This window comes from Muscardinus avellanarius, assembly GCF_963383645.1.
Source record: "Muscardinus avellanarius genome assembly, chromosome: 2".
Lineage (NCBI taxonomy): Eukaryota > Metazoa > Chordata > Mammalia > Rodentia > Gliridae > Muscardinus > Muscardinus avellanarius.
Window position 1 is genome coordinate 134,732,157 of NC_137787.1, and position 144,179 is coordinate 134,876,335.

General features: G+C 38.6%; 3 protein-coding genes across 4 annotated transcripts; 1 reads left to right on the plus strand and 2 right to left on the minus strand.

Moving 5' to 3' along the window:
* Positions 1-2,898: 2,898 nt before the first annotated feature.
* ALG5 (ALG5 dolichyl-phosphate beta-glucosyltransferase) lies at positions 2,899-42,232 on the minus strand (the record flags this gene model as incomplete). Of its 2 annotated transcripts, XM_080689240.1 has the most annotated exons (10): positions 2,899-3,014; positions 5,306-5,391; positions 11,860-12,011; positions 18,347-18,406; positions 27,187-27,300; positions 30,261-30,353; positions 34,399-34,467; positions 37,701-37,747; positions 38,287-38,458; positions 42,128-42,232. In XM_080689240.1, 10 exons carry the CDS (start codon positions 42,191-42,193, stop codon positions 2,899-2,901), a joined length of 975 nt encoding a protein of 324 aa, XP_080545366.1. The 2 variants fall into 2 exon arrangements, with proteins under 2 accessions (XP_080545366.1, XP_080545365.1); XM_080689239.1 differs by lacking the exon at positions 34,399-34,467 and having other exon boundaries at positions 30,261-30,332; positions 42,128-42,193.
* A 697-nt stretch (positions 42,233-42,929) lies between these two features.
* On the plus strand, positions 42,930-51,850 carry EXOSC8 (exosome component 8; the record flags this gene model as incomplete). Its single annotated transcript, XM_080689443.1, has 13 exons — positions 42,930-42,981; positions 43,078-43,221; positions 43,322-43,610; positions 44,601-44,637; positions 44,997-45,060; positions 45,653-45,726; positions 46,640-46,685; positions 47,640-47,745; positions 47,830-47,875; positions 48,569-48,665; positions 50,496-50,616; positions 51,299-51,405; positions 51,735-51,850. 13 exons carry the CDS (start codon positions 42,930-42,932, stop codon positions 51,848-51,850), a joined length of 1,299 nt encoding a protein of 432 aa, XP_080545569.1.
* Positions 51,851-52,221: 371 nt separating this feature from the next.
* Positions 52,222-101,141, minus strand: SUPT20H (SPT20 homolog, SAGA complex component; the record flags this gene model as incomplete). The annotated part of the gene is given in 27 exon segments (XM_080689444.1): positions 52,222-52,322; positions 53,020-53,065; positions 53,068-53,123; positions 54,291-54,396; positions 61,016-61,138; positions 63,084-63,139; positions 65,550-65,704; positions 66,218-66,521; positions 68,224-68,382; positions 68,524-68,626; positions 69,096-69,213; positions 69,911-69,943; positions 70,851-70,877; positions 72,233-72,390; positions 73,839-73,910; positions 75,930-75,986; positions 76,101-76,257; positions 78,431-78,570; positions 82,260-82,313; positions 82,432-82,548; positions 86,698-86,801; positions 87,972-88,101; positions 91,742-91,808; positions 92,791-92,849; positions 94,317-94,352; positions 98,563-99,079; positions 101,017-101,141. Coding segments are annotated over 27 exon segments (3,180 nt in total).
* Between the last annotated feature and the right edge of the window lie 43,038 nt (positions 101,142-144,179).

Consider the following 144,179-nt stretch of genomic DNA (forward strand, 5'->3'; position numbering starts at 1 on the left):
CTGTTAGAACACTGTGCTGAGGATATTAATTTGTGTAAGAAATGGCTTCTATTTCTCAGATAGCTTATTGTCTATTGCAGATATGATATTGGCATTGGTGTTGAAAGAACTATAGTTGTTTTTAGCTTATTTACTTTCCCATGTTTGTTGGTCAGGGTTCACTACAGTAATAGAACTCAGAGGACACATATATAATAAAAGGGGATTATCAAATCAGCTCACAGTCCAAAGCAGTGTAGTTCCAAGCTGCTGACTGCATGCGGAGAACCAAAGGAACCCGCAGTGGTTGAGTGGTCCAAGAGCTGAACTCTCAGAATCAGAGCCACCACTAATTCAGTCTCTGTCCAAGACAGAAAGGCCAGGTAACTCCATAGAAATGATGGCGAAGGTCCAGTTCGAAGAGCTGAAGACCAATATCTCAAATGAGAGCAGACACACTTTTTTCAGAAAGAACCACAGATGCCTTCACCTAGCTTTCTCCTTTATCTAGATCCTATGCCTATCAGAACGGTGCTGCTCAAATTCAGGGCAGGGCTTCCCTTTCAATCTGTGTTATATAAACCAATATCATCAATACACTCAAAGTCACATCTTACGTGTTTCATGTAGTCAAATTGACAGTCCAGACTAACCATCAAATCATGTAAGTCTTATCTTTTAAACTGTTTACTGCTCTTGTACAACTTTTTGCTTATATAATCCTCAATTTTCCTATCTTCTGAAACTCAAGTTACAGCAGTCATTGAAAGTATAGGTTCTGGATCCAGACCACATGGGTTAGAAAAACTCCACTTTTCCTAACCATGTGACCTTGGGCAAACAATCCCTCATGGCTGCATTCCTTATTGTTATAAGGCTACATAGATTATTATATACCAAGTGCTTAGAATAGGGGCTGGCATACAGAAGCATTCAATAAATGTTTGGTAGTGTTAATCAGCTTGTTGTCACTGTAATACCTGAGACAAATCAACTTCAAAGGATGAAAGGTTTGTTTTGGTTCAGGCTGGGTCTTAGTCCATGTCTGCTTGGCTCTGTGGCAGCACAGTACACCATGGCAGGAGCTTTGGTGCAACAGGAGACCTTATGGCATCTGGGAAGGGAAGTGTGTGGTGGGGTGACAGTAATATCCCTGCAAGGTCACGCCTCCAGCCACTGAACATCCTTACACTAGGCCATGTCTCCTAAGGTTCAACCACCACCCAGCAGCACCAAAGGCTAGGGACCAAGACATCAACACATGGGGCCTTGGGGACATTTCAAGTCTAAACTACTATGTATTATTATTTTTATTACTGTTTTATTTCTCTAAGTCATCAGAAATTTTCTAATTCTGACTTTTTGAGGTTCATTATTTTATAACTGTTACTAGTTATACAGTATATCAAAGGCACATTTAAAAGTAATTATTTGTTAATATTTAAAACTTTATTTTGATACTGGGATTTGAATGGGGGTGGGGAGGCTCTACCTCTAAGCAACATTCTCAGCCCTTTTTTATTTTGAAATAGAGCTTTGTCAGTTTGCTAAGGGTCTTGTGAAATTGTTGAGAATGGCTTCAAACCAAAGATCCTCCTGTCTCAGCCTTCCAAATACTGGGATATAGGCATGTACCACTATGCGTGGCAAACTTTTTTAAAACACGAAATTTACAAATCACATGAACTTATTAAGAGGGAGGGTTCTAGAAGTTAAAGACATGGATTACAGTACATGTATGTAAAATCAGAAGGGAGATAAATAAGAAATGAATGTAGGATTAAGAAATGAATATTAAGAAATTATATTAAGAAATGAATGCCTTTGTGATTGAGCCTATATACTTACCTTCAACATACAATTTTTTTAGAGGTTTTTTTTTGTGGTACTGGGGTTCCTGGAAGCCCTTCTACCTCCGGGCTACACTCCCAGACCTGTTTTATACTTTTTATTTGGAAACAGAATCTCTTAAGCCAGCGTGGCTGGCTTCGAACCTATGCAATCCTCCTGTCTCTGTCTCCCAAGCGCAAGGATTAGAAGCATGCGCCACCACGCCAGGCTTTTTTAGAGTTTTTATAGCCTGAAATATAATCTTCTGTGATAAGAATAAATTTAAATATACTGCTAACTTATTTCAAAATGTCTGAAAACAAAGCCGGGTGTGGTGGCGCACGCTTGTAATCCCCGCGCATAGGAGGCAGAGACAAGAGGATCGCACAGGTTCGAACCCAGCCATGCTGGCATAAGATACCCTGTTTCCAAAAAAAATAAAAAATAGGTCTGGGAGTGTAACCCAGAGGTAAAAGGGCTTCCAGGAACCCCAGTACCACACACATAAAAATTGTCTGAAAACAGTTATATTACTGTGACTTTTAAGTTCAAAAGACTTAGGTACTTTAGAGCAAGAATATTTGCATAAATTATGTTTTTCAGAAATACTGTGACAAAGCCGAGCATGGTGGCGCACGCTTGTAATCCCAGCATTAGGGAGGCTGAGACTGGAGGATCGTGGTTTGCAGACAGCCTCAGCTACTTAGTGAGGCCCTCTGCGACTCAGTGCTAAACAGTGAGACCCTGTTTCAAAATTAAGAAGAAAAAATAGGGCAGGGGGTATAGCTCAAAGGTCGCATGCCCCTGGGTTTCATCCCCAGACCCACACACACACACACACACAAAGAAAAGAAATAAAGTGACAAGTAGCTGAAATAAAACTGCTAAAGCAAAAGAAAAATCCTACTTTTGATTATAACACCTTTTTGAAAAGACTATTTTTGTTCCAAAAGTGATATAAAAATTTTTACTTAGTTAATTCTTTAAAATTACCCAAAAGATAACAGATTTAACCCAGATTTAAATTTTTAATTTCAAATGAAAATGTGACAGTGAATGTATAGGAATTCGACCAAAATTGCAAACAAGCTAATTCATTTTCCTAGTTTGCTCAAGTTTCCAGGCACCAGTCAAATATCGAAGTCGTATAAAAAGTAGGTCCTTGCCCATTTGTAGCCAGCTCCAAAATGGAACTAACTTAGAGCCTGCAATTTAAACAAATTAAAATAAATTAGGAGAAATATTTCAGTTTAAAATTATATTCTAGAAGTCAGTCTACATGGTTATTGTCAGCTTCTAGTACCTTCATTTTGTTTACATCTTAGCCAAAAAAATTATAAACTTTAAAGTTGGAGTGAATTATTTCCCCCCAAATAAAAAACCCAAACATCTTATAGTGTAATGCAACTTAGGAGGATCTAAAGTGCAAATTTTGGAAGGCTGAGGGCTCAGCTATAGGGAAGGAACTGTGTTGGTCATGGCTCTCAGATGCTTAACAGGAAAATCCTCAATAAATGCGGGTTAATGAAAAATAATGATCACACGGGGAACAGCTGAAAACAGAGCATAAAATCCAATGTTTTTTTTTTTTTTTTTTTTTTGTTACTGCGGGTGGAACCCAGGGGCTTTTCTACCTCCGGGCTATACTCCCAGACCTATTTTATAATTTATTTGGAAACAGGGTCTCACTACTAAGTTGCGGAGAGCCTCACTAAGTAGCTGAAGCTGGCTTTGAACCTGCAGGATCCTCCTGTATCAGCCTCCCAAGCGCTGGGATTACAAGAGTGCGCCATCATGCCCGGCCCATATGATACAATTTTATTTTTTTGTGGTGTGTTGCTGGGGATTGAACTCAGGGCTTCATGCATGGGCAAGGGCTCCACTATTGAGCTACAACCTCAGTTCTCTGACCTAATCTTTATGGTGAAAAGTAAAGCCTGTGATCAGACTTGAACAATTCTGTCTAGACTTTGTCTTGGTATACTTGGCAATATCAGCCTAATTAAATGTCTGATCTATATACCACAGAGAGTCTTACAAGTGTTCCTTGTACTATATGCACGAGCAAATGAACATTTATAACAAGGAAGTTTTAAAATTTCATTACCATTTCAATTATATTTTATCCTTAAAGAAAACCTTTTTCACTGGTCTAAATTCAGATAACAGCTTTCTTTTGAAAACACTACCACTAAAGCACTTTGTAGACATTAGTCTTACTCTATGTTACTAACCAGGGGACAGACATCTTCATGCCACAGATAAGGAAGTTGAGAAACCTATGATTCCTTTCTGTATGACACAGTTATCTCTGTAATGCAGTGGCACAGATGACATTAGCATGAACAGACTGTTACCCTCCCCACAGTCTCATATTGGGCTGGATCCACACAGAGAGAGCAGTAGAGCAGATATTGAACAATCCTCTGCCTTTTCTCCCAATCCAGGTTGTAGGTTGATCATCAGTTATGTTCCTGCAAACTTGGTTTGAATCCTTGGACTCAAGGTATAGTTTGTGTACTCTAGACTGGTTCTGAACCTTTTTCAGAGCAGTAATGCTATTGTAACAATGACTTCCAAATAAGTCCACATGCATCCAGGGCAGAGGTCAACTCTGAAAAGTCTCTAACCGGTAATATCAATTACTCCTCAATCATGAAATAATTTAGATTCATTCTAAGGTAAGTAAAGGAGAAAACTAGAACATATTTTAAATTTTATATAGCCAGAGTCTCCTAAGCTTTTCTTGCTCGATTTCAAATAATTATAGATTTTAGAGATCTTTACATTTCTTTTTTTGTTGGTACTGTGGTGGAACCCAGAGGCTTTCTACCTCCGGGCTATACTCCCAGATCTATTTTTATACTTTATTTGGAAACAGGGTCTCACTAAGTTGCTGAGAGCCTCACTAAGTAGCTGAGGCTGGCTTCGAACCTGTGCAATCCTCCTGTCTCAGTCTCCCAAGCGCTGGGATTACAAACGTGTGCCACCATGCCCAACTTGAGATCTTTACATTTTTGGATATATGCACAGATACGGTTAAAAACAGATCTAAATGGGCTGTGGGCATTTGAAGTGAAAATATTTATTTCTCATATAGCTGTGCACAGTGGTTTGTAGGTATTCAATATCCACTGATATTATGTAATAGTGCTATTATATATTATATATAATATGTTATATATATTATAATTATATAATAGTGCTAAAAATGGTGATGCAAACAATAATGGGCAACAAGCAACCCTGCTTCTATCCTCAGAGCACCCTGATCCTGTCTACTGCAGTCTTACTGAAGTTTCCCTGCCAGGGTCGGGGGCGTCAGTGGACCACAGTCTCCGTGGAGCTGGCTCTCCAAGTCAAGACAGCTGACAGAGCCTCGAGAAGGGAGAAGGGAGAACATTAAAGCCAGCTGACGTTACTAGACGACTGCGCTCTCTGACATTCTCCTCTCTCATATGACCAAAGATCAGCTGTAAATAAAGAATGCACTTACCTTCAATTTCAGTCCAGTTGACCGCAATTTCTGCTATTGGAATTTTACAGAACTGGGCTATATAGAGCAGTTCCACGTCAAAAGCCCTGAAAAAGAAAATATATTGATAAAAAGACAAGTAATTAGATCTGTACCTTGGCACATTTTAAAGAAGCTTACAAGGCAGATATAAAGCTTATACTTTAAAACTGAAGGTCAGATTCACAGAAGGTAAAATAATTGAACAGTGAATGGGTCAGAAGCTTCAAAGCAATTACTGTATTTAATATTCTATTACATCACATTTAAATGAGAAATGCTATACCTGTTTCAAAACTCAGAACCCTCGGAAGTAAAAATAACCCGTGGGCTCCAAATGATCATTCAGTATGAAAACCATTTTTAAACTAGTATTTTTCTTATTCTAATAAAATATTTAGATGACAAAAACATCTAGAAAGATAGGTTGTGTTTTTTTTATAGGATTATATAAAACTTAACTTCTATTACTTGTGAAAGAAGAAAATAATTTCAGTAGTAAACCTAGTGTTGAACCCTTCCTAACACAAAACAAATCTGACTGGTTCTAAAGATATTCAATAACCTGAATAAAATTGTTAAATATTTTTCAACATAAAGTCAGTAAAAGATAAAAAATTAAGACTGATGAATAAAAAGGAATGAGAGAAATAAACACCAATTAGCTGAATTATCTTTATATTAAAAAACACCCTAGATTGAAAGGTTGTTTTTAAATTGCATCTTTCTCCACTTAAAACAATTTAGAATTACATAAAGATATTCATTATAAAATATGCAGTTTACATCACCACTTTATAAATACCCAATATGTTACAAAAGAAAATATTTTAACTAAAATACCAAGTACTTCTAGACAGAGCCTTATACTATCGGAAGCAGAAGAAGAGTTAGTCAAGTAAGACACCTTGATTTGTTCTGGCAAATGTGGGTTGGCAGGGCCACCACGTTTCCTCTTGACACTCAGTTTCTGGTACAGCTGCTACCTCACTAACAGTTACATTGCCGCAGAATGAAGAGCAGGTCCAGACTGTTAAGACAGCAGGAACACATGTACCCTCCTGCTGTCTCCTGAAATTCCACTAAAATGAAAGCACCGAGAATGGAAGAATAAAAACAAAGAGGAGAGGGGGTGATGGTAAAAGTGTGTGGAAGCTGTAATCTATCAGGACAAGTATGTGGCAACTAGGGAATGTCGACAAGAGCAGTGGGGAAGCCTGGAAGCAGACCCACGGTCAGGGCCCAGAGGCCTCTCAGGAGCTGAGCTCGGCAGGAGGGCAGCAGCTGGGCTGCAAACAGGCCTCGGCATATCTGTGTTGGTTCTCCTTCTCACCCCTTCCCCCATGTGGCTCTGTGAGTGCTGAGAGCCAGACTCCGATCTTCTAGGCAAGAAACTGAAGGATCCCAGTGGCTTTGCTAGTTTAGCCTGCAGTGAAATCTACCTGTGAGTCAGAGGCTATGCCCATATACACAGCCTCCAGCGAATATTTTAGTATCAAAATTAAGGTATCTGAAGAAAATCTTAATGAAAGAAAAAAGAAATGAAAAAAACCCTCAAGATAATAAAAACAATGCAGCAAAAGAATACAATGTCAAGGTTTTAAATGAGACATTCAGAATTCTTAGCCGGGCATAGAGGTACACGCTTATAATCCTAGTAGTTTGGGAGGCTGAGACAGGAGGATCACTGTTTGAGGACAGCCTGAGCAAGTAGTGAGACTCTCATCAACCTAGCAAGCCCTGTTTCCAAATAAGAAATAAAATCAGTTTGGGGGTGTGGCCTGGAGGTAGAATGCCTCTGGGTTCAATTCCTAGTATCACAAAAAAGAAGAAAAGGGAAAAGAAGAAAAAAGAAAAAAAGAGAAAAAGGGAAGTCTTCACACTATTGGTGGGAATGTTAATTCACACAGCCATTATGGAAAACAGTATGGAGGTTCCTCAGAAAACTAAAAAGCAAAATTACCATAATATCTGACAATCCTACCCCTGGATATTTACATAGGTCAGAGAGATAACTGGACTCCAATAATCTCTGCAACACTATAACAGCTCAGTTATGGAATCAACCTAATTGTCCATCAATGCACGAACGGATACAGAAAATGTGTTAGGATACACACACACACACACACACACACACACACACACACACACAATATTACTCAACGTTAAAAAGATACTTAGTCATCTGCAACAACATGGATGGAACTGGAAAACATTACACTAAGTGAAGTAATGTAGAACCAGAAAGACACACTATACAATCTCATTTATATGTAGAGTCCAAAACTAAACTAACAAGCAGAGAACAGAACAGTGGTTACAGAAGCTGAGGGTGGAGGCAATAGGATGATGGGCAAAAGGTGTGAAGCCTCAGCTACAAGGAGAAATAAGTTATTTTTTATTTTTAGTTTTTGAGATCTATTAAATAGCATGTAGTTAATAATAGTGTAATATACATTTAAAAATTTTAAGGATATACTTCAAATGCTTTAACCACAAAAACATTTGAAGTGACACGTATTAACTAGCTTAAGTATCTTTCATTGTACTCATAAATTATCCAGTCATTCTGTGCTCTGTAAATATAATAATTTATACAACTTCAATTTATAATAAAAAATTGAAAATTCTATCACAGACTTAAAATGTTTATTAAATGAACAATGAGCTTTATTAAAAAAAAAAAAAAACAAAAAAAAACCTAACAGTTAAAAGTTTCCAGATTTGGAAAGCCTAGTGGTGCTCAACAAAATGCATGGACACAGCTACATTAAAGCTCAGAATCATGGTATTTCAAAACACTGTGGAGAAAAACCTTTTGAATGGGGGGTAGAAACAACGAGAGAATCAAGATTCAAATTCTCTACAGAACTGACTTCTCCACGGAAGCAAGGAGTGCCAAGACAAAAGATTCCTGAAGAGTGATTTCCAACTTGCAATTCTTTCTCCATCTATTAAACAAGGGAGGGTAGAATAGAGATTTCTTTTCACGTTCAAGATCTCAAAATGTTTCTTTCTCATATTTATGGACGTTAGCAGAATATGCTCTCGTAAAACAGTAAGGAAGGGTGACCGAGGATGAAGTTGGGTGGCAGGCCCGAGAACAACTTGACAGACACCAGCCGGCACGGTGTCTCGGAGAAGACGACCAAGGTGATACAGAAGCTGATGTGTACAACATACACTTAAGATAATTCTCCTCCTGACAAGGGGTTGGAAAATGAGTGACAGGCCTGTAATGAAGTAATGAAAATAAAAAATTCTCCATAGTTATTATCTTCAGGAAAACAAAAAGTAGAAAAGAAAACCATACTTTTCTGAAACATGAGGTATCTTCACATAGCTCTAACAAGCAACACTGATCCCTTAGAAGTTAAGTATGGAGAGTGAACAGCAATTTAAGAGAAAGGTTTGACCTTTAATTTCCAATTTTGAGAAGTAGTGTCTAAATCTGAAAAACAGCTATGCAGACCAATTACTGTGAATATGAAAGCAAAGCAAAGAACAGTTACAACTGTAACTAGGAGTCCAAACCAAGATGGGGGAAGGGGCTACTGCTCTTACTAGTGGTGCATTATAGACATCAGAACACTGCCTGAAAGTAAAAGGACTCACTGGAGGAAAGTATATTTTGAAGAGTATTTTAACATCCTAAATGGAAGGAATTTAGGTTAGGCAGAGCTCTGAGGATGGATATATATAAAACACATATATAATATATATAAACATATATCTCAGCTGCATATTCCTTACAAAGTTTTAATCTATATATATTTATATTTAACATACTTATTTTTAATTTGAATTGAGCATGCTCATTTGCTTTTATTTATATTAAAAATTCAACTTTTTCACAATGACTATATACTAAAATTATAATATTTGGATAGATTGTATTAAAGTATATTATTATGATTAATCTCATCTTTTTTTCGTGTGTGTGGTACTGGGGGTGGAACTCAGGGGTTTTCTACCTCCGGGCTATACTGCCAGACCTATTTTATATTTTATTTAGAAACAGGGTCTTACTAAGTTGCTGAGAGCCTCACTAAGTAGCTGAGGCTGGCTTCGAACCTGTGTGATCCTCCTGTCTCAGCCTCCCAAGTGCTGGGATTACAAGCGTACGCCACCATGCCCAGCTTAATCTCATCTTTTTAATTCTATAATGTGAGTACAAGAAAACCTAAAATTACATATATGAGGCCAGATTTGGTGATGCACACCTATAATCCCAGTACTCTGGAGGCTGGGATAGGAGGATCACAGGTTCAAAGCCAGCCTCAGCAAGTTAGTGAGGCTCTCAGAAATTTAGCAAGACAGTGTTTCCAAATTAAACAATAAAATATGGCTGGTGGTATATTTTGGAAGTAGGATATCCCATTTAATTCCCAGCACCACAAAAAAAAAAAAAAAAAAAAAGAGAGAAAAAAATTAACACATATGGATCCTGGTATAGTGGCAAATGCTGGTAATTACAGTATTTAAGTTTGAGGCTAGTATGTGGTATTTTAACAAGACAGTGTTTCAAATAACAAATAAAATAGGGCTGGGGTTGTAGCTCAGAGATAGAAAGCCCCTGTTTTCCATCCCTAGGACTACAAACAAACAAATAAAAAAATTACATACATGGCTTCCAGTTGTGTCTTATATATTCCTATTAGATAATCTGCTCTAGAATACTGACAAGGAAATGTCATGTTTTTAGGTAATCAACTCTAATCAAATCATTCATGTATTTAGTCATACTCGGTATGGAACCCAGGAGCATTCTACTTCTGAGCTACGCCCCCAGCCCTGTTTTTTATTCTTTATTTTAAAATAGGGTCTCACTGAGTTGCAAAGGGCACAATCCTTCTGTCTCAGCCTTCCAAATGCTGGGATTACAAGCATGTGCTGCCATGCCTGGCTTCTAATCTTTTATATTTCTTTTCTTTGGTACTAGGGATTGAGCCCAGGGTTGGTCTTACCTCTGAGCTATAACCCTAGCTCTTAAATTTTTTTTTTTTTTTAAATTTTGAGATAGGGTCTCACTAAGTTGCTGAGGGCCTCGCTGAATTGCTGAGGCTGGCCTTGAACCTATACTTTGCCTGTCTGAGCATTCCTAATTACTGGGATTACAGGCATAAAGTACTGTGACCTGCTACTGTTTATATTCCAAGGAAAACAAAAGACTCTTGACATTTATGTCATTAATTTCTAAGACTTTCAAGTTCATTGATCCTAGTTCTGGACCTAACAGATAATTGAAAGTTATCTAGTAAAGATGGAAGTCTATATTCTAGATTTGCTTCTGAAATTAAATTTTTTAATTTTGGAGTCCATAGACTATCAGTTTTACTTTTGCAGCATAATAAAAACATGCATCTGAATCTGAAGATCAAATTTACATTAATTTTCTTAGTCTAGGAAAAAAGAAATAATGTTTAAGTAATAATTTTAATTCTGAAACTAAAGTTTCTTTAAAATAGTGTGTTTTTTTTTTTTAATATATGACATCTCTTTCTAGGGAGATAATAGATCTTTGGAAACACATGAGGTGGTAGAGACTTGAGAAATGAACTATGCTGGAACAATTATGCACACCTGCCAGAATCCAGCTCAGGGAACTCCAACTAACACCACAGATGAACCCTTTCAACAGTCCTTACTGCTCACCTAGTATGTGCCAGGCACTCTGTTAGTAGTAAAGCACACTAGTAAGCAAAATCTGACAGGGTTCCTACTCTCACGGAGCTTACACATTCATAGAGAAAAAGGACCATTAAATAATTACACAAATGAGGAGGAAGTGCAGAAGTGACAGGTGGTAAGAAATAAAGCACACGGCACTGCGGCAGCACCTCACTGGGCGCTGGAGCCCGGGAGGGCAGGGGAGGCTGCCCTAAGGAAGGCCTGAAGGGGATGTGGAGAAGGGAGAAGCCTGACATGGAGGCGCCTCTGAAGGCCATGGGAAGCTGCTGAAGGATTTTAAGTAGGTAAGGGGCATGGGAAAAAATCCTTATTAAAGAGAACATTTTCAAAAATAGACTGGTTGTGGAAAGACAGAAACAGGGCTGGAGCTGGATGGGCAGGGGTCAATGGATAGGGTCTGGAGGAGATGAGATGGAGCGAGAAAAACAAATAGAATTAGGTTTTTAAGAAGGCGGAAGGGGATGTAGAGCACAAAGGATTGGCCTTAGGTCAGAGACCTTGTCTCTTATAAATGAAAGGAAAGAAGAAGAAATGGGAACTTATTCTATTTGATAATTCTGTGTTTTCTTAAAAAAAAAAAAAAGAAAAAGAAGCTTAAGAAAGAGGATATTTTCAAGACCCCTCAGTTGGTACTGTCTACAATTAAAGAGAATATACAACTAAAGCAAATGCTGAGTTTGAGTATTTTCAAAATAAGATCCAACTCAGTGAAAGTATAAAGGCACAGATCAAGTTTACAAACATAAATGTCAATTTTGTTCCAATCTGGGTGTTCATTATGAAAACAGTGTTACTTCTTGATATCTGAAATAGCTGCTGACCCATTCCAGTTAGAAACCTACCATCGTTCAACGTGTAGAGATGAGAACGTCCGCAAAGCTGCTTCTCGAGTTAGTAATTTGAACCCACACTGTGTGTCCCTGATTCCTTTCACACAAAGGAACCACACCAGAAAGTGGAACCCATACATGAGGAGAGTACGGAAGTAAGAACGCTGAAAACAAAGACAAAATATAAATGACTTTTCCATTTATCTATAAGGAGGCATTGAAAACACTGGCTGCATCAACTGCATTTTATATTTCATTGACTGGGTGGATCTTGCAGATGGACTGCACTGTTCCCTCAGCTCCACTGGCAGAATGTTTTAATAGAACCGTGGGGTACTGCCAAGAGCAGAAGAGAGGCGCTGTAGAAGCAGCTGACTTTCTGGGGGGTGAGTCAGACAAGTCACAGGACTTGTGGGAGGCCAAGGCTTTAGCCTATCAGGAGAAAAAGGACATCCTTGCTATGAACAAGGAAGACATCCCATTTACCTGCATATTTCATGCCTCTTTGTCCCATATACATTTCAGTTTCAAAGAGGGTGACAGATCCCAAAATAAACAAGCAAAACAAAACACTAAAATTTGAACCTGAGAGAAGAGGTATGGTAGAGTATCACAGAGGTTACACACAACAAAGGAGTCTAAAACAAAAATCTAGTCAATTAGCAAGGCGTGGTGGTACATGCTTGTAATTCTAGCATTTGGGAAGCTGAGACAGGAGGATCCAGGTTTGTGGGCAGCCTTAGCTACTTAGTGAGGCCTTTGCTACTCAGTGAGACCCTATTTCAAAATAAAGAATAAAAAATAGGGCTGGGGATGTAGCTCAGAGGTAGAATATCCCTGGGTTCCATCTCCAGTACTGCCAAAAAAAAAAAAAAATCTAGTCAATTTAATTAGGTATGTCAGATATCTAACTAAATACATTATAAAAACTGATTTAATACTTTGGATTGTAAAGTTCAGTAAGTTTTAACTCATAAGAGGAGTCACTATTATTTATTTATTTTTTTGGTGGTACTGGGGTTCCTGGAAGCTGTTCTACTTCCGGGCTACACTCCCAGACCTATTTTATACTTTTTTATTTTTGGAAACAGGGTCTCTTAAGCCTGCGAGCCTGGCTTCGAACCTGCGCGATCCTCCTGTCTCCGCCTCCAAAGCATGGGGATTACAAGTGTGCGCCACCACACCTGGCTGAGGATTCACTATTATTATTAGTGTTTACTAATGGGAAATAACAGCTCATGACTGATAAAGACACTGTAAACTTTAAACATAAGAACAGATTATCACTGTATTCAAACCATTCTTATTTAAGATTTGTATAGGATTTCTTAAAGTGTTCTATAGTTAAGGAATGAACCCATGGAATGATGCATTACTTATGTGAATAAGCAACTTGGTAAGAATCTAAGGAGCCAGGCGAGGTGGCACACGCGTGTAATCCCAGAATTCAGGAGGCTGAAACTGGAGGATGGCAGATCGCGGTTTGCTGACAGCCTCAGCTACTTAGTGAGGCCGTCTGCAACTTAGTGAGACCCTGTTTCAAAATAAAGAATAAAAATAGGGCGGTAGATGTGGTTCGGAGGTCAGTGCCTCTGGGTTCCATCCCCAGACCCGCAAAAAAAAAAAAAAAAAAAAGAATCTAAGGAAAATATTTAATATCTTACACTACAAAACAGGGTTGCTTTTCCCTTTTGCTTTTCATATAATCTTCAATGTCATTTTTCATTTACATAAATCTTTCTATCATTTGACAGAAGGAGAAAAAACTCCGTGTTGGACAGACTGTGAATCCCGGCTCCACTCCTGATTATCAGGGTGACCTTGAGCTAAGCGCTTTAACTTCCATCTTTCTCATCTATAAAACAAGAATGATGATGCCTACCTCAAAAATCTATTTTAAGGATAAAATGAGATTATGTTAAAGCCCTTAGCCAAGTATTTGGCCCAGAAAGTACCAGAAACTTGAGAATGGTTTTATAAAAGAAGAAAGCTGGAGGGCTTAGTCTCCTGACTACATCTCCTGTAAGAGGGCAGGAAGGGGAGGGAGAATCAAATACTTATCTATAAGGTATGTAAGGCAAACTTTCAAAAAAGATCTAGCACTTCTCCATTATCACCTAGAATCATTAATTATGTTTTGACGTAAATATGTCTTACCTCTCTAAGTAGATAGGGCAGAAACCTCATCTTAAAATGTTTGAGAATCTCACAACAGCTTGCTCAGTGCCTTCCATATAAAATACTTCCAATAAATACTGGTTGACTGATTAAACCTCCAAAAGAGCATTTATGCTTAGGAAAGGAACAAATAGAAATTGAAAGAAAAATAAAAATTAAAGGTAGAAAAACAGTAACTGTAAACTATTCTCCCTGAATGATTTTTAATGTGATTTGGGTGAGCTTACTCATTAGCAAAAGAAAATATTCATGACTGCTTTTGTTTGAATATTAACAGAATTGTTAAAAAGCAGAAATGTGTGGTGTTCACACAGACTTTAATTTCTAACATGTGACAGTATAATAAGGCAAGCTACAAACAAGAAGCTCTTGGTTTAATTTTTAAATTTGGCAAAATATCTTAAAATTTAGAAGATAACTAAAGGATAAACATATAGTGAAATGAAGCTAACAAAATAGGAGCATTATATAAACTTCTGAAATGGGCTTTTGAAAACATTAAGGAAAAAGACATTCACTATTCACATAATAAGAATGTTATTTCCAAGGTTTACAAAATGTAAATAGGAAATCCAGGTAAAATGTAAAGGTAACCAGCAATTTCATTATCTTATAAAAGCTAAAGACATCAAACAGTTGCTAATAGCTTCCTTCTACTTTTGAATCCTTTAAAGAGGATAAATCCTTTTATATCTGGGCAACACAAATACTACTGTCACTGGGAACATGTGGGATGGTGAGTACATCCATGGGAGTGGACGCGCTCCATCAGGGCTGCAGCCTGTCTGTCTTCCATGATAGCAGCACAAAGAATGGTCAACTAAGGATATGCAAAAAAATACTTAGGAAAGGTGTGTCTGCATGCTATTCAACAAGCTCCCGAAGCTGCCATCTGCTATCTTCATCAGTTCTCTTAGCTTTTCTCACTGTCCACAGACTGACCACCATGGAAGGGCTTTTGTTATCTACAGCACATTAGAAGAAATGGAAGGCCATGCTTCAGTATCCTGGACTTGAGACAGGTGTGTGGTCTGTCTCTTCGAGTCCACGTGGATGGCCTTCTGTAAGGCAGGGATAGTTCTTTGAGAGCAATCTGGACTTAAGACAACAAGGCTACCAAAGAGCACGTATAAAGAACAACTGCAGTGGACAACTCACAGCCTGTTCTCTGGGGACCAAAGTACTATATCTATGGCTAGGTTTTAGAGATAAAGGGCTGAATGGACGGACACAAGGTGAATTATAAATATGTAGATGCTAAGATAGATTCCTTAATGTCTAGCAATAAGAGGTAAAAGAAGATTTACACCATAGCATGATCCCATTATTTATTTATTGATTGATTGATTGGTACTGGGGGTGGACCCCAGGGGCTTTCTACCTCCAGGCTATACTCCCAGACCTATTTTATATTTTATTTGGAAACAGGGTCTCACTAAGTTGCTGAAAGCCTCACTAAGTAGCTGAGGCTGGCTTCAAAACCCATGTGATCCTCCTGTCTCAGCCTCCCAAGCAAGGGGATCACAAGCGTGCGCCACCACGCCTGGCTGCACAATCCCATTTAAATACTATTTCTTGGTCACATTTAAAGAGTTTTCAACTACTGCAAGTTCTATGTAAAAACAACAAAATCCAAGCACATAGTTCCTTTCTATCACCAGCAATAAATACAGGGATCAACTCTTTCCTGCCTGAATTACTTCAACAGCTTCCTCACATTCATCTCCTGCTTCCTACTTCTTTAATCTATCCCTTTTCCTTCACTACATAGACTATCCATTTTCCCTCCCACTAATATATTTTATGAAAAGGAAAAAAATTATTCACAGAACAATTAATCTATATTGTTTTTGTTTGCAAAACCATTTGTAATTTCACATAGATGATTATATTGTATTTACAATATCACGGTTTTTACATATAATACTGAGGTAATCTCTCATGTTATGAGATATAGTCTCCATAATCATCAGCTTTATTGGCTATATATTTCATGCAGGGGATATATTTCTTATTGTTGAAATTCAGTACTTTATAGTTTCTATGTTATATAATTACAAATAATGTGCTGGGTATCTTGAACATACACTTTTGTCTTTATCCCCTGTGCATCAATCAGATTAGCTAATCTAAACTCTTTTAAATTTCTAGGAGTGTGATGTTCTCTATGGTTAATAGATTAACCTTTTCAAACACTCATGAAAGCTTCCTTATGATGAGTTGTGACTCTGCTCTCCTCAGTATATCTTGAAAATATTAGAATTTCTTCATGTTCTATTTCAGAGTCATAGAGAGGGAAGGTTCAACCTTTTATTTAAGTAATTCTCAAACTCCTGTGTGCATAAAGGTGACCCAGGAAACTTAAAGATGCAGCCTCCTGATCCCATTTCTAGAGTCTGATTCAATGTGACTGGACTGGCCTGGAAATATGCTTGAAGAAATAGTTCTCAGATAATTTTAACTATACACTGAATAGTAGTACTCTATTCTCCACTGAATCAAGGAAAATACAGCGAACAGTTATGAGCTTGATACATGAGACTTACAGAGGTGAACAAAAAGATTAAGATTTTAAAAGCTTTGCAAGCCAGGCATGGTGGCGCATGCTTGTAATCTCAGCATTTGGGAGGCTGTGACAGGAGGATCGTGGTTTTTGGACAGCCTCAGCTACTTAGTGAGGCCCTTTGCAACTCAGTGAGACCCTGTTTCAAAATAAAGAATAAAAGCGGGTGTGGTAGCGCATGCTTGTAATCCCAGCACTTGAGAGGCTGAGATAGGAGGATCGCAGAGGTTCGAAGTCAGCCTCAGCTACTTAGTGAGGTTCTCAGCAACTTAGTGAGATCCTGTTTCTAAATAAAATATATAATAGGTCTGGGAGTATAGCCAAGAGGTAGAAAAGCCCCTGGGTTCCATCCCCAGTACCACAAAAACAAAACAAAAATAACTAACTAACTAACTAAATAAATAGCTCTGTATTGAGTAAGTATGGACTGGGATGTAGCTCAGTGAGTGTTTGTCTAGCATGCACTAGGCCGTGGATTTGATTCATTAGTACTGCAAACAAAATGAAACAAATATTTTGCGTGAAATAATTTCTTAAGATCTTCCCCTTTTAAGTTAATCTGGCTTTTCTAGCATCATCTACAAAATGAACAATTTAAAATCTTCAGTGATTTATTTATATCTTTCTGAAAAGCAGAGTTATAATTTGAAAAATATTAAGGTAAAGTACTTTAAAGCAAAAGTGCTTTTCTCACAGAAACAAAGTTAAAATAAAATATTTAACCTTTGAATGAATTTCAAAATACAGTTTTAGTATCCATTATCCAAAAAACTTGGGACCAGAAATGTTTCTTCCAAGTCTGGAATATTTGTATATATATAAGGTATTTTGGGGGACAGGATCCAAGTCTAAACATAAAATTAATTTAAGTATACATTGAACATGTGGGCTGAAGTAAATTTTATGTAGTACTTTGAATGATTTTGTGCATTGATCAAAGTTCCATGTTATGAAATTTTCCATCTATGGCATACTGTTGGTGCTCAAAAAAAAAAAAAGTTTTTTTGGTACTGGGGGTGGAACCCAGGGGCTTTTTTTTCTACCTCTGGGCTATACTCCTAGCCCTGTTTTACACTTTATTTGGAAACAAGGTCTCACTAAGTTGCTGAGAGCCTCTCTAAGTAACTGAGGCTGGCTTCGAACCTGTGTGATCCTCATGTCTCAGCCTCCCAAGAACTGGGATTACAAGTGTGCACCACCACACTCGGCCCAAAATTTCATTGGTGATGCTATTCAGGTGATTCTCAACCTGTATAGCACTACAGGATGCCAATATGAAAAAAAACAAAGGCAAATTGCCTGGTTCAAAAATATATCACCTAGTTGGGTGTGGTGACACACACTTATAATCCCAGTACTTGGTAGGCTGATATAGGAGGGTTGGAGGCTCAAGGCCAGCCTCAGAAATTTAGGGAGATTTTGTTTCAAAATGAAAGAAAAAGGACTGGGATTATAGTAGCTCAGAGGAAGAATGTCTCTGGGTTCAATCCCCAGCACCACCATAAAAAAAAAAAAGTATAAAACTCAGAGATTGCTTACATACTAAGGCAGAGTAAAATCAACATCTTTCCTTATTTAAAAAAAAATTAACTTTAAAATGTGAAAATCTTTTATAAGCCTTATGAAAGTTTAAGTGAAGTTGAAGAGAATTAAATTTTTAAAACATTAAATGTTAAGTTTTTTTTTTTTTTTTTGCCAAATGTACATCTAAAAAAGGAGAAAAAGTTGCTGTTCCACGCCAGTTAGTGAAAATCTCACCTGAGCAATTGATTCTTTTTCCAAATGAGCTCGAGATCCACATGCAATAGCCATTTGATCCTGAAGGGAAAAATAATTTATGAATATATTTTCAACGTAAATGTCCCATTTTTAGCAACATTTAAAGTAACTTTAAAAATCTTTAAAGGATTACTGAGTTCAGAATATGCTCTTTATAGTTTTGCAAATATAAAAAATTATGATACAACAACTGAATCCCTGATACTGCTCTACCAGGTGGAAGTAATCAAAGCTCACTTCAAAAAGTGAGTTGTTCCTCAGGAATTAAGAGTATTCTTATTTTAAAAACTGCCTACATTGGAGGTTAGAAACAGTAGGGAGTCCCTTTCTTTTAGGCCTCTGTTAGAGCACAGTTTAATTTCTTGTGATTTTTTATTTTATTTTTTCCATATATGGTCAAGTTATTTTTAACAAAGTTTCCAAGAACATTTGGTGAAGGAAATGAAATAGTAATGTTTTCACTAAATAGTTAAAAGATAATAAGTACATGAAAAATAATAAGATTGGACTTTTAAAATTTTTTTTTTATTTTTTGGTGGTACTGGGGTTCCTGGAAGCCCTTCTACCTCCGGGCTACACTTCCAGACCTATTTTATATTTTTGAAACAGGGTCTCTTATGCCAGCACGGCTGGCTTCGAACCTGTGCGATCCTCTTGTCTCTGCCTCCCAAGGGCGGGGATTACAAGCGTGCACCACCACGCCCGGCAAGACTGGACCTTTAACTAACACCATACACAAATATTAAGTCAAAATAGATAAAAGACCTAAATGTAAATCTTAAGACTATAAACTTTTAGAAGAAAACCTGGGTCATAACACTTCACAACATTGAAATTGGCAGTGATTCTGCTGGGCGTGGTGGCGCATGCTTATAATCCCCGCGCTTGGGAGGCTGAGACAGGAGGATCGCACTGGTTCAGAGCCAGCCTCGCTGGCTTAAGAGACCCTGTTTCCAAATAAAAATACAAAATAGGTCTGGGAGTGTAGCCCAGAGGTAGAAGGGCTTCCAGAAACCCCAGTGCCACACACACAAAAAAATAAAATAAAAAAGAAATTGGCAGTGATTTCTTGGATATGATTTCAAAGGCACAGGCAACAAAAGAATAAACAAACTTCCTAAAAAATAAAAAAATATTGTACAATGTAGACAGAGTTAAAAGTTACTGATAGAATGGGATAAAATATTTCCAAATGCTATATCTGAAGGTATATTAATATTCCAAATAGAAATCCTAAAAATTAGCAACAATAAAAGCAAACAATACAATTTAGAAATAGGTAAAAGACTGAAATAAGTAATGAATCTCCAAAGATTTTAACCTATAAACACATGAATATATTCTTCTTTGCTTAGTTGTCTGCTGGATGGAAAATCTTGTTTCTCTGGTTTTGGTGTGTATTACGTATTTTTTCTTAGTAGTTAATCTCTTTGAGTATTTTCTCTAATGCTGGTTTTTCTCTTTGAGTATTTTCTCTAATGCTGGTTTTGAAGACATAAATTCCTTCAGTTTTCGTTTGTCATGGAAGCTTCTTATTCCCCCATCTAATTTGATAGATAGTTTTGCTGGGTAGGAAACTTTTGGCTGGAAGTTGTTTTCTTTCAGAGTTTGGAATATGTTACTCCAAGCCCTTCTGGCTCTCATGACTTGGTTTGGGAAGTCTGGAGTGATTCTAATTTGTTTGCCTCTGAATGTCACTTGGCCTTTTGTTTTTGTTGCCTTTAAGATTCTCTGCTTGGCTTCCACATTAGTCATTTTGACAATTATGTGGCGTGGGGATCCTCTTCTCTGATCCTGTCTAAAGGGAGTTCTATAAGTTTCCTGGACCTGTGTATCAACCTCTTGCTCTGTTTGGAAAATTTTCTGCTATTATTTCTTTGAAGATATTATTGATCCCTTTGGTTCCACCTTCTTTTCCCTCCTCTATTCCGATTATTCTTAGGTTAGCTCTCTTAAAATGGGCCCATATTTCTTCAATGTCAGATTCCTGCTGTCAGATTTTTTTTCTAAGTTATAAATTATGCGTTCATTTTTGGAGTGATCATCTTCTAGGAGCGAGATTCTATTCTCCATGTGGTCTAATCGATTGTTTATACTTTGAATTGAGGCCTTTACTTCAATTTTGTATCCTTTATCTCTTTTTGACTCTCTCTGAATTCTTTTCCAAAGTCTTCTATTATTTCAACAGTTATTTTCCTGATTTGATCTTCTAGAGATCTCTGAATTTCTGTTTTATCAGGTTCTGATGTTGTGGGGTTGTGGGCATTCATTTCTCTATTGTTGTTCCTCTTTCCCATGATTTCAGAATTTTGTGCCTTCCCTGGGTCACTACAACTTCACTTAGAGTGCTCTGTATCTTGAGTCTGTGGTAATCTCTGCCGCCACTATTCCTTTACTGGTTTGTATCTCAAAGTCTCAGACCCAGGGAGTTATTCGAGGCTGTACGAGACAGTGGGGGTGCCAGGCTGGGCGTTTTCTCACAGGGAGCTGCGGCTAGGTTGTGGTATCTCTGCCACTGCTACTCCTTCATTGGGTTGGACTGCAAAATATTTGACCCAATGAGATTATCAAAGTCCCTGGCAGTGCAGTACAGAGATTTCTCCTTTAGGGGGGCAATTACACTCATGGTTATTGTGCACACAGATCTGGAGCTGTGGTGGGGCGTGGTAAACTCGCTGTAGCTGCTGACAATATGGCACCGCTGCCATGCCCTTGGCCGTGAGGCTGGAGTATTTTTTTCTGGTTTTGAGTTCCGTTCCGAGTCCCTGAAAGGCGTGATGAGCTTGACCACTAGGAGTTTTAGGCGTTCTTTGCGCTGAAAGAACTGCTGAATTATACCCGAATGATCTGCAGCTGCTCACTTCAGCTCCTTGTTTACCTTTCCTCTCTGGAGCCTGGTGCTGTGAGGGAAGATGGTGCAGGCTTGCTCTGCCGTCACATTGCAGGCTTGATTTCTGGTCTCTGATTGTTCTTCTAGTCTTTCTTTTTCTCTGTCCCTTGTGTTTACATTTTTTATTTCTCTGCTGATGGTGTTTTCTGGCTATGACAAGCGCTGATTTTGTGGCAACAAGAGATTGAGTTTTAGCAGGACTCTAAGACGCTGCTTTTCTCAGTCGCCATCTTCCCGGAAGTCTCTTGTGATTTTTTAACATAAATATTTAAATAGTATGACAATTGACTTTTTAGAGTGGTAAAAAGTATTCCCTGTTACAAAGAAATATTTGGTCAGAATTCTCTTTCCTGACACTTTTTCAGTTAAGTATTTTTTTCCCTCATAATTCATTGAAAAGAAAAAAAGTAAAGTAGACAGGATAAATTTAAATTAGTAATCATAGACAGAAAGATTAAAATTGGCTCTGATGAAAAAAAAAAAAACAAGCATCGAGGACTAATGTCAATAATTAGAGGTACTGGTTATGGAATGCCAAGGGCAGCCTAAACACTCATCATGTATTTTCTTTTTTTGTGTGTGTGGTACTGAGGATTGAAGTTGGGTACATTCTACCTCTGAGCAACAACCCCAGCCCTATTTTATTTTTTATTTTGAAACATGATCTCACTAAGTTGGAGAGGACTTCATGAGGTTGCCGAGGCTGGCTGTGAATCTGTGATCCTCCTGTCTCAGACTCCCAAGTACTGGGATCACAAGCATGTACCATCATCCTGGCTACTTTTTTAAAAATTTTAATCATAATATGAGCACTAGAAACTTGGGCTCAGTATACATATGTCACAGATGAGGTAAGTGAATTGAATGGATTCACTTGCTCAAGATCAGATCGAATTTGAACATAGGTCTGTTTGAACTCCATATCCAAAGTTAAGAAACAAACTGAAATGGAAATAGAAGTTGGCACAAGCACTCCAAAAGAAGAAATTAGATCCAAATGAGGTAAAAATATAGATACAAAGCTGAACTAGTAAATTAGTAAAAGAAATTAGTAAAAGAAAAACCAGATATTAAAATTACTCATACTCATCCAATATGGGCAGAAATGGAAAAGTTGTATATGAAATAATGTATTACATTTTAAAAAGTTTTACTGGAGCTGGGCATGGCAGCATAATCCCAGCACTTGGGCGGTTGAGACAGAGGATCACAGGTTTGTGGCCAGCCTCTGTTACTGGGTCTTCAACTTCTTAGTGAGGCCCTGTTTCAAAATAAATAGTAAAAAATAGAGTTGTAGGTGAAGCTTGGAGGTAGAACACCCCTGGGTTCAATCCTTAGTAATACACACACACACACACACACACACACACACACACACACACACACACAGTTTTACCAGTAAAAAAAAATTAAAGGTTTGATTAATAAGAAACCTGCCTTTATTTTTCTCTCTAAAGCAACATACAAATTTATTTAAAGACAAATAATACAATTAACCTAAAGAAAAATTATAAACAGATGTCCATAATTCAACTATTAATAGATACCAATGTTAATACATTGCTATGTAAATATGGTAATGCCTTTTTTGTGTGTGTGGTCCTGGGGATTGAACCCAGGGACATTCTACCTCTGAGCTATACCCCATCCCTATTTTTTTTATTCTTTATTTTGAAACAGGGTCTCACTAAGTTGCAGAGGGCCTCACTAGGTAGCTGGGGCTGGCCACGAACCTGTGATCCTCTGTCTCAGCCTCCCAAGCATACACTACCATGCCTGGCTTGACAAAACTTAATTTTAAAACAATTATATACCATGTACACATACAATCTGTATAACATTTATTAATATGTACATTATAAATATATTTTAAATAGCATAATAATGTTAACATTGGTTATCTCTAGAAACGCAGTTAATATTATTACATATCTTTCTCTATGCGACTAAATGTTTAAAATTTATTTTCACTTAATTATATAATACACAGCCATTCTATGTAACAGTAAACTTATCCAATGTAAGCTAATATTGCACATTATATTTATTTACACTCCAGAAAAAAGGTTAATTTCAACTAGTTACTTGGGTTAAAAGCTAAACTTGGTGGAACTCTCTCTAAATGAGAATTTAAGATCTAAATCATGGCCTGAGAAATTACTGTGATATGAATTATAAACTATTTGTCATCTAGTTACTGCTTGTTTAGAATTTTGGCTTTTGTTTCACACAGTCCATGGGATAAGTGATCATAATAGACTATGAAAAGTTATTATAAAACTAAGCGTATCTTTATTAAAAGAAGCATTATAAGCACTGCTTGAACATTAAAAAATGATGTGGAAATAGCTAATACAAATAAAAGACTTGGGACTAAAATGTAAATATCCTATCTCATTTGTAACACATAAAGCTCTACTTAAACTTAATTTTAAAAGCTTAAGCCGGGCGTGGTGGCGCACGCTTGTAATCCCCGCGCTTGGGAGGCAGAGACAGGAGGATCGCGCAGGTTTGAAGCCAGCCGCGCGCGCTGACTTAGGAGACCCTGTTTCCAAATAAAAAAAAAAAAAAAATGTAAAAAAAAATAGGTCTGGGAATGTAGCTCAGAGGTAGAAGGGCTTCCGGGAACCCCAGTACCACAAAAAAAAAAAAAAAAAAAAAAAAGCTTAAAGGAATGATTATTGTCAGAGAAGCAAATATAGGTGACTTTTCTAAGTTGACCTTGTAATAATAATCTGAATGGAACATGTGACCTGATTACTCTAAGAGGAAATACAAGAAGTACCAATTTCAAGCTGGGCATGTGGCGCACACTTGTAATCCCAGTATCCCAGTACTTGGGAGGCTAAGACAGGAGACAAGAGGATCACAAGTTTGCGGTCAGCCTCAGCTACTTAGTGAGGCCCTCTACAACATAGTGAGACCCTGTTTCAAAATAAAGAGTAAAAAGTAGGACTGGGGATGTAGCTCACAAGTAGAATGCCCCTGGGCTCAATCCCTAGCACTCAAAAAGTAGCAAGTTTCTTTTTGTGGCAACTAAAAAATAAAATCTGCTAAGAAAGAAAACACTAGAAACTATTGAAAAACATACCGGAGAAATTAACTAGTCAATATAATATTTTAAGAGGCATTAAGGTTAACAACTACTGCCATCTAGTGAGTCAGTTAGATAATTGTTGGGCTGAACTATGAAACCTATGTTCTTGTTTCATTATTTTAAGCACTATTGTTGTTACTACTATTTTAGGGTTTAGAGGAATATATGCAAGGCATGTGTATCAAGTTTGTGGCTTAAGTGTGTTAAGAAGGGGCTAGCAATTGCACTGAAGAACATACAACTCAGCTGCCACAATGGACATCCCTGTAATCCCAGTACTTGGGAGGCTGACACAGGAGGAGCACAGGTTCCAAGCCAGCCTCAGCAATTTAGCGAGGTCCTCAGCAACTTAGCAAGACCCTGTTTTAAAATAATAAAATAGGGCTGCAGATGTAACTCACAGGTACTATGTTCCTGGGTGCCATTCCTATATAACAAAATAAAACAAAACATACAGCTTTAGGTACTGAAAATCCAAAATGTTGATGCTTCCCTTTCTGAGCAAAGCAAAGCAAAAGAAACACAGAAACAAAGAAACCAATGGTACCAGTAGAAGGATGAGGTGACAAGGTTCAGTGGCAACACATATGAAGAGTTGTCAGTATGAATTAGCAATGTAACATAGTAACTAAAGCCATATAAATTGAAGACCAACAGAGTTGGAAAATTTCTAAGATAACAAAAATAAATAGGCTATGATTAAAATCTTGTGAAATTAAATAAACGTATATAGACATAAAACTCTTTTTTGGTAATTATTTTCTAGTTTTTTTTTTTTGGTTTTTTTTTTTTTTTTTGTGGTACTGGGAATAGAACCCAGGGGCATTGTACCACTGAGTTACACTCCCAGCCCTCATTTTTAGTCTTTTCATTTCTGAAATAGGGTCTCACTGAGTTGCAAAGGGCCTTGTTAAGTAGCTGAGGCTGTCCGCAAACCGTGATCCTCCAGTCTCCACCTTCCGAAGGCTGGGATTACAAGCGTGCATCACCACACCAGCTTAGCTTTGGTTTTATATGCTTATTTTTCTTTATTATTCGGTTTCGCTATAATTTATTATGTTTTCTGGTACCGAAGATTGAACCTCAGGGTATTCTACCTGAGCTACACCCCAGGCCTATTTTATTTGGAAACAGGGTCTAAGTTGCTGAGAGCCTTACTAAGCTGCTGAGGCTGGCTTCAAACCTGTGTGATCCTCCTGTCTCAGCCTCCCAAGTATTGGGATTACAAGTGTGTGCCACCACACCTGGCATAATTTTTTTAATATGTTAATAAAAATCTCTGGTTCAACACTAGGTCTATTTTGTTATGGATAGTTCAATTTATTGTTTTCTTTTGGACTTCAATTTTTGCCTCATTTAAAAAATATTCTTTTAAATATGTGTGGTGCTGAATGTAAATGTATACTTTTCCTTAAATAATGCTATCTTTCTGATAGGATTTATTTTCTTTTGTATAGAACTTTCTAGTTCTCTTTTTTTGGTATATTGTTGGTGTACCTGCCATTTTATTTCTTTCATTTTTGCTATGATTAACATGGGCAGCACTCTGGTGGTACATGTGAGTTCTTCCTATACCTCTACTTTTTGTGGCACTTGTTCTTCCCTCTAAACTAGAGTTTTGAGGTCTGGAGCTTTAAGTGGCCTTGTTGGTTGCTCAGGTCCCTTGCTGTGAGATTCTGTCAAGGGTGCGCTACTGAAGAATGGACCTAATCCCTTGGATCTGTGCTCCCAAATTAGCTCAAAGCCCTGACACTGGCAAGCCTCAGCAACTTCTCTTGCTTCTGCTGAGCTCTTGGCATTTTGTGCAAGAGCAGGTATATGCACTGTCTGATGTTGTCTTTGAGTGCTTATTTATTCTCTCAGTTTACTTGTTTGCAGGTTTGGAAGTGTTTGGTTAAAAGCCCAGGATTTAAAATGTTTACCTTCTTTCTCTAGTGTGTGTGTGTGTGTGTGTGTGTGTGTGTGTGTGTGTTTTACTGGGAATTGAACCCAAGAGCATTCTACCTCTGAGCTACATCCCCCAGTGCTAATTTTTATTCTTTATTTCGAAACAGGGTCTCACTTAGTTGAGACTGGCTGCGAACCTGCAATCCTACTGTCTCAGCCTCCCAAATACTGGGATTACTAGTGTGCACTATCACGACAGGTCTAAATGGTTTTTGGAATGACACCAGGATTTTCTTTTCTTCAACCCTAATTTTTTAGTTATGGCCTTGCAAGGCGGAGACAGGAGAATTACAGGTTTCCGACCAGCCTCAACAACTTAGTGAGACCTTGTTTCAAAATAAATGAAATTAAAAATAGTTAGGAGTGTATCTCAGAGGCAGAATGTCCCAGAGTTCAATCTCTAGTCCTACCTCCATACACAGCACTTATGGCCTGAGGATGTACTTTATCTTTGTGATTTTATTTTTGTTTGTACCAACAAATTATCAAAAATAAGATTATGTGATCTATTTTCATTTTATGTCTTTACCTAGAAGTCTCAGATTATGCTTTCACATAAAAGTTTAGCTATGTTTTAAAATAAAAGATTTAGTGAACATGCACAATAAATATCAAACCTTTAGTAGAAGCAATTATAAGTCAAAAGAGGGTCAGAATATCAAGAAACCGTCCAGTTAATCTCAGAAGATCAGTAAATGCCTAAAAACAAAATGATTATCTTTCTATGGGACTATAATACTCAGAGCACTATAATACTCAGAACAACCTCGTACAAAAAAAACCCAAAAAACCCAAAACTGATTTTTAAGCTTATAGGAAATTCTTTTAAAGTTTTATTATAGGATCTATATTTTCGACTGAATGTCATTTAGTCTATATACTCACAGGCCAAGGCTGTAGATCATTTAGTCCTTTTTCTAATTTCTCAACATCTGGAAACTTTGTGGCTCCATCAGCATCTGCCATTAGGATCTTTTCTCCTCGAGAACTAAATATACCCTGTATTTAAAAAAATGCTTAGAAATTATGATTAAATTCAATTACATTTCAGTGAAATATGGGTACAAAATGGCAAAAGGAGATAAAAAATAACTGTGTGTGTGTGCGTGTGTGCGTGTGTGCGTGTGTGTGTGTGTGCATCTGGGGATAGAACCCAGGGGTGTTCGATCCCCGACCTACACCCCCGTCCTATTTTTTATTATTTTTTCTTTATCTTTTTTTTGCGGTATTGGGGATGGAACCCAGGGGCATTCTACCTCCAAGCTACACCCCCAGCCCTATTTTTTAGTCTTTTATTTTTGAAACTAGATCTCACTGAGTTGCAAACAGCCTCCTATTTCTTAGTCTTTTTATTTTTTATTTTTTTTGGGGTGGTACTGGGGGTGGAACCCAGAGGCTTTCTACCTCCGGGCTATACTCCCAGACCTATTTTATATTTTATTTGGAAACAGGGTCTCACTAAGTTGCTGAGAGCCTCACTCAGTAGCTGAAGCTGGCTTCGAACCTGTGCGAACCACCTGTCTCAGCCTCCCAAATGTGGGGATTACAAGTGTGCGTCACCATGCCCGGCAGTCTTTTTATTTTTTGAAGCAGGGTCTCACTGAGTTGCAAAGGGCCTCACTAAGTAGCTGAAGCTGCCCTTGAACCATGATCCTCCTGTCTCAGTCTCCCAAATGCTGGAATTACAAGTGTGAACCACCACGTCTAGCTAACATCGATAACTCTAACAAAGACACATTTGAAATTTAAGACAAATATAAAAATTAATGTTCGTGAATCATCCAGCATGTTACAGATACTACACGAACTTTAGATTAAAAAAAAAATACATGGACCCAGAGGTCCAGGCCGCAAGGCCCTGACCCCAGGTGGGTGGGCGGGCGCTGGCAGGGCACCCTTAAGCAACTTCCCCCCACCCGGAAGGGCCCCAGAGGTCTGGGCCGCAAGGCCCCGACCCTGGGCAGGTGGGCGGGCAGGGCACCCTTAGGCGACCCGCCCCCACCCAGAAGGGCCTGGAGTTCTGGGCCTCAATGCCCCGACCCGGGTGGGTGGGCGAGTGCGGGTCACCCTTAGGCGACCCCCCCACACACACACCCAGAAAGAAAAAAAATTTTCATTGCTACCGAGTGCCTGATCCCACATCCTACCCAAACCACACATAGTCTCTTCTCTTATTTAAAAAAAAAAAAAAAAAAGGGGGAACAGGAAAAAAAATATTCGAGAGGTGTTAAGATGGCCGCGGCGGCAGCTAGAATATTGGAGATGCAGACAAAATATATCCATCTGAACTGGAACTTTTGGAAAAATTCCCTGCGAAGGATGACTGCTGCTTCTCTACATCGTTAAGAATCCTGGACATCACTTGTAAGGACAGAGTCTAGGGAGACCTAGGAGGAAGGCGGTGGCGGCAGCAGTGGCTGAGATGGCAGTGGAGACTTGTATTTGGGAGAGGCAGACATCTGATCCAACATACCCTAATCCTCTGAAGAAATTACCCCAAAGGTCGAATGCTACTGTCCCACATGCTTAGGAACACTGGACATCATGCGGTATGGGAAAAGAGCTTGGGAAAGATTTGAAATGGTGGAGGCAGTCACATTGGCAGCGACAAGTACTCAGGGGAGGTAGAGATCTGACGTAATACACCTGGAACTTTTGAAGAAATTACCTCAGAGGCAGAATACTACCACCACACACCCTTGGGAACATGGGACAACCTGCTGGGTGAGGAGGGTGCTTGGATCGGAGCCTGCCGAGGGGTGAGGCCGGTGCTGGGGCCAGCGAGTCTGGGATCAGAGCCTGCCGTGAGGCAAGGCAGGTGATGGGGCCTCTGAGACTGGGATCGGAGCCTGCTGAGAGGTTAGGTCGGTGCCGGGGCCAGCGAGGCCAGGATTGGAGCCTGCCAAGGGGTTAGGCTGGTCCTGGGGTCAGCAATGCTGGGATTGGAGCCTGCCGTGAGGCAAGGCTGGTGCTGGGGCCTCTGAGGCCAGGATCAGCGAGACCGGGATCGGAGCCTGTCGTGAGGCTAGGCCGGTGCTGGGGCCTCTGAGGCCGGGAGCAGAGCCAGCTGAGGGGTTAGATTGGTGCGAGGCCAGCGAGACCAGGATCGGGCCGGTGCTGGAGTCAGCGAGGTTGGGATCAGTCCCCCGGGTGGCTAGGCCACTACTGGGGCAGTCAAGAGTGGGATCGGAACTTGCAATACAGCATACACAGAGAAATAGCACAGAAAATAAAATCCAGATGCTTCCCCTAATTAGCAAGAACTAGGAGGAAAAGGGTAACAGGAGGAGGTCGAGTAGTAGAAAGGGCCTTACTGAGAAGCAATTAAGGTAACCAATCAGAAGGGAGGGGATGGGGGAGGATGGAATCTCTTTAAAACTCATGAGGTACGTAAACAAATATATTAAAGATAATCACCAATTAAGCATGGGATCGAGGGAGGGGAAGGGAATGGGATGGGAATTGGATGAGGGCTTATTGGATGATATGTGCTTGTATATCCTCTCAAGTCTTGTATTCCAAAGTGATGTATGATTAAAAAATAATAATAAAATAAAATGTGAAAAAAAATAAATAAAATACATGAAATTATTAAAATGTGTCATCACTGGTTTGAAGTGCTGGTATTCATAAGCTAGCTATACAACATACACATATTACAGTCAGCAAAAGAGGTTATTTAAAACACCTTTCCAGAGCCGGGCGTGGTGGTGCATGCTTGTAATCCCAGCGCTTGGGAGGCTCAGACAGAGGATTGCGCAGATTCGAAGCCAGCCTCAGCTACTTAAGTGAGGCTCTCAGCAACTTAGTGAGACCCTGTTTCCAAATAAAATATAAAATAGGTCTGGGAGTATAGCCCGGAGGTAGAAAAAAAGCTCCTGGGTTCCACCCCCAGTACCACCAAAAAAAAAAAAAAAAAAACCTTTCCATCATAGGCAAAATGTGAAAGTATGTATTACCATTCTAATAGCTCCGCCTTTCCCACGATTCTTCACCAGTGTTATCACTCGAACTTTGTCACTTCCATATTTCTGGCAATATTTAAAAGCTACCTGTTAAATTACATAAAAGTCAGAATAAAATTAATTTGGTAAATGATACATGTCTGAGGTGATATGTCAAGTATCCTGATCATATTATTACATAAGTATACATGTACTGAAATGCCACATTATACTCTACATACATGTATCATTACCATTTGTCAATTAAAAGACATATTAATGGAAAAAGAGAAAAAAGTTAAAACAATCTACTTGGGTTGCAAGTTACATAAACCAGGTTTTTAATTTTGGCTCAAACACTGCTACTGTACTCTTCTTGACTGACTAGTCTGTACCAATGTACAGCCCAGAAGGGTTGCAGAAGCCCATGTGCCACGATACGACACTGACCTACTAGTTAGTGAAGTCATGAAACACTTTCCTGCAGTGGACCCACCAGGATAGTCATTCTCTTTTTTCCCTAACTCCTTGACCTCCGCTATTGAGTTGCTAGAAGTGTGCTAACTGCCTGGTACAAACCTGCCACCAGGCCTCAGTACTGGACCATTTCCCCACATCTTTTGGCTCAAAGTTCCCTCTTACAGAGATCCATATGGTAATTTGTCCTTCTCACTGCAATTGTCCCTCTCCCCCCCAACACACACATACTGGCTCCTACTCTTCAAAGTTGCAAACTTTCAGCATTCTAAAAACCCTCTTCCTACTTCACTATTAAGCAACTGTGACTACTCGGATTTATAATTAAATTATGGGTTGGGTAGGTAGCTCGGTGGTAGAGTATTTGGCCAGTATGCATGGAACTCTGGGTTCAAGCTACACCACCACCAAAACAAACACCCCCTCCCCAAATAAAACCAGACAACAGTGATCAACGTTTGCTGGCTTCCTCCATCACCCACTTGTTCTTCAGTCCGCTGCAGTACGGTTCTTGCTTTTCCTCATGCTTCTTCTACTCAATGTCCCACCAAGGGCCCTCCCCCTTTCGATAGTCATGGAGTTATTCTCGCCTGGTGTTTGCCCTTCTCCCTTAACTGTTCCTTTTCAGTCTTCACTAACTCCTTTTCCTTGACGTGCTCCTAGAATTTGCATAATCCCTGCAAAGACCTGCACTGTATAACCGTGCAGCTTTTGGACAGCCCTTGGTCACATCTCAATATACAAGCTCAGAGGAAGCCACTTGAGAGTTTCTTTAATGCCTAAGTTATGTATATGAATCTCACGTGTCTGTCTACTGCCCAGACTTCTTCCTTTTGTCTCCTATCAGATATAAAAACTCAAGACTTTCCTTTATCTGCTCTTACTTTTGCTCCTTCTGTATTTCTTAGTGCAGCAAATGGCATCGTCATCTACTAAGAACTCAAGATAAATAGCCTGACAATCATCTTCCACTTCTATCACCTATCATAATTGGGTAGCTACTAAAATTCAGCAAATTGACCCTGAAATGCCTCTTAAGCCAGGCACAGTGGCCCATACCTATAATTCTGGCCCTCAGAGGCCAAGGCAGGAGGATCTCAAGGCCAGCTTGGGCAACTTAGCAAAAGCCTGTCTCAAAATAAAATGAAAAGGGCTGGGACAAAGTAGAGGGCCCCTGGGTTCAGTTCCCACTATTGCAAAAACATTGAAATGTCTTGACTCCAAATCATCCTGTCCACATCTCATTAACCTAGACCAGGGCCTTACCTCTGTAGTCCCCATGTTTCTTGCCTGGCTTCCCAACTCACTCCCTAATACAGAAATGAATCAGTTCACAGAAGCCCTGTTCCAACATCCCCCGTGATGACCCACTGCTTATAAGCATCACATGTGCGTGGCCTGTCAGGGCACATGGGACCCTCTGCACAGAACTCCCTGCCCTGACTCTTCAAGCTGCCCATCAGCACCGTGCACATGAGCAGTGTTTGAGAGCTACAGAACATGCCATCCCTTTCACACTGCCAAGCCTTTCTGCAGAACACTTTCTGTTCGCCCACATGTCAGCAAATGAGAGATAGCTCAAACAACAGTTCTTTTTCCTGTTTCCTATGCCCATCCTCAACTTCCCCAGGAAAAAAGAAAACATAATCCTAAAAACATTATAATAATGCTTTTGCTCTGAAAGCATTTCCAGTTCATCTGTTACTTATCACATCACTTAATATTCCATGACAATATGCCCTACTGAAAGACAAAGGTTAATATACTATCTCTCAATCTCCACCAGGGATTTGTTCCAGATCCCCAAGATACCCAAATTCTAGGATGCTTAAGTCCTGTGTATAATACTGTATAGTGTTTGCACAGAACCCACATATATCTTCCCATATACTTTAAATGACCTTGTAATGCTGATACAATGTAAATGTTATCTACAGAGCTGTTGTACTATATTGTTCAGGGAATAATGGAGGAAATAAGCTCTGGTGTGTTCAATACAGGTGCCAATTTTTTTGGCCATGGGAGGGATTGAACCCAGAGCCTCAAGTATATTAGGCAAGCTCTCTACCACTAAAACACATCCCCAGACCCAGATGCAATTAAAAAAATTCAATTAGTGGTTGGTTGAATCTGCAAGTATATAGGGCCAACTGTGCTTGTGGGGCCTGACATGGAGTATGGAATTAACTAGTGTCAATGAGCGAATGCAGCCACAGTGGGCAGAGGTTATGGCACCTTCCTATTTGTGGAACTGCTTTAGGAACTATAAGGGAAAGAGGAGTACAGAGAGGAACTGTACTCACATGTACTCCTCCTGCAGCGCTGCGCAGCCACGGCTACAGAGTGGCCTATCTGAATCAGTGCCCCTTTGTCCTTCCAGTTATGGTCCCAATCTTGCACAGTGATACTGGTATAGCCCTTGGGGACTTTCCAGCTTCCCACAAGGGCCTGGTGGCCATGCCTCTAAGCTGTGCCCCTTGAATACTGAGATCAATTTGCTGGATGGTGGGAACCCCTGGTAAAGATTTTTACTCCTAGTTAAAGAGGAGAGAGGTAGAGACAAATCTTAAGGTTCTAGCTGCCTCTCTTATTGCTTTAAGACACATAATATTTGAAGCTGTGCATAGGAGTTGAAAAGATGTTGAATCAGCAACTTGACAGGTTTAGTGATGAGCTGATTCTGAAATTGACTATGCCCAGACATACTGGCATATAAGCTAATTTGTTCTTTTATTACCTAAGTACTCTCCATGAGAAAATTCTTAACTGATGAAAACATCTAGCACTATGTTGCTCGCGTACACGCCTGTGTTAGATGTAAACTTTTCAAGCCAGAAAGCAACCTTACATCTTTGTATTCTAGTAACAGCCGGTGCCTGTGGCTCATGTTGACAGCTCAAGGAGATCTATTCAAAGGACACTTGTTTGAGCTACAGAAGTTTACTCTGGAATGGCACAAAGCTTGATATTCATCACAAGACGCCAAGACCAAGAAGACAGAGTCACTGTGCAAGCAGCTGAGTGAACCACAAGAAACTTTCCTGAGCTAGGAGGAAAGACTCTCTACAGGGAACTGTGTTTAGCTTGGAAGAAAGCAAATCCTGATGAAGACACGCCTGTTTGGAGGAAGGGAAGCTTGAGAACAGTGCAGCAGCTGTCACCTGCTAACCACTGGTGCACTTAGTTTACACTCACTGTTTACACACCTTTCTGATATATTTAAGGGTTCAGTAAATGTCTTTGATCCCTGTACCACTGCAACAGTTTCTTACACTGTACTTTGTGCATAAGTTTTGCCTCCTAGAGGGGGCAAACCTGAAACTCAGTGGGCAGAGGTAATGGCAGCTTCCTATTTGTGGAACTGCTTAGGAACTATAAGGGAAAGAAGAGTACAGAGAGGAACTGTGCTTAGAAAAAAGGAACCCTCTTTGCTTGCTAATGGGTGCTCACTGGGCATGTCCCTTCCCTATCCAGTGATCTTCGAAGCCCCCTGGTGATGTGGAGCAGTGCAAGGCGAGAATACTTTCCTGCTTTCCATGAATAAAATCTGTTTTTTTTGCCACTATCCATATTCTAACAACAGAAAAGTAACAGGTATAGCTTTAGAAAAATAGAAGATTCCACATGTACTAAATTATTCCCTATTTTCTACTTATTGACAAGTGCATGTATTTACCTTTGAAGTCTGGTCCTTACTGCCATCATCAACTACTATCACCTCATAAGTGAATGTAGGATCTTGTTTCTGCAAGAAGCAAATATATAACAGAATAATTTGGCATATGTACCATCCAGAATTTTAATAAAATTACAAGGCATGGTGGTGCCCACTGGTAATTCCAGAACTTGAGAGGCTGAGACAGGAGAATCACAGGTTTGAGGCCAGCCTCAGCAATTTAGTGGGACTCTCAGTAATTTAGTGATATCCTGTTTCTAAATAAAAAGTAAAGAGGGCTGATGGTGTTGGAGGTAGGATCCCCAGTAAACACACACACACACACACACACACACACACACACACACACACTCTCTCTCTCTCTCTCTCTCTCTCTCTCTCTCAATAAAACTGTAAGGAGGAAACAATTGTTTTAGTGTTGATATATACAAATAAATATGACAAAAAAAATTAGTATAAAACCACATTAAAAAAAGGGCAAAGAACTCCAGCTATAATACTTCTGGGTATCTTTCCAAAGGGAATGAAATCAGAGAATTATAGTAATACATGGATATGCATGTTGATATCAGCACAATTTACAGTAGCCAAATTATAGAACTTAGGTGTTGATCAACAGGTGAATGGATTAAAAAATTGTGGGATGTCCACACAATGGAATTCTACTCAGCAATAAAGAACAAGATTATGTCATTCGCAGGGAAGTGGATGGACCTGGAGAACAGTATGTTAAGTGAGATCAGCCAGTCACAGAAAGTGAAGGGCTATGTTTTCTCTAATAAGTGGAAGCTAGGGAGTAACTGGGATACCAGAGGGGCTTCAGATAATGGAGGAGAAACTTCAGTGGAGCCAGGGAGGTGGGTTATGGAAAAGGAAGGGCGGGGGGAGGATCAGTGATGGAAGCACTTCCACTGACTGACATTATGTCCATATGTGAGAATATCCTGTATGGGGAAGGAGGAGTGGGAAGGGAGCTGGGGAAAGCATGCCAAGTTCTCTGTGCATATATGGCGCTCTCACTATGATTTACATTATGATATGGGACTATAATGTATATTAAAAAAAGTAAGAAAAAAAGCGAAAGGAACAGTTAATAGGAGGAAAGAACATGGAGCTGCACAGGGGCAGTGGGAGGCATGAATGCCCATGGCCACGGCAGCCAGCAATGCCCAGAGGTGTAGGGCTCTCTCAGCAGCACCCTTCAGCATTTGGGCCCCAGGAGCTTCCTTTGCCATCCAAAAATTATAAAAGGACCCAGAGAGCTTATGTCCATGTGGGTTATGTACAGAGATATTTACTGTTTTAAAAACTGAGACAGAATTTTGAAATAAATATTAATAAATTTATTTTTAGGTGTTCCATAAATACTTATATTTATTTCTAAATCACATTCCTTTGGGACTGGGATATAACTCAGTGGCAAAGCGCCTGCTTTGCAGGTGTGGCGCTCTGGGTTCGATCCCCGGTTCCAAAAAAGACCAAAAATAAAGGAACCCCTTTAAAGCACATTCCTTTGAAAAAGAGTTACTTTTCCAAAATAAAATAAAAATTACTGGGCAGGGGGAGACTAAGAACAAAAAGGAGAAACTGGGTAGGAGCAGAGGGAACATACTGACTCAATCTATGTGACTTGCAGATTCTCCCCCTCCTCTGGCTACCCTGCACCACATGGGTGGAAGGAACTCATGGTGCCAGAACACATGGGAGAGGCTACAAGTGTGTGAGAAAAAAGCCCATGAGGTCTGAAGTCACAGAAGTGATTCCACCCTGACCACACCACCCCTCAGCCTAATGGGCACCTTAACCTTCTTGGTTAATTTCTAGACCACAAGGCTAACATAAGAGTCTATGTTACAGAAGAAGTAAAAGCCTCATACTTAATGAGGGCTCAATTTGCTTCTTTTCTTTAAATCTGATTTTTTTTTTTTTTTTTTTTTTTTTTTGGTGGTGGTACTGGGGTTCCTGGAAGCCCTTCTACCTCCGGGCTACACTCCCAGACCTATTTTGTACTTTTTTATATTTGGAAACAGGGTCTCCTAAGACAGCGCAGCTGGCTTTGAACCTGCGCTATCCTCCTGTCTCCGCCTCCCAAGTGTGGGGATTACAAGCGTGCGCCACCACGCCCGGCTTAAATCTGATTTTTGATTAGGAAACAGTCCCCTTTCCTTCAATGAATCTTCTAGTATCCCTTTATATAAAAAAAAAACCCCAATGACAGAGTGTCAAAACAAAGAATTTTCTAAAAAGAACCTCACTCTCCAAAACAAAAGCACCAGCCACAAAGCTCACTTAATTCTCATCCTCTCCAAAGAGATCCCAATGGTAACTGATGTTACAAAGAGAGGTGCTGTTACTTACTTTTTCTCTGTGTAGGGGAAAGGAGAGGAAAGTATGTGAAGGGAAAGTGCTAGAAAATAACAAAGAAACACAAAAGAACCTCAACCTAAATACAAGCCTTTGTTTTTGTGGAACTGGGGATTGATGCTAAGGGCATTATACCTCTGAGCTAGCCCTAGCCCTATTTGACTTACTTATTTAGAAATAAGGTCTCACTAAATTATCACAAGCTGGCCTCTAACCAGTGACATTCCTGTCTCAGCCTCCTAAAGCCATGATGCGAGTTGCCCAACCTGTACTGGAATTACAAGTGTGTGTAAATGCACCCAAAAATGTCTTAAAAATATATCTCTTTGTAAAAAAGTCACAAAGTAAAACCAGCATTATGCTGTCATACAAAGTGCAGACATGCCCCAGCATTCAATTTTATTTTATTTACTTAAATAATTTTTTTTTTTTTTTTTGTGGAACTAGGGATTGTACACAGCGGCATGCTACCTATGAGCTACACCCTCACCCCTATTTTTTATTCTTTCTTTTGAAACAGGGTCTCACTAGTTGCAAAGGGCCTCACTACTTAAGGAGCTGAGGCTGCTTGTGAACCTGCAGTCCTCCTGTCTCAGCAGCCAAGTACTGAGACTAAAAGGGTACACCACCATGCCTGGCCCAGCACTCAATTTTAAATACATCATCAAGCAAAGGAGGGTAAGAAGTGCATGGGAAAGTACATCAAGAGAGGTCACAGCTTTCTGGTTTGTGCTGGGTCACCCACCTGCCTCAGGAGGTGGTGTGCTACATGCTAGGCCTGCCTGCTGTTGGCTAGCGGTGGCCAAGCAGGGAGGTGGCCCCAGGATCGGTGCTGTGCGTGCTGCCGGCCACCCACAATGCCCTAGCGTGGGCTCCACAGTCAGTGACCAGGTCTAGTTTTAACTAGAGACAGCATAAGGAAGGAGAAAGCATGATACCTGTCTCTTCTCTAGGTAGCCCAGGGCTTCGTCCATCATCACTGGCACTTAAAGAAAAACAATAGATTAAAAATTGCTTTTGAAAATGAGCTACCATGCCCCAGCAACTCCATTACATATGGGAAAAATCTCAATAATTTAGCAATCACTCTGGGATGTCCTTCCAGGGTCATTCTCATCTGGAATGTCTATCTTCTGTTCTCATCCTGCTTGTTACTTCTCTAGAATATTCCAGTCCCATTCTCTCACATGCTCTCCCCCTCTGAACTACACTTACCAATATGTACTTATCAGAGCTCACATCTTTATTATTTCGTGGGACTGGAGATTAAACCCAGTGGCATTTTACAGAGGTATAACTCCTGCCCTATTTTTTTATTTTGAAACAGGGTCTCACCAAGTTGCTGATGGCCTCACTAAGTTGCTGAGGCTGGCCATGAACCTACAATCCTCCTGACTCAGCCTCCCAAATACTAGAATTACAGGCATGTGCCACTTCAACCTATTGCTCACATCTTCAAACACTTTCTATTTTCTTTTCTCCCCAAATGACTCCCTACCCCAAACAAAATCAAATGGAGCTTACACCGCTTTTCTTCATTATATGAAGGCACAACAACAGAAAGCTGTTTGGTAGGTGAGTCCCTTATGCTGGGTAAGGTTTCCTTCTGGCCTTTGGCATTTAGAAAGAACTTTTCTTCTTCATGTCGGTGAAGTGGTGGCACTTTTGTGGCAGTCATAAATGCAATGATGAAAATCTAAAAGCAGATACATGAAAAATTATGTTATGCTGATCTTTTAAATATTCATTATGCTATAGAGTATCATTTGCTTTTTGTTGTTGTTGTTGGAATATATACTCTCCATGACTCCAAAATTAGATGATCAACCCCTCATCAATCCCTTTTATGAATGGATAATTTTCTGTTTCCCTTTAGTAAGATGCTAAAGCTTCAGGCTTCTGTTTCTTCCTTCTCATTCCCCAGACCTCTAGCATCTCAGACCTAACAGAGTAGTCACTACAGTCTTGTCTGTTCAAATGTCTTGAAGGCCAATCCCCAGCGTGTGGGCAGGTGCATGCACACATACAATGAAGTCCCACTCCTACCTGGAACCTACATGTGACACAGGAACAATTTTAATCCATTGCATTGGAACCTGTAGGGTGAAAGCAGATTTCCTAGACAGCACCAATACACAAAGGGAAGATTCCCTCAACCCCTTGGTAAAAATAAAAATATATATTTTGATTATTTCAAACTTGAATTTAGAATACAGCATTTTCTGGAGTTAACCATAAAATATACAGACTCTCTATCACATGCACTTAGAAGCCAGCTTTAGAAATACATTCTTTGTAACCTTGTTTCTACTGGTTCACTTTTTGCTTTCAAAACAACTATAAGTTTCTGGAATGCTACTCATTTGTACTTTGAATACTGTTTATAATATTCTACTGGGCAAAATGAAATTGAATATGCTTCTGATTAGTATGAGTAAAGGGGCAGTTTTAGCAAGAGTTCTGCTTTACACCCTAATGTCCAGATTTTGGTTTCTAAATTCAGTTTCTCACTAAAAGCAACCAATGCTCCAAAGAGAGTGGTTGTTTAAGATCTGGGACAAGAAATGTACAGTGGCAGAACAGTACATTATACAAGGAAGCAAAGACTATCAGTGATTATAAGAAATGAACAAAGGACAGAGCAGTCAACCTGAAGGGGCCTCCCACTCACCTATGAAGAAATAATTTTAATACAAAAAATAATTATTGCAATGGACTTAAGTATATAAACATTTTTAAAGTCATGAATCCATAAGGATACTCAAGATAAAAACTGACCACCTTTTTAAGATGCTGGGGAACCAATTCATAATTTTAAAAACTTGCCTTTTGTATATGAAAGTTAGTTCAAGATAACTTAGTAGCTGAGGAAGGGATCATTTCACTATAAAGTTTTAGATAATAAATGACTTAAGAAGGACAGAGTTGGAGTATTCTGTTTTGCAAACCACAATGAAACAAAGCACTTAGGTAATGATCATCAGTGACTGCTAAAACCTTTAAGCTGATGATAAACTCCATAATGGGGGGTCTACTGGCAACACCTGAACCCACTGATCTATGGAACACCAGAGATGACCAGCTGTCACATGCCTCCAACACACACCAAGCATCACTTACATACTTCTTGGCTGAAAAACTCTTAACATGTACTTGATCAAGTCTCTAGATCACACCTACCAATTTACAGAAGATTTGGGGACAGAGGAAGATGTTAAAAGGCACCAAGAGGATGCAATAAGTGAAATCTATATCGTGAAAAGTTCCATAGGAGAAATGACCAGATAAAAGGGAAAAATAATTTTATTTTTGGTGGTACTAGGGATTAACCCAGGAACATTCTACCCCTAAATTACAGCCCAGATTAATTTTATTTTTTACTTGGCAACAAGGTTTTACTAAGTTGCAGAAGCTGGTTTCAAATTTGTGATCTTTTGGTCTCAGCCTCCCAAGTACTAGAATTACAAGCATGTGTACTATACCCAGCTAGGTAAGGAAACGTTTACAAAGGAGAAACTATTAATATAAAAAAAAAAACCTTTACAACATGTCAGTCAATTGTTGTGTGTGGCCCTTGTTGACACTAATTGGAACAAATTGAGACATTTGTACTGAGAAATAAAAGGGTCAACTGAGGGCATTGAATAACACTTTTTTTTTTTATGGCACTGGGGATGGAAATCAGAGGCATTCTACCTCTGAGGTATACACCCCAGTCCCATTTTCTATTCTTTACTTTGAAGCAGTGTCTCATAAAGTTGCAGAGGGCCTCACTAAATAGCTGAGGCTGGCTGCATTTTTAAATGAACCTATGTATAAATAAATGAGATACAATGTTGCATTGGGTCTGTTTTAAAATAATTATGAAAAGCAGCAGAATGAAGATAAAGTATAAACAAAGGATAATTATGAAATAAGATGAGGTTTTTTAGGGATTTGTTTTTTATTCTTTACTATGGCATTAAAAAAAAAAGACTAATCCTGGCATGATGATGCATGCCTGTAATTTCAGCACTTGAGAAGCTGAGACAGAAGGACTGCACTTTGGAAGACAGCTTCAGCAAGTAGTAAGACTCTCATCAACCTAGTGAGAGTCTGTTTCAAAGTTAAAATAAAACAGAGCTGTGGGATGTAGCTTGGAGGTAGAATGCCCCTGAGTTCAATTCCCAGTAACATGCAAAATCCCACTAGCTGTGTAACATTCGAATATATGAACTAATTTCTTCAACCTGTGTCTTCATCAATACAATTAAGCTAATGTCACAGTGCTGTTTCAAAAGATTAAACGAAACAATCCATACTGAGTACTGAGCACAATATCTAACATATAGTAAATATTCAATAAATAGAAGCTCTTATCACTTCAAGCAAATGGGGTCAAATGCTGTCAGTATGACCTCTTCTCTCTCTCTCTCTCACACACACACACACGTTTAAATCTGCTCAACAGATTCAAAGCGAAGCTCCATTGTAGGCGTGAAACTGCACTACCAAAAATCTCATGTGCTAACACACCTGAAGAAAAGACATCCTAGTTAAGGAAAAGAGAGGACCCAAACATACATTTCAATGAAGTCAGGATGTGCTGCCTTTTCTCTTTCTAACTGTTCCTCAGCCAGAAATTTACACATGCTGTGGAGAAGACAGCAGAGTGGCCTTCCTGCCTGTGCTGTCCAGGCGGCTAATCTGAATGCCAAGAATGCTGAATTCTTCTCCTTTTACTAAGCAGACGGCAGGCTCATCCCGAATTATGTGGCAGAGTTCACCTGGCACATTTTCTCATATTTTATAGAGATCAGCAAGTGTTTACAATGTTTCTGTACCTCCAGAATAAAGGCAAGGAAAACCTGGGTCTGAATGCTGTTGTCCTGCTGCTTACACAGGCAGTAAATTTAAGGAATTTAGTTCTGCAATATAAGGATCCCTAGACCGAAGGTGATGAGACCAAGCCTGGGGCCTGTCTCTGTCTCTCACCCTACTAGTCCCTAGACGGTCTTCTTGATCCATGGACTTACTCCAATGTGTAAGCCACGGCACGGCTTCTGGGGGCTCCAGACCTCCCGGGCTGCAGGCCGGGGCTTGTGGGAGGGGTTGGGAGGGGGGCAGGGAAGCAGGGTGGAAGGCTGGGTGGGCGCGTCCCAAGCCTTTAGGCACACAGGGAAATAAGGTTCAAAAAAATAAAAATAAATAAAGTCAAAACCAAGACGGCCGTGGGTGGAAATCCAGAGGAGGAGCCCCCGGGTCAGACCACCGGGAAGCAGGGCGCACAAGGGCGCGTCCAGAGGGAGCACAGGGCGGACGCCCGGGGGCCGCAGCCTCCAGCGGACCGCGAGCCAGGCCGCGCCCGCCCCAACCACGAGCTCACCAGCACGAGGGCTGCGGCCGCCAGCGCCACGCCGAGCCCCGCCAGCTGCAGCAGGAGCGAAGCCATCCTCCATGCCGGGCACCGCCGCCCGCCCTATCCCGCGCCTACACACACGCGGAAGCCGCCGCGCAGCCCCGCCCCGCCGCGTCAGCGCCCGCCGCCCACAGCGCCCCCGCGCGGCCAGCCCGGGACACGACCCCGTGCCCGTGGCCACAGCGCCCCCGCGCGGCCATGCGAATTAGAGCGGCTATCCCGCAAGGAGAGGCGGAGTATAGGTTGCCATAGTAGGCTTTCTAGTTCATAAGGTCAACGACATTAAAATGCGGTGGGGGAGGATCTACTTAGCTTGAATTTCAGAAAAACAGATAAGAGTTAACCTTACTGAGAGACATTTTACATGCCATACGGCTCACCTACTAAAGAAAATGGTCCAATAAAGAGGATAGGGAAGAGAGGAGGGGAGAGGAAAGGAGGGAAAGGGGAGGTGTGGGATCAATTTATGCTATGTAAATGTATGATTATGTCACAACTATTTCCACTATTATGTATAGTTACAATGCACAAATAAAAATATTAAAGCCATAAGAGAATAAAAAAGTAGCAGAATGGAGAGAAATCAGAAATAGGATTGATGAATGAATTGTATTTAATGGTTGTATTTGAGTCGAGTCCGAGGAAGTAGTGATGGAAAATATAAGCAAATCAACATGTTTGGAAATAATAAAAATGATAACTTTTAGAAAAAGGAGTTTTGGTCTATAATATTTTTTAAAATTGTGGTCATGTATTAGTTACATTCACAATGCTGGGCTCTTTCTATCCCCCTCCCCTTCCCCAAGAACTTCTAACAACAGGTAACAAGCATTATTTGGGGCGTACTAATACTAAAGAGCAAGCTACTTTTTATACGGCATTCAAATTTAGTCGGGTGTTCTAAATTTCATCTGCAGTCCTCTGGCAGCTGCTCCTCTGGACTGCAGGGTACCCTGGTGTGCGTTTCCCAGGTGCTGGAGCAGACAGAGGGCTACCTGAGGAGAGGCAAGCCCAGGGCCAGCTTCAGGGGCGGGAGAAGGACGTGGAAGCTCTGGGATGGTGTTCGACACCAATACTGATTTCTTCCCCGTGAACTCGGTTTTCTCGTGTTAATCTGAGCTAAAAGCCTTTTTAAGGAAGGACACTGATCTGACCTAATAGCAGATTCGTCAAAATACCTCCAGGCAAGGAAGCCTAGAGAGGCGTCCGGGAGGGGAGGTCGTTCGAAGGCGGGTGGGGACGGCCCCTCCGGCCCGGGTCTTCGGCCATCGCAGCGGGGAGGCCCCGGCGTCCGTGTCGAAAGTGCGGCGGCGGAGCGGGCGCGGGGTCGCGCGGGGTCGGCGCGGGGTCGGGCGGGGTCGCGTGGGGTCGGGCGGGGTTGCGCGGGGTCGGCGCGGTCTGCGCAGGCGCAGCGCAGGCGCACGAGCGCGAAGATGGCGGCGGGGTTCAAGTGAGTGTTGGTGCTGGCGGCCCCGGGCTGTGCCTGGCGGATGGCGGCTGCTCTTAGCGGCGACTGTTCTCCACCGGGGTTCCTCCTTCCCCGACGAAGCAGGCGACGGGCGGGAGGCCGTAGCGGCGGTCGCAGCGCTGGACAGGGGCTTCTTCCCTACGTGGGACGGGAGCCGGGGCCGAGCGCGGTGAGGGGGGCGCCCGAGGAGCCGAGCCCGCTGGCCAGCCGCGCAGCCCCCTCAGGGCTGTGCCGCGCTCGGAAAATTTCAGCTAAAGCCTTTTTGGGTGCCACTCTGGTGAAGCCTGTGGGCGCACAGTGAAATTTTTAAATGAATGAAATAAATAAGGTGCAAAATCTTATTTGTAGCCAATGGTGCTGTAACAGTTGTCCTTTATTTGGGGTACAAACCCGACTTATTCATATATATGTATAGACAACTCATATATATATAGACATATGTCTATATATATAAACTTTTCTGAACAACAAAATCTAGGAGTGACGTTACATTTAGAATTTCAAAGTGTAACCGTGAGTTTAAACATGCCTCCCACAACTATACAAACATCTATGGATCTCTGTCGTGGTCAGAGTTGCAGGCATATTGCCTGGTATCATAATGGAAGAATATGATAAACTTCAGTTGCAGCGAAAATTAAAAGATGTAACTTTTTCATGATCACTAGGTTGAGAGCAAAAATGACATGACTATTTTAACCTAGGACTGTTTCTCTTTCAAAGATGCCCAAGAGCATAGGACTCCAGTTCTCTTAATTGTTTAAGAAGTTATGGATAACAATGGAGTGTGATTGCTACTGCAGTGATACCCACTTTTAACAGTCACAGGTGGCAACACAAACATCAGAATTTATGGAATATACAGATTGTGGACATTTATGCTACATTATCACACTCTTAAAATCTTGGCTACATTCTGGATTTGTTAAGATTCTTTAACTTACCATAGATTTGTGTTTTAACATGTTTCAGAACTGTGGAACCTCTGGAGTATTACAGGAGATTTTTGGTGAGTAAAGTCGTTATTATGTACATATAACTTACACCTTCTGATAACATCACATGTTTCTTTTGCTTTCTTTTTTTTTTTTTTTTTTTTTGGTGGTACTGGGGTTCCTGGAAACCCTTCTACCTCCGGGCTATACTCCCAGACCCATTTTTATATTTTTATTTGGGAACAGGGTCTCCGAAGCCAGCAAGGCTGGCTTTGAACCTGCGCACTTCCTGTCTCCGCCTCCCAAGCGCGGGGATTACAAGCCTGCACCACCACACCCAGCCACATGTTTCTTTTCTTAACTTTATTTATTTGAATTAATGAGGATATGTTTCCCTTGATGTATATAAATGGGATTTCCTATACATATTTAGAAAGAAAACTGTCGTCCTGATGGAAGAGAACTTGGTGAATTCAGAACCACAACTGTCAACATAGGTGAGCATGTATTTTCAAATGTATGGCATTTCCAAATTTTAGCCTCTGCACTGCACTGCTTAGTTTTTTGATGTTTTTCTGTTAAGAGATTTATATGTGCCTAACAGACCTGTGACTAAGTGGAAAATGATTAGCTTGATTCAAGGATAGAGAAATCGTGTGTGTGTGTGTGTGTGTGTGTGTGTGCGCACGCGCGTGTGGTACTGGGGATTGAACTCAGGCATTCTGTCTCCGAGCTGTACCCCAGCCCTATTTTTTCTTTAATTTTTGAAACAGAGTCTCACTAAGTTGCAGAGGGCCTCACTATGTAGCTAAACCTGGCAGAGAACCTCTATTTCTCCTCTGTCAATCTCCTAAGTATTAGGATTTCAAGCATGTGCCACCAGGCCCGGCTGGGAAATCATTTCTAAAACATTAGTTTTGATTAGTAATGCCATTTTGAAATCTGACTTAATTGGAATAAATTTTCATAGGTATATGAGAGGTGCAGCAAGGTATTTATAGAGCAAACTGAAACACTGATTTTAAATTGTGTAGATAATGCTGTTTTCCTTTCATGGATTTTTCATTTGCTTTAAACACTACTTTTCAGGTTCAATTAGCACAGCAGATGGTTCTGCTTTAGTCAAGCTGGGAAATACTACAGTAATTTGTGGCGTTAAAGCGGTAGGTTTAATATATGTCCTCTTGATATTTGAATTCCCAAATTGGTTTCATGTAGTTATTAGTCAAAGACATTTGTAATCCTGTTGTTGATTAGGCACTCAGATATCCATTTTTTAGCATTTAATTTCCCAAAGAGATTTCTCCTATGAATATTATATATCTCACAAATTTAGTAACTATAATTTATAACACTTGTTAAATGCATAATGAAACAATTTTAAATTCTCATCTCCCTTTTCAAAGAATTTAAAATTTCATAGCATTTGAGAAATTAAGAGATTTGTAAGGTACTATCCTCTTAGTAATGGCCTTAAATGTGTGTAGATGTGTAGACAATTGAAATTTTTCAAAAGAAAAGTTTGAGGTATATTTCAGACACCTTATCTAATAAGATTTGAGCTCTTCTTGCCAGGTTTTATGTTAGGGACCTAATGGCATTATCTCTTGATTCTCATTAACACACCATAAGAGTACATTTTGAGAGATGAGGAAGTTGAATGGCTAAATGTTTTGCCTTAAATCTCTTAGCCGTTGTTGGGTCTGATACTTGAAATGGGTTAGTGATTGCAGAGCTTTTTGTACTTAACTTACATTGTAATTCTTAACTCTTGCAGTCACTAACTTAAAGTTAAATGCAAATTTTTGTCTACTGCATGAGGAGGGTGGGGCAGAAACCCAATTAATATAACCCTTATGAATAGCACTGTGGTATAGCCCGCTATATAATGTATAGTATATACTATACTGCCTTTTACCTTGCCGAGGATCAGTGACACATCCTTAGAGCCCCTGATACAATTCCCCCAAGCACTGTTCATGGTTATGATGTGTTATTACCACCTTTCATGACTGATTGCTAAGCTGTTTCCACAATTAGTAGTTTCTTTCAAGAGAAAAAAATTTGCTTCTATAGGAATTTGCAGCACCACCAACAGATGCCCCTGAAAAAGGATATGTTGGTAAGTTCAATGATTTTTTAATTTTAAACACAATTTAATTTTAAACACACTTAATACTAATCATTATAAGCTTTCTGTTTTTGTGTTAGAAGACAGCATAAGAGCACAATATAGAATTTCATAAAATTGATCTTGTTTATATATTCAAGTGTTGTCAACCAAGCAAATAGAACCTTTTTCTTTGGTACCAGGGATTGAAGCCAAGGCATTCTACCTCTGAGCTCCCACTCCCAGCCCTTTTTATTTTTTGCTTTAAAACAGGTCACTAGGTTGCTGAGGCTGTGCTTGAATCTGTGATCCTCCTGTCAGCCTCCCCGATACTGGGATTAAAGAGATTGTGGTCAAAGGGCTATCATTGCAACCTTTCTTTTCATAGTCTTTCTACTATGCAACTTTTTTTCTTGTCTTGGATCATCTTTATGGTAAGAATCAACAGTTATAAAATGTTGATTAAAATAAGTTGGATATACCAGAGAGGCTGTCTTGTTACAGACTGAGGTACTTTGAAATAAACCAGGAAAACTTTAATGAAGTATTTAGATTGAGGTCTAATATAGTTGCTTTAAAAAAGAAAAAAAAAAGCTGGAAAACATCAGGAAAGTATGATTTTCTCCTTAAACCTGAGTTTTTAAAAAAAATTCATAAAGAATAGAGCTGGGTGTTGTGGCACATGTTTGTAATCCCAGTACTTGGGAGGCTGAGAGGAGGATTGTAGTTTGTGGAAAGCCTCAGCTATTTATTGAGGCCCTGAAGAATAAAAATAAGGGCTGGGGGCATAGCTCAGAAGTAGAATGTTCCATTCCCTGTACCGTGGGGGGGGGGGTGGAATCCAAAGAATATGTTTAATGTTGTACTTTCCACTTGGAAAAGTCTATTCATGGCCATAATACCTTTAACACTTAAGTAAATCAGAACATTAAAGTTTAGTTCATAGCTGAAGAGTGTTTCTTTCAGTTCCTAATGTGGATCTACCACCCCTGTGTTCATCAAGATTTCGGTCTGGACCTCCTGGAGAAGAGGCCCAAGTAGCTAGCCAGTTCATTGCAGATGTCATTGAAAAGTAAGACTATAATTATAAAATTTTACTATCATTAATTTTCAAAGTTTATGACCTTTCATTTACTGTGTACTCTTTTGTCATAAGCTCACAGATAATTCAGAAAGAGGACTTATGCATTTCTCCTGGGAAGGTAAGAATAAAGAAGAACTGAGCTTTTATTATTTCTTAAGTGATTTTTGTAGGGAAATTGAACAGGGAAATTAGGACAAGCCACAAAAGCCTTATATAGAAGTTTTATAAATTTTTGATGGAACTCAGTAAGAAAAAAACGTCTTCTATCATTATCTAAACTGCAATAAAAATGAACATATTTATTAACTTCCTATCTTTTAAGCTAGTCCACTTAAATTTTAGTTAATCTTTTATTCTTCTAGCACACTAATTTTTGATCATGCTAATAGGAGTTTAAAGTGAATCCATACAGCAGATCCCAGAAGTCTGTTTGAAAACTTATAACTAGGTTAATTAGCACCTAGCAGCTTTTCCTGTTAGATTATCTACAGATTATTACTGTAAAACATGCATATCCTCTATTAAGCTTTCTGTGGGAAAGTAAATTTTGAGTTTCACCTAGGGCTCTCAAAAGCCCTCTTCTCATTTGCTAACCTAACAAGAATGGAAATTCTTTCGGCATCTGTCCTCCCTTGAGGGAAATGGAGATATTTGTCACTTTTTAGGTTGGTAGTTATAAGCCAGCTTTCAACAAACATGTTCAGTTTCTTAAGTTTTTGAGCCTTAGCATGGCTTCTAAATCCTTAATTTTTAAGCAATAGTATGTTCTACCCTTCAGAAGTTTATTTTCTTTTTGTGTAAACTACTTTAGCTTGCTTGGACTCTATACTGTGATCTCATTTGCCTCGATTATGATGGAAACATTTTGGATGCCTGCACGTTTGCTTTGTTAGCAGCTTTAAAAAATGGTAAGCAATCTTAATAAAAGTATTCCTACTAAAGATTTGGAATTTTTATTTTGTGAAACATTTAATGTATATGTGCTCAATAAACTTAGAAGGTTTTTAAGATTTGGTTATTATGGTTTTTTTAAGTTAATGAACATAGAGCCAGGTATGGTGGCGCACTCTTCAGGATTGCGCTGGTTTGAAGCCAGCCTCACTGGTTTAAGAGACCCTCTTTCCAAATAAAAATATAAAATAGGTCTGGGAGTGCAGCCCGGAGGTAAAAGTGTTTCCAGGAACCCCAGTACCACCAAAAAAAAAAAAAAAAAAAAAAAAAAAAAGAAGAAGAATAACATAAAACTGTTAGATATCCTTGGATTTTTCAACTTTTTTTTTTTTTTTTTTTTTTTCCCCCAGTACTGGGGATGGGACCCAGGGGCATTCTACCTCTGAGCAACACCTCCAGCCCTGTTTTTGAAACAGGGTCTCTGCCTCACTAAGTACCTGAGGCTGTCTGTGAACCTCCATACTCCTATCTCAGCCATCCAAATGCTGGGATTATAAGCATGCCGCACCACACCCAGCTCCCTGAAGTTTCTACTCACTAACTGCCTTTAGAATGTTTGTTGCCGCCAGGCATGGTGGCGCATGCTTGTAATCCCAGAATTCAGGAGGCTGAGACTGGAGGAATGCTGTTCTCAGACAGCCTCAGCCACTCGGAGGTAGCTCGGAGGTAGAAAGCCCCTGAATTCCATCTCCAGTACAGCAAAAAAAAAAGTTTGTTGCCCTTACTCCACCCATCTGAGTTAAATCCTTCACAAAATATCTTCAACATGGAGAAGTAAGAGTTTTAACTATGGTGTAGGTGCAGATATATCTACAAGTATACTCAAGTTTTTTTGTTATCTGAAGGAATAGACTGGATTCTGCTTTTACTCTAAGGCCATAAGTACTAGTTTCTTAGGATTTCAGTGACTTGTACCTTTTTCCTTTCACTACATTGTACTGATGATACAATATTTAATTGGAGGTAAAAGTAGTCAAGCATAACAGTATTATAATCGAGTGGTCACATTTAGTATGGGGCTTGCATCCTGGCTCTACCACTTTGCTTCTTTATTTGTAATGAAAGGGTGATTTTATACACATAGACACACACATACCTTTTTTTGCAGTATTGTAGATCGAACCCAGGGGCATTCTGCTTCTTAAGCTACACTCCCAGCCCTATTTTTTATTCTTTATTTTGAGATAGGGTCTAAGTTGTGGAGGGCCTAAGTAGCTAAAACTGTCCTCAAACCTGTGATCCTCCTGTCTCAGCCTCCCAAATACTGGGAGTATGTGCCACCATTTCTGGCTTTGAAATGCTGAAATGTTTGAGTTTGATTCAATGAATGCAATGAAAGTGTGAAAATGCTTAAAACAGTACTTGATGTATAAAAAGTGGCTAGACATTTTATTTCATAAACTTTAAAAAATTAAGAATAGCCAAGCGTGGTGGCGCATGCTTGTAATCTCTGAGCTTGGGAGGCAGAGACAGGAGATTGCGCAGGTTTGAAGCCAGCTGTGCACATGCTGGCATAAGAGACCCCGTTTCCAAAAATAAAAAAGTATAAAATGGGTCTGGGAGTGTAGCCCGAAGGTAGAAGGGATTCTGTGAACCCCAGTACCACCAAAAAATAATAGGCAGGAATGCCAGTTGCTTTGAAAAACAATGTTTATCTCCACCATTTCCCTTAATTTTAGCATACTTTTTATATTGACTATGGACAAGTTAACCAAGGAAAAAGTAAATTGAAAGTATGGAAATCATTTAATTATAATACTTATTTTATATATTTACCTTTTTTATAGTACAGTTGCCTGAAGTTACTATAAGTGAAGAAACTGGTTTAGCAGAAGTTAATTTAAAGAAGAAAAGATATTTGAATATTACAACTCACCCTGTTGCAACTTCCTTTGCTATTTTTGATGAGTAAGTTAAATATACAAAAAATTTATTTCAGATTAAGGTAATGGCTTGTTACACAGCTTTTAACTCTTCAAGTAATGCTTGTGGTTACCATAAACCCTAGTTTGCCTTGGACAGTTGAGTCCTTTCCTGAGGAAATCACAATTGGTGATTTCTAGTAAGATTTTCCACTTGCCTTGGTATATACTGTACCACTGAGCTGTATATGCCCCACTTTCTATTCCTGTGTAATCTTACTTTAAAATTCATTAAAGATTTATCTGAAGCTCAGTTTTTGTCAAGGATTTTATTATGCCCATAAGTTTTAAAAATATTAGATTTCAGGTTGCTACTTAACTTTCCTGATTTCTTACCAGTTCTTTTCTGGTTGCGGTACCAGGGATAGAACCCAGGGGCACTGTACCTCTGAGCTATACTCCCCCAGCCCTAGTTTTTAGTCTTTTTTGAATTTTTGAGACAGGGTCTCACTGAGCTGTGAAGGGCCTCGCCAAGTAGCTGAGGCTGTCCACAAACCTCAAATGCTGGGATTACAAAGCATGTACCACCACTGGCCTGGCCCCAGTTCTTCTTTTCTAGCTCTTCCATATGTAAGCTGAAATACAGATAGTGCTTTTAGTATTCTGTTAGAGTAAATTTGTCCTCTGGATTGATAACCTACACCTTTTTAAATTTCTCTTTTAAATAGTACTTTGCTGATAGTTGACCCTACTGGAGAGGAGGAGCTACTGGCAACAGGAACCTTAACACTAGTAATGGATGACAAAAGCAGGCTTTGTTGTCTTCACAAACCAGGCATGTTCCCGTCACTTCAGTATTACACATCCCAGTGTGAGCTTTGTATTTGGGTGGGCCAAATGGAATTGGGATGTTTTATTGCTTACTTAATATAAGACTGGTTTCTTTATTATCTCTTTATTATGCTGTATATGGGAGTTCCTAAAGTTCTTAAAACTTACAGCATATACCACTCTCTTAGAAGTCACATTAAAACGTAACTTGCATGGCTTCAGACCACACCACTGATTTACATTATCCTATTTTGTTTCATAATTTGACATGAGTTTGATGTTTTACAAAATAAGGTAACTGGGAGACTAAGTGTTGGTACAATAATTTTTCAGGTGGAAGTGGGCTGACTGGAGCTAAACTTCAGGACTGTATGAGCCGAGCAGTTACAAGACACAAAGAAGTAAAGAAACTAATGGATGAAGTAATTAAAAGTATGAAACCCAAATAAATAGCCATTATGTTCTCAAAACATTTGTAAAAACTATATTTGTTAAACTGCACAAACTTTTTATACTAAATAAATATTAAACTACATTCTTCTGAAAGATGTTTCTAGTATTTTTTACATCACTTTCACATATATTTACAGTGGAATATTTTTTAAAAAGTAATGACTCAGGCAAATGAACCCGTTTGTTAAACCATTTCCCTGTTTTTATTTAAAAATCATAGGGTTGTGCTTCTGTATAAAGTTTGTACATCTAGCAATGTAAAATACTGACACATTAAAAAACAATGAAATAGAAAATCCGTTTGATTCAATGCTCTTAAAGAAAAAAAACTCAGAATTTTGGAGTGGATGGTGTGCTTCTCTTCATTTTACTTTTTGACTGGCTGCCTGGATGCCGATGATGATGTAGCTGAGCTGTCTGTGCTGCTGCTGCTGCCATAGCCATTTGATGCTGCAAGAATCGCAACTGCTGCAAAATGCAAGGGAAAAAAGTTATGCTAAATGCAGATAGGTTTGGAAAGCTGCTTTTTTTGAGAATGATGAAAACAAAACTGAAAGGGAGAAAGCACCAAGATAACAAAAAAGGGCTATAACACATCAAGACAATGCACAGTCAGACAGCACCAGTGGCACAGAAGCCTGCTGAGGGCTTTGAAAATCACTCTTTGCAAACTTCAGGATTATTTGTTACTTTGCCCTGCCAGTCTATATTGCAGTAACTCAGCAACTTCAGTTACCATTTTGTTATATAGTGATAATTTAGATCAGTTAAAAAACCTCCCTGACATCAAGATAGTTAAATTTAATATGCTGATTTTCCTTCCTAAAATAACTAATAGGAACACTTCTGCAGTACAATATAGAAAGTTAACAACTGGCACTTGTATATCTATTTCAAAATATACTGCACACTAGAAGAAGTATTGCTATAATGTGCCACCAGCATGTCAAGAAAGATTTTGAATTAAGAGTATTGCTTAAGTGTACAAAATAAATTCAGTGCTCCAAGCTGACTGGCTAGAATGTCAGATTTAAAAGTAAAATGTATAAATTAACAATAACTGTAAAGTCATAAAAGACAGTAAAATAAAACTAATGCAAAGTATTTTGAGGTGCTTTTGGAGCTGAGTATCAAAAATGTAATCAGAGTGAAGTTGCTGGATTACTTGTATTTGTTGCTGTTGCTGTTGAAAGGCAGAGGAGAGCTGGAATCTCTGCTGAGGAAGGCTTTGCTCAGGTCTGTTCTCGGCAGAGCCAAGCTGAGACAACACTACAGAGAGGAGAAGGGGAAAGCAGGCCAGTCAAAAAGTTTGAAGGCTCCCAGGGTTAGAAAAGGACAACAGAAAATGAAAGAGAAAAGTTAGCAGTATGATTAATCTTAAGTATCAATCACAAGACATTTCAGAATAAATTTAGTACAGTCTCCTGTTAGTTGAGGGTATCAATGATTGTGGAACTTTCTGGACAAAGAAAGGGAAGGAAATACACATGTTCCAATGCACTTTATTCCCAATCTTGCATCTCAAAGGAATTTGATACTGCTGGTATTTTTTAAAAGTTTTTAAAAGACACACCCAATGAGGTAGGGGAAAAAAAAAGGATAAAGGAAACCCAAATTATCTTAACAACAAAGTCGGTAGATGAATCAGTTCAGCTCTCATGTACAAATAAGGCAGTGTAAGGCCTATATGATTTAAGTAACTACCTCAAAGTAATTAGTGCCAAGTCTGGATTCAGAAACATTCATGACTTTTTAGCTTAAGGTTCTTTCCACTAAGTTACACTAAAGGTATTTTAGAAAACTTATATTTATATACTTTATTACCACACAAGTATAAGTTTTCATTTGGAAATTAACTTTATATTAAGAACTTTATACAAGGATTATTTATTTTCAAAAGGAAAACCATAATTATTCTAAAAGGAATTCTAAATTCAGAAACTGTGTGTTGTATAGAAACATCAAGGAATCATAGTAAGCTCACAGTGAGAACACAAAATGTTGACAACATGGTCAGTAAATCCTCAAACTCTACCAGAGTTTTCCTATCCATGTTGCTTGCTGACTTTAAATAAATGTGAAACTAAAATTACTGTCTTCAACTGACTAAAATTTAAGTCATGCAACTACAAAGTAGGATAATTACCTATGAATACTGAAAACAGTTTTGGAGCTTCCTATTAAGTTAGAATATTATGTAAAAATATGCCAAATAAATGATAAAAACAATTGCTGTAAATATAAAGTCAAAGATTTCTTAATTAGCCAACTGTCAAGTTAATGAAAACTTTAGTTAGCCATCAATTTATTGATTTAGTAGTTCACAGATTATATACTACTTTTCTTGATTACTCTTACAAGGGAAGGTAAGTGGTGAGATTTGAAATAGATACTTTCAATAAATTCAGCTGTATATCAAGTTATAAAGATACCTACCAGCTGCCTGTGACTGCATAAAACTTCCTACTCCAGTGAGGTTGATAACAGCAGCTTGTTGAGCAGATAAGGCCTGTTCTTGACTAGTTGAGCCTTGTTCAGAACCCTGAATTTAAAAAATGAGTAACTTATACACAGAAAAGGCAATTCTAAGCTAGGGAAAACAAATAAGGTTTTGTCCTGTATGAGAAAATATATCAACATTAGATTAGTTAAATATACAGAATTAGGCTGAGCACAGTGGCATACACCTATAATCGCAACTACTAGAGAGGCGAAGGCCAGATATATCAATTTTGAGGCCAGCCCAGGCAATTTATTTTTTTTCTTTTTATTTTTTTGCGGGTCTGAGGATGGAACCCAGGGGCAGTCGACCTCCAACCTACACCCCCTGCCCTATTTTTTATTCTTAATTTTGAAACCGGGTCTCACTGAGTTGTAGAGGGCCTCACTAAGTAGCTTAGGCTGTCTGCAAACCGTGATCCTCCGGTCTCAGCTTCCCGAATGCTGGGATTAGAAGCGTGCGCCACCACGCCCGGCAGCCCAGGCAATTTAGCAAGACCCTGTATAAAAAGAATGGAGAAGCTAGGCCTGGTGGCACACATCTATAATCCTAGTGACTAAGGAGGCTGAGGAAGAGGATTCCAAGTTTGAAGCCAGCCTTGGCAATTCAGTGAGATTCTATCTCAACATAAAAAAATAAAAAGAGCTTGGACTGTAGCTCAATAGCAGAGTGCCCCTCCCCCACCACAGTTCAACCCCCACTACCATAGAAAAGTATCTAGAATTAGCAAAATCTGAAAACCATTTTTCATAATTGAATCCTACTTACTGTTTACTGTTTGATGCTCTATTAATAATCCCTAAGACTTTCTTTGGAGACAGACTCCTGTTAAATTGTCCTAAGACTTTTATAAAGCTGATCAAAACAATTTTCTAAAGCTTAAAACACTCCTTGAAACATTTGAGTATAACTTCTTAAGACAGTAGAGTAATTTAAGGAAATTAAGTTCGCATACAGACTGTAAAGGAAAAAATAAAAGCTAGCAAGTTTTAAGTAGAACTGCAAAATGTGAGATTCATAAAACAAAAAGCAATACTACACACTGGGTGTGGTAGCTCATACTTGTAATCCCAGAGCATAGGAGGCTGAGATAGGAGGATCGCACAGGTTTAAGGCCAGCCTCAGCTACTTAGTAAGGCTCTCAGCATCTTAGTGAGACCCTGTTTCCAAATAAAATGTAGACAAGTCCCTGGGTTCTTCTCCCAGGACCACAAAAAACCAACCAAACAAACAAAACCTACATACTAGTAATTAATATAGGAACAAAAATTAAGATAATAATATAATTTGTAATTACTCAAAGGCAGGAGAAAAATTTAGGAATAAGTCTAACAAAACAAATACAAGATTTATATACCAAAACTACAATTGATTTTGGCCTACCTAATGTATCTGTGTTCACTGAAAGACTCATAATAAAAAGGCAATTCTTCCCTCAAGAGATCAACAAGTTTAATTCACTTTCTTTAAATATCTCAGCAAGGTTTTCTTAGATATAGACAAGATGATTCTAGGATTTGTGTGTGGAAAGAGAAAAGATCTAGATTAGATATGAGAGAAATATAAAGTCGGATGAACCACTTTGTTTGACTTAAAACCTACTACATAGTGTATTCTGATTGAGAGAGTAAGATATTAGCTAAGGGGTAGACTACAGACCAAAAGAACAGAACACTCTAACCAACAAATACATAACCCAGTGATAAAGATGCAAAAGTAGTTCAGTTGAGAAAGAACAGCTTTTCAACAAATTGTACTTGGAGCAACTGGATATTCATAGCCAAAATAACAGTGAACCCAGATCCAAGTCATATACCTTACACTAAAATTAGCTAAAAAATAGTCATAGATTTAAAACAGAAAACTAAAATTGTTGGAGAACAATCTTTGGAACCTATGGATACGTGAAGTTCTCTAATGCGCAATCTATAAAGAAAAAAAATAAACTTGGACCTCATCAAAATAAAAACTTTAACTTTGCAAAAGACATCCTTTGCTAATACCCCAAATTGTATTTGAAATAACATTTTAGGCCAGGCATGGTGGTGCACACTTGTAATCCCAGCACTTGGGAGCCTGAGACAGGAGGATCACACAGGTTCAAAGCCAGACTCAGCTACTTAGTGAGGCTCTCAGCAACTTAAGTGAGACCCTGTTTCCAAATAGAATATAAAATAGGTCTGGAAGTAGAGCCTGGAGGTAGAAAAGCCCCTGGGTTCCACCCCCAGTACAGCAAACAAACAAACAAACATTTCAGTATAGAATAGAAGTCAAACATTTCAAAAATCACATTCATTTTGAGGGGAACCTCTCTTGGATATAGAAAGAAATGACACAGGAAAGCATAGAACTGACTGACAAAAGAGGATATTCTTTTTTTTTTTTTTTTTTGTGGGTCTGGAGATGGAACCCAGAGGCATTCAACCTCCCCTGCCCAATTTTTTATTCTTTATTTTGAAACAGGGTCTCACTGAGTTGCAGAGGGCCTCACTAAGTAGCTGAGGCTGTCCGCGAACCGCGATCCAAAAGAGGATATTCTTGAACTTGGAACCCAGTCCATAAAATGAATATATGAAAATGCAACATCAACTGCAGAATGAAGCTATTATAAAAAAGAAAAAAATATATAGAGCTATTATAACACAAAACCCAAAAGATATAAATAGCCCCCCTAAAAAAGGCCCACAAGGCTGAAGAAGATTGTAAATGTTGCAAACAGAGGTTAAATATCACTAGCTGGAATAAGAACTATACATGTTGAATAAGAAACAAAAATAATAAATAGAAGCATGGAAAAACTTAAGTGATAGGAAACAATATACTATGCTAACAATCTCAAGAAGCAAAAAATATTAAAGATAAAAATCATTTAAAAAACCAATCAATTCATTGAGGATTAGTATATGTATGCACATAAAAATATAGCTTCAGCCAAGCATAGTGGTGCACACCTATAATCCCAGCACTTGGAAGGTTGAGACAGGAGGATTGTAGGCCGGACAGCCTCAGCAAGTAGTGAGACTCTCATCAACCTAGGGAGACCCTGTTTCAAAATAAAATAGAGCTCGGGGTGTAGCTCAGAGGGAGAATGCCTCCAGGTTCAATCTCCAACATCATACAAAAAAATAAACAAAAAAGAGCTTCAAAAAATAACGTTTAGAGCCGTACATGGTTGCATACACTTGTAATCCCAGCATTCGGGAGGCTGAGACAGGAGGATCTAGGTTCATGGAGAGCCTCAGCTACTTAGTGAGGTTCTTTGCAACTCAGTGAGACCCTGTTTCAAAACAAAGAATAAAAAATAGGGCTGGGGGTGTAGCTCAGAGGTAGAATGCCCCATGGCTTCTATCCCCAGTACCGGGAAAAAAAAAAAAAAAAACAACAGAGGGGGGGAAACCTTTGGCCAATGCTGACAGAACTGAAAGGAGAAACAGAAATTTCCATGGTTTGGGATGCAGATTTTGACACTTTTCTGAATAATTAATAGAACACATAGAAAGAAAATGAGTAAGAACGTAGATGATCTGAACACTAACATCAAACAATATACTCAGATAAAGAACACTCCTAATATGTAATATACATTTTTATGCACAAACAATATTAAACAAGACAGACCATATTCTGGACTATAAAACAAACCTCACCAACTTAATTATATTTTCAGACAATATTGAGTTAAACTAGAAAAAATATCTTTTCAGAAAGATATCCAGAAGAGCTGGGCGTGGTGGCGCACGCTTGTAATCCCCACGCTTGGGAGGCGGAGACAGGAGGATCGTGCAGGTTTGAAGCCAGCCGCACTGGCTTAAGAGACCCTGTTTCCAAATAAAAAGTATAAAATAGGTCTGGGAGTGTAGCCCAGAGGTAGAAGGGCTTCCAGGAACCCCAGTACCACCACACACACACAAAAAAGATATCCAGAAAACCCAAATATTTGGAAATCAAAGATACACCTAAAGCCCATTTAATTCACAAGTGATATTAGAACATTCTAGGGAATGAAAATAAAGGCACGATGGGTTGAAATTTGTAGAAAGCCCCTTAAAAAGTACTGATAAGGAGCCGGGTGTGCTGGCACAAGCCTGTAACCCCAGTGTTTGGAAGCTTAGACAGAAGGGTTGCAGGTGGCCAGCACCAGCATGTGTTAACTTAGCAAGACCTTGTTTCAAAATATAAAATGAAAAGGCTAGGGAGGAAGAGATGGAAGCATGTGATATTCAATGTTTACTTTAGAAAAGAGTGGCTTCAACCTAATTAAGATTCTACTTTAAGAAACTAGAAGTTTATACTCCAACAAAATGTTCAAGAAATAAAGACCTGAATCTACACACTAACAGCCCCTACAGTAAAGATATGGAAAGACTAATTCTGAAACATATCAAAGTGAAAAGATTAGACTTTAAAGATTAAAAATAAACTCTTTGAGGCCTCTGGACGAAATGACTAATTAAATACATTTACAAGAGCAAGATAATTAGGTTGGCAGCAAAAACATATAAGCAAGTTAACAGTGGGAAGCATTTTCAATAAGTTTAAAGAGTGAGACACAGAAGTATAGAACTCAGAGAAAAAAGGGAAAAACTTCATGACAATGAATTTGGCAATGATTACTTCAATAACCTCAAAGCACAAAAAATAAAAATGAATAAAATGGATGGACTGCATCAAAAAAACTTCTGTGCAAAGAACACAATCAGAAATGTAAAAAGACAACTCACAAATAGAACAAAGTATTTGCAAATCCTATCTACCTGCTATATGTATATAAATAACTTAATTCAAAAACAAAAAACAATTAGCCTATTTAACTTGCTGCAGGTCTTCGCTGGCCTCCATCATCCTGTCTCAGCCTTCCAAGTGCTAAGATTACAGCCATGGGCCACCTGCCAAGCCTCTAATAAAAAATGTGCAAAGGGCCTAAAAAGAGACACCCCCAAGGAGAACAGAGAAATGACCACGTTTGTGAGAAGATCCTCCACTTCACTACCACTAGGTAACTGTAAGTAACAACAGTGAGATTTTTACTTCACACTTATTAGAATGGCTGTTATTAAAAAAAAAGGGGGGGGGTTACCCGGGATGAAGTTCAGTGGCAGAGTGTGGGGTTAACATGTTCTAAGTTCTGAGTTTGACCTCCAGCACAAGAAAAGAGAATAAAACCCCCAAACCCAGACAATAACAAGTACTGGTGAGGATTTGGAGAAACTACAACCCTTGTACACTGTTGGTGGGAATGTTAAACAGTGCAGGTACAACGTAAATACAGTATGGTGCTTCTCATAAAAGTAAAAACAGAATTACCATAAAATACACTAAGCTAAATTCTGAGTATATATCCAAAGAAATGGTTTCTTTGAAAATGTCATCAGCAGACACAAAAGGATAAATTTTATATGATTTCACTTACATGATATAACTAGAGTAATTAAGCTTATAGAAACCTAAAGCAGAATTCTGGTTGGCAGTGGCTGGGTGGAATATAAAATAAAGAATTGATATTAACTGGTAAAAAGTTTTAGAGAAGATGAAAAAATTCTAGAAATGTACAGGACAACAATGTTAATTCATGTAACACTACTAAGCTATACATTTAAATATAGTTAAGACAGTACACTTTGTTATTTGTATTTTACCACAGTTGGAAAAAAAAGGGAAGCAAATTAGGGATTTTATCAGCTAAGCAACCCTTAATGTGTTAAGAATAAAAAAATAGTTCTGATTGTCTTTTTTGAGAAATTTATTGAAGGACAAACTTCATCCAATCAAGAGTTGAGTAGGAAAAAAAAGATGAAGACTTGATTGGGGAGACTTGGACAAAAAGGACCAATGCTGAAACTCTGGGGAAGAGACTCAGGAATCAGTACTTTACTATAGTCCTTATTCAATTTCATTCTGTTCAGCAGTGTATAGATTATGTTTTTGTGTTCCTACTGCCCCAAATATAACAGAGACAAGGCACCCTAACTGATAGCTACTGTATCCCAACAAACAACAAAATCCTATGAACAGAAAGGTGATGAATGGGTAGAAAATACATGTGGAATAGGGCAGAAATACTTGGTTTTACCATTCCCTGTAAGGTTGTGAGCAACTCACTTACTGGAACCTGATTCCTACTGTGTAAGACGGAGATATCATCTACTCAGTGTGGCTGCTCTATAAGAAAACAGGCAATCGGATGTAGTTCAGTGGTGGAGTGCCTGCTTAACATTTCCCGCCCAGCAATGGGGGTGCAGGGGAGAAGCCACACACTAACTGGTAATTTTTAATTGGTGCATTATATTCATACATCATATTGGGGTAAAAAACTTGTGTGTACATACATGTACACATCACTGATTTAACCCCTACCCAATTCCCACCCCATTCCCCCTTCCCTTGCTTGGCTTAGTGATTGACTTCGATATGTTTAAGTACATTGTGTGTTTTAGAGATTTTCCTCTTCCCCTCTCCTTTCTCCTCCTTTAGTTTGCCTTGTTTGCTCCACTATAGAATTTCCTTTTTCATCTAGAGAGCTACTGTTGTTAATAAAGAAAAACCGTATATGAAATGTTTATCCAAACAAATTAAACAACCTGAAATATGCTTGGACTATATGAAAAAAAAAAAATCCCTAAATTCTATGGTAAAAGTACAGGGAAAGCTAAAAAACCCATACCTGCTCCCCCAGCTGTTGAGGACTAGAAGCTGTGGGCTGCTGAGGTTGTTGTGGTGCAAACTGAGAGAGTTGCTGTTGCTGCTGCTGCTGCAGGGTGTTAAAAATGAGCGAACCACCAGGAAGCTGCTGAGAATTTAAACAAGAATTAGGTTACTTTCACATGCTTCTTCTAAAAAAATACTTTTTATTCTAAAAAATACTTTTTATTCTACAATTAATTTTAGAGCATTTATTAAGTCAGACACTAGAACGAGGTACTGAAAAAACAGGTGAACAAAAAGCAAAACGAAATAAGTTTTCTGTCCTTAAAATGTTAAAAATGTTCTGCTTCAAGTTAATAGCTAGCCAAATTTATATACTATATCTTTTTACTTATATGTCAATAAAATAAGAGCATTAAATGCATTAGAAAGAAGTTGTGAAGCTGGGTGCAGTGGCACATGCCTATAATCCCAGTACTTGGGAGGCTGAGACAAGAGGATTTCATGTTCAAGGTCAGTGCATGGCACTTTTTCAAAATAAAACAAAACAGGACTGGGGATGTAGCCCACAGGTAGACTGCTTCTGGGTTCAATCTCTAGTACCACAAACAAGAACAAAACTTGTGAATAAGAATTATTAAGACAAATGATTCCCCAAAACTTGCCAAAAAATACATGGATTTTAATATAACATAGCGAGGAATTCTGGAGCTGAAAAGAAAGTGCATTAGATGTCCATATTTAGCATGAAGACTATTTCTTGCTCTCTTTTTCTAAATCTGAATTAACTTAAAAAATTTGGAAGTATCCAAAAAACTCCAGATTAAAAATTAAAATGATGCTTTCCAAATGCACAGAAGATAAGGTCTTTTTCCCTCCCATTTTTATCCTTGGGATTTAGGTTATAAGCACTTTGTGGCCCTTAAGAGAAACGCCAAGTCAATTCTAATTACAGAATTTAGGATTATATAGTTAAAAAAAATTGTTTGATCAAATATGGTACTGGGGATGGAACTCTTCTACCTCTGGGCTACCCTCCAAGACCTATTTTTATTTTTTTTATTTGTAAACAGGGTCTCAAGCTAGAGAGGCTGGCTTCGAACCTATGTGATCTTCCTGTCTCCTCCTCCCAAGTGCGGGGATTACAAGTGTGTGCCACCACGCCCGGCTGTCTTTTTGTTTTTTAAAAATCAACATTATGAAAGGATTTCCCTTAAAAGTGAGAGAAATTCCTCAAGACAAATTCCAACAGCAATGTTGAAAGTAATATAAATAAACCAATGTAATCTGTAGACTTGTCCATATTACAAGTATACTGTTCTGCAATTATAGTCTGCAGACATTGGCATAACATGAATATAACAAATTAAGTTTTATGTTTTAAATTAAATGTTTTAATTTATTAATCCCAAACACCAGGTACCAGGTTGGTTGATCTGTCAGTTCACATGATAACATGTACAAAGAAAGTAAAAGCCAGGCATGGTGATGCACACTTGTAATCCCAGTACTTGGGAGGCTCAAATAAGACTGCAGGTTAGAAGACAGCCTCAGCAACTTAGTGAGGCTCTTAGTAACTTGGCGAGACCCCGTTTCCAAATAAAAATTAAGTAGGGCTAGGGCTGTAGCCTGGAGGTAGAAGGCTCTTGTGTTAAAAAGATAAAAATCATCATTAGATATGTGTTATAACACAATATCTACTAATGACTAGTAGGTGCCTGGCACTGCATTAAGAAATCATACTTTACTTGGAAAAGAACACACAACCATTAAAAAAATCTCCAAGTACAAAATAATATATTTTAAGCAAATAGTACAATATATGTATACATAATATATACAGGAGGTGAATTAGTGTGTTAAGTATATCTGCTACCACTACTCTTGTCAAGTATCTTCCTGGGTAAGTAGGCAGGGCTGCTGAAACTAATGAACATGGGAGTTTTTAAAATATTGCTTTTTCTCTGTATCCACCTGACTACGCAAAGCAAAAATATAAAAGATCTCAGAATTGTAAATATTATATGAGCAACATTAAGAAAATCAAAGCATAAAAACGTTAATCAAAAGCAGTGTTTCAATTTTACCTGGAGTAGATTTAAAGGCCTGAGACTTGAAGTATTTTTTAAACCAAATGGAACACCTGTTAAGTAAAACTCATGGTTATAACGAATTTAAACTTTATTACATGTGAAAATAACTTAAACTTCAGTAAATATAGGTACATTTTATATACTTTTCTACAGATGTGTGTATTTTCCATACCTTTAAGTCCATTTTCTTCAATATTTATAAATACTGAGATTTTTTTTTAAAGATGTGGAATATTAGATGCAAGTTATATTTTATAGTTCAGAAATTGAGACTTCTTTTTCACTACTGTCATTATTGGCTGGACAAATAGTAGTTTAAAATTAAGTGGAAACCATGAACACAAAGCTATCACTGCTGTGTAAATACACTGTGGGTACTGGCATCTATCACAATTCTCAGTGCTATGTAGTATATATATTATAATAATCATATGCCTGGGAACAGCTGTATTCTGTGCTAATTTTTTAAAATTACAAAGACTAATAATCAGAATGCTAAAGAATGTTTAATGTTGTGTATAAGGATCAAAACTCCAAATCAGAAAACAATGATCTGCAAATTCTGTTATTCCTAAAAACGACTGACACAATATATAGAACACATCTTAAGGTCAGAGGACGGGCAGACTTTTGTAGTAAAGAACCATAAAGTAGTTTTTGTGGGCCACATATACACAGCTTCTGTTGTACATTTTTCTTTTTTAAAAAATCCTTTAGCCAGGCATGGTGGTGCACGCTTATAATCCCCACGCTTGGGAGGCGAATACAGGAGGATAGTGCAGGTTTGAAGCCAGCCTTGTTGGCTTAAGAGACCTTGTTTCCAAATAAAAAATGTATAAAATAGGTCTGGGAGTGTAGCCCAGAGAAGGGTTCTATCCCCAGTACCAAAAAAAAAAAAAAAAAAAAAATCCTTTAAATATGTAAAATTACCTCTTAGCTTAAACTGTGGGCCATAGTTTTCTGTAGTTGGTCTCAAAGTATAGGTATGTTTTTTACTAACAAAATATACCAATTTAAACATTAACTGAAAAATTTATCTAGTTCTCTGTTAATTTTATTAAAGAAAGATGAGAGGCAGAAAATTCACATGTGATATACTACTCAAGTCTTATGCCGCATAAGAAACTGAAAAAGCATAATCAGATTACAATGATAAAACTTGTATCGCTCTCAGGAAAAATTCTTTTGAAAAGAAATAGCTTAAAGAGAACTATCACTGTTGTGCAAATACATTTCAGGTATTGGCATCTATTTATATTTCTCAGGGCTAATATAGTATACAAAGGGGGATGGCAACAGTATAGTGTTTCCAAGCTTACTGAAGGCATGACATACTTCATTTTTCATGAGTACCAAATCAAATTGAAATAGTTTTACTTCTGCTTTAAAGTGGATGAAACTGAGGCTAAGGGAGAAAAGTTAAGTGATTTCTCCAAGGTTCCCTCCAATTAGCAACTGCAGCCATGTGTACATAGTACAACTAAGTAGAGTTATTAGTAAATGTGAATAATCTAAATTAAAGACTTAATTCTATTTTTAGGGTTTCTGCCACTAAAACACATTTAGGCCCATTATAAAAAACATAGAATGAGGAAATCATAAAAACATGCTAACATGTTTTAATTTATATTCTTTGAATTCTTTCTTATAATTTATGGAAAATTTGATAAACTTTTCTACATTGTTTTTCCTGCTAAAACTTTTCTCAGTTGTAAGAAAATGAATTGTTGCAAGGCATTACAGCATCTTGGAAAAAACATAAAAATAGCATATGCAAGAACAATACATTACTGATGGATTGTAGTAGTATTAGTAAAATTATTACTTTATTAATAAAATTACTACTACAAATGATGGGAAATATTTTTAATGTCTCAGGCACAGTCTAAGTACTTCATCCTAATTTACTTATCTAATCCTTATAACCATGAGGCAAACTGCTATTGCTGTCCCAATTTTATTTATAACAAAAATGAAACACAAAGGTAAATAAATTCTCCAAGAGTGCACAGTGAGCTGCCCAACTTGAATTTAAACTGAGGCAAGTCTGGCTCCAGATCTAGGCTTTTAACTGCTTGGCTATGCTGCCTCTCTTGCAAAACAAACATTTTAAACATACATTTCTTTTCTCTGCAATATGAGTACACTGATAACAATAAGACTACCAAAATTAACTTTATCACAGTGTTGGGAAGCAGAACATCTAATATGCAAAGACTTACAGAACATCTAATATGCAAAGACTTACAGGTTTACCAAGTTTTTCATAGAAGTTGTTAACTAGGTGGTTTTTAATTCAACTTTGCAAACTTAAAGGCTTTTGAAATAAAATACGTGGGACATAACACCTCATGAAATAACATTGAATGTTTTCAGTGGTAATCTCAAAATAACATTTTTCACTTTAGCATGTACTTTCATTTTTTTTTTTAGAGAGGTTATCATTTCCAATATTCTGACCTGCTTGAGAAGCTGCCTGCATTGCACTGGGCAATGCATTTGGTAGCAGACCTCCTGAGGGGAGAAGGCCGCTCAGGTTTATTCCTGCAGGAGTTATGGCACCAGTATTACAGCCCAGCATAGGGTTTGAACCACTCATCAAAGCCTGGGCCCCACTGCAGGAGAATGAGACAAAGCATTAAACTTGCACTGTAGAAGGAAAAATCAGCCACATCATTCTTCAGATTAAAAAACAAAGAAACTACAAACAGACTTCAATTAGCTATTTTCTGTCTTAAAAATCAGTTTCCAGGCTTAGTACCATTTTTCTTTTCTTTTTTTAGTGTCATTTTAATGCCAGAAAGTGATAGCAAGGTTGGCTAAATTCAAGTACTGAGTATATATATCAAGGTTTTAAAATATAATTTGGAAAATTAATATGCTAAGCAAGAGATTAAAGATAGTAAGAGAAAATAAAAGAAAAATCTAGGCTGCTATCAATATGAAGTATCGTAGTGCAGGTAATGATGCATGCTTAAAATTAAAACATACACGTGAGGCAGCTTCTGTTCATATTTATTCTCTTTCAGTTTGAATAGTATGCAATTTTTTTCTTAATTTCACAAATAAGAATTTACTTAGACTGGTGAAACTCTCTTAAGAAAATGAGGACATTACTGCAAACTTACCAAACAGAGCCCACTACATTGATGAAGTTAAGTCCAGCAGTGTTTCCCATGACCTGGGTGGCCGTGGTTCCTGTAGTTATAGATGTCACCATGGTGGAAAGAGGAATGGTCGTTACAGGCACTGCCTGGCTCAGAGACCTTTGCTGCTGAGCAAACTGAGTTAAAGTGGGCTGAGGGGTGAAGCCTGAATCTTGGGGAGAAGGGGTGGCTGAAGGGGTATTAGGAGTTGAGCTCTGAGCATCAGGAGGGTGTGGGGTCGATGAAGGGGTTGGTGTAGGAGTAGATGGCTTAGTAGTTCCAGATCCTGCTCATTGAGAAAAATAAAAATTGCTAGTTTGTTATAAATGGCCAGTCCTTTTAAAATAAGGTTAATGGAATCTTAGCACTGACAATTTGTTCCAGTTTTTTTTTAAGCAGTTAACTGCAAGTGTTAATTTCTACACATGATACATGAGTGTTGCTACACTCAATTACAATTAAGGATGCAGTATATCACCTAAAATCCCATAATAGATGTTATTAGAGTAACAGTAAAATATACACTTGTAATCTACCACAATACCTACTTAAAAGTTATTTTTTTACATGCTGCCTTTGGCCTAAAAAGTTCAAAAGGAATTCAAATTAGTTTTTGTTATTTACAATTTCACTAATTCAAGACTTTTTTAAATATACTGCTTTCTTAGTGTAACAGTCTGAGATAAACTGTGAACATATTTAATAAATTACATATGGTTAGCAATCATATTTGGTACCTAAATATACATACTTAAGTCCTAACACATCAAGCTTATCCTGACAAACAAATTTCTAAAAAACAGTAATAAAGCAAATGTTTGATAGATAATACTGCATCTTTAACAGTAACTGTGTACTTCTATTTAAATGTAGAATGTATAGAAAATCTGTTGTGAATGAAGTATGCACAGTTTATCAATTAAAAAAAAATAAAAACAAAAAAATAAAAACCAAAAAAGTAAAACCAAAAGCTCTTGAGGTGTTTTCTTTTTTAGCTTTCATGTCCTGCAGAAAGAAAGGAAAGAAATGTGAATGTCCAGAAGCTGTCACTCTACCCTTACTTAAAGTAACAACTGTGTGCAGTAGATTACCATAATCCAATACCCACAACATAAGAAGTGTGAATAGACTTTCAGAAAATTTATATATTTTTCTTTGTGCAAAACAAGAAGGCAGAAAAATTACACCTTTTGAGCTATCAAGATGAAGATGTTTATATCTAATGCAAAGACCATCCTATCACTGTGCAGTGTACTAAAACTTTCAGCACACATTAGTTATCTATAAAAAAATCTAAAAAACTGGAATGCTTTTTTCCCAAATTGGTACTTAAAGTATTCAGATATTTATTAATTTGGAGAAATTCTCCCAAACTAATTCCTGCATTCTTATATAACTATTGATTTTAAAAAATAACCACTAGTGAAAATTACATTTCAATGTCTTCAGAATAATGCATCATGATTATCATCATATTTTAGTAACTGATAACAATCTATAAAAGTGTAGAGTGTTTCTGAAATATTGGTTTTCCCTCAGTTTACTCTATCACCACCTTGGAACTAGTTGACTTCTTACAAATGCAAAGATAGGACCTGCAGCAACAATACTGTAACATTTTTCCTATCAGCTGCATAGTTTATAAAAAATGTAAAATGATCCTAGAGTATACTGAAATAAAAAATATTTTGGAATCTTATTGCCACATGTAACTGCCAGATTTTTTTTTAAGAAGATGTGTAGCTTGCAAGTCTATAGGAAAGGTATCCATAGAGTGCATACATAGATATGGAAAAACAGTAACAATTACAATAAACACAGAACACATACAACTACAAGAGCTCTGCCTAAAGCTTCTTGCAACTTACACATTCTGGGTACACAGTACATTTAGATCTCACTATTTCACAGATTGAAAAAAGTTGCCTTAAGAAACACTATTGCAAAAGCTTATGATAATTTAATAAAGAACTTAAGTTATGACTCACTTTGTGATGAGCTGGCAGGTGACAGGGCAGCTGGAGAAAGCATGTTAACTTGATTGAGATCCATGGATGACTTTCGAGAAAGACTTGGTGGCTTAGAAGGAGGAGGAGGAGTTGGAGACTTTAGAAAACAGCTGACTTGCTGTGCTGTAAAATAGTTACCTGGAAGAATATCAAGTTATTTCCTGGACTTAGAATTTAAAACTCTGTAAACTGTAGGAATAAAAATATAGCTTTAAAACACAGATTATGATTATATGAAGTTTCTTACTCTACATTCCCAAAAACTAAGAATTTAAATACCTGAGGAACTATTTCCTGAGCTTGAAGGAAGTTTGATGGGTGGAGGTCGATGTTTTACCCCTTTCCCCAACACTGAGGTCTGAACTGACACTGTCTCAGACTGCTGAAAGACAACGACATGAGCATACATGTTAAAATTAAAATACCACTATAACTCATATGAAAAAAATTTATAACTTTGCAAAGTAGTGATTATATACTAAATATCATATGTATTACAAAAAAACATAATTTCACATGAGACCCATGTAATACATTACAGCAAACATAAAGAAAAAAGGAAAGATTTCTGAGTGGTAAGATGAAAAGATAGAGTGTGAGAGAGAAGAAAAGCAAAACATAAGGTTAAGGCAAAGCTTCTGCCTTCCAAGACAGTAGCAAGTGTTGAGGCTAGATGACTAACACTATCTTTGCCTATCTGAAACTTTCTATCACAAAAAGTTATATAATAAAAATGTTAAAAGGCAAATCAAAACTAAAATCCCCTTACCCCTCAAAATATAATTCTTAAACATAGTTCAGATTCCTTGAGAAATAATTAGGTACAAAAAAGTAACAATAACCAAACATACTTCTGTTTCCTTCCCAGGAGAAAGCTGACTCAGACTGGCTGAGCCACTAGAACTGTGTGACATCTTGACTGGACATTTGGCTTCATTCTGGACCAGTTCTTGGTACTGATTAACTACCCTAAAATATCAGGAGAAAATAGGTAAGAATTCAGCTAGTCTTACTTTAAACACAAATTTATTATATAAGAAATGCATGAGGCTACTTCTGGTCAAAATATTCTATTAAATTTAACAGAAAAATTAAAATTAGGCAATTTATCCTTGAGTTAAAAGTGCATAATTGCAGTATTTTTGACAATAAATGTTTAGAACATTTTGCTAACAATCTGAAGACATATTTTCAGTATCTTATTTCTTTCTGATACAGAAATTACAGGAATAATTTAAGCAGTAAGTGGCCAAAAAAAAAAAAAGCTTTTCTCTTGGGCTACCTGAAAATCATATTCCTTGGCTACCAGATTCTAGTTTCTTATTGTCTCCCCAAATCTCATCCTATGAAAATAATGACTTCTAATAGATTGATATATCAAGCCTTTTCACATTTTCCTAGGATCAACAAAATTTTAAAGTTGAAAAAGACCTTAAGAGATTTTTACTGTTCAATAACATATCTTTGCATTTAAGGCTTATAAATATTAATTGATATTATGTTCAAGCAGTTAATGGCATGACTAAAATTAAAGTTTATGACTACTAATAGAGAACCTCATATCCTATAAGGGCGAAATGATTTTCATATCTGTCCTGACCAAAAACAGAGATGGAAAGATATACATATATGTGTATGTGTGTGTATGTATATATTTATATTTTACCTCTCAGCATCAGTCTTTGACCCAATAACAAACCTAAAATGTAAAAGAGGTGAAAGAGAAGTATTAGGTAAGAGTGTTTTAAGAATCCCCCAAATCACTTTTGAAGTCTTCCCTATTTTAGTCACAGTAATATTATAAACTAATTTAAAATCTACCAAAACATCATTAAAAATTTAAAGTACATTTAAACTTATAAAGGAATGACTAAAATTTGGAGGTTTATGAAAGAGAAGTTATTTGGCTGATTTAAGTCAGAGGAAGTTTATTTTGTCACAACAGTTATTTATAAAACGAAATCTGGGCTCAAAATTACTAAGAACCGTACATTCCTAGAAGTGTCACTCCTAAATTACTGTGTATAAGACCTTTGGCCTTTTATTCATTTTAATCTTTGACTCAGAAAGTCAGTACTATTGTTTACATAACAGAACAGGACTTCAAAATATATTTCAGACAAGATAGGTTGTTGCAAATTCAAATAAAATATCTTGATCAAAGTTGTGGGTTTTTTTTTTTTTTTTTTTTTTTGCAGTACTGGGGATGGAACCTAGGGGTACTCTACCTCTGAACTATACCCCCAGCCCTATTTTTCATTATTTTGAAACTGGGTCTCACTGAGTCGCAGAGGGCCTCACTAAGTAGCTGAGGCTGTCTGCGAACCACGATCCTCCAGTCTCAGCCTCCAGAATGCTGGGATTATAAGCGTGCGCCACCACGCCCGGCTTTTTTATTCTTTATTTTGAAACAGGATCTCAATGAGTTGCAAAGGGCCTCACTAAGTAACTGAGGCTGTCTGTGAACCACAATCCTTTTACTTCAGCCTCTCAAATGCTGGGATTACAAACCTGCGCCACCAAGCCTGGCTTGGTCAAAGTATTTTTAAAGTATGACATTTAATTATTATTTCTTGATAGGTTAAAATAATTTATTTTGTAATTACCAATTTGAATGATCATCTGTAGAGGAGCTGAAATATAAAATGCAAAAAGTTAATGCAATCAAATTTTAATTTCATAGTTATTAAAGTAATTTATGAATATGATAGAATAATTGGAAGATAATGAATCATGTCGCATTTTCTGCAGCAACTCCCTGATGCAATTCTCCTATCAAAGTAGTCAGCTGGCTTGTTTTCTGTGGTACTGAGGATTGTGAACCTGGGGCTATTCTACCTCTAAGCCACCCCCAACCCAATTTATGTTTGGCTTTGAAACAGTCTCACTAGGTTGCTTAAGAGTCTTGCTGTGCAGCTTAAGATCATTCTCAAAGTTTTGATCCTCCTGTCTCCACCTCTTAAGTACTGGAATTACAGGCGTGGCTCAGTTGGCCTTGAACCTAGTTTTTCCCTTGAGGACAAAGATTGCATTTTTGTGCTCTAGAAATGTTAATTTAAAATGACCAACATATGTCTTTAGACAAAGATTTTTAAAAACACAGGTAATCAAAATATCTAATCTTTATGTTGTTTTAGCTAAGGAGTCCCTTTACTAAGGACTAAGGAGTCCCTTGATTACTACTTTTTTTCTCACTGACTTTCATCTAGGTATTGGCGAGGTTATTCTTTAAAATCTACCTTTCTACTCTAATTTTCAGTTTTCGGTGTAAAGAATTTGACAGAACTGATCCGAGCCTTTTTCTGTTGAGGTCTTTTCTCTTTTTGCAAAACAGTATCAATGTGATTAAAAAAACTAAAAATAAAAATAAAATTAGGTACTGGTACCCTGTACTAAACATATGTAATCAGAGAATTTACATAGAATTTGAGAATTAGCTATATAAACTGCCAATACATAAATAAAAAAAGGATATGTCCAGACTATTCTTTAGAGCTAACATAACCAATAATTATACCAGAAAAGTTTTTTTTTTTTTCTGTGTGGTACTGAGGATTAAACTCAGCAGTATTCTACCTCTGAGCTACACCCCCAGCCCTACTTTTAACTCTTTTATTTTGAAAAAGGATCTCACTAAGTTGAAGAGAGCCTCACAAAGTAGTTGAGGCTGGCTACAAACCTGTGATCCTCCTGTCTCAGCCTCACACATATTGGGATTACAAGTGTGTAACACCATGCCTAGTTTATCAGGTGTTTTTTTTTTTTTAAAGAAACTATTATTTAAAATAACTCTGGTAAACATGATAACTACAATTTAAGTTTATTCACATGAATTGTCAATTCATGTTTGTTCATTCATGTTCATCTGATTGTTATACTTAAGTGAATTCCCAAAGGTAAATTTTTAGTCATTAATAGTTCATTAGTAGTTGCTAAGTATATTTTGGTTGCCTGGATGTGTCCATTACATATATTTAACAGAACTCACTGGGATGGAGACATCTGGCTGTCACTTTCTTCATCTGCTTTACATGGCTGTATTTTACCATAGTAAAGTGGATCACCAAGTGACTGCAAGATGGTCAGCTTTGTTTTCTGATACTGATTACCAGCTTCACATTCAAATACATAATCATCTTTTATATCCTGAAAAAGACAGGGTATCCCAAATAATACTTTCTCAAGTAAGTAAGCAAAAAAAAAAAAAAAAAAAACATCTGAAATATGATACACTAAATTATGTCTGTTATAGAAGACACATGGAACTTACTATAGAAATGTTTATGGCTCAAGAGAATAAAGTTCAGAATGGCTTGTTTTTAAATGAAGCATTACTGTACACTGAAGTAAAAACATGTAATGCAATGATACTAGTATGCCACCAACACATTGTAATACGTATTAGTACATATAATGAAAATCCTAACAATAAACATTTATTGAACATTGCTCTCAGCACTCGACAGGTACTGTCTCATGTAATCTCCTCTATATCCTCAAGGCTGGCACCATATCTCTATGAAAAAGATGAAAGAACTGGGCAGAGAGAGGTTAGGTTACCTGCCTGAGGTCCCCCTGCCAGTAACCAAACCCTCATGCCGCTCCACCCCTTGAGGGGTGTATAGATGTTCTGTAAAGCTGTATAGGATTCTTTTATGTGGCATTTTGGGAGAGTTCCAATGCAGTAAGCCTGAGCAAAATATGACAGAATTTCATAACCTGGATATAAAAAGTGAAACTATGAAATAATATTAAGAGGATAGAACTGTTGGTGATGTGGTGGCACACACCTGTAATCCCAGTACTTGGGAAGCTAAGGCAGGAGGATTGCAGGTTTGTGGCCATACTCCACAACTTAAGCCCTCCACATCTTAGTGACACTGTTTCAAAATAAAAAATAAAACAAAGCTGGGGGTAATTTTAGAGGTATAATCCCCCTGGGTTCAATCCCAGTACCATAAAAACAAACTTTTGAAAATATCTGTTTTTAATTTGTCACACAAACATCTTTGTGTTGCCACTCAAACAAAAGGTTGTAGTGTATGTGGCATGGTGATTCAACTCAGGGGTGCTTTACCACTTAGCAACATCCCCAGCCCTTCGTTATTCTGAGACAGAGTCTAAGTCACTGGGGCATGCATCAGGCTTGCAATCCTACTGTCTTGGCCTCCTGAGTTCCTGGGATTACAGGAAGGCCACCAAACAGGGCTCAAAACATCTTAAATACAAAACATCTTTTATTATTTACTTTAAGGGTTCATCTATGTTTAATACATTATGCTTACTTCTCCCTTTAAGAAATAATTACAATTAGAGAAAATTAGAACTTTTAAGAGATACACTTAGAAGAATGTATTAATTTGAAAAAGAAATCAAATGAGAACTCCCAACATGCAACCAAAAAAGGTTAACAAAATAGTTATGCAGTAAAATTAATCTTTAAAATTAAAACTATATTTTGGAAAAACAAAATAGTTACTCCTTCTTGAAATTGGATCTTGAAAAAACAAAAGGTCCCAAATTAGAAGGGTATGTTTAATAAATTCAGATCCCAGATTAGCATTACTAGAAATTGACTAGCAATGACCACTTACATGGGCAGGCCAGACTGTGGGTTGTGAGTCATCAGATTTGATAGACTTTTCTACCTTAGCATATTTCTCCACCTAAAGAATCAAATCAAGACACTAGTGAAAATGAAACCAGTATTGTGACCAAAAAGAAGAACCTAAGTAACTCCATACTATAACATAGTGGCTAACACAAGAATTCTTGAATCCCTCATAACTCTTTTAGTTTAAAAGTGCTGATATATTCAATTAAAACAACTTTAATAATAACATCAAAATGTCATGTCTACTAAATAAAGGTAGCAAACATAGCTGCTTTTGAAGATGCCTATTCTTTTTATTTCACAATTTGACATCACATTTGTCCTTTTAGAGCTTTTCTTAATGAAAACTGGAATGTCAAAGACATCAGGGTCAGGAGGAGTCCTTTGGGCAGGGCTTTAAATGAAATAGGAATTGTCATGCACTAGTGTTAACATACAAAGTGAAAAGGGACTAGAGAAGATATTAAAGTTTTTGCATCTTTTCTAATCTCTAGTGAGATTTGAACCATATATTCTTTTTTTATTTGGAAACAGGGTGTCTTCCAGCTAGGCTGGCTTCGAACCTGTGCGATCCTCCTGTCACCGACTCCCAAGCATGGGGATTACAAGCGTGCGCCACCACGCCCGGCTGAACCATATATTCTAAGAATCTGTGTGAACCAAATGTTCTCATTGTCTTGGTAACCATGATTTTAAAGAGTAACTTAGGGCTGAGATGTAGTTCAGTGTTAGTGTGCTTAGCATGCAAGCATGCATAAGATCATAGGTTCAATACTCATAACCAAAAGAAACAAAACAACAAAAAAGTGAGTAGCTTAAACTTCCTGGACACCCATGGAAAAGTATAGATTTTTTATGACCCTCCCCTGGAGACATACTCTGATTATGGCCTGAAATAGAGCTTCAAACCTGTTTGATATTGTATGTGATTCTTTTGATTGTGTTACACAGAGAAACTTTGTTGCTAGGACTATGCAACTTAAAGTGTGGTGTGTAGGCTTCACCAAATAACCTACATAGAGTCCCAAACTTACTGGCTTCCTGCCTCTTCTTAGAGAAAAGGATCTTTCAACCCTGCATTGGCACTGCGGTTACCCCCTTATTTTTATTCAATAGCCTCCAATTGCACTGAGGATACTACCATCTCCTGTATTATTCCACCATAAGGATACTACCATCCCCTGTATTATTCCACCAGTCCCCGTAGGGGCAGTATCCTCAACTTTGGGAATCTATATAGAGACTTGAGAACAGCAGCATCTTAGCCCTCACCCTATTCAGGCCTGCTGAATAGTAATCTACAATTTACCAAGCTTTCCAGGTGGCTCATATACACACTCAAGTTTGGAAAGTATTGCTTTAGATACCCACCCACTTTGCCCTCCAAAAGTAAATATCACCTTTTCTACAATTTAGGCTAATCATCAATTCTCAGGTTGTGTTCCTTGGGGAACATATAACCTACAAAGAAACAATGTGGCTTACTTCCTCCAGTTGTATACCATCCATTGATGCTTTTGGCTTTGTACAATTTATTTTTGGTAAGTCACAGAAATAATAGAACATGTGCTATCCAAGGAAGAATGAAAAGAAAGCAAATGTGGTAATAATACAACTGTCAAGAATTGAGTGAATAATAAAATAGGAAAATAAAACATCGGTCCTCTCATCAAAACACTCCTCGCCCATCTTTCTAATTCATGTGTCCCGGGTACCAGTAAGGAATACTGACTATTGTTCCTAATACTGGCCATTGCTCTATTATTAAAGTTAACCAGCTTGAAAAAAGCATCATTAGAAATTATATTAAAAAAAATAGCATGAAAAAAGCTAGAGGCATTCCATATGTACTATGTAATATATTTTTCCCATATTTTGAAATTGTTATTCCTGTTCTAAATATAGAACCATGTTCTTATAATAACCTAATGGGATACACATTTAACAAAGAGCAGTTAGTTAAATTTTTTTTTTTTTTTGCTTTCTAAAAGAAGACTTTTGGTCTCTTAAGATAGCTAATGATAAAATGTAGGAACTCTACATAAAAAAAGCAATTCATGTACTGACTTACATCTACTTCAGAGGGTATGGCCAAATTACAGGGACTCCGTTTCCACATATCTACACACTGGAAAATTAAAATACACCAAAAATTCAAAATTAGAAAAGCTTTTTAGTATAATAAAGTTTAAACACACACACACACACACACACACACACACACACACACACACACACTTACATTTCCTGCTTTAGAAATTTTGAGGTCATAATGTTGACCTGCTTTTCTTTCTTTTCTTTTTTGTAAGAAATCAAGTAATTTTAGCTGAGGAGGAGGTGGGCAATGAGACAGATCCTGCTGCCGATTCAGAGCGGACCTAGAATACCTCTTGAAGCACCTGAAATATTAAGAAATTTAAATGAAACAATGGTAATGAACTCATTATATATAATTTAAAGCAGTAATCATTGAATGTGTAATCACAAGTACAATAGCCCAGGTACTTGATGAAATAACATTGAGTGAGATCAATAAAATCCTCACTATCATGTAAATAGCTGATAGTCCAGAGGTACAGAGAGACATTCACAGACAGTTTCAGGTAATAAAAGCAGTAGGAGACAACCCTGAGTACTGTTGTAAGTGATAGGGAAGGCAACAATAGGGAAGGGAGGGAAGAGAAGGACTCTGAAGAATGACTCCTGAGGTAAGGTATAATGACTAGCAGGAACTAGCTGTGGGAGGATTGGCATGAAGGGGAAAAGGGGGGGAAATGTTCCTGATCCAGGAATGTAAATAAAGCTAAAAGTCTTTTTTCCCATCCTAAGAAGTAAAAAGCTTGACAAATCGAGAAACCAACAATTCTTTATTATCACTTTAGGGGCAGGGGTCACAGGGCAAATCACAGCCTCGTTTTTTTTGTTGTTGTAGTTGTTGTTGTTTTGTTGTTTTTGTTTTTGGTGGTACTGGGGGTGGAACCCAGAGGCTTTCTACCTCCGGGCTATATACCCCAGATCTATTTTATATTTTATTTGGAAAAAGGGTCTCACTAAGTTGCTGAGAGCCTCACTAAGTAAGTAGCTGAGGCTGGCTTCGAACCTGCGCGATCCTCCTGTCTCAGCCTCCCAAGGGCGGGGATTACAAGCGTGCACCACCACGCCTGGCAACAGCCTCCAGATTTGGAAAGACCAATAGGCAAATGCACAGCATTTTCTTCTGCTGGGGAAAAATGTCCTTGGGAACCAGTGATGGATCATGGAAACCAGAAGTACAACTGATGAATTGCTGGAGGCTCAGCAAGAACAAATAGATTAAAAACTCCAGGGGTATCCAGCCATTGGGAGCCCCCACATTTTTTAAGTATCACCTCCAAAAGGTTCTCACAGTGACTACTGGAAAAAAATTTCAAGCTTCCCAGGAGAGGAGGGAAAAAGGAACCACTTTTTAATTTTTTTTTTTATTGGTGCATTGTAGTCATGCATCTCAGTGGGGTGCAAGACAGTAGAGGTATACATGCACATGTCACTCATTTAGCCCATTTTGAAAGATCAGAGAATGAGTATTTAAAGAAGAGAGAATAATTTTAAAAGGTGCTAAGGCAGGACAAATTTGGTTGTTCCAAAAACAGAAAAATTAAGAGTCACCAAGGTCTAGAGGGTGGGTGAGGACAGAAAGCAAGGCAAGAATTTTTCAGACCATAACAATATGTAGAAATTTAATGTGAAGTGCAATGCTTTGCAGGAAGTTTAAGCAGGGGGTGGCAAAGACAGAGACAGGATGACCAACTACGAGTTCATAAGAGAAGATGACAGTTGCTTGGAGTAAGGTATTGGCAGCAGACCTGGAGAGATGTGGACAGAGATACAAAGAAGTGCATACAATTGCTAATGGACCCTATATGGACTTACTTTAATATTTCAAAGCTGTGTCTTTCCTCTGAATATACTAGTTATCAAGTATAGAATTTAGAAAATAAACAAGTTTTTAGCACCTTCTAATTTTTAAAGAGTTCCAAAATAAGTAACCCAAATAATGATGCAGAGTAGTTAATGATGAGACAACTATAATATCAGTCCAAGTTAATACGCATTATTTTATTAAGTAGAAGAGGTAGCTAAAACATTTAAATACAAGTTACCATGTTATAAAAAAAGTTATAAACTGATTTCTAAGTCTGATTATTTTCTCAAATCTCAAAATTAAATTACAAATTGTTCCCTTAAGAGTAAAATTAACAAAAATTAAACTGGTTACTAAGTATCAGGGAGTAATAAAATTATTTCTGTTCATATTTCGTTTCTTTTAGCTTCTTTACTTTTGTGACAGACTATTAACACTTAAGGAAATTAGTTCTTTCAAAGATTGCAGAAATGTATCACTTTGCTATATAGCAGAGAAAATTAAAAAATAACTAATATAAAAAAATAAGACAAGGTCATTAAAAACTCTATTTTCCAATTATAAAAAAATCAGAGCACTTATACCCTGTAGCAAAAAGCTACCATAAAAAACAGAATTTAGAGCTATTTATCACATAAGTATCTTGGTTTACTCTCTACAAAGGCAATTACCGTTTCATTGGGCGAGTATTCATCTTTTGCCTGTTATAGAGCAGTCTGTTTGCAGTGCAGGCCACTGCTATTGAAGGATCAAGACACAGTGGTTCAGCCGTAGCTAGAATTAGTTGGCTTTCAAGCAAAAGTTTATCTTCCTAAACCATGAAAGAGCATATATCAATAACAGAGTTGAGACTAAAAACCATACATATCATCAAATCCTTGAATTCTGCTAAAGACTACATATAGCAAAATGTAATAACAACTTAACTTCCAACACTAATATATAAACTTTAGAAACTTGACAACATAAAAAAGCTTCTAATAGAAATTCAGCAATTCATAGGCTCTCAAGCAGTCAATTATAAGAGTGTATATTCATCAGTTCAACAAATATTTGCTGAACATCTATTATATTAGGCTTGGTTCTCAGATTTGAGGACAAAGCAATGAACAAGACATAAATCCTGTTTTTACAAAACTTACAAAGTCATGATGAAAATATCTCCTTCAGTATTTGAAAGGTAATAGATTCATTCTATACCAGCTTAAGTATATTATGATAAAATTATTTGTACTAATATTGTACAAATATTTGTACAAATATTGTATAAATTCTAAAGAATAACAGGCATTTTATTGGTATCTCATAACTTAGTTTACTGAATCCTATTTTTTTCTTAAACCCTAAAATATCTTAATAGTTATTAAGTTATTCTTTTCCTCTTTTGCAGTGTTAAGGGATAGAATTTTATACATGCTAGATACTACTGTTTAACTATACCTCCAGGTCTGCTTTAACAATTTTTCAAGTCAAGTAATATTGCAGAATAAAATTTTTTTTTAAAAATATGAAATTAACTTTAAAAAATTCATCTCTATTTTAGAAACTTGCAAAGAGACATATAAGTAGAAGTGTGATGACACACATGAACCTTGAATTTCATTTAACAACCATCCCCATAACTTTTGCTTTACTGGAATATTACACATCTCTCCCCACTATAACAACAAAAACAAAAAACCCCACAAAACAAGCAAACAGCCCCCACCATCTCAGATGTTGTGCTATTTCCCTTGAAAACTTAGTATGCACTGGTAACTGAGAGTATCTCTAATATTTATCTAGATTTCAAGTTTCTCCTCATTGTCCACAGAATGTATTTTTAGTTTTAATTTGAGCTCACACAAGATCTATCACACATTTCATTGCTTTTTCTACCTCTTATGTATCTTAATTTTGTAATGATCACCTCTTCATCTTTTTTCCTTTTCTCATGTTACTGATTTATTGGATTTGACTGAATCTGGCTGGTTACATCCTCATCTCATCACAAAGGTTTCTTTTATTCTCTGAATCTTCTATAAATTGCTCGAGTCTTGATTTAGTGGAGGCTCTGCCTTAATGGGACCATTATGTACTCTCTTTTGCCTCACACAAAGAGGCACAATGATCACTGTCCCATTTTCAGGTCTGCAGGTTTAATGAGATCTCTGAATTATAAAATTTCCCATGAGCTAATGAGATCTCTGAATTATAAAATTTCCCATGAGCCTCTTATCTAATGATTTCACATCAGAGAATCCCCTCTGTCTAATCTTATTATTATTTTTTTTTGGTGGTACTGGGGTTCCTGAAAACCCTTCTACTTCCGAGCTACACTCCCAGACACCTATGTATGTATGTATGTATGTATGTATGTATGTATATATAATATTTATATTTTTTTATTTGGAAACAGGGTATCTTAAGCCAGAAAGGGTGGCTTTGAATCTGTGCAGTCCTTCTGTCTCGGCCTCCCAAGCGTGGGGATTACAAGCGTGCGCCACCACGCCTGGCTAAACTTATAAATAAATTAAGACTTCGAGACTGATTTTTTTTTTTTACTCTATCATTTCTTTTACACCTTAGTAGCTAGAATTTTTCTGAAGAAGTTTCCTTCCTGCTATTTGGCTGCCTAAAATACAGTATATACAGGAATAAAAAAAATAATTAGCCGGGCGTGGTGGTGCACGCTTGTAATCCCCACGCTTGGGAGGCAGAGACAGGAGGATTGCGCAGGTTCGAAGCCAGCCACGCGCGCTGGCTTAGGAGACCCTGTTTCCAAATAAAAATGTAAAAATAGGTCTGGGAGTGTAGCCCGGAGGTAGAAAGGCTTCCAGGAACCCCAGTACCAGCAAAAAATAAATAAATAAATAAGTAATAATAATAAGTAATAATAATAATAATAATTATATTCTCTCCTTTATTAACTATTGGAATTAATGCCCAGCAATGATGACCAAGGAGTTTGTCTTTCAATATTCCTTTAGAGTTTTTAACCTTCTTATAGATGAGAAATAGCAGCCCAAACTAAAACACAACATTCAGTAATTATGGATGAACTGAACCTTTATAATCATATTTCATAGACAAATAATTTTCATTATTGACATTTTCTTTGATTTACTAATTCTCCTTCCTACAGTACAGAGAAATATGTGAACAGTGTCATGAATGGGCATACTGTACACATTGTTGAAAGAGAACTAAGGGTTAACTGGTTATTCTCAGAGTTAGGATAATCTAATGTTAAGATAATCAGAAAAAGACAACCCAGGACTGCTTAGAACACTGGATGACAGAAAAATTATTTGTATCCAAGGTATAAATAAAGCATTATCTTTTGTTTGAAAGGGGACAAAAGGTAGGTTTGCTGAGACATGCCTATAATCCCAGTTACATGAGAGACTGAGGCAAGAGGATCACAGATTCAGGCCAGCCTGGGCCAGCTGGTGAGAACTTCTCTCAAAATAAAAAGGGAAGCGGACATAAGTCAGTGGTAGAGCACCAGTGGGAAAATACCTAATACTAAAATAATAAAAAATAAAAAGCAAGCAAACAAACAAAAATACTGGAGACAGGTGTGTAAAGAACTAAATTTCAGATTAGGTATATCAGGTCAACCTATTCTTAATGCAGTCCTAAGCAACTGGGATTTAACTGAATGAAGACATCCTTAATAACTTTTTTTTTGTGGTACTGGGGGTGGAACCCAGGGGCATTCTACCTTTGAGCTACACCCCCAGCCCTATTTTTTATTCTTTATTTTGAAACAGGGTCTCACTGAGTTGCAAAGGGCCTTACTAAATAGCTGAGGCTGGCTGCGAACTTTGATCCTCCTGTATCAGCCTCCCAAATGCTGGGATTACAAGAATGAGCCACCACACCCAGCTCATTCTTAACTTCTATATCTCATTCTTATAAAGGAATCTGTTTTTCACTAAAAGAGTCAAACTTTATACACCAATAAAAATATGAACAGAAAAATGCTTCTGCTTAATGTTTTATCCTAAATTCAGATTTAAAAACAAAACAACTACTCGCTGGGCGTGGTGGCGCACGCTTGTAATCCCCGCGCTTGGGAGGCGAAGACAGGAGGATCGCACTGGTTCGGAGCCAGCCTCGCTGGCTTAAGAGACCCTGTTTCCAAATTAAAAATATAAAATAGGTCTGGGAGTGTAGCCCGGAGATAGAAGGGCTTCCAGGAACCCCAGTACCGCCAAAAATTAAAAAATAAATAAAAATAAAAATAAAAAAATAAAAACAAAACAACTGCCAGGCGTGGTGGCGCACGCTTGTAATCCCCGCGTTTGGGAGGCAGAGACAGGAGGATCACACAGGTTCAAAGCCAGCCACGTGTGCTGGCTTAGGAGACCCTGTTTCCAAATAAAAATGTAAAAATTGGTCTGGGAGTGTAGCCTGGAGGTAGAAGGGCTTCCAGGAACCCCAGTACCACAAAAATATAAATAAATAAATAAATAAAAATAAAAATAAATAAAAAATAAAAACAAAACAACTGACCTGGGTCCATTTATGGTTATCACTTGTTATTGAATGAACATCACAGATTAAAGTCTAGAAAAAATAAAAATTCAAAAATTCATTAGTGCATATTCACATAAACATATTAAGACATTTAATAAATAAAACTTCAAATAAAATCAAGAATATTTCCTAACTAAACATTCTTTACCTGCATTGTTGGACGTAAAAGAATGTGCCTACTCTGGTAACCAGGAGATTTCATGTTACTGGACTGCCTGTAGTCACGTATTTCTGCTATGACACATCCACAATGAAAAATATTAACCTATTAGGGGTAAAAATATTCAGAAATATGTCATTTTTCAAAAGCCTAAATAGATTTGTATTGAATGTTGAGCATTCTTTACATTCTCATGCAGTATTTCTGGCCATTCATATACTCTTCAACAGATTACTTGGTGGATACATCATCATGTAGTTTTTTTTTTTTTTTTTTTTTTTTGCAGGTCTGGGGATGGAACCCAGGGGCATTTGACCTCCAAGCTACAGCCCCTGCCCTATTTTTTATTCTTTATCTTGAAACCGGGTCTCACGGAGTTGCAGAGGCCTCACTAAGTAGCTGAGGCTGTCCGCGAACCGCGATCCTCCAGATCTCAGCCTCCCAAATGCTGGGATTACAAGCGTGCGCCACCACGCCCGGCTTCATCATGTAGTTTTTAAGAGGAATTATATCACCATTATGAATCACAAAGCATTTTAAAACTACTTATTGATTTCAAGTTATAGACATACTTGTCATCAATAGTCAACAGATCCACTTTCAATATTTATAAACTAGTAAAGTTATAGATCCATGAACTGCTATTCTTCTTAAGTTCAGTTATAATTTGCTAAGATTCTAAAAATGAACTCAGACCTTATTAATGAGAAGCAAGCCACTGTAAATTCAAATAAAAATTACTACATGCTACACCCAAATAAAGAACCCTTATCACTCTAGTTTTGTTAATTATTACCTGCTGTGGTCAGACCTGCATCATCATGTTTTTCATGCATTTAGAACTTTTAGATATGACTTCTATTACCAGTCATACCTTTGTCCTCTTTTTTTATTTTTGGTAGTACTGGAGATGGAACTCAGGTGCATTCTACCTCTGATCTATACCTCCACCCCTGTTTTTTTATTCATTATTTTAAAACAGGGTATTATTCAGTTGCAAAGGGTCTTACTAAGTAGCTGAGGCTGTCCTTGAACCATGATCTTCCTGTCTCAGCCTCCCAAATGCTGAAATTATAAGCATGTGCCACCATGTCTGGCTATGTCCATTCTTTTTAATAAATATTTATTGAGTAATATAATTTATACTGTGCCAGGAATTATTTAAGAAGCTTCACAGATATGGTAGTTAAGATAGTTTTTGCTCTCAGTGTAAAAAAATAGAGAATAATAAATAAGATCATTTTAATAGTAATGAATGTTACAAAGAAAATAAAATAAGGAAGGGCTAAGTTATATAGTATAGCTATATAAAAACCTCTGAGGGAATGAGGGTTTTAGGCAAGACCTGAATCACAAGAATGATCTGGGACAGATTATTCCAGAGAAGAAAAAGGAGATAAATATGCCTTCCTGTAGAAATAAACTTGGTATGTTTTAAAATGAAAAGAAGATAGAGGTGGCTGGATTATACTGAGTAAAGATAAAAATTAAGAGGTGGAAAACAAACAGGAAAACAAAGATTTTATATAATTAAGATGGCAATGGAGAATTTTAAGGATGAATATTTTTTTCCTTGCAAACTAAGTTTGGCTGTGATTCTAGAATGAAAATGGGGAGTTTAGGTTTGTAGCTGCAGCATTTCATGACCACATACTTTAAAGGAAGAGCTGATATTTGAGATGTACTGAATGTGCAAGATGAGGGTAGGGTCATCTTTGAGTTAGAGACTGATGATGAAATTAGTTTGAGAAGTAAAATAAAATAAGTTCCATTGTCATAATGGAACATTTGGGACACATATATATCTAAGTGCAAAGCTGGTGGAATAGTCATGATGAGATATATGCAAGGGAATAAGTAACATTTTCAAAATCAGTGAAACTGGGATTATCCAGGGAAAATACAGGTCTAAAGAACTCTGAAACAGGTATATATTTAGAAAATTGAAGGAATAGAGAAGGAAGAGAAAAACACAAATGTGCTATATCAGAAGCCAAATGAATGGCATTTCAAAAAGGTAGTTAACTTGCACTGAACTTTGCCAACATACCAATTTAGATGAGAAAAGAAGAGCAAACAATTGATTTCATCTCATGGATATTACTGGCGACTTTGACAAACAGGTTCTATAGAATGCTCATGCTACAATGCTGAATGAAGTGAGTAAAGAATGAGATGTCATGAAACCAAGATAATGATTATAGACAACTCTGAGCAGTTTTTTTTTTCCTCAAGAGAATTATAAAATAATAGCTGGAGAAGGAAATGTGGTCGAGATAGAATTTTTAAAAGTTGAGAGTACAGTATGTTTGCATTTTATAGAGAATACAAAATTAGAAGAGAAGGAAGTTATAAAGACCTAGAAGAGATGATTTGAAAATAAATGGAGAATAGTATCCATTGATTTTTCATGAAAAGGCAAAAAGAAAACAGAGAAATGGAGGACACTAGTCAACTAATCCTAGGAGAAAATGGGAGTTCCTATCTGATGGCTTCTTTTTTCCTCAATGCGGAGTATCCAGCATTGGCTGGAGTTAAGTCAGGCAGTAAGAAATAAATTCAAGCCGGGCGTGGTGGTGCACGCTTATAATTCCCGCGCTTGGGAGGCTGAGACAGGAGGATCACGCAGGTTTGAAGCCAGCCTCAGCTACTTAGTGAGGCTCTCAGCAACTGAAGTGAGACCCTGTTTCCATATAAAACATAAAATGGGTCTGGGTCTGGGTCTGGAACTATAGCCCAGGGGTAGAAAGCCTCTGGGTTCCACCTCCAGTGCCACCAAAAAAAAAAAAAAAAAAAAAAAAAAAAAGAAAGAAGTTCAAGGCAAAGGAGTCACTGCCAAAGCTGGATATAAAAAAATATAGACGCCGGGCATGGTGGCGCACGCTTGTTATCCCCGCGCTTGGGAGGCAGAGACAGGAGGATCGTGCAGGTTCGAAGCCAGCCGTGCTGGCATAAAGAGACCCTGTTTCAAAAATATAAAATAGGTCTGGGAGTGTAGCCCGGAGGTAGAAGGGCTTCAAGGAACCCCAGTACCACCAAAAATAAAAAAATAAAAAAATACAGATGTAAAAACTAGTTTCTGGCCCCTAAGTAAAAAGCTTCATAAATAAAATAATTTCTTTCACAGTTTCATAGTAACTACAGGGAGACTTCAATTGATGGTTTAACTGTCACAGTAAAGTTAAAAAAAAACCAAATTTGTTTGTTTTAATATAACAAAAAGGTTAAATACTTCACAATAAACCAATTCCTAAATGACTAGTATAATGCCTCATTTTATTCCCTAAATACTGTTAAGAATACCAGTAAAGATGAAATATCCAAGTTTTAATTCCTAGCACAGCAAAAAAGGGAGGCAAATATTACTTATCAGAAAACATCAGCCAGGTGTGGTGGCGCACGCTTGTAATCCCTGTGCTTGGGAGGCAGAGACAGGAGAATCATGCAGGTTCAAAGCCAGCCGCAATGGCTTAAGAGACCCGGTTTCCAAATAGAAATATAAAAATAGGTCTGGGAGTGTAGCCCAGAGGTAGAAGGGTTTCCAGGAACCCCAGTACCACCAAAAGAAAAAAAAAAAAAGAAAAAAGAAAAAAAAATCAAATGGTTATTTGCATTCATATAAAGATACATATATATAGACATATTAAAAGTGTAATATACATACATATGCCATACACATATAAAAAGTAGGAATTTTGAGAAAATGACTTCTTTTTTAAAGATGGGCCATACTATGTTGTTCAAGCTGGCCTTAAACCCCCTAGGTGCAAGAAGTCTCCCTGCCTCAAATTTCTGAGTAGCTGAGAGTAGAGGTACAGGCATGTACTACTATGCCTGGCAGAATTTTTTTTTTTCTGTGGTACTGGAGATTGAACTCTGAGCTCACCCCAAGCTCCATTTTATTTTTTATTTTGAAATAGGGTATCAAGTTGCAGAGGCTGGCTTTGAACATGAGAACCTCCTGTCTCAGCCTCCCAAGTACTGGGATTACAGGCTTATGTCCCCACGCACAGCCTGGCAGGGGAATTTTTTTTTTTTTGGTGGTACTGGGGTTCCTGGAAGCCCTTCTACCTCCGGGCTACACTCCCAGACCTATTTTATATTTTTATTTAGAAACAGGGTCTCCTAAGCCAGCGCGCGCGGCTGGCTTCGAACCTGCGCGATCCTCCTGTCTCCGCCTCCCAAGCGCGGAGATTACAAGCGTGCGCCACCACGCCCGGCTCTGGCAGGGGATTTTAAAGAGAAATATTTTACCTGAGATTTTTCTAGGAGATCAACCAAAATAGGAGGTAATTCTTCTGCATCTAAGTATTCAAGCAACTCTCCTTCTTCATAAGGCAGTCTAATGGTCTCAGAATCTTAATTGAAAAACAGAAAATAAAAGTTTATGAAAACGATTAGGCTCACCAGAAGGATTTAGTGCATAATTTAAATGACTTTTCAAAAAACAGAAAATAAAAGGTTCTCCTAATGACCTTTAATTTAAGCCTTATAACTAAATTGTACTACATTTACTAAATAACTTGTTAACTGCGTAACAAATTAGACAAGAAAGGGTGGTAAAAGACCTAATACATTATGGAAAAACATCTGATAAAACATTTCAAGTCAAATTGCAGTCAGGAATAGTAATTAGAATAAGATAAAAATGCAACATCAAAGTAACTGAAAGTTCACTGAAAAGAAACTACTATCTGGAAAATGGAGTAATAATTTGGTCATTTTCAAAACAAAATTATCATTGTGAAAAATAATCTTAACCAGATGAGTTTCTTATAAGACTCATACTAATATTACCATGTCAATTTTTTAGATGCCTTTCTAATAATACCTAAGAGTATTTATATATTAAAAATCTCTTTAGTCAGAGGTGGTGGTCCAGGCCTGTAATTCTAGTACTTGGGATGCTGAGACAGGAGGATGGTAAGTTTGAAGCCAGCCTCTGCAACTCAGTGAGGTGAACATCAACTTAGCAAGACCAATTCCAAATTAAATATAAAATTGTGCAGGGGGTGCACTGTGGAGGTAGAATGCCTCTGGTTTTAATTGCAGCACCACACACATCCCCCTCCCCCCAAAAAACCTCTTCTCATATTTAAATTAATGAAATAGTTTAGTATATAAAAATTACTCAAAAGGCAGTGAACACGATTAATTGTAAAGGTTTTAGACTCAAAAGTGTTTTTGAAATCTGCATACCTTAAAATACCTTATGCTATATTGAAATACAAATAGCAATATAGAGAAAATTTTGACAATCACTTAAAAATCAAATCTCTTATAAATCAACCTCTAAGACATAAATTAGAATACTTTTTGAATACATGTTCAAAAAGATAATCATACATATTCAAGCAATTCCTAATGTTCTAGCAAAAGATCCAAAGAAAAATTCTGAGATAAGAATCTTTTATCACTAAGTCATCACTAATCTGAAGAAAAAACCAGGTTAAGAAACTAATTTTAAAAAGTAGTACATCCTGCCTGGTAGAGCTATTGTGAACCAACTATACTTTGGAGGGTCTTACCTGATCCATTTTTTCCCCTGAGCATCAGAGAATATCCCTCATTTCCTGGGTATAGATTGACCACTAAACATGACAAAGTTTCTTGCATAACAAGCTTCTCTAACAAGTTAACATTTCTTCTTAATTTCTGCTTTAAAAAAAGAGGCAGAGCTCATGACAATAATCCAGTATAACCTTGAAGAATAATGCTATGATTTGACAAAATCAGATGTGAATCAATATTCTGGAGCTCCTTCTACATTACAATCCTTTATTTGTGGGGAAAATTCACAACACTATATCCATTATACATAGGAAAGCAATGTAGGCTGCATTTGTTTCTATTACTATGTTTTACACAAAACAACTCATGTCAAAACAAAAACTGGTAATCGAGAAAAAAAAATTTAAATATAAAATGTGTACTTCTAAATACATAAATAGAAACTAAGGATATCTTTAAAAACATTAAGTGTAAATATATAAACATATTTGTGTATAATTCTAACATAAATGAGGATTTTGAGATTTTCTTTTAGTTATATCATAAGTGCACATTTCTTCAATATTTTATAGCTAAATTAGACCCAAACAAGATCAACTGAAATATGGAACCTACAACTATCTTATTAGTAAGAGAAAAAAGTAATTTAAACAATTTCCTGTAAATTTAATTTAACAGCTCCTTAGAAACCACTTCAATTGTTTAAAATAATCAAGAAACAAAATGCACAAAAATCAGCCGGGCGTGGTGGCGCACGCTTGTAATCCCTGCGCTTGGGAGGCTGGGACAGGAGGATTGCAAGGGTTCGAGGCCAGCCTCAGCTGCTTAGTGAAGCTTTCAGCAACTTAGTGAGACCCTGTTTCCAAATAAAATATAAAAAAGGTCTGGGAGTATAGCCCGGAGGTAGAAAACCTCTGGGTTCCACCCCCAGTACCACCAAAAAAAAAAAAAAAAAAAAAAAAAGCACAAAAATCCTCAATTTTAGAAATCCACATGATTTAACCTGTGAAGTCCTACATTATCCCAGATGTGGAGACACCTATAAAAATTTACACTGAGCAACAAATATATCACTCATGGTAACTTTATATACATATATAGTTTTTAGAGTTCTTTTGACAGAAATAAGAGATGGTTACAGCCTTTGAAAACATATATGTATTAACTAATATAAAGAACATATAAGCTATAGATTATTATTTCAAACCTACTTTAATGCCCTTGTGTCAATTTTGTTGAAATATTTAGATAATTGAAAACATAGGACTTAATAGGTTAAAATGAATTGTACTTAATAGATACAATTCCTTTTATTAAATCTTATATTTAAGTAAGAATACTTTTGTAGGATCTCAGAAAAACAAGTCTTTTTTCACTATCTTATATTTAACTATATGCTACCATATTAATGTCAGAGGAATTAAAAATTCTTGAATGACACCACAGAATGAAACACTATGTAATTCGAAAATGAAAAAAAGACAAAAGCAAACAATTTTTGACCACTTTGATGGGGAGGTGGGGAACCCTAAAAAATTTAAGTTATTTTGATTGTAGAGAACATTTTCATAACTGAAGACAAAGTCAGATAAATTCTGACAATATGTGCATCTCTTTAAGAAAATAAGTTGGAGTCACTGAGTTGATCTCAGATCACAGATTAGAAAATTTCTTCTTAGCTGGGCGTGGTGGCGCATGCTTATAATCTCAGCGCTTGGGAGGCGGAGACAGGAGGATCATGCAGGTTCGAAGCCAGACATGCTGGCTTAAAAGACCCAGTTTCCAAAAATAAAATAGGTCTGGGAGTGTAGCCTGGAGGTAGAAGGGCTTCCAGGAAAGCCGGGGTTGGTGGCGCACACTTGTAATCCCCACGCTTGGGAGGCTGAGACAGGAGGATCGTGCTGGTTCGGAGCCAGCCTCGCTGGTTTAAGAGACCCTGTTTCCACATAAAAAAACAAAAAAGTAAAAAACAGGTCTGGGAGTGTAGCCCATGGGAGTGTATCCTGGAGGTAGAAGGGTTTCCAGGAACCCCAGTACCACCCAAAAAAAAAAAAAAATTAAAAAAGAAAAATTTCTTCTTAAAGGAAAATATTAGAAGAAGCAGGACATGGTGGCTCATGCCTGTAATCCCAGTACTTGGGAGGCTGAGACAGGAAGATCACAAGTTTGCAGTCAGCCTCAGCTACTTAGTGGGGTCCTCTGCAACTTAGTGAGACCTGTTTCAAAATAAAGAATAAAAAATAGGGCTGGGGGTGCAGCTCAGAGGTAGAATGCCTCTGGGTTCCATCCCCAGTACCCCCCCCCCCCCGCCACAACACACACATCAGAAAGTAATTTAGGTTTGTGGGCTCTGTGTTCTCAGCACTCAAACTCTGCCTTTATACCTCAATATAGTCATAGACAATCCACCAATGGGCATGGTGGGTTTCCATATAAATTTATTTACAAAAATATAGTGGGTCAGATTTGGCTGGCAGACAGTGAGTGGCTTGCCAACCCCATTTAGAATGCTTACGCATGTCTCCTATCATAGTTCTGACTCTGAGGTGATGAATATACATGTTATATTGTGGTGATGATGGTATGGAGTATATTTATGTCAAACTTAAAAAGATATATACTATATATGTATAATTTACTGTTATGTAATATACTTCACGATAACTGATGAGAAATTTATGTTTATCTTATAATGTATGTTTATCTTTTAATGATATAAAGATTTAAAAGGTTAAACACTACTAAATTTCATTATTTTCTGCATAACTGATATTTGTTTCTAAATTAAATGTAACAGAAGCTTACAGATTCCTTTAATGCCCTTCCAACCTGATGTTCAAAAGATATAAGTCAATTCCTACTATGTTTCTACTGAAGACACCTTTATGCTTAATAAAAATGAATTAGATTAAATCGGCCATGACTATATTTTGTGACCATACTTAATTTTTTTGGGGGGAGGGTGGTACTGGGGATGAAACCCAGGGGCGTTCTACCTCCGAGGTACATCCCCAGCCCTATTTTTCATTCTTCATTTTGAAACAGGGTCTCGCTGAGTTACAAAGGGCTTCACAAAGTAGCTGAGGCTGTCCGTGAACCATGATCCTCCTATCTCAGCCTCCCAAATGCTGAGTTTACAAGCGTGCACCACCACGCGTGCTACCATACTTGAATTTCCTTACATATCCTGTAAAAGCTTTAACTTCTAGTGCAAATCACCATGAAGAAATGTTACTTTTCTCCTATTTTAAGTTATAAATCACTTCTCAGGGGGTATAAGCAACAAAACATATATACTATGGCTTTGCTTATACCTTTCCAGTGGGATATTCTGTGTTTTAGTAAACTCTGTTCCCTACTCTTACTTCAGCAGGTCCTCTGCCTGGTGTCAGATTAGCCAGGGCTCCAAGAAGCCAAAGAACTGACTATGATCTGGTTGCAAAGTTGCTAGTTTAACCACAAAGATATAAATCATTAATTGCTTCAAATATAATTCTTCTAAATGTCATTTACTATAAACATTTCAAATTCCACAATGAGCTGGGTGTGGTGGCACATGCTTGTAATCCCAGTACTTGGAGGGCTGACATAAAGGATTGCAGGTTCAAGGCCAGCCTAAGCTACTTAGTGAGGCCCTCTGCAATTTAGTGAGACCCTATTTCAAAATAAAGAATAAACAATAGGGCTAAGGTGTAGCTTGGAGGTAGAATGCCTCTGGGTTCAATCCCCAGTACAGGGGGAAAAAAAAAAAAAAAAAACTAAGATACTATAAAAAATTCATGCCTACCTTAACTTCAGGTTCTTTTTCACATTCTTCAATATACAAGTCATAAAGTTTTTGAAATACAGATTTTCTAAAAAAAAAAAAATGACAATTTATAAAGTAATGTTAGTACAATAATCATAATGAAATAAATGTTGGGTGGGACTGCATATGGTATTTATTTTTTTATACTTTTTTGTTTTTGGAAACAGGGTCTTTTAAGCCAGCAAGGCTGGTTTTGAACCTGCGTGATCCTCCTGTCTCTGCCTACCAAGCACGGGGATTACAAGAGTGCGCCACCATGCCTGGCTTTATTCTTTCTTTCTTTCTCTTTCTCTCTCTCTCTCTCTCTCTCTCTCTCTCTCTCTCTTTCTTTCTTTTGTGGTACTGGGGGTGGAACCCAGGGGCTTTCTACCTCTGGGCTATACTCCCAGACTTTTTTTATACTTTATTTGGAAACAGGGTCTCACTAAGTTGCTGAGAGCCTCACTAAGCAGCTGAGGCTGGCTTTGAACCTGTGCGATCCTCCTGTCTCAGCCTCCCAAGCGCGGGGATTACAAGCATGCGCCACCACGCGCCTGGCTTTTTTATACTTTTTATTGGTGCAGTATAGTCTCACATCATAATGTGGATGCGGTATTTAAAAACAACTAGAAATTACTGATGCAGGTGATTTCTGGGACCAGAAGTGTTTTGGATTTCCTTAGATTTTGGAATATTTGCATATAGCTAATAGATGTCTTGGGGATGTGACTTTTATATTAAACACAAAAACTGTTTCATATAGGCTTTATAAAAAGATTAAAGGTAATTTCATACAATATTTTTAGTGGGCCTGTATTTTAACTGTAATCTGTCACATGAGATTAGGTAGGAAACTTTATATAGTATCATATCAGGGCTGAAAGAGTTTCAGGTTTTGGAGTATTTTTAAAGATTTCCATAGTAAAGATGTTCATTCCATATACACAAAGAACCTGTAACACCTTTAGTCTATGGCCTAGAATAAGAACAATAAATTTGGATCATCATATTTCAATCAATCTAAAATGTTACAAATTACGTATTCATACCTTCCACCAGATAAGTATTTCCTTTTAGGAGGCCTCTGTCGTGCACTTTCAATGACATACTAAAAAAAAAAAAAAAAAAAGTTTATGAAAATAGCTTGCTTTTGCTTTGTGCATGAACAACTATATTAAGTACTGTACACCTAAAATGTAAAAACATATAAAACAAAAATATAAAAACACATTATAAAAAAAATTATAGCTTATAAGAAAAAACTAAATTCTAAGTATACAAGTAAAATCTAGGTTACACCAAGATTTAGCACGGCATTTAATTGTTATAAACGGTAATTTTAAATTTCAGAAATATTTTCAACGTCTTATGCTGTTCAGAATATGCTGTTCAGAATATGCTTAATGTTTTAAAAATTATACCTAGTTGTAAGAACTATGTTTTTTAGCTATGTTAGAAAACTTGTTAAAATAGAAAAACAATTTTTTTTTGGTTGTATTTCTGTGGAACCCAGAGGCTTTCTACCTCCAGGCTATACTCCCAGACCTATTTTATATTTTATTTGGAAACAGGGTCTCACTAAGTTGCTGAGAGCCTCACTAAGTAGCTGAGGCTGGCTTCAAGCCTGCGTGATCCTCCTGTCTCAGCCTCCCAAGGGGGGGGGGGTGGATTACAAGTATGCACTACCACGCCCAGCTAGAAAAACAATTTTAAACCGGGTGTGGTGGCGCATGTTTATAATTCCAGTACTTGGGAGTCTGAGACAGGAGGATCAGGCAGGTGTGAAGCCAGCCTCAGCTACTTAGTAAAGCTCTCAGCAGCTTAGTGAGATCCTGTTTCCAAATAAAATATAAAACAGGTGAGGGACGTAGCCCAGAAGTAGGAAGCCCCTGGGTTCTATCCCCAGGAACACACAAACACACACACACACACAAAGTAAAACAATTTTAGGAATTCTATATCCTGTTTAAATGAGTTTTATTTCAAAGCATAATAACAAGGATTCTAAGTAATAGATGATCCCAACTTCATGTGGTATTTTTATATATACATACTTGTTCTAAAATAATATTAATATACTCCTTTGAAAATATACAAATCAGCCAGGAGTGGTGGTGCATGCTTATAATCCCCGCGCTTAACCGGGTGTGGTGTCGCACGCCTGTAATCCCCGCGCTTGGGAGGCAGAGACAGGAGGATCATGCAGGTTCGAAGCCAGCCACGCGCGCTGGCTTAGGAGACCCTGTTTCCAAATAAAAATGTAAAAATAGGTCTGGGAGTGTAGCCCGGAGGTAGAAGGGCTTCCAGGAACCCCAGTACCACCAAAAAAAAAAAAAAAAAATCCCCACGCTTGGGAGGCGGAGACAGGAGGATTGCGCAGGTTGGAAGCCGGACATGCTGGTTTAAGAGACCCTGTTTCCAAAAATAAAAAAGTATAAAATAGGTCTGGGAGAGTAGCGCGGAAGTAGAAAGGCTTCCAAGAACCCCAGCACCAACCCCCCCCCCAAAAAATCTCTTAAAGTTGAATTTTTATCAATTACAAAAAACATTACTCAATATGTTAAGCATGCCTTACCTCTGCACGATCCAAAGCTAGTTCTAAAGCTTGTTGCTGTAAAAAGTAATGTTTTGACAGTATTAGTTATTTGTTATTTTAACACACACAGAAGAATAATTTAAGAAGCATTCAAAATTCCCAGTAAAGTGTGGGGAGGGGTGTGTGGGGGGGTGCACACTTGTTATCCCAGTACTTGGAAGGCTGAGACAGGAGGATCCAGGTTCTAGGCCAGCCTCAGCTACTTCGTGAGACCCTGTTTCAAAATAAAGAATAAAAAATCGAACTGGGGATGTAGCTTGGAGGTAGAATGCCTCTAGGTTCAATATCCAATACCACAAAACCAACCAACCAACCAACCAAAATTCCTTATGAAGTGGTTAAACTTTTCATTTTCTAAAACAGGTCCAAAGTAGTCTCCTTCATTTCTCTCTTCCATCCCACCCACTGTATGATAAAGGTTTGTAACCAGAAGAAAAAAAAAGGCGGTCTTATGGACCTGATTAGGACAACAACCTAGCTAAGAGATGCTAAAATAGTCTCTGGTCAGTATTTGAGAGGCTAAAGTAGGGGTGGGATGAATATGACAGCTACCAATACTTTATAAACTTTAATTTGTCCAACATTCTAAGAATATAATTTAGGAAAATACACTGGCTATAAGCAAGTAAAGTGAAGGAGAGACTAAATTCTCCTAGTCTACTTGGGAATCCTAAAAAATTGGGAGTGGGATTAGGTTAATATCTAACATCAACTTAGAAATCCCCAATACATAAGTGCATAGGAGACAATATTTCTAGCTCAGTGACATAATTGGAATACAAAAAAATGACAATTATTATTGTATTTTAATGAATTTAAGATATCATCAATTAAAAGAATATCATTATTTTAGGTAACATTAAGGAAAAAAAGCTGCAATTATATTTGTAAGAATTGAGTATAAACTCATTAATTCAATATTAATATGTAAAAAATGTATCCGCCAGGGTTTTGGTGCACACTTTCAGGAGGCTAAGACTGGAAAATTGTGGTTCACAGACAGCCTCAGCTACTTAGTAAGGCCCTCCACAACTTAGTGAAACCCTGATTCAAAAATAAAGAATAAAAAATAGGGCAGGGGGTGTAGCTTGGAAGTTAAATGCCCCTGGGTTCTATCCCGAACCCCCCCCCCACAAAAGTATATGAGAATTGGTGAAATATAGTATAATTATTACATGTAAGGTTTGAGATTTACTAGTAAACCCCCACCCTTCATCATTCCTTATAGACCCTCATCTGAAGGCAAGGGGGAGAAATAAGTAGGTAAGCTATGTCATCGTTTGTGAAGCTTTCTTTTCTTTCCTTTTTTATTTTTTTTATTGGTGCATTTTAGGCATACATCTTAATGGGGTACAAGATGGTAGAGACATACATGGTGTTTTTTCTAATAAATACAAAGTACTAAGATCTAAATAAAGTTTAATATACTACTAGCGATTTCTCTTTCAAGTATTTTGTTTTGGGTACCACATAGAATTATAGTATTCACAGTACCTACAAAACCAAAAAAGAACCTCCCACACACCAGGTATTTTTACGGAGATGAAGACATTCTAAACACAAGACAAACTTGAACACACTGAGTTGCAGCTTACCATTGTGGCATAAAATAGGAGTCCAAAAAGAAGAGAAAACGTATGTGTCTTGATAAAGTAGGGTAAAAACCGTATCTTTAATATCAGCCTTATATTCTGTAAAGGTAAAAAGAAGTTAGTACAAAGTCATGAAAGGAAAGAAAACAAGTTATTTAGTAACTACTAGGAAAATTACTCAAGGCACCTATATTTCTAATGCTTTGGAATAATTTTAACAAAAATCCATGTGTCACAACCTATCTACTCATTGCTAAAAAGTAGTTTTAACTAGGTCAGTCAAAACAGTTAATTTAAAAATTACTCATATTTCTTTTTTTTTTTTTTCCTTACTAGTGATGGGATCTTAGAAGAGTTATTTTTTTTTTAATTTTATTTTATTGGTGCACTGTATTCATACATCATAGTGGGATACAAACTTTTGTAGATATACATGCACACATCGCCCAGTCAGCCCCCACCCGATCCCCACCCCATTCTCTCCCCATCCCTCCCTCCCATGCTTGGCTTAGTGGTTGACATCTAGTATTATAGCAATTTATCCAAAATTAAAAATGATAATCTCACATAACAGTTTCATTTGTCTGATACCAAGCTTTTGATGTCTTAAAGATAACATTTCAATATTTCTTTTTGCTTTCTTTCTTACCAGAGAATATTTTTTTCTTTTTTTTAGGTGAAACTATCATATATTTATTTTTCAGAAAAAAATCTATCCTGATATGGAATATGGACTCTAGATATTTCTTCCAAAATTATTTAACACCCACGAAGAGAAAATGATGTTTTGTGAATCTCTAATATCACAACTGCAGCTGTCACTTTTCCTGCAGATTATTCTGCCTGCCTATTGGCCTTGATCGCTAACTATACAGTTCACTTTACAAATCAAAGGTTTCTTCATGTCTGCTGATGAAAAAATTATCTAGCTAACCCCCTAAACTTGCCACAGCTACATTTTCCAGATATAGCTCCAATCCCTTTACTCTTCAAGAAAACTAGACACATTGCTGAAGAAATCTTTCTTCTACACAGATTTTCAAACTGGCTGCAAACTGAGTAATCTGCTGGGCTTTAAATAATAAAATGTCCATGTCTTATACCCCAAGACTAATTTGTCTGGAGTAGGGACTAGAGGTCAGCAATTTTGGAATTCCCAGGTAATTTGAAGGTGATGCCAGTGCTGAAGCCTACTGTAACCTTTCTGAGTACCATGGAAATGGAGTATGTTTGTCCTCACAGTGAAAATAAAGCTTAGTCTAATTCTTCACCTATTTCCTTGTAACCACTGATTGGTGTATGTCTACACAGTTAAGCTAAAGGGGCAAGTTCTGGTAACAGAAAACAAGATTTGTGATGTAAACTATTGTTTTTTGTAAACCCCCAAATTTAAGTTTCTGCCAGTTCAAGTTAAAGAAAAACTGAAAACTAAAAAATCAAATAAAGGAGAAAAAATGGTTTTGCTCTTAATACACTAAAGTACTGTATAGGTTCCAGGAATAATAATTTTGAAAAACGATTGACATTAGCCGGGCGTGGTGGCGCACGCTTGTAATCCCCGCGCTTGGGAGGCAGAGACAGGAGGATCGCGCAGGTTCGAAGCCAGCCGTGCGCGCTGGCTCAGGAGACCCTGTTTCCAAATAAAAAAATGTAAAAATAGGTCTGGGAGTGTAGCCCGGAGGTAGAAGGGCTTCCAGGAACCCCAGTACCACCAAAAAAAAAAAAAAAAAAAAAAAAGATTGACATTAATTCTACCTTCGATATCCTCATGGGTGGTTTACGTTGAATTTAGGGCAAGGCGAAAAATTTCAGACTACTAAATCTAAAGATGAGGATACACTACTTACAGGCAAAGTGTGATGACTTTGATAGTAAATTATTTAGTAAATGGGGGGGTTGTAACTTCAAATTAATATTACAGACAAAAGCCAGTAAACGGTTTAGCACTTAGAAAGCAAACATTCTGCCCATACACAAAATTTACCAGAATCTGTGAGAAAATAATTGTGATCCGCACTGAAATCTCCACGTTAGAATAATGCACTCAGAACTACTACTGGACCCGGATAGGCCTTCAGCTCTCTCTTGAGTTTAATCATGGGTTCTTTCTAATGATCCAGCCTTAAGACAATTCAAATCAACACTTATATTTAGAATCTTAAAGCAAGGCATTAAAAATAAAACTATGATTCTACCTAGAGACTAACTGATCTAATTTTATGTCGTAGTGACCGACCACAGTACACTGTACTCAATCTAACTCTGAAAATCGTTGCAAATCACTTTATATCTTGAGTTCTACTAATCCTACCAAAGACTTTGATACACTGTACTCTGGAAAACGCAGTACGCGGTGGCGACGGGAATGGCTTCCAGGGGCAGCTACAGTTCAAGTTCATTTCTGAACGCCCGGTAACCACGGCAAGGATTGGTAATTAATCAATCCGCCTCTAAATGTTGTTACCAATCCCACTGATTCCCAGATCTGCAGGAGCTTTCCTAACAACCTAGGCTTTCCCTGCAAACGCCGCCAGGCCCAGTGGAGCGACGGCCTTTACTCAATATGGACACCAGACACCAGAACACCCACCCGGAGAAGCGCCGTGCCAAATCTTGCAAGTTTCAGGAAATACCTGTAAATGCAACTTAAAGGCCCGAATTAAAATGAAAAACGAAAAGCGCTGCTGAGCACCGCGAACAGCAAAGGAGGGCGTCAGCCGGAGCGTGACAGGCTCGGCCCGCCGGGTCTGGGGAGACGGCGCCTTCCTCCCGCCGGCCCGCGGCCGCCCCTCACCTCTGACCCCGAGGAATCCCGCGCTACCAACCCACCTGCCGGCCCGCCGCCCACCAGTGCGGCAGCCACCGCGCCCGGCCGACCAGCGCCAGCCCGACCGCAACGCCCACCCAGCCCTCCGGCGGAGCCCAGCGGCTGCCAGGCGAGCCGCTGCCAGGCCGACCGCTGATTCAGGCGGCCGCACTTCCGACTGACGGAGAGGGCGGGCGGAAGAGGTGGAGCCTAGAGGGCTGGGCCGGCCGGAAGTCTCCGGCGTGCTGTGCTTCATCAAGTGGCTTCCCGCGAGTTCCGCCAGTGTTTCCGTCTGGGCGTGCCAGGGGCCCTGGAGTGTTATTCTAAGTCTCCACTTTCGCTTTCTGCAAAATGGGCGGGAGAATGGCGTTATTTGGGCATAGATGAGACCCTGCGGAATTTGTAGGGCGAAAGTAATTTGGAACTACGTTCTCTTTTGACACCACTAGGAACGTTTGCTACTACAGGTTTTCAATGGTGTATAACAGGCTAGTGAATGTAATGGTCTTTATAAAATCACCCCAGAGATGGTTCTAAAATCCAGAAACTAGCCGGGCGTGGTGGCACAGATTTGTGATCCTCGCGTTCCGGAGGCTGAGACTGGAGGATCTCGATTCGCGGACAGCCTCAGCTATTTAGTGAGGCCCTCTGCAACTTAGTGGTGAGGCCCTGTTTCAAAATAAAGAAAAAAAGGGCAGGGGGTGCGGCTCGGAGGTTGAATGCTCCTGGGTTCTATCCCCAGACCCGCAAGTAAATAAAATTTTAAAAATAAAATAAAATCCAGAAACCACATTTTTTTGTTTACCTTGTAATGTTTGATTGTAAATTCTTTACCTTGACACAACTTGATCGTTGGGAAACATTTTTGAAAGTTGAAGTGAAATTAACAACATTAAACAAACCATTTCTGTACCTGTATTGGGAGTGGCCTAGGAATACTTGAGAAAGCTCTGATTATTAATATATTTCAAAAATAATTGTGTCAAAATGGCGGCAGACCTGGAGAGAGAAAGGCTTGACTTTGGTCAGGAAGCAAACAGCTGTTGAAACTTAGATTGACTTAGCTAAAAGTAATTAGCAAGTCAATAGGACAGGGAGCTAGGGCTTCCTCTTTCTAAAGACTGATCTACAGGATAGTCTAGGGAGGATCGAGCAGGGGGTTGACCTTCATCCTTCAGGAAAGGAGACACCTTGCCACACCTTGCTGGGGAAGGTACCTTACAGGGATGTTTACTAGGTCAGAATTACATAAACAAGATGGAGGTCATAGGTATAAAAAGTCCGGTCCACGTGCTGTATCTTAGGGTGGTGAATTGGCTCGGACCACCTTCCCCCCATGCCATTCTGGCATGGGGCTGTAACTAACTTTTGTATTTCTAGCTTTTTATAAACTTCTTTAAATCTTCAGCAAGTGTCCAACTATGTATACTTAACCTTAGCTCAGGACAAGAACCCGCGGTTTTTTCTTTTTCTGTTTTTTGGGTTTTGTTGTGGTTTTGTTGTTGTTTGGGTTTTGTTGTGTTTTTTTTTTTTTTTTTTTTTTTTTGGTTTTGTTGAGGGAAATTGTGTCCGGGACCCTAACAGAGGTCCTCAGGGACAGTTTCCCCAAAATCATATTCTCGCAATCCATAACATATTTATCCATAACAATTTCTTTCCTTTTTTTTTTTTTTTTTGTGGTACTGGGGATGGAACCCAGGGGCTTTTTACCTCTGGGCTACATTCCCAGACCTATTTTATATTGTATTGGGAAACAGAGTCTCACTAAGTTCCTGAGAGCCTCACTAGGTACCTGAGGCTGGGTTTGAACCTGTGCCATCCTCCTGTCTCAGCCTCCCTAGTACTGGGATTACAAACTTGTATGACCACGCCCAGCTACAAACCATTTACATACATTCACAATGATGTGCAACTACTATCTCTTAACTAATTTCCAATTTTGTTACTCCAAAATAAAGCCTTAATCCATCACTCCCTCCACATTTCTTTCTTTTCCAGTACCGGGTAAATATCATTCAGCTTTCAGACTACAGATTTGCTTATTCTGGGTATTTCTCGAAAATGGATAAGATCTTTATGTTCTCATCTCCGCCCCCCCCCCCACACACACACACTTAATAATGTTTTGCTGGTGTTGAACCCAGGCCGATGTCACAAAAAGAGTGCACCAGCCAAACTTGAAAGATCAGTTTCTTGAATGGGGGAGGGCAGACTAGTCAGGATAGGGATGTAGTCCCACACTCAGTCCAGAACTGTGACCATGAGCTGAACTTTCTCTTACAAGGGGTTTTTAAAGGTCAAAGACACACACAGGTGGGTGATGGTAGGGGGAGGCCTGTTGTTATTGTCTGACAAAACTGCAACTTTGTCTGGAGTGGGGCTCAGGTGTTCTAGGATGTTGACCATAGGGCAAACAGGATGCTGGTCTATGTTACATTGACCATAGGGTAGGGATCTTGGTCTATGCTTGCTATGTTTAAAATAATATCCTCCACTGATGTTACTTTAACCCCCTGAAAAACTGGGGAAGAGCATTAACAAAAGGTTCAAACTACTAAACAATTTTGTCTTCTTGGGCACAATGGGGGAATTCCAGTAACTGTGGGATCACAGCTGGGTCAAACATGGAATCTCTCTTGTTAGGGCCTTACAGCTGGTTCATTTTAAACATTTTGTGGCATGGATCAGTACTTCATTTCTTTTTTATAGATAATATTACATTGTATGTGTTACGGTTTGGCTTGGCACCCTTAGAAAGAGGGAAAGCCAGAGCTTAGAGCACAGCACCACGCCACAGAGTAACATCATGGGATGACCCCAAACAAGTCAGCCCCGCGTGGGCGCCAAATATGCTGCGGTTTGGGGAGAGGATGGTTGTGGGAAACTGTTCCCCGGGAACCTCTGTGTGGGTCCTGGACACACCTTCCCCCAACCCATAACAAAACCCAAAACGACCAAAAACAGAAAAACCACGGGTTCTTGTCCTAAGCTAAGAATAAATATGCATAGCTTGGACAGTTGCTGAAGATTTTAAAAAGTTTATTAAAAAGATAGAAATACAGAAAATAGTTACAGCCCCATGCCAAAATGGCATGAGGGGGGAGGGTGGCCCGGGCCAACTCACCACTCCCAAGATACAGCACGTGGACCGACTTTTTATACCCATGACCTCCATCTTGTTTACATAATTCTGATGTGGTGAATGTCTCTGTAAGTTACCTCCCCTTATCCTGCAAGGTACCTCCCCCAGCAAGGTGTGGCAAAGTGTCTCCTTTCATGAAGGTCAACCCCTCCTACCATCTTAGCCGGGTTATCATGTAGATCTGTCTTTAGATAGAGAAAGGCCTAGTTCTCCTCTCCTATTGACTTGTTAATTACTTTTAGCTAGGTTAATTTACATTGGAATAGTTGCCTGCTTTTAGGCAGAAAACAAGTCCTTGCACAGATTTCCCCCTCACCCAATTTTTGAAATATATTAATAATCATAGATTTCTCAAATCTTCCTAGGCCATTCCCAATATTGGTACAGTATGTAGAAACTGTAATTTTATCCATTCATTGGTGGATATTTTTGTCATTTCCTTTGTGCTATTGGGATTCAAACTGCTGTGAACAATTGTGTACAAGTATTTGCTTGAGTCTATGTTTTTCTTTTTATCCCTTTGGATATATGTGTAGGAGTAGAATTTCTTGGTCTTGTATTGTAGGAATGCTGGAAGAAGAGTTCCCCCCCAGCATGAGAATTTAGTTAGAGAAGCCTTCTCCCCTATTAGGATTAAGAAAGTAGGATATAAAATAAGATATTAGTATATAGAGTTAAGATATAGAAGTAAGGTAGGATTGGAAGGAGAATGAAGATCTGTAAGCCAAGCTGTCCAGGTTGCAGGATTCAAGGACCAGGGTAGGGGACCTGCCAGGTCAAAGCCTCTAATCTCCAGCTTGCCGGCCAAGGTCTTTGTCCTCCCCATGCTGCCCCCACAGCTACAAGCATCATGGGCCCAATCCCCATATCTCTGAGCCAGATCAGCACTCCCCCACTGGCCTGGGGAACAAGGCCATGCTAATCTGCTGTCCAGGCAGATTCCTCAGTGCAGAGATAAGCCTGGCCCAGCCAAGGTGGGTGGGAAAGGCAGCCCTAGGGAACGAGCACATACCATAAGGGAGATAAGCAGTCTTTAGCAGGCTCTGACGTATGTGGATGCATGTTTTGAAATTATTGGTTGTACTTGTTTGTCTTTGTATCTGATTGGTTGTATTCTAAGGTTGGCGGGCTCGGACTTTTGGCAGGCTCTGACATGTGTAACCACTCCCTCCTGGGGCTATAAATTCAGACCTTGGAGTGAGCTCTGCGTCAAACCTCAACCATTTAGTGTCTTGGTCTCGACCCCTGCCTTGCCGGGACAGAGCTGCAGCACAATAAACCTCGCTTGCATTTTACATCTCTTGTGAGTCCTTCGTTATTTGGGTTGGTTGGCGATTCTCGGACCCTACAGTATTAACTGTATATTTAAAAAATTGAGAGACCACAAACACATTTCCTTTACAGCTGAGTTATTTTGCATATCAAGCACACTGTAAGTGATTTTCCATTTCTCCACATCCTCACCATTGTTATGTTGTCCCCAGGCCAATGTCACAGGAACGGAGAAAGAGGGCACCAACTCAACTTGGAAAATCAGTTATTTAACCATGGAAAAAACAAGACTAGCCAGGCTAGGGATGCAGTCCAGCACTCAGTCTAGAAATGCGACCCAGAGATGAACTTACAAGGGGTTTTTAAAGGCGAAAGCCATGCACAGGTGGCTGAGGGTAGGAGGAGGCCCATTGTTATTGTCTGACAAGACTGCAACTTTGTCTGGAGTGGGGCTTGGTGTTCCAGGATGTTGGCTATAGAGTAGGCAGGATGTTAGTCTATGCTTGTAGTCTATGCTTGCTGCATTTAGGGTTGGCAGGATGTTACTTTAACTCCCTGAAAAACTTGAGAGGAACATTAAACAATTTTGGTTTGGCTCTTGTAAGGGCCTTACAGTTATTTTCCATTGTTTTAGTAATAGCTTTTCCAGTTGAGTATGGTGATGCATCCCAGTACTTGGGAGACTAAGACAGGAGGATCACAAGTTCAAGGACAGCCTCAAAATAGTGAACCCCTAAACAATCTGGCAAGTCCCTGTTTTAAAACAAAATATTAAGCCGGGCATGGTGTTACACACTTGTAATCTCAGTACTTGGAAGGCTGAGACAGGAGGATTGCAGGTTTGTGGCCAGCCTCAGCTACTTGTGAGGCCCTCTGCAACTCAGTGAGACCCTGTTTCAAAGTAAGGAATAAAAAAAAAGAAATCAGGCTTGGGTTGAAACTCAGAAGAACAATGCCTTTGGGTTCAGTCCCCTACAATACACTGCCAGAGCCAGCTGGCAAAAGTATGGTTCTGAAGAGAGGCGTGAGAATGAAGAATTCAACTCTTAAGAATTTGATTCTGTAAGACCCCCGCCGAGGGGAGACCCTCAATCAACCTCGGGATAAGCGACGTCAAGTACCACGCGAGACTACGTCCTTGATGCAATGAGCAAAAAGGTTTATTAAGGAGCCAGTGCACTGGGGCCGACTCGTATAGGAGTTCGGCCCCGATCAACTGAAAGTGTGGATATTTATAGGGAAAAGACCACCAGTTAGGGGGGGTAGGGGTTTGGGCCAGATTGCATGCATTTACAGAAAATTACAGAATCATTTGAAAAGTACATTCTGTAGTCAGGTGTTAGATAAGATACCAAGTGTAGTCAGTAAGCTCCCGGGTCAAGGCGCTCTGACCCAGTCAGTATAGATAAGATGGGGTGGGCTTATCGCATATTTTACATTCCTAAGCTGTAAGCTGCAGTAAAATATACTTTTATTTTTAACTATTAGCTGGCTGCTAGGGGCTTATGATTTTTCTTCTAAATGGAGCCTTTCAATTCCAAGATTTTTAAAATTCTAACGTGGTGGGGGGGTGCCAGCCTACTATCTCTACTGGCCGACCCCTGCTCCTCAGTCAATATCTCTACTGGTCGACCCTACTCCTGGGTCAGTATTCTCTATTGGGCTGACTCCTACACCTGGGTCAATATTCTCTATTGGGCCGACAACGGGTTTATTTTTCTAGAGGTATTTATACAGTTACAGGTCAATCAATATCCTCGTGCTATCACCACCAGAATACAATTAAGATCAATCCAAAGCACATACATTACAGGTAGGTTAATAAGTACCCTCGTGCCATCACCACCTGATTTTCTCTCAGACCTTTTACTTTGAACCTTCTATGACCCCAAACCTTGTTGACTCTGGGCAAAGGACAGTCAGCCGAGTCAGAAATATTCTTTTAGGGGAAAACCTTAATGGCTTTCCACAATACACACACAGTAAAATATTAAAAAGGCCTGGTGTATAACCTGGAGGTATAATGTCCCTAGTACCACACAAAAAACAAAGACATAGTAAGACTCAGTTCTACCTTCAACATTTTTCTTGGAAATCTACTCAGTTACGTATCCACTTTTATCACTCACAATTTCTATCTTCCACAAAACACTAGAGCACAATTCAACCAAGTTCTTTTCCACTTTATAACAAGGATTGTTTTTTCTCAAGTTTCCAATAACATATTCCCTGTTTTCATCTGGGACTTCACCAGAATGGCCAGTAAGGTCGATTGATAGGTCGGGTCCCTCACTTCCCCAACGGGACACCGCAGCAAGGATAGGAGGCAGAACCCCAGAAGCCACAAGCAGAGATATCACGAGACTCCAAGTGCCACAAGACTCCAGACATTGTGAGAAAGACTCCAGATGCCGTGAGACTCCAGATGTCTCGAGAGAATCGGCATTCCCACGCTGCTAGCTCTACCCCAATACCCTGCTACAAATATTCATACTGCTTCTCTGGCAGTGTGACTCTGCTGACCGACCATGACTCCGCTGACCACGTGGCTCTGCTGCTTATTAATCGGTCCCTTCCCTCACTGTCGGCAGATCTCACCCGAAGGTGACAGTTTTAATTAAAGAGGCCTTTAATAACTTGGCTGGTGTTTGCCTCCTTCGGGGACCCCACCCCCTGACTTAATTTCAATGTTACACATATATTCATTAACATTCTGCTTATTATGGTTTGAGAGAATTTTTTTCCTCAGCTTACATAGAAATAATGAGCTGGGACAGATCATTGCCAAGTAAAGGAGCATTTTTTTTTTAAATGAGAGGGGGGGAGAGAGAGAGAGAGAGAGAGAGAGAGAGAGAGAGAGAGAGAGAGAGGAGAGAGAGAGAGTGCTGCACCACACCTCCATTTGGAGAATGTGATAGAGTGTTCCAGCTGAACACTCCCGCCTCCCTGGACCCCTGGGTCTTATATTTAGGTCTTGTGTTCTTATCTTTACAATGATGGCAGGTCTGGTCTGGTATCACTGAGCTTAATCAGTTACTATGTGAGAGGATACATGATTTCTTTTAGTCCCCCTTTAGGTTCTGGGTTTTGTAACTTTTTAGGTCTCAGTGTCCATTTATCTTAATGCCATGCAGACTCAGTAGCTCTCTGCCTGATTCAGCTTATCTGCTTATCTTTATTGCTCTGGTAACAGCCTGCTTGCAGGGTCTGGGACAGACTAGGCATAGTGTGAAATAATCTACCCATAATCAGGTCATTGCTAATTATTACTTATGTATTCTCTAAAAGGATGAAGGCTTTCTCTCCAGCTCTCCTCCTTTCCTGCTGAGTTCTCATTAGAATCACGTGTGTGTGTGTGTGTGTGTGTGTGTGTGTGTGTGTGTGTGCAATACTGGGAATGATACCCAGGGACATTCTATCCCTGAGCTATACCTCCACCCCTGCCCTTTTTAAATTATGTATTTACTTACTTACTTTGGTGGTACTAGGGATTGAATCTAGGGGCATTCTAACTCTGAGCTATACTCCCAGCCCTTCTAATTATAATATATTATAATAATATATTATTATTATTATATATATTATAATTATAATATAATTTTTTATTTTGAATCAGAATCTTGCTTGGTTGCTGAGAATTTCCCTAAATTGTTGAGAATGGTCTTGAAAGTATGATCCTTCTATCTCAGCTTCCTAAGTACTGGGGTTATAGGCGTGTGTCACCACACTCAGCTTTAATTTTTTTATATATTGAAACAGATTTTTACTAATTTGCAGAAGTAGCCTTGATCCTGCAATGGTCCTTCCTCAGCCTCCCAAGTAGTAGGATTATATGTGTACACCATCATACCTGAATTCAAGAGCCACCTTTGACATCTCTGTTTCTTCAATAGTTCCTTTACCACAGTCTAGACTTTTTCTAGCATGCAGCTCTTTAAGCCTCTTTTCATTATCGTCCACATTTTTAGCAATTTATTAAAGTGTCATCCTACTTTTGGGACTGAAATCTGTCTTGGCCTGCTCAAGCTACCAAAACAAAATACCACAGGTGTTCCAAATACAGATGTGAAGTTTTCACAGGCCTGGAAGCTAGAAAGTTCAAGATTAGTGTGGTCAATTCAGGTTCCTAGTGAGGGCTCTTTTTCTGACTTGTGGATGGCCACCTCCAGGGAGAGAGATCTGGCTTTTCTTCTTATAAGGACACTAGTTAAGGTCAGAACTTCTTCCTTATGATCTCATTTAACTTTAATTACCTCTATATGTGCTCCATCTCCAAAGACAGTGATACTGGGGGATTGGTTCAACTATTCAGTATGCGAATGAGGGGTATCAATCTAAGATTAGACTAGTTTAGACTGGGTTATTTTATTTTATTTATTTATTTTTGATGGTACTGGGGATGGAACCCTTCTACCAGGCTACACTCCCAGACCTATTTTTCTTTTTCTTTTTCTTTTTTTTTTTTTTTTTTTTGGAAACAGGATCTCTTAAGCCAGCAAGGCTGGCTTTGAACCTGCGTGATCCTCCTGTCTCTGCCTCCCAAGCGCGGGAATTACAAGCGTGGGCCACCATGCCCGGCATGACTGGGTTATTTTAAAAAGCAGGTCTTAACCTATGCCCTCTTCAAGGTGCTGCATGGTCTCTAGTCTGATTTCCAAGTCTTTGGTTCTTCTCAAATGAACTCTTGTGCAGTGTGAGAAAGTGGGATTTATTTCAATTTTTTTGCATATGGTTAACTAGTTTTGCCAACACCATTTGTTGAAGAGGGTATCTTTTTTCTACTGTATGTTTTTGGCAACAATCAATTGGCTGTAATTGTGCAGATTTGTTTCTGAGTCTTCTCTTCTTTCTCATTGGTCTATGTGTTTGTGCCAGCACAATGTTGTTTTTATTATTACGGCTTTGTAGTATAGTTCCAAGTCAGATATTGTGATTCTTCCTGCATGTATTTTGTTGTTGAGAACTGCTTTGGCTATTCTGGTTTTTCTGTTCCAAATGAATTTAAAGACTAAGTTTTCAATGTCTGTGAGGAATGACCATGGTAATTTAATGAGTATTGTGTTGAATCTGTAGATCACTTTGGAAGAATGGCCATTTTAATGACACTTATTTTGCCTACTGAAGAACATGGAAGATCTTTCCATTTCCTATGGTCTTCTTTGATTTCATTTTTCAATGTTTTATAATTTTCTTTGTGGAGGTCTTTTACTTAGTGGTTAGGTTTAGTACTAAGTATTTTATTTTTTTGTGTGTGGGATATCCTGAGTGGAAGTGTTTTCTGAATTTCTTTTTCAGTGGATTTGTGGTTGCCATACAGGTAAGCTTCTGACTTTTTAAGATTGACTTTGTATCTGGACAATTTGCTAAATTTGTTGATCAGTTCTATAAGTTTTTTGGTTGAGTTTGTTGGGTATTCTAAGTATAGTATCATGTCATCTTCAAATAGTAATAGTTTACCAGGCATGGTGGCATGCTTGTAATCCCAGCATTTGGGAGGCTGAGACAGGAGGATTGTGGTTCAAGGACAGTCTCATGTACCTCTTAGTGAGGCCCTTTGCGACTGAGTGAGACCCTGTTTAAAAATCAAGAATAAAAAATAGGGCTGGAAGTGTATCTCGGAGGTAGAATGCCCTGTGTTCCATTTCCAGTACCAAAACAACAACAACAACAACAACAACAACAACAACAACAACAAAATAGTGATAGCTTTACTTCTTCGTTTCCTATTTGTACTCCTTTGATAGGCACAGGTAAAAACTTCCTCAACAAGACTCAAAAGGCACAAGAAACTAAAAAATCAACATGTGGGATTGCATTTTATTGAATGCAATAAATATGCTGTACAGCATATTTCCTATGCTATACAGCATAGGAAACCATCTCTCAACAGAGAGCTGACTGAATGAAAGAAATTTTTTTGCCGACTATTCCTCTGATAGAGGATAATATCTAGAGTATACAGAAAACCCAGGAAACTGACAGTTAAGAAAACCAATAACCCAATCAAAAAATGGGCAAGGGAACTAAATAGGCACTTCACAAAAGAAGAAATTCAAATGGCCAATAATTGCATGAAAAAATGACCAATATCATTAGCAATCAGAGAGATGCAAATCAAAACTACCCTGAAATTTCACCTAACTCAACTAGAATGCCAATCATTAAAAACACAAACAATAACAAATGTGGAGAAGCAGGAATTCTACATTATTGGTGGGATTGCAAATTAGTGTAACCACTTTCAGAAACAGTATGGATGATCCTCAGAAGAATGGGATCGAACTTACCATATGATCTAGCAATACCACTTTTGCATATCTATCCAAAATAATAGAAACCAAACTACAAACTAATGTATGTGTGTCTATGTTCATAGTTGCACAATTCACAATTGCCAAACTATGGAACCAGCCAAGATGTCCATCAACATTTGAATGGATTACAAAACTGTGGGATATGTACACGATGGGATTTTACTCAAGTATAAAGAAGAACAAAATTATGTCATTTATGGGGAAATAGATGGAACTGGAAAACATGATGCTAAGTGAGATTAGTCCCAAAAAGTAAAAAATCAGGTGCTTTCCCTAATATTCAGCAGCTAGGGAGAAAAAGGGTCATAGGAGGAACTCTAGACGAAGAAGAAGAAACTACAGATGAGCAAATAAAGAGACCTAAGGAGGATAGAAGGGGGGAAGAGGAAAATTCCCTAATGTACATGTTGTACATTCACAAACATATTAAAGTCAATCACTAAGCCAAACATGAGAAGGAAGAAGGGGGGAAGGAATGGGGTGGGAATTGGGGAAGGGCTAAATGAGTGATGTGTGCAGGTATGCTTCTACCATCTTGGAGTACAAGGCACCAATAAAAAAATAAAAGCGCTGGGCGTGGTGGCGCACGCTTGTAATCCCCGCGCTTGGGAGGCAGAGACAGGAGGATCGCGCAGGTTCGAAGCTAGCCCCGCGCGCTGGCTTAGGAGACCCTGTTTCCAAATAAAAATGCTAAAATAGGTCTGGGAGTGTAGCTCGGAGGTAGAAGGGCTTCCAGGAACCCCAGTACCACCAAAAAATAAAAATAAAAATAAAAATAAAATAAAATAAAATAAAAGCAAACAAAAAAATTAAAAGCAGGTTTTGAAAGACTCCGTCTTTTCAGCACTGTGGAAGAGTAGTTGCCCCAAGAGGTGTTAAGCTTTGTGTTGGCACAAAGTGAGCTCTCAGACATTTGCTGAATGCATTTACCTGCTCATAGCTCCCACCCTACCTCCACCCCCAAACAGATTTTGCATAGATAACCTTTCAGTTGTGTAGTTTGAATGAGAATGAATTTGGAGTTACAAAAATGCCTCTCCCTTAACAATTCTTCACACATTTTATATGTAATTTTTCACATTTTGTAATCTCATTTGAGCATTTCAACTGCTTTGTAAAATGGATAAGGAATAAACTCCAAATAATATTAGGCTGATCCATGTGGGGTTGCTGATATTTGATTGTTTTTTATTTACAAAAATGGTAATTAATTAAGCTGGGTGTGGTAGCACATGCCTGAAATCCCAGCACTTGGGAGATTGAGATAAGGGGATCATAGGTTGCAGGCCAGCCACTGCAATTTTAGCAAGAACCTGTTCAAAATAAAAAATAAGAATAGCTGGGGTTGTAGCTTGGAAGTACAAAAGATAAATGTGAGTATATGTTGTCCAACCTAAAAAGTGAGGAAATTTGAGAGGTTAACATAGGCAGTGTTATTGGTAGAGTTTAACAGTTCCTATAATCATGTGTCCAATCTAGACTATTCCCCTGAACTCCAGACACATTCATCAGCTCTTTTTGAGCATCCAAGAAGCATTTATAATTTGATAGGGTGGAAACTGAACTTTTAAGTTCCCCAGTAAGCTGGGCGTGGTGGCTAATGCTTGTAATCCCCGGGCTTGGGAGGCTGAGACAGGAGGATCACACAGGTTCGAAGCCAGCCTCTTCTGGCTTAAGAGACCCTGTTTCCAAATAATATATAAAATAGGTCTGGGAGTGTACCCTGGAGGTAGAAGGCCTCTGGGTTCCATCTCCAGTACCACCAAAATAAATAAATAAATAAATTCCCCAGTAAACCCTCTCCTAAACTGAATTTTTTAAAAAAGGAAGAAAAGCCGGGCGTGGTGGTGCACGCTTGTAATCCCTGCGCTTGGGAAGCAGAGACAGGAGGATCAAGCAGGTTCGAAGCCAGCTGCGCACGCTGGCTTAGGAGACCCTGTTTCCAAATAAAAATGTAAAAAATGGGTCAGGGAGTGTAGCCTGGAGGTAGAAGGGCTTCCAGGAACCCCAGTACCACACACACACAAAAAAAAAAAAAAAAAGGAAGAAAAAAAGAGGGAGGAAAGGAAAAAGATCTGAACATGAAGAGGAACTGTTAATATCTGGGATCTGGGACGGGGACCAGGCTGGTGGAAGGAGAAAGAAGAGGGGTAGAAGAGGAGAGGGTAGAAGGCTGGATGGAAATAATCAGTGTGATGCACACATGTATGAGAATATCACAGCAAACCCCATTGATCTGTACCACTAATATATATTAATAATTATAATAAATATGTTTTTTATTTTTTTATTTTTTTAATTGGTGCATTGTAATCATATATCACATTGGAGTATAAGACTTGAGAGGATATACAAGCACACATCATCCAATTAGCCCTCATCCAGCCCCCATCCCATTCCCTCCCCCTCCCTGGATTCCATGCTTGTTTTGTGATTAACTTTGATACATATGTTTATGTACCTCCTGCGTTTTAAAGAAGTTCCATCCTCCCCTATTCCATACCCTCTGATTGGTCACCTTAGCTGCTTCACTATAGGGCCCTTTCTATAGCTCGACCTCTTCCTGTTGCCCCTTTCCTACTAGTTTTTGCTGATTAGGGGAAGCATCTGATTTATATTTTCTGTGATATTTCTCTGTGTGTGCCATGTTGCAAGTACTGATCCCACTCTTGACGGCCCTAGTAGTGGCCTTGCCTCATGGGAGGCCCCGATTCTGGTCTCACTGGCCCCGACATCAGCCTAACCCCTCAGCTGGCTCCAATCCCGGCTTCGAAGGCCCCAGTAGTGGCCTTGCCTCACGGCAGGCTCCAATACTGGCCGATGGCCCCGGCACCGGCCTAACCCTGCGGGAGGCTCCGATCCAGGCTTCAGAGGCCCCAGCACCGGCCTTTCCTCACGGTGAGCTCCGATCCTGGCCTTGCTGGCCCCGGCACCGGCCTAACCCCTCAGCAGGCTCCGATCACTGTCTCGAAGCTCCAGCACCGGCCTTGGCTCATGGCAGGCTCCGATCCCGGCCTTGCTGGCCCCGGCACCGGCCTAACCCCTCGGCAGGCTCCGATCCTGGCCTCGAAGGCTCCAGCACCGGCCTTGCCTCATGGCAGGCTCCAATTCCAGCTTTGCTGTGTCCGTCACTGGCCTCACCCCTCAGCAGGCTCCAATCCGAGCACCCTCTTCGCCCAACCCATTGTCCCACATTCTCGAGGGTGCGTGGTGGTAGCATTCTGCCTCTGGAGTTATTATTTCAAAGGTTCCAGGTGTAATGCATCAGATCTCTGCCTCCCCTGAGTACTGGCCACTGCGATTGCCACTGCCTCCACCATTTCAAATCCTTCCCAGGCTCTTTTTCCACTCTGAATGTTGTCCAGTGTTCCTATGCATGCGTAACGGTAGCATTTGACATTTGGTGTAATTTCTCCAAAAAAATAAGGTTGGTAGGATTCGATTTCTGATTCTCCTGAATACAAGTCTCCACCGCCATTGTGGAGACCACTTTCAACACCGCCTTTCTCCTTGGTCTCCGCTAAACTCTCTCCTTACAGGTGATGTCCAAGATTCTTAACAATATAGAGAAACAGCAGTCCTCCTTCACGGGGAATTTTTCCATAAGTTCCAGTGCACTTGGATAAGTTTTGTCTGCATCTCCAGTGTCCTGGCATCTGCCACGGCCTTCTTAACCCCTCTCCGATAGTTTTCCTTTTCCTTTTTCTTTTTCTTTTTCTTTTCCTTTTTTTTTTTTTTTTTAAATAAGAGAAGACAGTATATGTGGTTTGAGGAGGTAGTGGGATCAGGCACTCAGCAGCAATGTGACCTGGTTGGTTTTCCCATGGGTCCAGCGTGCTCTGCACTACTCTGCCTGGGGCCCAGAGTCCTGTGACCTGGGCCCTGGCTGTTCTGGGGTCCAGCGTGCCCCGCCCGACCCTTGCCCGGGACCCAGGGTCTTACTGGGCCCGGTTTCTCCAGGGGTCTGGCGTGCTACGTGCGGTCCAGCCCAGGGCCTAGAGTCCTGTGACCTGGACCCCGGTGGTGTGCCCCGCGAATAAATATGTTTAAAAAGAAAAAGAGCCGGGCGTGGTGGCGCACGCTTGTAATCCCCGCGCTTGGGAGGCGGAGACAGGAGGATCGCGCAGGTTCGAAGCCAGCCGTGCGCGCTGGCTTAGGAGACCCTGTTTCTAAATAAAAATATAAAAATAGGTCTGGGAGTGTAGCCCAGAGGTAGAAGGCCTCCAGGAACCCCAGTACCACCAAAAAAAAAAAAAAAAAAGAAAAAGAATATAACGATTTCCTGCCATCTTTCTTTTCTTCTTTTCTTTCTCCTTCTCCTTCTCCTTTTCCTTTTCCTTCTCCTTTTTCTTCTTCTGGCAATACTGGGGATGGAACCCAGGGCCAGGGGTATTGTACCTTTGAGCTTTTTTAGTCTTTTTGTTTATTTATTTTTCTCTTTATATTTTTGAAACAGGGTTTCACTGAGTTGCGAAGGGACTCACTAAGTAGCTGAGGCTGTTCGCGAACCGCAATCCCAGGTGTCTGCCTCCCAAATGCTGGGATTACAAGCGTGCATCACCACGCCCAGCCTAGATAGGCTTTTTATTCTTGAAATAAGGTCTCACTGAGTTGCAAAGGGCCTCACTAAGTAACTGAGGCTGCTCATGAACCGCAATCCTCTGGTCTCAGCCTCCTGAGTGCTGGGAATACAAGCATGCACCACCACGCCTGGCTTTAGCTCCATCCTTCTAATAGCTCAGACCAAAACACTGGGACCATATTTGACTCCTTTTTCTCACACTCTACATTTAAAATCTGCAATTCCTGCTTGATCTACTTTAGAAATATAACCAGAATTTTAACACCTTTTTTTAAAATCACACTGGACATCTTGCCTGCCCTAGATAATTGAAACAGAGTTTAACTGGTGATTCCATGTTGACCACTGTCTGTTGACAGTTAACTTTTTATACAGGAGTCAGATAATTTTTTTATCACTTCTCTACTCCAAATATTCTAACAGCTTCTCATCTCATTAAAATTCTTATAAAACTCAAATTATTCCATACTTCCTCTACTTTCTACTCACTTCTATTTTGTCCTTCATTCATTTCACACTGGCTTCTTTCCTGCTCCTGAAAACATCAAGCATATTTCAGTCTCAGGGACTTTTGTCTCTGTGATTGTTTCTATTTGCAATTATCTTCCCTAATAATGTTGACATTTCCAGTTGAAAGCACTTTATTAAAGCCAGGTGTGCTGGTGCACTCCTGTAATCCCAGTACTTGGGAGTCTGAGACAGGGAATCACATATTTGAGGCCAGCTTCAGAAACTTAGCAAAACCCTCAGCAACCTAGGGAGACTCTGTTTCAAAAGAATGAATAAATGAATGAATAAATAAATAAGGGTTGGGTTTTGTACAGAGGTAGATGAGTTCTATTTCCAATTCCACAAAGCAAAACAAATCCACTTATGTATCTCTAGAGATAATTTTTAAAGTAATAATATCAATATCATACCTTAAAAGTAAACTACAATTCTAAATATAATATCATGAAATACCTAGTGAGAATTTACATTTTCCCAGTTGGAATAACTTTGTTCAAATCATCATCCAGCCGGGCGTGGTGGCGCACACTTATAATCCTAGTGCGTGGGAGGCTGAGACAGGAGGATCGCACAGGTTCACAGCCTGCCTCAGCTACTTAGGATCTCAGCAACTTAGTGAGACTCTGTTTCCAAATACAGTATAAAATAGGTCTGGGAGAGCCAGGAGTGGTGGCACACACTTGTAATCCCCGTACTTGGGAGGCTGAGACAGGAGGATCACACAGGCTTGAAGTCAGCCTCAGGTACTTAGGCTCTAAGCAACTTAGTGAGACCCTGTTGCCAAATAAAATATAAAAGGGGTCTGGGAGTGTAGCCCGGAGATAGAAGGCCCCTAGATTTCATCCCCAGCAACACACACACACACACACACACACACACACACACACACACACACACGGTCTGGGAGTATAACCTGGAGGTAGGAAAGCCCCTGGTTTTCACCCCCAGTACCACAAAAAAAATCTAAAGCATCATCTAAATGAGGTCCATCTATTGCATTTACTCAATAAGACACGCATCTATGAGTGTCTCAAGACACTTCTAATCTATAATAAAACTTTTAATTTATGACACTTCTCTCCTGCTTTTCCATGTCCATTGCTTAAAAACAACAATAAAAACCACCACCATCCAATGGTTCTTTGGTAATAGAATTTCTCATACTTAATGGGTCATAGGAGGAACTCTTGAAAGAGGAAATCCTATAGAGGAGCAAACAAGACAACCTAAAGGAGGAGAAAGGAGGGGGGAAGAGGAAAATCTCTAAAACACATAAAATACTTAAGCATATCAAAGTCAATCACTAAGCCAAGCAAGGGAGAGAGGGACAGGGAGGGAGAGAAACAAGATTTTCCATCCAAAAGACAACTAAGATTAGTTATCTGTGGAGATTCATTATTTATGTTAGTCTTTTACCAATCTAAATTGTATTGTTTGCTTTTATTGTTGTTAATTTTTAGGATTTCTAGTTGGAATATTAATATACCTTCAGATATAGCATTTGGAAATATTTTATCCCATTCTATCAGTAACTTTTACTTTCCGTAAGCTGCATGTTAGACCTAGAAAATGAATAAGATTTTGGTTTGATATTTTTGTATAAATATTTTATAGATGGAACTGCATTTTCCTATTGCTTTACATTAGGAAATTTATAATGTCTGTCTTTTTGTGGCAATAGTATTCAACTAAGTTATTGACTTTACTCAATTTAACCACTAGAGGTCAGAATTTCACTTAAAAATAAATTCCATATTGTCTTCACAAAAGATATAGACTTAATTTTTGACTCCTAAAAGAGTAGAAAAATCTTTATTAATGAGATGATTTTTTTTTTTGGTGGTACTGGAGTTCCTGGAAGCCCTTCTACCTCCGGGCTACACTCCCAGACCTATTTTAACATTTTTTTATTTGGAAAGAGGGTCTCCTAAGCCAGCGCGCACGGCTGGCTTCGAACCTGCGCGATCCTTCTGTCTCTGCCTCCCAAGCGCGGGGATTACAAGCGTGCGCCACCACGGCCGGCAAGAGATTATTTTTTTTCTAGAAATTTTTGGATAAAATTTTTTTGTTCTTAAATAAATACATTTTGGTTCTTTTAAAGGCCAAATGTAGTTTTTCTAATATCATTTCCCAATGTTGATCCTTATCATTATAATAAAATTGTTTCCTAGGTTTCAGTTACTCTTGTACCCCAAACATTTAAGTTAATATATTCATTGCTATAATTGTATAAAATACTCTGGTTAAAATGGTAGATAGGACGAGGAGGATAGTAGAAAACTAAACATGGAAAAAGAAGAGCAAAGTCAGATAACCTTACCTGGCTGTGGCTATAGTGGGAATTCAAACAGTATTTCCTTCCCAGAACTGGTCTTGGTAAAGCAGTGACTTTTGTCTCTGAGCACCAGGCACACACTTGCAACTGATAGGGTGCTTTTTAAATTTCTGAATCAAGTTGAATATGGTGGCACACACCTGTAATCTCAGTACTTGGGAGAGGCTGAGACAGGAGGATTGCAGGTTTCTGGCCAGCCTCAGAAACTTAGTGCTGAGCAACTCCCAACATTTAGTGAGACCTGTTTTTTGTTTTTTGTTTTTTGTTTTTGTTGTACTAGGGTTGGAACCCAGGGGCTTTTCTACCTCCAGGCCATACTCCCAGAACTATTTTATACTTTATTTGGAAACAGGGTCTCACTAAATTTTTGAAAGTCTCACTAAGTAGCTGAGGCTGGCTTTGAACCTGTGCGATCCTCCTGTCTCAGCCTTCTAGAGTGCTGGAATTACAAGTGTGCGCCACCACGCCGGACTTAGTGAGACCTGTTTTAAAATAAAAAATAAAATAGGACTAGGGGGATAGCTTGGAGGTAGAATGTCCTAGTTTCAATCCCCAACACCAACAAAATAAAACAAAATAAATAAATAATTTCTTTTAGCAGTACTAGTAATGGAACCCAGGGGCATTCTACCTCCGAGCTATACCCCCAGCCCTATTTTATTCTTTATTTTGAAACAGGGTCTCACTGGATTGCAAAGGGCCTAAGGAGTAGCCGAGGCTGTCCTTGAGGCACAATCCTCCTGTCTCAGCCTCCCAAATGCTAGGATTACAAGCATGTGTCACCCTGCCCAGATAAATAAATATGATTGTATTGAGGATTGAACCCAGTAATATTCTTCCTCCAATTTATACCCTAGCCTGATTTTATTTCTTATTTAGAAACAGGGTCTCACTAAGTTGCAGAGAGCCTCACTACGTTGCCAAGGCTGGCTTTGAAACTGCAATCCTTCTGGCTCAGCCTCCCAAATCCTAGGATTATAAGCATGTACTACCATGCCTAGTTATAAATACAAATTTTGAGGTACTAAGGTTTGAGCCCAGAGATGCTCTATAACTAAAGCATATCCCCACTCTTTTAATTTTTTAAAATTTTGAGACAGGGTCTAATCTAAAAGTAAAAGTTGCTCACACTGACATTGAACATAAAATTCTTCTGCCCTTCCTCAGCCTCCTGAGTAGCTGGGATTACAGGTGTGTGCTACTGTACCCAGCCCACAGGGTCCTTTTTTTTTTTTTTTTTTTTTTTTGGTGGTACTGGGGTTCCTGGAAGCCCTTCTACCTCCACTCTCAGACCTATTATATATATATATATATATATATATATATATATATATATATATATATATATATATTTTTTTTTTTTTTTTTTTGAAACAGGGTTTCTTAAGCCAGTGAGGCTGGTTCCGAACCAGCGCGATCCTCCTGTCTCCGCCTCCCAAGCGCGGGGATTACAAGCGTGCGCCACCACACCTGGCTCCCACAGGGTACTTTCTAGTGAGCTCCTTTACTGGGCTCTTAGCAGTTGAGCGATGACTCACCATGAAGTAGCCTTGCTTGTCCTTGTATTTGTTATGTATTTGTTATTACAATTAAATTATTCAAGTACATGTTATATAGATGCATGAAATGAGAGAAAGGAGAGTTGCTCTTTAGGAAAACTAAGCCAGGCATAGTGGCACATGCTTGTAATCCCAAAACCTGGGAGGCTGAGATAGAAGGATCCCAGGTTCTCAGCCAGTCTCAGCAACTCAGTGAGGCCCTCACAACTTAGTGAGACCCTGTTTCAAAATAACAAATAAAATAGTGTTGGGGTGTAGCTCAGAGGTAGAATTTCCCTGTCTTCAGTCCCCAATACCAAAAAAAAAGAAAGAAAAAGAAAATAAAATAAAAGAAAAAAATGAGCTGATATTTGGAAAGAGATGATAATGACAAGTAAAAGGTGTTGAATTAGGTGTGTCTAAAACAACTGCATAAGAATTGGAAAAAATACCCCACAAAAGTCCCAATGAATTTTGTGTCATATTATATAACAAATGACTTTAAGTACTTGTAACTCTTAAAAGAACCCAACCTGGAAATCACAGAATATAAGTATGAAAGTAGTTTATGCAAGAAAGAATAAACTCATACTAAAAGATGAGGCATCATTTTTCCATTTATAAGTTTAAATTAATGTAAAATATTTAAAGTAGGTGTGAGTCTCTAAAAATCTTTTCTTTTTAACCTTACCCACTCTCACTTGCTTTCATTATCAACCAAATATGGATCCTATTTATATTGGTTAATATGGCATCCATTGTGTTTCTGTTTGGGGGGGGGGTCCCTGGCAGTGGTGAGTGAACTCTTTGAGTCACTGATGTGTTTTATTCTACTTTTTAAAATATTAGCACAGCTAAGTGACATACCTTGCTCAAATGCTCTTGAAGGAAGATGTTAGTAACTTTGAGTAGAGGGATTTGGAGATATCTTACATTATGCAAAAGCTTGGCTCACAGAAGAGTGTCTCCTGCTGGGCGTGGTGGCGCATGCTTGTAATCCCCACGCTTGGGAAGTGGAGACGGGAGATTGCGCAGGTTCGAAGCCAGCCATGCTGGTTTAAGAGACCCTGTTTCCAAATAAAAATATAAAAAATAGGTCTGGGAGTGTAGCCCGGAGGTAGAAGGCTTTCCAGGAACCCCAGTACCACCAAAAAACAAAACAAAATCAAAAACCAAAAGAGTGTCTCCGAGGAAAATTATCTAAGCTTTTAAAAGTACAATGAGTTGAGATACACTAGAGCTAAAAAAAGATATATGGAGTAGGAAGTAGCAGAGACACTGGCTCCAAATCACAAGAAATTACTTGGGAGGCTGAGTCTGGAGGATCGCCATTTGCTGACCACGTCAGCTACTTAGTGAGGCCTTCTGCAACTTAGTGAGACTTTGTTTAAAATAAAGAATAAAAAATAGAGCTGGAAGTGTAGCTCGGATGTAGAATGTCCCGGGTTCCATCCCCAGTACTGCCAAAAAAAAAAAAAAAAAAAAAAGATTTGGATATGATACTCAGTTTGGCTCTATAGTAAACAATATTTATTTAAAATTTATTTTGAAGCATGGGTCAAAGTTTATGCTCCATGAGGAGATGCCTATGTCCCTAGTGCAACAATCTCTGAACAGTGAGGTAGGAAAAAAATCACAGCACCCATCAAAGGACCTGGGTTTAAACTTGATCTTCAGTACTTGCCAACTGTATGGTTTTTGTTGCCTCTAAAAAGGAAAGAACTGTCGTCATTGTCACCATCAGTTTCTTTACAGGGTGAATAGAGAGAGAGTAAGATAATGAAGGGGAAAGTGCTTTGAAAATCATTAAGCTCTCCGGGCGTGGTGGCGCAGACAGGCAGAGACAGGAGGATCGCGCAGGTTCAAAGCCAGCCGCGCTGGCTTAAGAGACCCTGTTTTCAAATAAAAATATAAAATAGGTCTGTGAGTGTAGTAGCCCGGAGGTAGAAGGCTTTCCAGGAACCCCAGTACCACACACACACACACACACACACACACACACACACACACACACACCGTTAAGCTCTCAGTAAATATGTTGTTGTCGGTGGCTGTTGGGTCTGGAGGAAATCCATCATCCTGAGAGCTTCTTTTCTCTAACTTAAATTCACCTTCTACTTCCATAACTGAATTTCAATCAGGTCAAAATCGAAAAGGTTCAGGATCTAGGGAACTGGTTTGGATAATTCTAGGCAGAAAAATGAGCCTGAGACAGAAGCCCAGAACCATAACCACCCAGCATTCCTAACTCCTAGAAAAATAATGAAATGAGTCTGAGGCAAGAGCTACAGAAATCGAAAAGAAAGCTGGTAAGAAGATAATAGCTCTGAAGATGGTTTCTAGAGATAGGAAGGACTAGGCAGGGCATGAAGCAGCTTGATATGTTTTAAAACATTAGGGTTGGCTGAGCATAGTGATGCATGCCTGGGATCCCAGTATTTGGAGAATAGCCTGAGCAAGGTATGAGACCCTCAGCAATTCATCAAGACCCAGTTTCAAACAAAAAAATAAAAAAGAGCTGGGATGTAGCTCAGAGGTAGAATGCCCTTAGGTTCAAACCTTAGTATTGCAACAAGCAAGCAAGCAAGCAAACAAACAGCAACAAAACAACAAAATAGGGTGTTTGAATCTGGAGGGATGCAGGTTGTTGGATCTTTTAACTTGAGAAAGTAGCTCTGCTCAAAAATATCTTTCTTGACATATCTTAATTATGGACAGATGGGCCAATAGTTTAAAATTTGTTGAAGAAATAATTTTGATAACAGAAACAGCTTCTGAAATATTTCAGATTGGTAGGGAAATACCAATCAAGGACATTTCAAATACCTTGAAATACCAATCAAGGACATGTCAAGGTGCACAAATGTGTTAAGATTTCTTTCTCCCTTTTGCAAGGTTCCTGCTCTGATGAAGTAAAATTCAACTAATGTTTCCTCTTTCAAGTACCTTTCACTAAAACCTCAAAAATTCTAGGGAGAGCCAGGCGTGGTGGCGCATGCTTGTAATCCCAGCATTTGGGAGGCTGAGACTGGAGGATCGCGGTTCGCGAACAGCCTCAGCTACTTAGTGAGGCCCTCTGCAACTCAGTGAGACTCGGTTTCAAAATAAAGAATAAAATAGGGCAGGGGGTGTAGCTCGGAGGTCGAATGCCCCTGGGTTTCATCCCCAGACCCGAAAAAAATTCTAAGGAGAATTTTTTAAATAACTATATGAAATTTATAATAAAATAAGTTATAAATTTTAATATTTAATATTTGAGATAGCATTAAATGTTACAAGATAAGGTTTTTAATTATATTTCTATAATTCACTCAACTGACAGCTACTTAGATAGCACTTTCAGGAACTAGAAATTGCAATGCAGAAGTAAAAATGCAAAGGGCTGTCTTTAAAGGATTGACCGTGGTATACTTCTATATTTAGTAAAGTGGGTATATGTATACAGGGTAATGAAAACTAAGAAGACATTTTTTCTTTGAAAGTATGGAAAGGTCTTTTCTTTGAGCACATGAAAATCATGAACCAGAAGCTCCTAGACAGATGGGAACTCAAGGGTCATTCATGGGTCATGCATTAAAAAACAACAACAATGCATCAAATTTGTTAAGAAGGTTGGGTGAGACTGACCTTTTAGTCTTATAATTGTCTTATAATTGAAAGGGATTTGAGCGTGTTTGTATTCTGTGAGTGGAAAGAGAGCAATTTCATATATAGGAAAAGAAAATCTTTGCTATCATTGAAGAGGGTTCCTGAGTTTGTTAAAAAAAAAAGGGGGGGGTATTTCATGGAATAAACTAAGTTGGGAAGCAAAATGCCTGTCAGGAATATTTGGAGTGATTGATGGATAAACACTCTGGAGAGTTTGTTTTGGATGGGAAATATTTTAAGCACCTGGAATTTAGTTAATCCTCTTTCCCAAAGCAATGATGTTCTCCATATTAGTATAGCAACCCAAGGAAGCCAAACAGAGATAGACTGCCAACACTGAAGTTCAATCATGAGTTCCTTTGTATCAGAGTCTCAGAATTAAGCAACTGAGCTATGATTTAAATAATATACCCCTTTCCTTTCATTCTACCACACAGAAAGTGTTAATATGGTGGTGCATGCCTATAATCCTGTACTTGAGAGGTAGAGGTAGGTAGAATGAAACTTTGAGACCAACCTGAGAAACTTAACGAAACCCTCAGCAATTTAGTAAGAACTTGTTTCAAAACAAGATAAATAAATACATAAAAAGAGCTGGCTGTGTAGCTTGGAGGTAGAATGCCTCTGGGTTCAATCTCTAGTACCAAGCAAAACAAACAAACAAACAAACAAACAAACAAGAGAATGTATTAATCTGCATGTAGGAAACTAACTAGAAGACAGTAAATAATCCATGATGAGTTATGTAAGAGAGATGTGTTAGCACTGTGGGAAATATAACTTTGGAAGAGTAAAGGCTATTGAACTTCACAGTGGGTTACCAAAGGGGTTGTAGAACTTTCTTGTAGTAAGAGCTCTTAACTGGGACTGGGGTTGTAGCTCAGTGTAAAGCACTTGCCTAGAATACTTGAGGCCCTGGATTCAATCTCCAGTAACTGGAAAAAAGGGAAGAGGATTGCTAATCTTAGAACACAGATCCATTTAAGATAACCTCTGACTATTCCTGTGTGATTACCCTCATTTATATGGCCCAAATTAGCCATTACTTTCTCTAAGAAAGTTTCTCTTACTCATCCAGGCAGATTTGGACATATCTTCTATTATGCCCTTGCTGTTTCCTCCAGGTCACATCATGTTAGCGCCAGTCACATTTGAGAACAATTCTTTGCTTTTGTATCTGTCTCTCTTTATTAGATTTTAGTTTTCTGAGGGTAAGAACTCTCATTTATTTAGAAGTCACATTTCAAGTTTCCAATTTAGTGCTGGCAAAACATAGACAATCAGTATTAAGTAAACCCCCAGTTATTCAATTCTAGCTAAATTGGTCATCATATTGTTTTAGGAAGTTGCCAGGAACATTCCCATTTCTTGGGTTCATGCCATATCTCTTATTTATATAAGAGAAATGGCATGAACTTTTCTCTGTTTATGTAAGTCATGCATGTGTCCAAACCCAGCACAATTTTCATTTCGTTCATAGGACCTCCAGATTAAAGGCTTAAGTGATCATTCCTCCCTTGGTGATTCTGAAGCATTTATTTACAAAGTTGGTATATTTAAAAAATATGCACGTTCCATGACTACCTAACTAGTTTGTGAGCTTCTCAAAGGCAGGGACTGAGCATTGTTCTTGCTGACCATGCCTAGAACAGTGCTCTATTTAGAGTAGCTGGTCAATAATAAATCGTAGCTGGTGATAAAGGAGGTGAGAAAATGGCTAATCTGTGCAATTAGGAAATTTTCTGTTCAAGACATTAAGGTTCAGTCAAGTTTATAAAATCTACATGCAGTGGAGAAATAGAAATAGCATTTCCAATATTATAAAATAATGGCATGGTCTCTATCCCTCATCCAGAGATCTTGGTGATAGATTGTTTGGGATTCAGATTTTTTTCCTGGTCACTACAGTACCTAAGGGAGCATTTTCTGTTAATATTATACAATAAATGTGTAAAGACAGTAAAGACTATACATGCCCTTATATCATTTCAGATCAGAGTTTAAATAATAATGTGAACCTTGATAATCTGAATTACCTATGCAATAATGTCAGATTATTTGCCTGCTGATGAATCTACTGTGTCATATTGACCTTGTCAGTTGGCTATAGTCTGAGATTTAACCTTGGTAGTTCAGTTAAATGTTTCCATGGAGAGATACTGTGTTAATATAAATGTCATAAAAAGACTATAAATCAGTATCTCAGTATTCTTCTAAAAATCATAGTTCTTGGAGTTTGGCTGATTGGAACATATTGGACAGTTTATATATCTTAGCTATTTTTTTTCTGGCAAGAGTTTTTAAGGATCTCTGTTCAATATAAACTACCTGATCAGAGCAAGCTTAAAAAAAATAAACTTTTACATGTGGAAAGAACCTTCTGTTGGTTGATTCTCCCATCAGAACAATACTGCTGTTCTATTTTTTAAGTGTTTAAAAAGGATTTAGAAATTAACTCCCTTTTATTTGACCTGAACTGTATATGGCATTTCTTATTGCCGGCCTCTGCTCCTCTTGGCTAGAGTTTAATTATATTCTTTCATCCAACATTCACAGATTTAGTTGAGTAATTTCTCTTGGCATATATTTTGGTCAGTTTATTTGTTCACAAAAATGAAGTCACTGTCATATGGAAGCATTTAGTGTATTAACTAATAAATTGGAACAATGAAACCTAGAAAGAGAGAAAGAGGTTTTTTTTTTTAATACCACACAGTTTTCTCCTTTTCACTTTTATTATAACATTGTTCTCAGAAATTGTGCTATAAAAATCTGTTTTTTTCAAATGTAATTTTGTTTCTTAAATATAAAAAACCAGAGAGGACCCTGCACAAGATAGTAACTTAGTTGACTTTTAAAAAAATAGCTAAAAAGAAGACCAACTAAGAGAATAGAGGAAGGGGATTTGACTCAGCAGGTGAAGAGGAGAAGGAAAAGTACTTAGTGGTAAGGTGTCTTAGTTTCTTCTTGCTGCTTTAACAAAATATCTTAGACTGAGTAATTGTAAATAACAGAAATTCATTGCTCACAGATCTGGAAACTGGGAAGTTCATGACTAAGGTGCCAGTAGATGATGTGTCTGGTGAAAGTCCATTCTTAGGTGACCTCTTTGCTGCGTCCTCACATGGAAAAAGGGGATAAACAAGTTCCCTGAAACAACAACTCCTCCTCCTCCTCTTTCTTCTCCTCCTTGTTTTTTTGTGGTACTGGTGATTAAGCCCAGAGGCATTTTACTTCTGAGTTACACCCCCAACTCCTTTAATTTCTTATTTTGAAACAAGGCTTCACTAAATAGCTGAGGGTCTCACTAAGGTACTGGAGGCTAGCCTTAACCCTGAGATCCTTCCATCTCAGCTTCGAACCATACCCTGCTTTCAAGCTTCTTTTGTTTAGACATTAAGAGCCTTGATTCCATTCGTGAGGGCAGAGTTTTCCTGACCTAATCACCTCATGAAAGCCCCACCTTTTAGTACTATCACACTGGGTATTAGAAATGGACACCAACATTGAGACCACGTCATGTAGTGAGAAGGTGAAAGGGCCTGGATTTAACACCGAGGGCAATTGCAGATGCATCTTAACACATTATCAGAAGCCACACATTGGAGAGCAACTGAGAACTGTTTTAACTGGATCTGTAGAAGGATGAAACACCAAGAATAGAAAGATAGTATGCAAGAGGGCAAGTGGAGAATGCAGCAACAGATGGTTATGGTGGATCAAAGGCAGCTGGCAAAGGAGAAAAGAGAAACTTTGCTGGCAGTGGGGAATTAAGAAGGAATAATTATTAGTTATAGGTGATATTTGTCATCTTATAAATTTCAGGATCTTGACAATGATACACTGGTTTGGCATGTATGTAATGACCTGACCATGAAAGAATAAGGTGGGTGGGTGGGTGGCATTGGCAAACATAAGGTTGCCTTAACTCTCTACGGGGACTAGACCAGGAATGCTACATACCTGCATGGCTACACCTTTTCACCAATTACTTGAAGACAGCATAGCATTTAAAATAACTTTAAAGCTGGGCGTGGTGGTGCACGCTTGTAATCCAAGCATTTAGGAGGCTGAGATCGGAGGATCGCTATTTGCAGACAGCCTCAGCTACTTAGTGAGGCCCTCCACAACTTAATGAGACCCTGTTTCAAAATAAAGAATAAAAAATACAGCTGGGGGCATAGTGTAGCTCAGAGGCTGAATGTCCTGGGTTCCATCCCCAGACCTGCAAAAAAAAAAAATAAATAAATAAAATAAATAAAAATAAAAAATAAAGTAACTTTAAAAAGGGCCGTTAAGTGATGACTAGTCATGGTTATTTATAAAGTTAGTTGAGATTTAAAAAAAAAAAAGAAAGAAATATGGGCATGGTGGTACATGCTTGTAATCCCAGCATTCGGGAGGCTGAGATGGGAGGATTGCAGTTCACAGACAGCCTCAGCTAATATTTAGTGAGGCCCTTTGCAACTCAGTGAGACCTTGTTTCAAAATAAAGAATAAAAAATAAGGCTGGGGGTATAATTCAAAGGTAGAATGTTCCTGGGTTCCATCCCCAGGTCTGCAAAAAAAAAAAAAAAAAAAAAAAAGCAGAAATCTAACTAGATGATTTCTCTAGACCACATGTCTCCAGAAATGTCCAGATAGGAATCTCCAGGTAAATTATCAGTTCAGTATGATTGTGAAGTTATGGATAGTTTTGATCTGTGGCCAAAACACTCGGTCCTGATGCTGACCAATGAGCATTGGGCTAACTTGGTGTAGGACTTGGGTTTTCTTAAGTATGGGTATTATAGAAGGTCTGTGTCGAGTGGGATTTGGTTTGTATCAACAGTAGTGACTCTGAAGACCATGTAGGCCTGGCAGATACCAATTTCAATTCAGGAGGAGAGGAGAAGACAGGACCTGCAGAATCACAGATATAACGGATTTGGTAAGTCAAAGAGAGTAAAAATGGAGTTGAAAACATTATGGGTGGATCCTGACTCCGTGGCGGTGATAATTCACTTCCTTTCTACAGGTTCCACACTGCCACAGTTTCTCACCTCACTCTACAGCTAAACAGATTCTAGCTCCCTTCCAAACCTACTTACCATGCTAGAGTGTCTGGGGAAGAACATAGGAATTTGCATTTTTTCATTTCCTCCCTCCCTCCCTCCCTCCCCCCTTCCTCCCTTCTTTCCTTCCTTGTGATGAGATTGAACCCAAGGCTTTGTTCATGCTAAATATGCACTCTACCACTGAGCCACATCCCAAGCTTTAATTAATTTTCTAAAAAATTGATAGCCGGGCATGGTGGCACACGCTTGTAATCCCCGCGCTTGGGAGGCAGAGACAGGAGGATCGTGCAGGTTTGAAGCCATTCGGGCATGCTGGCTTAGAAGACCCTGTTTCCAAATAAAAATGTACAAGTAAGTCTGGGAGTGTAGCCTGGAGATAGAAGGGCTTCCAGGAACCCCAGTACCATCAATCAATCAATCAATCAATAATCAATAGGTAATATGACACATTTATGGAACACAGTGTGATATTTTTGTACATGTATGGATTGTGTAATAATCAACTCAAGAGATTTAGGTTATTTATCATCTGAAGTATTTATCATTTTTTTGTGAGGAGAATATTCAAAATTCTCTCTTCTAGCTGGGCGTGGTGGTACATGCTTGTAATAACAGCATTTGGGAGGCTGAGGCAGGAGGACTGCGGTTCGTGGACAGCCTCAGCTACTTAGTGAGGCCCTTTGCAACTCAGTGAGACCCTGTTTCAAAGTAAAGAATAAAAAATAGGGCTGGGGGTATAGCTCGAAGGTAGAATGGCCCTGGGTTCCATCCCCAGTACCACGCACAAAAAAATTCTCTCCTCTAGATAGTTTGATTTCTATAATATAGTATTGCTAACTATAATCACCCTGCTCTGTAATAGTACACCATGATTTATTCCTCCCATCTATCCAGGATTTGTACTTGTTAATCTAGCTTTCCTCATCACCCCCTCACCCCTACTGCCTGCCTTTGGTAGCCACTGTTCTACTCTCTGCTTATATGAGCACAGCCTTTTAAAATTACTCATATGAGTAAAATCATGTGGCATTTTTTTCCTGCATATAGCTTATTTCCCATAATGTTATGATCTCCAAGTAGCTTCAAATGACAGGATTTCATTATTTCATTATTTTGAAGAGTATTCCATGATGTGTATGTGCCATGATTTTTTATTTCTAATTTTCATTGATGTATTATGATTATACGAACTAGTGAGGTCCATTGTGACATGTGTACATGCACATAGCATAATTTGAACAGTTTCATTCCCCAGACCTCCCCTTTCCTTTCTTTCTCCTCTTTCCTCCCCTTGGTCTACTTTTTCTACTCTACTGGTTTCCCTCCTAGTTTCATGAGATCCTTCCTTCCTTCCTTCCTTCCTTCCTTCCTTCCTTCCTTCCTTCCTTCCTTCCTTCCTCTTTTTTCATTTTTTCTTTTATTCTGTGTGTGTGTGTGTGTGTGTGTGTGTGTGTGTGTGTGTGTGTGTGGTACTGGGGATGGAACCCAGAGGCATTCTACCTCTGAGGTACACCCCCGGTCCCATGTTTTAGTCTTTTTATTCTTTGAAACAGGGTCTCACTGAGTTGCGAAAGGCCTTGCTAAGTACCTGAGGCTGTCTGCCCACTGCGAACTGGTCTCTGCCTCCCAAATGCTGGGATTACAAGCATGAGCCACCATGTCTGGCCTCCCCCTTTCTTTTTCCTTTTTTTTTTTTTTTTTTTTAGTTTCAGTATATGAGAGAAAACATATAGCCTTTGACCTTCTGAGTTTGGCTAATTTTACTCAACACATTTTCTTCAGTTCTATCCATTTGCCTGTAATGACAAAATTTAGTCCTTCTTTATAACTGAGTAAAACTCCCATCATGTGCATGTGTAGATCACATTTCATTTATCCATTCATTTGTTGTTGGACATCTAGGCTGGTTCCATAGTTTGGCTATTGTGTAACACAATTTCTCTATCCATTCATCAGTTGGTGGACACTTAGGTGAGGACTGTTTTTTTTTTTAACAAATGTCCAGGAGTATCCAAGTTACTCTAAGGGCCATGGCCTCAGGGAAGATGGGAACATTTTGTTCACACAAACTTGTAAGAGATGTATTGGCTGAATGATCCAAATGTGACTCAAAAATGAAAAAGTTTCATGCAAAGAATATTATAAGATCACTATCAGGTTTCCCCCAGGCTCCTTTCAGTTTTGTCTGGGAAAACACAGAACAACATGCATTCATTAAGTAACAAGGCAGGGGAGGGAATTTTGGAACCTACTTTCACAGCCCAAAGTTCCTAACACCATTTCAGACTATCTAATGTCAAGTTTGGTGTAGTGCTTTTGAAGACTCCTTCTTATTTTATCTTTATATATATCAGAAAGCTAGGCTTCTATTGGAAGGCTATGTATAGATATTATCTTAAAAGTGTACAGAGTGAGAAAGGCAAGAGAAAAATACTTAAGACACCTTGAGACTCAAAGCATGGGAGATAAACTATTAGGAAAAATGTGGACAAATTCAAGGATATTCCTCCTTAAGGAGCTAATGGTGAATCTGGGTTTGAATACAAAGAAATATTTTAAAGTTTCCTATATGATGACTAATATTATTTATCAATTTATCCATGCCACACTGCTCAGATTTTTGGTCAAACTTTGTCCTGGATATTTCTAGGAAGGTGTTTTTTGGATGAGATTAACATTTAAATTGTTAAGATGAATTATCCTCCATAATATAGTTGGGCCCAAATGAAACAAAGACTGACCTCTACTGAACAAGAAAGAATTCTGCAAGCAGAGTGTCTGTGGACTTAGTCTGATGCCGTTTCCTGGATCTCCAGCCTGCCAGCCTCTCCTGCAGACACTGGATGTACTCAGTCTCCATAATCATGTGAGCTGTTTAAGACAGATCTTTCTAATATATCTATTTTCTATAGATTCTTTCTCCCTCCTCTCTCCCCTCCTTCCTCACTCTCTTCCTCCCTCCCTTCCTTCTTTCATTTTTATTTTGCTGTATTAGAAATTGGACCTGGGGCCTTGTCCATGCTAGGCAAGCACACTGCTAATCTGCATTCTCATTTCTTTTTTTAAATTTTGAGACAGGGTATCACTAAGTTTCCCTGCCTGGCCTTGAACTTAGGATCCTCCTGCCTCAACCTCCCAAGAAGGTAGGGTTACAAACATGTGCCACTATGTCCAGCTATTGGTTCTGTTTCTCTGGAGACATTGATATGCTAATAATGTACTAATTTTTTCCAGTTTGAATTGAATATCAGGCTTTGTAGCATCAAGAAGACCAAAGAATCCTCAGTTCTTTGGTCTTCTCCACTACCGACACTCTAGCTAACTGAGGACCAAATGACCTATAGCTGGATGTTCCCAGGCACTTGTTCTTACCAATAAACCACAGCATCCTGGTGGGCTAATGATGAGATACAGGTATATACTCAGATATTTTTGTGGCTGGGTGGGACTTGCACTGCCAGAAACTGCGATTACCATCAGGGAGCAGCCCTTGGACAGAGCTCTTCTAGAAACCACCTGAACAAAGTATAGTTTGTTTCATGATCCTTGCAGGTACCAGGAAGGTTGAGCCACATATGACATTTGTTGCTTCAGTGGGAAGTGCTTTACCTCCTGGATGTTAATTCCAGCTGCCAATTGCAAAGTGCATCCTGCCTGTGTCAGGGAACCAGTGAAGTTGCTGCAGACAGCTCATGTGTAGGCCTGGGGAGTCAGTGGAGGTAGGAAGACAGCGAGGAGTCAGGGATGGGGCCAGGTAGTCATCCCAGATCTATGTATTTGAGACTTATTTATCCTGTAGTAGCAGATCAGATAAACTACTCCTCCCATGGGAGAGAGGAAAAGAGGATAATGTGTCTTCATATCTTTTATGTTCTGTTAGTAAGAGTTGGTCCTTTGAGAATTAACCCCTGCCTGCTTCTGGACAACATTATCAAACTGTTTCAGAATCTATCAAAGAAACCAGAAGCTTTGTCTTGCTGGGTAGTGGTTTTTCCAAATCTGGAAATGGTAGGAGGAGTCAGAAATTGAAGGTTGACAGGGGCTGCCATACTGAATGGAGTAGTAGGTAGCTTCTGAAATGGCTCCCAATGGCCCTAGCCCCCTGATATTCATGCTCTGGTGTGATAAAATGTCCCCAAAATAAAATAAGGATAGAAAAAAAGAAAGTAAGGAGGGAAGGAAGAAGGGAAAGAGGAAGGAAAACGGAAGGAAGGAGCATGATTGCCATCACTTTTGACTCCTTTCTTGCTGGTACTCACTCTCTTGACCACTCTCATGAAACCAGATGTCAGTTGTAAGATGCTCTGCAGAGAAACACAGTTGCAAGAAACCAAGAAAGGCCTCTGGCCCACAGCTCATGAGAACCAAATGCCGTTGGCAGCGGCATGAGTGAGCTTGATATGTCTGCCTTCTGAGTGCCACATTCATCGCAAAACGGTGAGAGACCCAAAGCCAGAGAAAACAGCTCAGATTCCTAACCCATAGAAACCATGAGATCCAAAACACAAGTGGCAGATTTCTAATATTTTGGGCTAGCAACTCATCCACTACAGGTGTGGGGTTCATCCGGAATCCCAGCAGAGCTGGTGGTCATGGCGGTGTGGAAGGAGTGGCTGCAAGGTAGAAGTAGCGAATGGTGGAGACTCTAGGAATAGCTTTTAAGAGATCCTGAGGAGATGTATAAAAGTTGCATGCTATAAATTGGCCAAATCTCACATTCTCAGAGGCACCACAGCATGCTAGAAACCTAATAGGCCCTATGGTAAAAAAAATCAGTTCAACTCTGTCACAAGGATGGGGTCAAGTTACTTAAGTTGTTTCAACTTCAATTTCCTTCTCTGTGAAATGGGAATAATAATACTTCCTATTTAGATGACTGAATGAGTTGTACTTGCAACACGGTACTTGACAGGAAGGAGCTTATTACACAGTCTTTAGTGTGACAGTTGTAGACTCTGTGGTACTTGGTAATCTTAGATCAGTTGTAGACTCTGTGGTACTTGGTAATCTTAGATAATTTCTTCTGTTTAAATGCTTAAAGATAGGTGTTTGCTTGACTTAGTGCTTGAATACAACACCTTTTTTTCTTCTTTCTGGCTACTCCTACTCCTTTTGTTGGCTTCTCTTCCTCTACCTGCTTCTTTATTTTTCCTTTTCCCCAAGATTCCATCAATGGTCCCCTCTTTTTTTTTTTTTTGTGGGATTACAGGCATGCACCACCACTCCTATGGCATGTTCTTTCATTAAAAGAATATAAATAGGAACAGCCTGCGCTCAAGGGCATGTGATCACCATGGGCCACCACACCCAACCTTCTTTTTATTCTTCATATTTTTGTGGAGCAATATCATCTTTAAGGGAACCATTCTTTCCCTTTTCCCAATTTCCTGCTTTCGTCATAAAACGGAAACATTTACCAGCACTTTCATCCATTTTAAAGCTCCTACTTGGGAGCAAGCTTTTATTCTTCACCCCTCTAACTTGTCTTTTTGGTGAGAATCTTTGTATACACCTTATCTTTGGTGTGAATCCTAGCTTCTGGTTTGCTAAAACTCTCTCTCTCCTTTTCATTTTCTGCCCCCCCCTTTTTTTTTTATCTCTTGACCGTTCCCTCTGCAGTTCTTTGGGCTTCTCTTCAAGGTAAGCGTATCAGTGGGTCAAACCCTCCCTCTGCAGGGCATGGCCCGGAATTGTCCAGATAGTTTGTTTGACTTAAACACTACATTTAACCTCATTTAAAATTAAAGAAGCACAGAGTCGGAATACATGTTACTGACACAAGTGCTTTAAAAATTCAAAGTATGAGCTGGACATGGTGTCACATCTCAGTACTTGGGAGGTTGATATAGCAGGATTACATGTTCAAGGCTAGGCTCAGCAATTTAAAAACCCTCAGAAACTTAGCAAGACCCTCTTTCAAAAATAAATAAATAAATAAAAGGACTGGGGCTGAATCTTGGAGGTAAAATGCTTCTGGGTTCAGTTCCCATTACCCTCCCCCCCCAAAAAAAATCGAAGTGTAAGCTTGGTATTTGCAATTTCACTCCAGAAAAAGAAGATGAAAGAAATACAGACTTTTATTTTTAATTTCCTAATTTTATAACCTATAATAAAACTCTGTTAACCTCAGGCTTATTCAAATGTTTGTTGAAGGAAATTGTGTTGGCCCACTAAAGTTATAAATTTTATTTGTCATAGGAAATTGAATTTGCTCACCAACCTTGCAATAATTAACCTATGGATATGACTTCATTGATTTTTACTAATATTGACCTTACATGTATTTAAACTTTGTAAATTCTCTGTGGGAAGGAAACTATTTCAGACTCTCTTAGTCTAGATTTTTCTCTTTGCAGGTTGTGCAGTTAAAATAAAATGCCAAATCTTATTTTTCTATACTTCCAAATGAAGTCTCAGTTTTTCCAACAATAAAAGCCCTATTTTTACAGGTGTGGTAGCACACACCTGCAATTCCAGATACGCAAGAGGGCAGGGTAGAGAGAGTATCATTAGTTTGAAGCCAGCCTCGGCAAATTAATGAGACTCTGTCTAAAAAAAAAAAAAAAAAAAGAAAGAAAGGAAGAAGTAGCTCAGTGGTAAAGCACCCTGGGTTCAATCTCTGGTATCGCAAATAAAACAAAGATTTATTTTGTTCCCTGTCTGACATCTCCCCTCTATCTTTTTGGATTGAATGTGGTGGGATATGATAAACTGGTTCTTTTGAACCCTAGCATCAGTCACATTCACTTGGCAGCTTGTGTTCATTGTAACACACCACTTGGTAGTCAAAGCTGGAGGGGGGAGGGTGATGACTGGTTTCACTAATTTTAACACAAACAGCTACCAACATTTCAGAAAAAAAAAAACAACTGAGACTTTTAAAGGGCTGATTTGGCTTTGGCCTTGTAAAGCTATTTAATATTAAATATGCAGGGGTTTTTTTGCCAATTGAAATAGTTCTAAGTATTCAATACTTACCTATATTCAAAGATCCTGAGTGTGGAAATCATGCTCCCTCATGCACCACCCTTTCTCTTGTGATTTCTCTTCTCTCTGCGTAGAATATCAAGCTCTTAAATGCCACACAGTCTCTTGCTCAGTATTCTCTGCTCAAATGCCACCTCTTTGATGCAATCTTTCCAGGCCCTTTCTCTCCCTTGCCTTCCAAGGCTTTATTTATGCCTTATCTCAGATTGATTTTTCTAGAACATGAGACTATAAAAGTCATTATAATGTGTGATTAAAACACACAAAAGTTTGTTCTTCTTTTGCTAAATAGATCAAGAGTTCTTTGGGTACAAAGTTGATATGGTTTTCATTGTTGTTAATTTAGTATTTGGTGTGCTGTTCATGAATGTTTACTGAAAATAAATAAAATGATGAATAAGCTCTAAAAGAACAGTAACCAACTGTTCTCCTTGTGGATCAGTCCCAATTTATTTATTTATGCTTATGTAATTATTAATCGCATCCCAATTTCACAAAAGTGTTCCATTTTAGATGATAAGTTCTTGGTCACTCTGAGTACACGAACTCTTGAGATCTGAAGGTGTGGCTTAGTGGTAGAATACCCAGTGTTCAGTGGCCCAGCACTGCAAGAAAAAAAAGGACGAAACAAAAACAGAAACAAAGAACTCTTGGAGGAGATACACAGAGATGAATTGCTTTTATTTGCATCTAATGGGATGACTTAGTTCTCAGGTTTTCTAATGAGGCAATAATTGTTATGAATTATAACAATACTATGTCAATGATAGTTTCCTTATCTGAAAAATGAAACTAGCCAACTATTTCTCAGGTTGCTATAAAGACACATAAGAATCTAGATAGTTTGCCGAAGCTGTTACCTTAACCAAATACTCAAGCCTGGAGGCCAGGACAACAGAATTTTGTTTCTCACATTCCGGAGGCTGGAATTCCAGGACCAAGCTATCTGCAGGTCAGATTTCTGCCTTTCTCCCTGTCTTGTAGATGGCCATCTTCTTGCTCTATCCTCACATGGCCCTATCTCTGGGTATGCACATCCCCAGTGTCTTTTTTCTTCTTGTAAGAATATCAATGATATTGGTTTAGTGACCCATTCTTAATGACCTCATCTTAATTTCCTCCTTAAAAGCCCTTTATCCAAGTAGGGTCACATTGATGATTATGGATTCAACATGAAGTAGGGGAGGAATATATATACATATACATATATATATATATATATATATATTTTGTATGGATTTTTATATCCACATACACACTCACATATATGTAATTATTTTGAAAATTATTTTGAATTTTAATTGTTTTGAATAATGGTGATTATTTTTTATTGGACAGATCATATTAACATGTGGTCAGAGAAGTTTATCAATCTCATACTATCAGATTATTTTAAAACAACTTTATTATTCTATAACAGATAATGAATTACTCACTCTAAAGAGCACCTAAAATGTCTAGCCCTTCTCTAGAGGCTCTCTTCTCTAGTCCTCATGCCCAGGAAAGCCTGGTCCTGTTCACGGCCTCTTTCCTATGGGATGAGGCACCTATAGGTCCAAGAGGACATATGAGTAGCTGGGACCTTGGAATCTAGGCCCAAACTCTCCAAGCCTAACACTTGGACTCTTTTGCTGAGTTTCCATCCTCCTGAGTCTTTTCTACACCACTGGTGTGCATCCCCAAGACTGAAGCGGTAGTGAAGGGCAGTTTTTGCCCAAGGGGAATATTCTGGCTCAGAATTAGAAGGATTATAGGTCCTTTTGAGACTATATTTTAGAGGTATAATAGATATGGTTATCAATAGAGTACATTTTAATTAACAGTTTATTGACCTTACTTTTTACCTTTCAAATATTTAGACTGATGATATGTGAGCCTTCATTTGTACTCTTTCTCCAAGGTCCACAAATAGTAAAGGTGAAATTTTTTAGTCAACACTTATTATTTGTCAGGCACAATGTCAAGTGTCATTTGATCCTCACAATAGCCAACCATGAGGTCCTGTTGCTGGCCTAAATTTAAAAAATGAATCTGAGACCAGAGTTACTCCTGCTTATAAGAAGCAGAGTTGGGCCTGTAATGGAGATATGACCACAGAGACTGAGTTCACACAGAGACTTGAGTGACCACAGAGACTGAGTGGCCCTGAAATGGTGATTGCAACTCTCATTCAATTTTAAAGGGATAAAAACACTGACTCATTAACCACAAATAGTGAGGTTGTCTGAAGATAATAATCGTCTGGGAATCTGAAACAAATTGTTCAGCCTTCCAAATCTGCCTTTTCAGACATGAGACTAATTGTAAAACTGCTTGCATTATTCCATAATTAGTGCTCATTTAAGTAGTCTAACAGCACAATGGCACAATGGAAAGAGTAGGTAATCTTGCCGTGATGGGGATTTCTCCAAATCAAGGAGCAAAGGACTTGCAGGAATCTACTTGGAACCTGAAAGAAAGAAACTCTTCATTTGTCAAGGACTGTTAAAAGGGGGAGGAAACTGACTTTTAGGAGATGGATTAATGGTGTTCAAGAATCCCATCAACGTGTGCATAGTTTTACGTACATATTTAGAATGCATGCTACTACCAGGTAGGATGCATACTCTGTGTCTTTGAGTCCTGAACACTAGAACCAATCTTTACCCACACATGTACTAGGATTGTCATCTCATTTAGAACCGGGTATTCTTCCTTTGCTCCTGGTTGGAGCTGAGCCCAGGTAGAAACCTTGCAGATCCGCAAGCAAAGCTGAGCTTGGTGGCTTGCTTTTTTGCTCATTACATTTATGTTTGTTCTTAATAAGTTCAGTTTATAATGTGGAGAATGACATGTTTTTTGGCTCTTCCCATGACCACAAATGTCCCAAGATCCTGATGATTTGTAAACCACAAGATACAGCAGCCGAAGTGGATTAGTTTAACAAAAAACACAGAGAACAGTTTGGCCTTACAAAGTATCAGTTATGCCAATGCCTCCCACTAAATGGTGGTCTTCATAGTGGCACTGACTCGGCCACAGCTGTTTTTTTCCAACCTACTGACTTCAAAAACTTCCTTGACTGTGATTTTCAAATCTCCAATTTCTTTTTCCTCTGCATGCTCCAGTGTCTTTAAATTGTCTGTTTGCCCCTTATCATGCTTTTGTTTTCATGCTATCTGACTATCTACCTAAGCAGACTATGGAGGAGATCTGGAATTATGGATGGAACCAGTGATGAAGGAATTGGTGTCGTTTTCATCCACAAAATGAAAAAAATTCATCCACAAAATGAAGTATTTGGGAGGAGCTGAGGGGGCAAAGGATACTGTAAAAGGAACTCTTGAAGCTAAAGAAATGATATAAGAATTGACTGGATTCCCACTGCTATCTGTCATATATTCCCATAGACACCTCTTTCCCACCTCCATTCCTCATTAAGGCGTCTATATCTTGTAGACATCAGTAACTTAATGAAGGAAAATGGAACTCCGTTTCAAACCTTACTTTATGGTAACTTCCTTTTCCTGGTTACTCAGCCTAAACATCATAAAGCCTTTTTTGACCAATTTTTAAATAAAGAAAAAAATCCTATTATTTCTACTTTCCTTCCTTCCTTCCTTCCTCCCTTTCTCCCTCCCTCCTCCCTCCTCCCTTCCTTCCTTGCTTCTTTTTTCCTTCCTTTTTTTTTTTTTGCAGTTCTGGGGATGGAACCCAGGGACATTCTACCTCCAAGCTACACCTTCAGCCCTATTTTTTTACTCTATATTTTAAAATAGGGTCTCACTGAGTTGCAGAGGGCCTCACTAAGTAGTTAAGGCTGTCCAAAAACCTGTGATCCTTCTGTCTCAGTCTCTCAAGTACTGAGCTAACAAGTGTGCACCACCACGCCTGGCTAGCTCTACCTTTCAAATATTCTCGATATCCAACAACTTATTATTCTCTTGGTAACCACAAGTGCCTGGGTACCTGGACTCTTATGGTTCATACCTGATGAGCTTTCTGTTCTCCACCTTTCAATCCTTTCACCCATTTTCCAGACAGCAATCAGAGTGCTTCCATTAAACCTGGAGGATCATGTCACTCCTTGATTGAAAACCCTGGTTTTCAATCACACTTCCAGTAAAGTCCAAGTGTCTTCTCAAATTCTCTGATCTTATTTCCTGCTTCTCCGTGCTCCAGCCTTGCTGGCCTTCTTGCCATTCTCAAATACTTCAGATGTGCACCTGCCCTGGAGCCTTTGTTTTTGCTGAGATGTCCGCTCAACTCTGTGTCTTTGCTTTTCTAAGTGAGCGATTCCCTGAATGCCTTGTCTATATTTGCAACTGTGCACAACATTTCTTACCTCTTCCATTGTGTTATTTATTTTTTTTTCAGGGCATTTGTCATCTTTAAAGTCATTCACTTTACACATTTATTTCAACCATTATTTGCCTTTACTAAAATGTAAATTCCATGACTGTGGGGATTTTCATCTCTTTTGTTTACAGTTACAATCCCAGCAACTAAAACAGTATCTGACATTTAGTAGGTATTTAATAAATGAGTAAGCAAAGATGTGAATGAAATATGACTGTGACCTCTCTCTGTCTGTCACCTGGAGAACAACAGTCATGCTCAGATGGTTTTTATGTATCAGGGCATGTCTAAGATTAACTGTCATAAGCAGATGGAAATCATTTTTTGTGATGTAATAAGTGTTTTTGTGTACTGTATCACTCTACACTTTCTGTAACAGAGATAACTGAGGTCAAGCCTATGGGATTTTAGAAGTAAACATGAGATTTACAGGTAAAAATTAATTTCATCTTGAGATTTTGAGTCAACTCTCAGATCAACAAATGGATCCAAAGAACTGCAGCAGGAAGCCCTTGGAAGTTTTTTTTTGCAGGGTTTATATAATCAAGTCCATATGGGGCTGGTATTGCTATGTTGGGGTGAAAACTTGTACACCTAAACTTCTGTGGTCCTGTCTTATGGTAAAAATGAAACCATGTGTGGCTGCTCCGTCCTTCTAGGAGGTCTCATGATGGCTCCAGGGAGTCACTGATGCTAGAAGATGAAGAACAGGAAGCGTGAGAAGAACCTAGGAAAGTTTCCTCTTATATACTAACAGAATAGCTGCCTTTCCTTCCTTTCCCTTTTACAATAAGAATATAGCTGCCATTTTGCAAATTTCTTTTTTCTCCCTTAATATTTATGACTTGCCTGAACTTTTCATTAATATTTCACATGTTAAGGGACGTAGTGTTCTAAATCCTCTGATTCTCCTGTGCCTAAACTAAGTTTCTAAATGATGTCATATGTTGGGAGCTGTAGCGAGGAGCTAAAAAGCTGGCAGTTTGAAAATGTGGACTCAGTAAGTAGAGGTTTTCTACTTTTCCTTGGAATCACTTAATATGACCTCTTAATGGGTGGGGGCTTTTCTCTTTCTCTTCATGTAGTTTCTAGGGATTTCAAAGTTGGATTTCAAAGAAATACAGAACTGATGATGTGACACATTTGGAAAATATATATTTCTCTATATATCAGATGTGTGCATGTATATATGTGACAGAAGATAAAAATGTTAACAAAAAAATTACACATGAACTGGGTGTGGTGTCACACACTTGTAACCCCAGCATTTGAGAGGCTGAGATGGGAGGATTTTGGTTTTTTGACGGCCTCAGGTACTTAGCGAGGCCCTTCACAACTCAGTGAGACCCTGTTTCAAAAATACAAAGACTAAAAAAATAGGACTGAGAGTGTAACTTGGAGGTAAAATGCCCTTGGATTCCATTCCCAGTACCTAAAAACAAAACAAAACAAAACACACATAAATGTGCTCATACTTTTTTTTAAATATTGGATTTATTTTTTATTTTATTCTTTTGTGGTTCTGTGGATTTAACTCAGGTAAATTCTACCTCTGATCTATACTCCAGCTCTATTTTATTTTATTTTTAGATTTTGAAACAGCATCTTGTTTAATTGCCGAGGGCCTGCCTAACTAAATTTTCAAGGCTGGCTTTGCACCTGTGATCCTCCTGTCTCAATCTCCCAAGTACTGGGATTGCAGGCGTGTGCCACCACATCCTGCTGATTGTTGTCTTTAATACATAAAATATTTTGCCTTCTGTCTGTGTATGGTAGGTTAAGATCCCTTTTGTTACTCTGTAGGAAGTTCCCAACCTGGAAACAAAAGTGCATGACCATGTGTTGCTGAAGATTGGCTCCTGGCACAGAAAGTAGAAAAAAGTTAATGGCAAAGAAGGCAAGAATGAGAATTTTTTGAGAAGCTGTTGTCCAAATACTCTACTGCATTCCATTGAAAACTTATGGTAATATCATAAGGCAGCTATGATATTTCTCAATTTTTTGGGAAAGGAAAATAAGTTTCAAATTAAGCACGTAGCATAAGATTGTAGAGGTTGTGGGTGGGCTGAGATCTCAACTTGCTTGAGTTAACTCTTAAGTCTAAGACTAAGACTGTCTTTCAATTTCATTATGTAGGAATGGGAATTCCAGGGGACTTTTTTATTTGTTTGTTTGGTTTGTTTGGTACTTGGGGTTGAATCCAGGGACATTCTACCTCTGAGCTAGACTTCAGTCCTATTTTATTTTTTGTGTTGAAACAGGGTCTTGCTAAGTTGCTGAGGGGCTTGCTAATTTTCTGAGACTGCCCTTTAACTAGGATCTTCCTATCTCAGCCTTCCAAGTACTGGGATTACAGATGTGCAACACCATGTCTGGCTGAGGGGACTTTTATAATAAAGATTTTCCTGTTTTCAGCCCCAATCACTGGCCTACCTGCTTCTCTCACTTTTAGGCCTGTATGTGAATCATTTTTTTTTTTTTTTAAATTTTATTTTATTGGTGCACTGTATTCATACATCATAGTGGGATACAAACTTTTGTAGACATACATGCACACATCGCCCAGTCAGCCCCCACCCGATCCCCACCCCATTCTCTCCCCATCCCTCCCTCCCATGCTTGGCTTAGTGGTTGACATCTAGTATTATAGCAATTTATCCAAAATTAAAAATGATAATCTCACATAACAGTTTCATTTGTCTGATACCAAGCTTTTGATGACTTAAAGATAACATTTCAATATTTCTTTTTGCTTTCTTTCTTACCAGAGAATATTTTTTTCTTTTTTTTAGGTGAAACTATCATATATTTATTTTTCAGAAAAAAATCTATCCTGATATGGAATATGGACTCTAGATACCCAAAACAATCTCGAAGCAAAAACAAAGCTAGAAGATGTATATTTTCTGATTTCAAACCATATAAAGCTACAATAATTGAAACAGTGTAGTACTGTTCTAAAGGCAGATATATAGACCATTGGAGTTAAATACAAGCCTAGAGCTAACTTCTTCCCTATATTGTCAAGTTATTTTTGACAAGGTTTCCACGAAGATTTGGTGGTGGAAATAATAATCTTTTAACTAAATATTGTTGAAAAATAATAATTACATGGAAAAGAATAAGATTGGACCCTTACCTAATCCCACATACAAGTATTAACTCAAACTAGATAAAAGACCTAAATATAAATCTTAAGACTATAAACTTTTAGGAGAAAATCTGGGTCATAAAACCTCACAACATTGAAATTGGCAGTGATTTCTTGGATATGATTTCAATGGCACAGGCAACAGAAGAATATACAAACTCCCTAAAAAATAAAAGAAAATATTGTATATCCAAAGACAATGTAAACAGAGTTAAAAGTTACTAATAGAATTGGATAAAATATTTCCAAATGCTATATCTGAAGGAATATTAATATTCCAACTAGAAATCCTAAAAATTAACAACAATAAAGGCAAACAATACAATTTAGAGATAGGTAAAAGACTAACATAAATAATGAATCTCCACAGATAACCAATCTTAGTTGTCTGTTGGATGGAAACTCTTGTTTCTCTGGTTCTGGTGTGTGTTACCTATTTCTTCTTTGTAGTTAATCTCTTTGAGTATTTTCTCTAGCGCTGGTTTTGAAGACATAAATTCCTTCAGTTTCTGTTTGTCATGGAAGCTTCTTATTTCTCCATCTAATTTGATAGAAAGTTTTGCTGGGTAGGAAATTTTTGGCTGGAAGTTGTTTTCTTTCAGAGTTTGGAATATGTTACTCCAAGCCCTTCTGGCTCTCATGACTTGGTTTGGGAAGTCTGGAGTGATTCTAATTGGTTTGCCTCTGAATGTCACTTGGCCCTTTGTTTTTGTTGCCTTTAAGATTCTCTGCTTGGCTTCCACATTGGTCATTTTGACAATTATATGGCGTGGGGATCCTCTTCTCGGATCCTGTCTAAAGGGAGTTCTATAAGTTTCCTGGATCTGTGTATCAACCTCTTGCTCTATATTTGGAAAATTTTCTGCTATTACTTCCTTGAAGAGATTGTTGATCCCTTTGGTATCACTTTCTTTTCCCTCCTCTATTCCAATTATTCTTAGGTTAGCTCTCTTAAGATGGGCCCATATTTCTTCAATGTCAGATTCCTGCTGTTGGATATCTTTTTCTAGATTAGAAACTATGCATTCATTTTTGGATTGCTCATCTTCTAAGAGCGAGATTCTGTTCTCCATGTGGTCTAATCGGTTGTTTGTGCTTTGAATTGAGGCCTTTACTTCATTAATTGCATCCTTTATCTCTTTTTGGCTCTCTCTGAGTTCTTTTCGAAGCACCTCTATTATTTCTACAGTTATTTTCCTGATTTGATCTTCTAGAAATCTCTGATTTTCTGTTTTATCAGGTTCTGATGTTGTGGGGTTGTGCACATTCATTACTTCAGTGTTATTCCTCTTTCCCATGATTTCGGAGGTTTGTGCCTTCTCTGGGTTCTTCCCTTGGGTCACTATGGCTTCACTTAAGGTGCTCTGGATCTCGAGTCTGTATTATCTCAGACCCTACTACTCCTTTACTGGGTTGTATCACAGAGTCTCCGACCCAGGGAGTCGATAGAGGCTGCTTTAAACTATGGGGGGTGCCAGGTTGCACGCTCTCCTATGGTGTGATATCTCTGCCACCGCCCCTCCCTCACTGGGTCAAGTCCCAGGAGGCACAATATTGGGATTTCTCCTCTTTGGCCCGCAATTTGACTCACTGTTCTTGAGTACGTAGATGTAGCTGTACTGGACTCGGTGAATTCACTGCTGCTGCTGCCGCCGGTGGCAATATGGCGCCTCTGCCACGCCCTCGGCCATGAGGCTGGCGTATTTTTTCTTCTCTGGTTTTGATTTCCACTCTGAATCCCTGCAGCGTGTGCTGAGCTCAGCCACTGGGAGCTTTAAATGCTGTCTGCGCTGAAAGATCCCGCCTGGCTGTTCCGCATCGGCTCACCTCGGCTTGCTGTAGCTGTCCGCTGAGTTCGCCGCTGTCGCCGGCAGTATGGCGCTGCTGCCGCGTCCTCGGGCGCGTGTGTCTCCTCTGTGGCCCTGAGCTCTGTTCTCAGTCCGCTCTCTCTCTGGAGCCTGGTGATTTTTTTGTTTTTCTGGTGATGGTGTTTTCTGGCTATGAAAGGCGCTCTTTTTGTGGTAATGGAGATTGGTTGTTAGCGGGACTCTTAAGCCCCGCTTTTCTCGGTCGCCATCTTCCCGGAAGTCTATGTGAATCATTTTATTCCATCTCTTGAACCATTTCTCTGCCCCTGAAAGATTATTTAAAGCTTCTTTGCTACTACTTGAAGAAGTATCTCTTTTATTAAAGCTTCTCTTTTTAATTTTTGTTCATGGAACTCTTTAAGTATAAATAGGATTCTTCCACATGGAAGCTCTTGTAAAACTTTGGCTAAACAAAGGATTCAAATAAAATTTAATCAAAACAGGAAGGGAAAGAAGGCAGATTCAGGCAGCTCTGCATATTTTGACAGAAGAACTGCAATCAGCGTTAACATGAAAAGCTGTATCATTTTAAGATATTTTCTTCTTCTTCTTCAATGTATTCATGGGCATTCTTGTCACAAATAACAAAAACCTAGGGTTATTGTGTCTTATGAGGTAGGGTAAGGAGATAGGACAGGATCTGCATATACTGGTAATGGTGTAGTAGCATTGAATCTGGGGGACAATGGTAGAGGTGCAGGA